Here is a 140,915-nt window from a genome sequence, read left to right on the forward strand (position 1 = left end):
GCTGGACTGCGGACTCATGCACAGTGTGGTCGTGAAGCTCCTGTAGGCAGCCAGCGGATGACAGCAGGGGCAGGGCTGTGGCTTTCTTAATTGCCTCTCTCTGTTAAAGTCAGATTGCGACAGAGCACTGGACACAAATTCCCTCGCTCTCTCCCGTATGTACTGTCTGTGTAAGTTATCAAACGTTGATGATAAGCAACAGAAAATATCTGGACTGCTTTTGTGCAAGCTGTTCTATATGTGCAGCGTATATAAATTATGCGTGTGCTACATTTTCCTTAGTGGTCCCAGAGCTTTCCTGCGCCATTTAATACATGACAAAAGGCCGCCAGTTTTTCCTTTGTTTTTTTTTCCAAAAGGGTTTCGCGTAAACGATAGAAAATGACAGGTTAAGACATTCCCGGTTCCTCGCTCTGCAGGAACAAAAAAAAAAACCTAAATTAAAATGCAGATGTAAGCTTTGTGCTGGAACAAGTTGAATAATGTTCTAAATCTTTCCCCAGTGATTGGAAAATTAGGCCTCATGGTGGAAACCTGTGCCTGCTTAAAGAGAGAGAGAGAGAAAAGACTTGGTCCAGGATTCCCTGTGTGCCGCGCTTTGTCTCCTCCTCGCTGTCTCTCCCCGTTGGCGTCTGTCTGGACCTGCAGAGGCGGCTGGACAGGGTTTTCTGGGGGTGGCCGTGGGTCTCCCGGATCCTGGAGCCGCGGGTGGGTTTTGACAGCCTCCTGTCATCAGGCACTCCTTTCCCCTGCTGCTCCTTTCAACGGGGCCTCCTCCCCTCCACGCCGGGCCTGGTCTGGCCTCGCTCCACGCCATGCGGCCATAAACCTTTCAACAGCGCGTCCAGGCGGAGGAAAGGGGAAAACTCTACCATGACACGCAGTATAAATAGCCCTTTATATTTCTTTTGGGAACCAGCTTGTAATGTCTCCATTCTCGGGACAGAGTGACACAACGCATTAACACGTTATATTTAAAGGTGCTGGCATCTTCAGCCGGTCTTTGAAAATGGAAGACCCGATGAAATACCATCCGTTTCCTAATCAAAACTGTTGTGTTTCCCACACCTACGCAGGGATTAGCTTGGTATGGTTCCATCAATCTAACTCTTCAAACTCTATTACCCAATAAAAGATTAATAAAGAAAAAGAATTAGATTAGTGTGGAGCCAGCTTTGTTATTATTGAAATGCATCTTAATGTTGACTAAGTTCAGAGTCATAACAGATTCGCTGCTGGGGGGTTTTATGAACGCGGCCCATCTCAGTGAGCCAGCCCTAATTTAAAATTAACTCCCCCCCCCCCACACACACACACACACACAGACTTCCACAGCTGGATCCTTCAAACCCAAATCCTCCTCTGTTATCAGGCAATCAGAAAGAGACTCGGAGCGCTCGCCTCCTTAATTGCGACAGTTCAAATAATTAACTGGGTGAGAGGGCTCGGGCGTGAAGAAAGATTCCCACTTGAGGGTGGGGAAGTGCAGGCCTGAGGCCTCTGCCCTCGCAGAGGGGGGACACGGGCTCTGGTGAATGTGTCACTCTCTGGTTGACCGGTCCGGGGTGCGGGGGCGCACATCTCAAGAAACGCATCGCCTCAGATTCAGGCGGGCCGGAGGCGGGTAGGCCGAAACGCACCACACGACTGCGAGGGTTTTCCTGAAGTTTCCGCCCGCGCAACTGTAACCCGGCACCACAGACACCTCACACCCCCTCAGCTGACAGCGCTGTTTGTCCTTATTAATGCGCTGACAGGTTACTGCGGGCGTGACGGGAGCCTTTCAACACTAAGGCTCTCCGCGATGAAAACTGCAGAAGAAGGCAGAAAATGTGCAACCAGGAGTGCCTCTCAGAAGGGTGCAGCTGAATCACTGGGATTCGGTCTATTTTTATAGAGCTGGAAAAGCTACTTGCTATTCACAGAGCTGGTCTTTCAGTACCGGCACACTGATTTTGAGTTTTACGACAATGTTAAACTACGGCCTTCAAAGTGGGGACTTCCAACTAGGATACAAAGCACGTCTTGAGTTAATCCATTACCACCACTGCTAATCGAGTTCAGCGTGCACCTTCACCTACCCCACACCAGTCTTCTCCCCTCTGATGCCAAATGTTAATGTTTTCTTGTTCAGTCCGCTCATTACATAATCAGTGATCTTGTAAAATGCTCGGCTCATCACCAGGGCGTGACCCAGACTGCTGGGTTTTTGTATAGTGTTCAAATAAGGGGATTTCCCATTGAACCTAGGCCCCCTTAATTAAATAAATAAGCAGTAGGGCAGTAGGTGGCGCCACATTTTATTTCTAATTGTTGAGGCAACACTTAAATTTGTTGCTTTATTGATTTTGCTGTTTTTTTCTGATTATATCAAAATATTGTTCCTAATAATTATTCAGGGTTTTATAGTAATGTTAAATAAAGTTTAAAATGTTTAACAATGATCAGAATCTTCCAAACTGATAGCTCATTGTCACACTGTCCAATATGAAGTGTTCCAATAGCTAATCCATCACATTTACCAATCAGGTCTAACTGGATTATGGTCAGCCGCAACTTCATCATCAATGTGTTTCGTGCCTATAGTTCTGTGAAGTTGAAAGGCTGGTTTCTGTAATGACAATTGCAGATCTGTCAGGAATAACTGCTATCTTAAAGCAAAACTGGTCAAATCTTGGTATGTGGCTGTTGACTCCTGTGTGTCTACGTGCAGAAAGAAGAGAGTGAAAATGCAGAGTGTTTAAGTTTGCACAGCAGTGGGCATGGTAAGATATTTACAGAAAATGCTTTATTAAATTGTCAATAAAAAAGGGATTAAAAGGTGGACAAAATCCAACTAAGGAAAAGGAAGTGGGATGTGCATGGTGGTAGGTAATCCACGATTAGCTGCTGAGGAAGGGATCTGTAGTGCAGCTCACAGAGATGTGCTCAGGGAAGATTGTTTTTGTGGTTTTACAACATAACCAGGGGAAGAGAAAATGCAAAGGAGCTATCGGCTTCATATTCACATTAATTATTTCATAAGAAATGTCTTGGGGGTGGGAGACAAGCTGAGAAATCATAAGAAAAAAGAAGTGAAAAAGAGATGCTGTGTTAGGTTTGGCAGTCATACTCTCTGGATGTGTCCCAAACAGCTTCACCTGCGATTAATTATAATCCTCATGGCAGGTCAGGATATTGTTCTTGTCATTGTGTCTACAAAGTGTTTACAAAGCGGAACTGGGGGGGGGGGCTGACTGCAGACTCCAGGGCAGGTTTTTATAGGTCACACTTGTAAACACCCAGAAGATTTCATTCCCAAACTGACATCACATCTTCTGCTTTGTGCATTTGCTCGCTTTTCGGCTTTCCCTGTTGCCACTCGATCCATCTTCACTATTTACAAAAAAACAGGCACGCTGGATGGCATTGTTAAGAAGGGATCTGTCGTTTTCCCCACTGAAGGCCTCCGCTCAGTAACAAAAGCACAAGGAAAGGCTTCTGACGGGCAGTAAACAAGGTCAGGCCTGGAAGAGCTGCGAGCTGCGCTGGAGCTTTCGGAGCAATGCAAGAAAAGGAGTGCGGCGGCATCAACATTTGTAAATATCTTGTCTCCTCACAGAGACCTCCCTGGCTGCAGTGCTTTCTGCAACACACACAGTGCACAAAGTCACGCCTGCCTCTATTCTCAATGACAGTCTCATTCCTGAGAAGGTAAAATGGTGACGTGTGTCAAAAAACACTGGCCGATGTTTGCGAAAAATGCAGAGCACAAAATTTAGAGGCATTTGCCAAACATGAGGTAGATGTATTGTATTAGTACTGCAGTATAAAAATGACTCTTATCACTTTCTTAGATCTAAGGAAAATAACTTGTCCCGTGCAGATCAAACATTTCAAAGCACAATCCATACTTGGTAATGTATCGATGAAGGTGAACATCACTGCAAATTGACTGTGGCTGAGAAAAATGTGACCGATGATTTGTCTAAGGCTGTTATAATTTGAGCAGAACTGGATCAACAGAAGATCAATAACCCAGGTGAAGCCAGAGGAAAAAAGGGAAGGGCTTTAACTCGATTGCAAACACTTTACTCTGCCCTGCCCCCCCCCAAACACCCAACCTTGTAGAGAACAAATAGTGAACAAAGATGTTCATTCAGGGCAAGAGCGAGTCTGCAGATATCTGAATGAACGTGAATCAGTTCTAAGTACTGCAGCTTTCTCAGCCTCTCCCTTTCCCTGTCTTTTAAATCGCAAGTAAGGTTCTTAACGAAAGCCACATGACGCTGCTGCCTGCGTTAGTATTTCTGACCTCGTGTAACTAATTCCCTTCATCTGTGTTCCATTACCCTGCACCGCGTGCCACCTAGAATTAGGCAGCCTTTCACCAGAGAACCCACTGTGTTTTGACATTTTGTGGCTCGATCTTCCATGAGTGACAGATAGTCAATACGAACTGACAAACATACACGTCTCAGAGCTGGGGAAACCGAGGCTGACAGGGGCCTGACAACAGCAGGCCGAGTGACATTTCAATTAACAGCTGGCATGGCTGCACCCCAACCTAGCCGTCTTGTAAGAAAGGAACGGCAGAAAAAACAACAGCCCCCTTCCACAAACCTACCATGAGCCATGAGGCCCTTTTCACAAATCCTCATGCAGTGGGCCATTAGCAGGAGGACAGGGCTTGCAATAGATCTTTTCAGTCCCACCATTTTCCATTTTTGCTTGGCTGGCCATAACATAGTATACAGTGCTGCTGTAGCCATCAAGCTTTCTGCTGCTCATTGGGAATCCATAGGTCATGCAGGCCTGGGCCACCATGGTTCTCTTTGAGATACAAATCAAGTTGAGAATATTGTGGCAATATCTGTGAGATGAATTTGTTTTTATTTGCTTTTGCTATACATACTAAACATATGGAGTTGACCAGAAGAATCATATAAGTACAACAAGAATAAACGAATAAATGGACAAGCTAACACAAACTGAAAATGCAGGGAAAGCATTTTGCAATGTCATGTTATATAGTAAGATTTGACACATTACAGTTCACAGGAGCTGCGAGGACAAAGCAATAACGAAGGTTCCCTGCCTTGTTACAGTGAATGAGCTCAAAAAGCCAATTACATTACCAGTTTGAGAGTTGACAACATTATTTCAGTCTGGCGACCAGAACTGAAGAATTGGAGAGCTGAGAGATCACAGGTGCTATACGTAAAAAGGAGTCTTGAGCAGGCACCAAACCTGGTGAGGGAGTGAGTGGCTGTCCATTTTACCACTGAGGAGTGAGAGTGGAGAATGAACAGGCAGGACAAGGAAGAGGACCGAGAGGGACCACAGAAGAGATTGAAGGTGGGCAGGAGCAGAGGAAGGCGAGGTGGGTGAGGCAGTGCTTTGGATCAGATGAGTGTGGCCATACGGAGCCAGCAGTAGATGTTGGTACTAACCCAGAGAGGAGGTTAACCAGTGAAATATGGATCAACACTGGACCCCCACTGTGTAGAGGGAAGTACGATCAGCCTGAGAAACTGGCAAAATAAATAAAAATAACTTCTTCTTTTAATACAGGATGTGCTCTTTTCTTCAGATCACTGCAAATTTTTCAAACAAAAATCCAGAATTTGCAGAGGACAGCAAAAATTTTCATAAGGGTGGTTAAAAAAAAAAAACCCAACAATGGTTTCCATTTCCCCTTCGTTTGAAAGTGACCCAGCGCAGCTTTTGATCAGGGAGCTGTTGAAAACCTACTGCCTGGCTGTCCCACTCCTCTCACCAGCTCGGTACATAGACCCCCCCTCCAGACAATAACATCTCATTTCCCTTAAACACCACATAATCCTCTCCGCTCAGATGTGCTGGGCTTCAGTCTCTGGACAACAAAGGAATAAAGCTGGCCATCATGGAACAACTATTAGCGATGAGCATGATGATGCTTGGTGGGGTTTGAAGTGCACGACCGGGAATGATGTGCGCTTGTGAAGTCAGAGCTGGTGCAGCAGGAAGGGAAATGGCTCAGCCAGGAACAAATAGATCGGTAGATATTAGTGAGGAATGACCGCACTGTCAGCAGTCAGGAACAACCTGTGACTTACTGCTGGAAGCTGAAGGATGACTGTCCCATTGCCGTCAGTCAGGTGTGCGCTATTCTCAGAAGCTTAGTGCAAATGAAACACAAGTGCTAGCCATTGCACAAGGCACAGGCAGCATGGCCGTGCTAGTCCAGGCCTGATACACAAGTCAGACAGTGTTGAATTAAATCACTGATGCAAATGTCTTCAGTCAGATATGTACAGTGCTTGTAAATATTATTAGCAGACTTAATTTGCACACAAAGTGATACTGGTAGCTTAATGAGGAATGCTGTTTATTATGGTTTAATAAGATAGCCTCTGCATTAGTGCTCTGCGATAGTCATCCTGCGCTTTAAACGGGTCTTGTCTTCTCTGTACATGGGAGCAGCTGGTGTTGAGCATGTCAGGACTCCTTCGGGTGCTGGTGGAGAGGAGGGAAAGCTGCAGTACTCTGGCGTGCCAGCAGGTGGCTCTGGTGGAAGGGGATGGCACAGAAGACTTTGTCATCGGGGTTTAAAGGGAAATCTGGTGCCGGGTTCGTAATGACGAATCTGGGGGAGGAGAGGAGAGGAAAAACAAACAGAGGGAGTGAAACATGGAAGGGGGGTGGTGGGGGAGGAGAAGGGGTGATGACATGGAAATTGATATGGTTCATTTTTTATTTTCATGCCTTCTTATAGCAGGTATTTCAGGATCAATTTGACATAATGTGACAGGTATTGCAGTAATGTGAGGGTTTCATGTTGCCTTCACCAGGGTTCAGCCAAGGGCATGGGTCTTGGGGATTTTAATACACGATGCACGAACTCAATACCTACTGCCTGGAGTAGCTTTTAGCTTCGCCACTTTAGTCCTCTGAGATAGTTATTTGCCCATCTAATGCATTAGTATCCCTTCAGAAAGAATTATAATATTTCTCAAGGCTGAATCAGAGAACATAAAGCCGGAGAGGTATATACAGTATCACTGGAACACATGCTACAGTGTACATTGCAGAAAGTAGTGACTGAATGGCTGGACTTTACTGATACAAAGTTAAACATGATACCAAAACCATGAGTGTCTCACCTTTTCCTGGCGGGGTTAGGGGGGTCAAAGAGGCGGTACAGACCAAAGCACAGGATCCCTGCGGAGTCAATCGCCTGACAGAACAGCTCCTTGAAGTTTCCACACTGAGGAGGAAACAGAGCAACCATGAGCAGGTACACCAATAGCATGCAGAGAGAAGCTGCTCAGTTAAGTGCGGGCAACCTCCCTGCCTTTTTTCTGCTTCCAGAGAAGAAAATACCACAAAAAGAAGTGCAGAGCGGCTCCAACTTCTCATGGCAGAAGTCAGAAAAGAGCCGGAGTTTAGTTTACTGTTCCTCTGTTTAAGAAGGGCTTCCATTCCTTTTCCAACCACTGCATCCAATTCAGGATCACAGGGCAGCTGGAGCCTATCCAGGCAGGAAACAGGCATAGGTCAGGATGCACCCTGGACGGGACACTAGTCGGTCACAGGGCATACATAGATACAGACACTCACACCAGGGCCGATTTCTCTAGAAGCCAATTAACCTGGCAGTTTTTCTTTGGACTGTGGGAGAAAACCAGAGTACCTGGAGGAAGCCCCCACAAACACGGGCAGGACCCACAAACTCCACACAGAGAGCACCCCAGGAACTGAATTCAGGGCCCCAGCAATGCTAACCACTATGCCAGCCTAAGAAGTCAGTAACAGCATTCTAAGGGAAAAGAACACATTTATTTGGTTTCACTGCAGCATGTAAAAAAAATCCCGTGACTGAGGATTACTGTGTGGACATACTGCGCCAGAGTAAAAGACTCACAGAGAAATGAGCAAAGGGCTCCTCTTGCAGGGACAGCTGAGCAATCTTGGAACGCTGGCGCAGTGGTGATGTCAGCAGGGGGGGGGAGCCTCCATCCAGGACGTTCTCCTCCGCCAGCTTGACTTCCAGAGAGGGCGTGGCCCCGGCCGTCACCAGAGTGCAGATCAGAGCTGGCATATTCTTATTGAAGTAGGTCTAGACGAGAGCACAGTTGGGCGGTTAGTGAGTATTCTGCCTTAGAACCCTATGTAACAAAACGGCCCTGGCGGGTTATTGGAGATGGTTCTCAGGAATCCTTCAGGATCAGTTTGAATTGAATGAGAGTGTTGACTTGAATTACTTACAGAAGAGCCAAGGGAACAAGAAGGGCCTGTTGACTTCATCTTGTTTATAAATTATCTTCTTGTCTTCTGTTATTTCAATGATGTAGTTTCTGATTTCTTTCTTGTACGTTTTCATTATATACTCTGAACCTGAGCCTAACATTATCCCTGCGGTGTTAACTTAAACCCAGACCCAAAGTCTTTCCCTAATCCTAGCTCTATTACTAAAGATATTTTTTGTTAGACCTCTTGTAATTGAGTCAATATGGCATCACATTTCCCCCCATCCATTGATACAATTTCAAGCTTTTTTGCAGAGAGAGAGATCCTGAGGCAGATTCAAAAAGTAGTACTGCTCTTTATTTAGTTCAAAATTATGCAGAAATGTTTCAAAAACAGGCTTCACTACAGGAGAAAAAACTCAGTAAGTATGGGCACCGTTTGCCACGAAAAGAGATAATTCAAGTGATTGGTCTATCTTACTGAAAGTTTATCATAGAGCATTTTTGCTTTACCGTCTGTCGTATCTGTGTCCTATTTTGTTTTTCCTGTGGTTTACGGAAAATCCTCACCATCACTTGTCTGTACTATTCTGTGAAGTATTACTATACTTCTACCGTGATGTAAGAGTGATGTGTTTCTCTTTGCTGTTCCTTTTCCAGTGAGGATCACCGTAGGCCAGCAGGAGAAGGAGTCTCCTCACCGCAGATATGAGGGAGTCCAGCACTTCTTCGGAGAAGACCATGCCACTGGAGAAGGCCTGGGTCAGGTGCAGGTCACTGAAGCCCTCCAGACTGTCCACCTCATTCACAAACTGCACATTGGAGCTGTTGGCTGTAGACAGAGAAAATCACTGCCCAGTGCATGCCAGACTGGCTGAAGCTAGTGTCCTCAGCCTCAGCCTCTGAGCAGGCCGGCTCTGTGGGTGCAGTGGAAATGGGTATGAGTCCTGACTGACTCACTGAGGACGGAGCATCTAGTCACTCCTCTGCAAGATACCAGCTGCATTATATCCTGCTGTTTTGAAACCTTTTTAAAAAGCTGTTGAACACACCTTATTACACCTCTGTTTAAAAATGCAGTCAATACAGTTTAAATTCCATTTTTCTTTAAAAAATGTTTTTCTCTGCTCTTCTTCTTATTTATATAAAATAAGAATATAGAATTCTTATTTCTGGGTGTTATAAGAACTTGTTTCTGAATTAAAAACTGAAATTAATGCTCTATTCCAAGGAAAAGGGCTCTGTTGAATTATAGCTATAAATATAATTTACTGTAGCACACTGTGATAAAAAGGGTTTGGGAAATTCTTCCAAAGTCTAATAACAAACATTTTCTGTTGTGATTTTCTTGCTAATCGATTCATTTAGAAAGGTTAGAAATGAATGCTGGTGCAGTTAGATAGTTAGATGCACAGTGGCAGCAGTGACCCAGGTCCTCTGTGTTCTGAGAGCCCGCTCAGTGGTGCCCTCTACAGGAGCCAGTACCTAACTCCATGAGGAGGGGGATCTCTGCTCCGGTTGTCACAAGGGATCGCTTCCTGCACAGCTCTGAAACAGGAAGACAGAGATTCCATAGAGTCACGCCTGCACGTGTCCCCATGACCACACCGAGAAGAACAAGCCAGAACAATTGGACTTTACATGGTTCCTTTTTATGATGAACCCTGTACAAAGGCAAAACTTCTCTTAAGTCACTTGAGCGGAGCGTCATGTCACCACATCGGTGTTGAGGGGACTGATAAAAGGGGAGTTACACTATGCCGTCATCACCCAGCCACACTGAAATTTTCCATCTGGTCTGAACTATACATGCTGTCCCATTGTTGAACCCTGGAGCAGAAAGCTCAGCCCCAGCACCCTCTACCTCACCTATTTGTACTTGTTAGGCATTGCCGTGTTCCAGGCAAATGCAGAAAACTGAATGAAAGGCATACAAGCTTCTCTTGCTAAACCACCCAACACCTCCTTCGTCTTCACTGCTGGGAGTACAGAGTAACGTCCATTTTTTAATGTGTCTATGTGGAGAAGGTCTTGAATCGATAACCAACCCGAAACCTCCACGTGGATCAAAATCCAATCACATCACAGCGATCTGGGTCCTGCAACTCCACGGTGGCACCTAATTTTGGGAGACCTGCGTGACGTACTGAATACTTCATCAGAGAGAGAAGAGAGTCTCCTTTCCTCCACCTCCATCTTATCCTCTTACAGATTCCCAGCAACAGGCGGGCTGAGTGTTATTACAAGGCATGTCTTAATTATGGATTAATTGTATCATTAGCACATTTCTGCTGCAAGTGGCACATTAGCCTGTCAAGGTTAATTACTGTAACGTGTTTATTTTCTGTCAGCACTTATTGAACGGAGCTGCACAGTTTGCAAACCCGCTCCTCCACACAGACAGATCAGGTCAGTAATTAGACACTGTAGCCCCTAATGAAGGATTCCCTAGACTCCAACAAATACAGCCACCAGGGCTCTATTGAATTTGTGTCTTTCCATTGCTGCAATGCGATGAGCTCAGGGCGTGTTAAAAAGCAACCAGACCAGGGCTTCTCAAACTCTGACCCTTCTAATCCACTCCATTGCAGTATTTATTACACCCAGCTTCGCACTTCTTTAATTGTTAATCGGAAGGATAGATATAACTATGAAAGTGTTAGTTGCAATGAAGAACAGTGTGCATCATCAGGGCTGGAGGTGGTAAACCATGTCATTTGGTAAACAATTGAAACTCGGTACACTGGAGGACCTAGTTCCACCAGACCTCTCGCCTAAATAGTTGGGCTAATAACTTAATCAGCTGCATAATTGTAATACCACTCATTAGACCCTGATATGTAGGTATAACAATTGTACCTTAAATGGATGACTGCTTTGAATAACCTGAAAACAAATCCTATATATGTCTAACAAAGAAAATAATTAGGTTGTTAATTATTTAATTGACAGCCCAGAAATGAAAGCCGGAAGAGACTAGGCCCTGTGGGACTGGAGTTTGATATCCCTAGTCTAGTTAAAGTTATCCTATGCCTTTAAGATCCTAACTAGTTTGTCCCCCTTCTGTCTTTCCCTCGCTTTCTTTATTGCAGTCAGTGTGCTGAGGTACAGTATAATAGGCTTTGCTCATTACAGGCTCTCATTATTGATTGCACTGCAGTTCTGCATAACTTACAGTGCCTTGAAGAAATACTGTTGGGAGAGCAGAATATTTAAAAAAAAAAAGAAAAATGGCAGAGGAAAGGAATCTATTTTTCCTCTCCCTCAGTGGCTGCAAACGGCACGGCCCGAATGCGGCTGCCCCGGAGGGCTGCCTACCTGCCCCCGCCTGTCCTCCGGGCTGCCTGGGCGGGCTGTCCAGGAAGCTCATGCAGTGCAGGTTGACGCAGGCCAGGATGGCCTCCTTGTCCTGCAGCGAGGGCTCGGACACGCAGGCCCGCTGGGGGCTGAGCACCACGCACATGGCGCAGCGCTCCACCGCCAGCGCCCGCAGGTCGGCGCGGCACAGCGGGGAGCCCTGCGGACACCGAGGGCCACACGCGCCCGTTAGGCACAGCGCGCTCCGTGTTTACCGGGGAGGGGGCAGCCCGTTGTTTGTCTGCTTGCAGACACTGGATTTTAGAAATGTCAGCGAATGCAGGTTTTAGTTTTCAGATTTCACGACTCAACCAGGTTACACAAAATACATACTCCTTACTGGAACCAACGTTTTTGTTTGCCGTCTACACATTCCTTCTAAATGACGGCATATTCTTGGCAACCTTCTACTCATGTAGTTTCTACCCTATTACTGCGGTTCTTTTCACTGTGCTTCTAATACGATTAGAGATATTGGATACAGTGCTTGCTGTGGACCTTTGTAGATGTTTCATTTATTCTTAACTACGGTGAACTTTCCCGTCTCTGAAGTCCTTCAGTGAAGAAGGTGATTTCTGTGTCAGCGGCCTGGAATGGCCTCTCTTTCAATCACTTCCTGACAGTCGTGATGTCTTCATTAGACATCCAATTAGATGCAAAAATATAGACACATTCTTACAGAGCTCTGTGAATGTGGACTCTACAGCCCTCCACTCATTAGTACACGCAGGTTGTTCTTGTAAGGAAGTATAAAAGACCCCAGTTTCACAATAGGAAACTGGTGCTTAAGAGTAGAACACAAGGCAGAGTTTGCTGCTGTTTGCTGCTCTTGGAAAGCCAATGCTGAGTTCATAATAAAGGGAGAGTAGCCTTTAGAAAGCCTTTAGAAAGCCATGAATGGCTTCTTCTGCTCTCTAGACCTGGAGTTGCCAGTCTGAGGTTTGATCTGGCCCATGCCATTCATTGAGACATGGACTGCTACAGCGGGCCAATGAATAGTCGCTCCCTCTGTTGGGAAATAAAGGCAGGTCCCTTTTTTTCCCCCCTTTTTTGTCGATGAAAGCAAAGCGAGACCCGGAATCTGGGGGACTAATGAACCGCCCGGCCACTTTAATTCGCTGGTCTGGCCAAGAATGATGCTCCCTGCTTGCTGCAGCCCACTGGAGCAGCGCACGCTGTCAGGCTGCAGGGAGCTAATGAGGACCCTTCTCTGCTTAAAAGCACACAGACATATTGGACGCTTTCCTTCATAAATCTATTTGCTGATTTGTATGTTTTATACATATGTACACATATCTGTTCTTCAGGCTAAAGAGTTTTATTATCTAACCAATTAGACTCAAGCTGTTTCGCTCAGTGTAAATCGATGAAGATGGCTCGTTGCTGTGTCGCCCTCTGACCCCAGGATGCAGAAACCACTCAGCAAGCCAGATTATAAGAGTACATGTCCGAAGAAACCAGCCTGGGCGGTCTCAGTACGTCCTCAGTGAGCACTTGTAAAGATGTCACTGTGGTGTAATGTACATAATCCCCATTTCCACATGCGCCTTGCTCACAGGAACTGCAGAGATTGATCCTGGCCTCTCCAAAAGCCAAGCAAGCAACCTGCCGCCCTCAAACACAGGTACTGTGTGCTCATAAAGTTCATGCGTACAGCTTTGGGGTGAGTGGAGCGTAGTTTCGTTTTTTAAAAGTGATCAACAGGACTGATGTGTGACATCTGACCTGTGCAGATTCGTGGGGGCTCACCGATAAGAAGAGAAGTTTGGGGAAGTAGTGGATGGAGGGCCACTCGCGCTGGAAGTAGGCGTGGGACCCCAGGAACACCACAGTGCGCAGCTCGGCGGCGGTGAGGTTGCTGGCTCGGAGGGGCATCATGAAGTCCCGGAGCCCCAGCAGGCTGGAGCGCTCATCCCCAAACACGCACACCAGCACGTGGCCCTCCAGCTGCTGCTCCTGCGCGGACTGCCTCGTCTGCGGGGCCACACACAGGAGAACAGCTCAGCTCCCCCCCGCAGCTCAAGAGGAAAGGTGCTGGCATGTTCCTGACGGGGGAGTTCCGCGGTCGGGGGCGGCACGGGCAACTGTCTGTGGGGAGTCTGCATGTTCTCCCCATGTCCACCCCCTTGTGGGTTTCCTCTGGGTGTGCCTTCCTCCCACAGTTCAAAGACATACTGGTAGGTTAATTTGCTTCTGGGAAAACTGGCTGTGGTGTGTGTGTGTGGGTGTGTGTTTGTGTCTGTGTGTGCCCTGTGCTGGGCTGGTTTCCGCTACGGGGAGTAGGGACGCAGCTATTGGGACCCTGAATTGGATGAGCAGTTATTGAAAGTGATGTGAATTCCTCAGCCCCACTACCCATTTCCGTATACATGTTGTTAAGAAAATGTATATTCTCAGCTAAATTAGAATACTAACTTACCCCTAAAGGTAAGGCAATAGAGCTTTATAAACAATATATGGGGAAAACTTTAGGACAAATCATCCCTTATTTGTATGCAGCAGTTTTAGCACTTTAGATATATTACATCCAGCAGTAGCAAAGTGAAGTGATTACTTGGTTGGCAGGGTATGTGCACAAAGGCTACTGGAATTCAGTCCTTCCCTATTTAGACACGTTCCCTATTTCCTGCATGCTTCTCCCATTTGTTAAAGGGTTCTGTTGTTAAGGTAGGGGCTCATGTTGCAGTGCACAGGGTCTCACCAGGGTGGCCTCCTGCAGGGAGACAGGGGGACACCAGTGGAACATCCCAGTGGAATCTAGCTGGCCCTCCTCTTTCTGAGCATGCAGGTGTTCCATGGGCACTCTATAAAAACACACACAGCCAGAGTCAGTGTGCTGGATAAGGCCTCCGGACTTGAGAGTTGAGTGTAGAGTGTTGCTGAGCATCTACTGTAAATTCAAGAGCACAGGATCTCAGTATTGCTGGTTTCTGTGTGATTGTCCTTGAGCTGCCTTGCTCAGCAACATGAAGTGGGATTCTGACCAACAAAATCTCAATATATGACTTCATACATCCTACAGAGTGCTTTTCAGGTAGTAGTAGTTTCACGGTTATGGCCAAGAGTCATTTTCAAAGTATGCCCCTCAGCACAGCCATGCTTTGTTGTGCTGCTACATAGAGCAGGCCTGCAAGATCACAGCAATTTCATAAAAACAAAGGAAAATAACCTCAGACCTTCATTTCAGATAATACCTTTATACTAGCAGTAACGTGCAGCTGGAGCGGACTCTCCCATAACGCCTGCCAGATGTAAATTAGTTTAGAAACCTATATCTAACGATTCTCATTCATACCCAAGGTATATGCTAAGTGGTCTTTGTTTTCAATCATCAGCTTGGAGAAACCATCTGTAGGGATAGAAATGATATTGGAAAACCCATTTCGTACTTAAACATTTTAAGGAACACACAAACCCAGTTATAATAATCCACAACAATCAGCATACTGCCAGGAATTCATGGCTCCTTTAATTGATTAATAAAAATGAGTCATCAAATATTTAGAGCTGCATTGTCTTAAGAAATCCAAACAGCTGCAGCGCAGATGCACACAGATCAGTAGAAAGTGAAAATATATTCAGGTTCCAGAAGAGACAGAGGAGCACAGGGCATGCACACAAACAAAAGTACAAGGACTTAACACGTGCATTCAGACACTGACTCTTTCTGCCTCTCACACACACACTCACCCTCAAAGGCCTTGAAAAATAACACAGCATATAAATAGAGGGATTGTCTGAGTTCCAAAGGCCTATAAGCATTAACAAAGTCAGGCAGATGATTTATTTCACAGCGCTAATCTTCACACTAACTCATCTTTCCGACACTTCCCTGTGACAGATTTTAATAATATTAATGCCTTGAGCAGTCCAAGCCATCGGGGTAACAGACATATTTATCAGACTGCCAATTCCAGTAAAATGAAACTCTGAGTAGAAATATAACATGTTTAAAACTCTGGCAAAAAATAAAGCAGAACTAACAGTGACACAGGCCTCTGCCTCACCTCATTCATTGCAGCTGGTGTGATGTGCTCACTGATTGATACATGGATTGATTCATTAATTGGCTGAGATACTGTTCAGCCTCTTGCTTTTTCAGTGATGCAGTGAATTAATGAAGGAGCCTGTTTGCTCCTTAAGACAATATGCATGCAGTAAATGTGCAAAAGATTTAACAAACACAAGATATATGCAGATAAATACACCACACCAGCTGGTTAGTGAAAAGTTCACAGAAATCTTTCTCATTCATTTCTTCCTTTCAGTGCTGACGAAAACCAGTACAGAACAGCTTTCTGTATGATTAATCAGATTTGTCTTCCACAGTTCGTCTTTGTAACTCCAGAGTTCTCTGTGTGTACTGGCACCGTGCTGCTTTCAGAATGTGACTTAGTTTCTTTAACAGATGTGCTTTTTGAGTGTGTTGAAAGCAGCTATATAATAAGAATAGGCATTCATTTTGTAGGTCTGTTTTTCATCCACATTCATAGAAGTGTTCAATAGAGAATGTATTTTGAAGGATCCAGAAATAGTCATGTACAACTGTCTGTTGTTTAAAAGATGCGTTGACGTCTCCTAAAGTGCTCTACTGTATATACAGGCACAAAGAAGAAACTTACAATGACATCTCTGAAATAACCTACATACAGTACTTACTGTTCCTCTCTTTCTATACCTGATATTTAAGCACCCACAGAAAAGCTTGAAAAATCAAACCGGAATCACTGAGATTGATTTCAGACCAATTACAAATGACAAAAGGGAAACTGTTGCTGTCATTCGTCCAACTGATGTGAATATACACCCCCAGAGAGACTGGTGCTAATTTAAGAAAAATGGAGCCTGTGATAGAGAAAAGGTGGAATAATAGTTTTTTTTTTTCCACTTGTGTCCTCCCCCTTCGGCTGGCGTGTTCCAACATCTGGACTCGACTGCAGCCCAGGTGTGCAGAGAGAGGCCGACCGCGCGTGCTCGGAAGAGCGAGGGGCTCACCTGTGTGGCAAAGAGGGGATAACTCCTAGCGTGTGTCGCCGCGCCCTCAGCCTGTGTCCCAGCACTGCCCTGCCAGCTGTGGGCCAGAGAACACAGTGGAGAGGATGAATTCATGGGGAAACAAGCCCTCAGCCAGACCACTGAGCCTCATTACAATGTCCTGACATCTTATTAAATACACAGAGAACAGTGCCCAGTGCTACAGAGGAGGCATCTCAGCTGTGATTTGCCTGCGAAGTCCAGAAAGCAAGTTCTGCTAAAGATAATATTTGTGACAGACTGAATTAACTGACTTGCTGTGAACGTTTTGGCCCTGCACACCTGAAATTTGTTTTTGGAAGACTTTCCATTGACCTCGAGGGGGTTTCCAATGCATTGAAATGGTTTGAGTCCAACTGATTCATTATCGGTAACAGATGGAAAATAAATCACAGGCATGATGAGTATGTCTTCACCGAATCGTTATCCAAGGCTAAGTCTTGCAGGATGCCTTTCCCTGACCCCAGAAAGCTAAATCAACAGCTCCACCATGTGTCAGAGCTAGGAAGTAACACTTCAAGGCAATGTTTTCTGCAGTGGCAATAGAGAAACTCGTTCTGCAGAATCCAGGTTTGTTCAGAAAAAAGTTAATTTTTCAGCAGGTTAGTAAAAAAGCACTTTCCATCCCTAGAAAATCAGAAGGAGAAAGTCTTTCCAGGCTCCCCTTGTAGGTCTGGAGGTACTGCTAGTTACAGTACCAGTGGTCTGACCATCAGGTCTGTAATGTCAGACAGCAGGAAGCGAAAGGAAATGAAAATTCTAAAGTCACATATTGGGTTTTAGAAATAAAAAAACACGCAGGTTGTTCAAAAGCTAAACTTTTCTGATGTTGTCTGCTTTTATATTGTGTAAAGAAACGACCTACTTTTTTCCTACAGAACGTAGTGTTTTACAACAATCCCCCCCCCACAGACGCGTGTCGCTTGTCGCTCAAGATGCAGAGCTGCTGACTTGCCTCTGTTCTGGGCGGAGCAGGAGCACCTGCGCAGCTGGCTGAGGGCGGTGACGTCACTGTGGCACCTGGAGCAGAACAGGCTGGCCCTGCCACACAATTCCCACACCGCGTTACAGGCAGAACAACCAGCGTGCACATGAATCACTTCAACAGAAAGGGGACTTTTTATGTTTTCTGTTGGTGCACAGGGTTGATATTATTATTATTTTTAATCTTTCTTTCAGAATGTTTCAGCTGAAGAAAGAAAACCCCGAAGCAGGCAGCTTCTGGAGTTCTTCTGAATTTGAGGGGATGATGCCATCATGATGTCATAATAGAGCATTTATTCGAAGAGGCGCTAATGTGCAGGAAGCCTTTGTTCTGTAACACATTCTCTGCACAGATGGTGATGTCCTCAGCAGTGTGGCTGTTGCTAGTGAAATGTCAGGCAACTTGAAATATATAGAATTAATTTGGATGCTTCATGTATTCCATCAAGTAGTCAGATAATCATCTTTTGGTTTCTCTAGTGTATAGCTGTTGTATTTTTCACAGGTAATGCAGTAAACTACACTACTCTAAGATGGACAAGTAGTCAGTGTTATTGAGCAAAAGCCTCCTGCATACATAAGGACCAAGAACATCTCTTCCTACTGAAGACGTTGGAGCCTCTGTATCGAAAGTAAAAAAAAATATTAGTCTTCATCTTTTGTTGCTCTTATTCTCTTGCTAATTTTTATTTCCCCAATTCTTATTCTCTCTTTCCCTGTAGGGCCTACTCTCTGTCTTCCGCTAGTGTTCTCCCAGAATGCACTCTTGGCAGCTGGTGCTCCAAGTTACCTTTTGGCATCGCTGGCATTGCTGGCAATGAAGAAGCCCAGGGTCCTTTCTGGCAGTTTGATGCAGCTGAGCGGATTCACTACAACGCTGGCAAACGCACATAAACCAGGTTAGCATCCTTCACCACAAAGCACCCTGGGAATCTCTCCCACTGATCTACAGATGACTTGTGTATTTTAAAGTTGGATGACCATCTTCCAACATGGATTACTCTCAACAAGGGCTCTTCCCTGTACTTGAGGACTGTGTCTCGGGTAATGAAGTGTCATCTCCAGTAAAACTACTAAAGATGCAGTTTTGAATTTTCTGACATTATATGTCTTTCAACGAATCACCTTTGAACAGTATACAGAATAAGGACATTGACCTCTTTCTGTATCTCCTTTGGCTTGCTAAATAAGTAAGACCAACCAACTCAGACATAAAAAGCACGTTAAGGATGCTAAACAGGCCTGTGAAAGGTGGTTTTCTTAGCTTGCACGTGTGTATGTGGTTTGACACGGTTGTACTGTGCTGTATGCAGGCAGTCCCCTGTATGCCCTACATAAGCAATGCACCGCCTCTACCTGCTCTCCTCATCTTCAGTCCAGTACTCGATGCCGATGAGCAGCAGGTTCAGTCTGAGAAAGCACAGCCTGGGAGACAGAAGGCGCCGAGCACGGATGAGGAAACAGCAGGACTGACCCAGCCAGCATACCACAGCCTCCAAAGATTCAGTATCCTAAAAGTAACTCACTTTTCAGGTCATAATTTTAGCCCCCAATACCGCTCTCCCATTTTGCAAAGCCACTTATGCTGCAAAGCAATGAAAATAGTGGGATGAGGGAACATAATTTCAGCACTGTGCTGGGTTAAGGCTTTCCTGACTGATGCTGAGCTGCTTTTAAATTCTGTAGACGTTAGTCTTGTTAGGTTCGCTTGCTTTGGAGTGGGCTAAACTGGACATTTCCAGGAGGGATACTTCAGTATTTTTCCCGTAAATGAATTGTTTGACATGGTCAGTTAACACACAGCTCTAACCAACTGAACTGAACGAGGAGAACTGATGAATGCAGGGTGCTTTCCTTTTGCCATCTAATCTAAGAAGAATCTAAGAAGGTTGCTGGAACAGGACCCCAGAGAGGGGCTCTACTCAGTTGACCTCTTTTTGGCTTGTCTTAAAGGAAGAGGCTACAGGGAGGTAACAAAGAGACTATAGTTTGCTATTAATATTTTCCCACACTTGTTAACACACTTAAATTAAGACGCATTCATACAAATTCACACTGATTAAAGCAAATATTGACTGAAGGAGAGCGAACAGTCGCTTACTTGCTGGCTTCACAGAAGGACATCCCCATGAAGGCGCTGGACAGGTACTCAGTGTAGACCTCGTTATAGAGCCCTGCCATGTAGTGTGCACGCCAGGTCTCCTTGTGCATCTGCACACAAGAGGTCGTGGGTTTGAGACACAAAGCACAGGCCATCTTACTCATCAGAGTTTAATGAGGCAGTGTGGCTGGTTGTAGTCCTACAGGCTGGCCTACGTTAGGAGAGTGGGGCTGTACCAGTAGTGGCGAACAGGAAAGGTCTTTGGGGAAAACAGTCTCCCCCTGCATGGGAAACACTGAGGGGTACCTTGTCACCACTGTCTCTAGCCTCTAAGGGCAAAGAATTGAGAGGAGTCAAAGAGATTGAAGGGGAGGCACACGATGTTCAAGGCACAAGGAGAGCCTGACCTCGATCTCGCCCTGCATGGTGAAGAGGTTGGCAAGCAGTGTGGACAGCCCGGGCACCAGGCAGCTCTGAGCCATGAAGCCCAGCTTGAGCTCGGCCAGGCAGATCACAGAGTCTCCACGGCTGTAGTCCCAGTGTGGGATGTTCTGCAGGTGTGCCTGGGGAGGAAACCACAGATAGCTAAATATCCAGATAGCAATAAAACATCAGCCAGTAGGGGAAGGAGCTATACGATGGACTCCTTCCAACTTCATTAGACCACATTGAACAGGAGCAGCAGACAAACTTTACGGACATTAAAACAAACTGCTGAAACAACTCACACATTTGACAGCTTCAAATATCTTTAAGCATCCATTGAGACCAAGAAAGCCCAACCCCCATATTCAAGGACTGCAGACTGTTCAAGTGTCCCTCCATCTCTTACTTACATCATTGAACTTATTAGTTTAATTGGACCAATTAGACCAATTTTACACACTCGGATGCTTATTTAAATGGAGCTGTGAAACCTGTGGGATTATGGCCCTTGACCAGAGGAGCTGCTCAATTCTGCTGTGGACAGATTTTAAATTTATCATACAGCTGTGCTTGTTGGTTTTAGCCTAAAAATAAATTACAGCCGGGCTGCATTGAGCTGCTGTTGAGCAGATGTTTAACCATATTCAAGATGTTTTGTAATCGCTGTTCTTGTAACACCACGAACATTTTCAACAATAAATTAGGTAAACTAGGAATTTATGAAAATACAGTCATGAACTATTCTACTTGTGTTCTTTATCACCTTGCTGTTGTGCTGCAACATCTCGATGATGACTCGAGTGTCAGGGCAGTACTGCTTCACAGAGATCACCCTTAAAAAGGAAAAAAAATGGTGTCAAACTTCCTAATTTTCTTGATAAGCTTTGGAAAGGGACATGCGTTTGAAGACTTTGCCACAGTCAGACAAGCTCCTACCTCATGAGGTTTGACGTGTCCTCTGTCTGTGGGTCTTCGCAAAACCTGTTGGACAGAATGATGCAGGCATCTGCTTTGCACATCTACAGAGGGAGAGCAAAGGAGAGCACAGATGTCTCTCAACCACACATCGGTAGACGTGGAACAACACAGCATCCTTCTTGGTTTTATATTTGACAAGATCCATTTTTGATCTGAAGAGTTTCCCCTTTGCCGTGTGCTGCTTGAACCCCACCTCCCCAAACACACACAGGGTCAACTTCAGTTCCACTATGATGACCTTTGACCTTCTGTGACCTCAGCCCTACCTGCACTCGCTCCAGGTCCTGATGTTCCAGGACTGAGCCCTGGAAAAAGGTCGTCTGTAAGAAATTCCGCCTGAAAAAGGCCTCCAGCTCTGGGTCTGGGCAGAAACTGTAGCGGACAGAGGCAGACAGCCTTCACATATACAGTACGACTCAAATCCCACATGCACCTGCATTTACTTTAGATTCAGTCCATTGTGGTTTTACTACGGGACTGTACATTTTCAGATATTTTTCATATATGTTTTCCAAACGTTCTACGTACAAATTGCTTCAGTAGTCATCCACATTGTATAACATCCTGAAGTCACCAGTAGTATAATTGCATGCCCCAAAACATTGTAAAACTTTAATCCTCCTAAGAACAGAAGAATAGTTACAAACAAGAGGAGGCCAGCAGGTATAGCAGTTAGTAACGAATTGATTCTGAGATCCCATCCTGCTGTATCTTGAGGGAAACTGGGGTGCCGCTGTGCATGCAGTCTTTGGAGCCCCTGTGTAATGGATAGTGGATAGAAGGGATTGTGAAAACATTTTACAACTCACTTTCCCAAGAAGAGCACTTTCACGTTGACCACCCCTCGATCCTCATGCAGGAACTCCTTCATGAAGTAGGAGGCACTGGCCAGCGTGATGTTTCCGCACACCACCACGTGCCTGGAACACACAGAGAGCACGTCCCCCCGTAACCACACAGTGCGGGAGGACACGCAACGCACAGAACAGCTGCCCCCCTTGGAAAACTGGGAAACTGGGGAACTCAGAAACTGGGACATTCAGAAATTCAGAACCTCAGAAGCCCAGAGCCTCAGAAACCCTGAAATCTGGAAACTGGGAAACTGCAACATGTAGCTTTTTAGGGCTTGTTACTTTTAGACATTTCTAGCTGAACACTCACTTCCTCCCGCTGACTACAGTGTAGCTCCCGGCAAATCTCTTCCGGTTGCTGATAATTTCCACTATTTCAGGAACATAGCTGGCAAAAAGGGCCTTGGAAACAAGAAAGAGAGAGGGGTGGGGGGGCTGGTTTGTTCAGAGCAATCTTCCTTTGCCCTGCACAAGCCAAGGGCTCTCTCCAGTCATCAGCAAGAGCCACCCATGAGTACGTCCAGAGCTCGTCATTCCAGATTTGTTTTCTGTTTCACTTTCTCTTTTTTCAGCATCATCACCTAGGACTCATCATTGTATTCCTGTATTATTATCCACTCCTGTAATCAGACATCTACTGTAGTGCTTCTTCCTGCTACCTGTTCACAACTTGACATGTCCTGTGTTGATCCTAGACAGCAGGACTACAGATGACCTATTACAGGACACTGACAACTGCAAACGCCACATCTGGTCTCTGTTTGCTACTATGCCGACCTACATGTGCCACGGCACATCACTGAGCCCCTGCTGTCCATCCCAGCAATGGGGTAGGACCCCCAGCCTTGCTTACCAGGCCCATGGTGATGAAGAAGATGATGAACAGGCGGCCCAGGGTGGTGTGGACCTCCACATCCCCATAGCCCACTGTGGACATGGTCACCATCAGGAAGTAGACGCAGTCGAAGTAGGACATGTTGTGGGCATTGGAGAAGGCCAGCCAGGGGTCCCCTGAGTTCTCCACCTGTGACACAGCAACACAAACCCAACACTGACCGGGACCTCTGTACCTGTAGAGTGCTTACACTGCACTCCGTACTACGCTTTTAACAGTTATGTTGAACTCTCACATGTGGTTGTCTGGCTTTCTGTTAATGCTCTTCTTTTTCTAAAGATTCTCTCAACTGCCTCAGAGGACACAGGCTGTTTGGAAGGAATGTTTCCACTCCTTCTGTAGTACTTTGAAAAGAGGAGAGAGCTGTAGGCCAGCAGGTTTCAGTCCTGAGACTCTCTCTTATACATTAGGTGAGTCCCAAGTGCCCTGGGAATACCAACATGCTGTACTTGTACTCATCTTAACCCTGCGCCAGGTGTGTTGATAATGTAAGACTTTAGGCTAGGAATGGGCAATACTGGTCCTGCAGAAAACATCTCTGAAACCTGTGAGAGGCCAAGAAAACCTGCAGACAAGGATTTTCCGCTAATGCTTGAGGTGAGGCTTGAGCAATGGCCAGCTCAAGCACTGTAGGGGATTTCTAGGTCTCGCACAGTTTCGGAGATATTTTCTCAATGAGCAGTCTAGACCAAAAAGAACAGCCGATTTGGCCTCTTATCCCAATTGTCATTTCAGTTAAGCAATTAAAACCAGGAAGAGGTTCTAATACAAGCCAGAAGACGCCGCGGGTTTTGAGGATTGGAGTCTGCCTTTGTCTAGCCAAGAGCCATACCCAACAATGACGAGACAGTCATTCAATGGTCTGCTACATTCTGTGCTTCATTTGTACGAATGTAGTGTTAAGAGAGAGTGTGTGAGTCATCATCAAGGCACACGGAAACCAGTCCTGTGGGCCGCGGCGGGGAGAACTCACCAGGTGGATGAAGCCAGCTGCGGTCAGCCAGATGCTCAGGATCATAGCGATGAGGCGGGACAGCTTGAGAGAGTTGCTGGCAAGAAGGAAGAGGAAGACGTGGGAGTGGCCTCATTCTCCCTGATAAATGCTCTTCTAGTCCAGACTGCCTATCTCCAGCAAAACCCTCTGCCTCTTTTTCTACCCCTCTAATTCCCAAGAAGTTTTCCCGATCCAGCCTGCCATTTAGTAGTAAATCACAAAGCCACCCCTCACTGCAAAACTCCCTTCCTCAGTGAAGCCTCCCCTGCATCCCTGTGGTTAGAAACAGATGTCTAACTCATGTGTTTCATTCTGAAATTACACCATCTGTTGTACCTACTTGCTGGTCAGAATGTTGAGGATCTGTAAGATGGTGGGGAACTCGATGAGGCGCAGGACCCTCAGGAACCGCAGGCCTGGATGGAGAAGAGAGCAGCTCCTTGTGACTGGGCACTGGCGTCTGTGTCTTGTAGCATGTGAGGAACCTTTGGCTTCAGTGCACCTTAGCAATATACTGTCTGGATCAAGGGGCAGGCGTGTGTTTTGTGCAGATGCGCAGGTGTGTGTTTGTGTATGCACGCCTGTTAAATGGCACATTATGTGCATATGTGTATGTAGGATTTCACTGTGTCTCCTCACACGTATGTAAACGCCGCATGTTTCTTTATGGGGAGTCCAGACCTGAGTGGAAGGGCACGTAAAACTGAGAACAGGTGGTGCTTCTTTACCCAAAGGGTAGTGGGAGTAGTGAACACACTACACAATAATGATACCCTGGCTTCTTTCCACAAGTGGCTGGAAGAGATGCGGGGATAAGTCGGCTCCTAGCTACCAAAAGGGCAGGATGGCCTCCCCTGGTGTGTGGCCTGTCTTGTGTTCTCATGAGTGTGCGGCGGGGGTGGCGCGCACTGCGAGATTCCGGGCGGCCTGACCGAGCCAGTTGCGCTGGGTGTACAGGTAGATGAAGGAGGTGGGCACAGTGAAGAAATCCACAACAGAGTTCACCTCCACCCAGAAGCGGAGCAGGTCCTGCGCTGCCACCAGCTGGCAACCAGAGGGCATGAGCACAGTGTTAAAGGCAGGGCAGGCTGGTGCTATCCTAGCTCACCTGGCATTCGCTCGCTGCGAACACAGCTCACAGCCTGTATTCCGATCTGAGAGAACAGGAACACTACATGTCCAACTCATGAGACAGGGCAGTGTCATGAATATAATCCTGGATTTCATTCAGAGAAGACCCTGGTCATTTTTTTTGTGTGTGTTAAGTACAGTTCACTCGGACACAGCAAAACAGTCCCACACAGTTGTCCGAAAAGCTTACAGCGAGCTTTAGAAAAACCTCACTGTTGGGGTGACGCTCACCCGGAGGCCGAAGTACAGGAGGTAGAAGATGTTGAAGCCCATGTCGATGAGGAAGACGGGGTCGTAACTCAGCTGGCAAGACTCCAGCAGCCTGTGAGAGACAGAGACAGAGACCACGCAGTGTGAGCGGCCTGAACGCTCTTCAAGAACACCTTCTTTTCTTTACTCTCCACTGTGATAACATTGTGGAAAATCACGTTCATTTTAAAACGCCACTATTTAATTCTCTGATGTTTTTATGCACTGTTTTTCTTGTAAAAAAAAAAGAATACATTCACAATTTTTATAAACTTTTCATGTGGTTTAACTCCATATACTGTACTTCACCTGGGTGAATGATCCTAAGCCAAGCGAAACGGGGAAAAATTAGGTCTGTCAGTCTGTAGGCCCGTGAGCTGGTCAGTTCAAAGATGGACAAACCTATTCCACGCCAGTAATGGAGGTAAATGAGATATGCACTGTTGTGCTCTTTTTCTTTGTCTAAATAGCCCAGACTGAAAGGACATACAATCCCTCTGACACTCACTCCTGAGAGAGGATGAAATAGGTGATGAGTGAGCCAATGTTGAAGAGAAACACCAGCACCATCTGCAGGACAAAGACAGGAAAGGAGACAGGGAGTGGAAATGTGGTTGCAGGTTTATTAAACAGTCCAGCTCCTAACCCTTAATGGTACAAGAGGTGAAAATCACCTCTTTTAGCTTTTGAGAAATGTCAAATGATTGTCATATCTCTCTGACCGCTGTACCTTCATGGCTAGGCAGGAACAGAAGCAGTGCCTGATGCCTTCACCTATCAATTTGTATTGTTCATGCAAAGTGAAATGTTACCGTAGAGGAGTGCTTGAGATTTCTATGGATTCTATGGTGATTATTGTTTGTCTCGTTACCTCCCCCCCCAGCCCGCCTCACCAGCACTCTCCCGGTCCGGGTCTGCGCAGACAGGAGGGCTATGGCCCACTCCTTCACTGCGCCCCTCAGCTCCTCCTGGGGTCCCTGCAGGACAGCGCAGAACAACACTGAAGACACAGGGGAACCCCCGGGCATTCAGAGGGCATGAAGACACAATCCAGGACACACTCTGCAATGGCAAAGTCTGAGTGGATAGGACGCATTAACAAACACCAATATCAAGCTTGAACGCTGGGTAATTTTAACATTTTAAAAGAGTTATCTTTTCCTCTGCTTTTCTATCTACCTCTGAGGCTCATTAATTGCTGCCTCTCAGCGTTGTTGCCTGGGGTTCAATTCCTAGGGTGCTATCTGCATGGGTTTTCCTAAAAAAACATTACACTTTTGTTTTACAAAATATACTTCATTCTACAATGTACAGAATACCAATGTTACAATGAGTACACACTCAAACAAAGTTATAAACGTTTTCAATCATGTCACTGTGCAAGTGGTTGTTATGGCTGCACTGTGTTAAACAGCTGAGGAAGTAGACTCCCCCTCTCAGAAAAACGGGTGCTTCACCTTCCTGTGGTACAGGGGCTGCTGCTGCACCCTGAAGGCCCTGTGGCACGCTCTCCAGAGCATGATGGCCAGGCCGCCCCCCAGGAAGATCAGCAGCGAGGAGGTCAGGTAGGCCCACCAGAGCCGCCGGCCGCGGTAGAAACACAGGGGGTGGGAGATGGGCAGTAAGTCTCCTGTGGCCTCAGCCATGCTCTCTGCCTCGTCTTCTGTCCTTCCAGCAGAAGTTTTGTGCTTACTTTGCCCTTGGCTCAGCTGGATCCACAAACTACTTCATGGCTGCAAACCATTTGCTGCATCTGCGAACGTCATAGGTGCGAGAATAAGGAAAAAGAAACAGTTTCTGCTTCACCCTCCCTATCCCTATGCCCTCAGCTTGTCAGTGTGGGAGACCCACTACAGGCCTGCTCTGATGCCAGAGTGGTGGGTGTAAATGTGTGTGCTAGCTATGAGGAAAAAACTATGATACATTCTGTAATTTAGTACTCATATTATTGAAGAACAAAGTTTAAGTGAAGTTTTAAACAGATTTGAACTCACCTCTTAGCACATACAGTTCAGGGTAGAGTGTGTGTGTGCTCAGGCATATTTTTGGCTGTTCTTTTTGTAGATATCCAAGTGTTCCTCTCCTCAGGCTGTTCCTCCGCATTCCCCTGTCTGCAGTCGCTGCCTGTAGTTTTCATAGTTCTAATCGTCACACTGTGACATCACCTTTCTGATTATGACATCACCTACAACAGCACAAGTATTCCAGTCTGACTTTTCAACGATCATATTGCTGTGAATTCATTAGCTACTATTGCGTTACCAACACTGAAATTAGAACTGTGCATACTTCTAATTCTGCTTAGTGCCTATTAAGTCGAAGTTTTAATTATTAAAATGACTGCATCTGGCAGATGTCTTTGCCTAAGGTGAGTTACAGACATAATTCAAGCACTTTAAGTGCACATAAAATCTACAATTTATTAAGAAAACCTTCAATCACAGTAGTACATATTGTACAATTATGGAAGTCCAATATGACAATTTACTCAATTCCACATATAAACTGTAATACTAATGTATGTTTATATTCTGGTAGTGGCTCAAAGTCATGGTCCTAGAGGATGTATTGTCTTCTGTTTTATTGAGTGAACTTTAACACAGAATCCCTTCAGCTGAACCTCTTGCTTGACTTGATCTTTCACTCACTCGTCTCAAAGACACACTGCTGACGCTTCAAATATGTTTAACAAACACTCCTGCCACAGCTTGTTTATTAGAGTTTGCTACCTTGTTTCTTTCTGAATGCGATTAGTAGTTAGCCAGCAAATGGTTACCAGAGACAGGTGGGAATTTCCAGTTTCTTAAGTGTTATAAGTATTGACTAGAAAGTGAGTTAGATTAAGAGCTCAGCTGAAATGAAAGAATGTGCAGATTCTCTGTGACCTGGGCTGAGACCCACGTGGAAGGAAGGCTACACCCCTCAGGTATAAGCCCAGCATGAGACCCCGCCCCCTGACAACAGTTACCACGGGGACCAGTTCCATGGCACAACATTGCTTTAGTTTTATTCAGATGTTCCATGGCCTCAACTGGCAAGCTGAGCAAATATACTGCATTTCAGAAATGGCAATTATTTCAAGTGAAATCCTTGACATTTCTGATATCTCCATAAAGAGTACTTCATTTCCCTTTGTAATGTACGTGTATTCTATTTTTGACAGTAATGTCAATAATGGTAACTTGTAGTTGAAGATCTTTTAGAATTAAAACTCCAGGATCGTTTTTAATCTTTTAATTAATTAATTGTAAAAGCTACTCATAAAAACCTGGAACCTGAAACATGAAAATCACTGAAGAGAGCATCGTCGCCATGTTAAAGAGGTGGATCTGTTAATCCTGGTGCAGTTTTGTTTTTTCCGGCAGTGATGTCCTCATGAGCATTGAAGGAAGAAGGCATTCTTAAATCATAATGTAAAATGTTTATTTGCAGGGCTGTGTGTTTATAATAAAAATCAAATCAAAGCACATTTTCTGGGACGTGAAAGCACCTGAACATTACACAAAGAGCAGCTAAAAGACAAAAAACAGAACAGATTAGCAAAACTGACTGCTTCCACAAAGCAGCATGAAGCTTATTTGCAGAAGCAGACGCCATTTCTAATCGGCAACCGACACATAACTCACGCGGCACACGGTACACATAGCGAACAACAAGACACAAACACAGAGAGACGGCACCCAGCCTCAGACTTCCGATATGGCCAATAATGTCTCGCAGTTACAGAGGGACTGCACAGAGCGCATGATGTTTTACAGACCCCCAGTCCGGTACAACGGAGCCCCTGACCTAAAGCAGTTAAGTGGAGTATCTCACTCCTGTGAAAGCACTTTGACTGTAGAGCTCCTCGCGTCTCACAGCTCACCGAGAACACGGAGCGCCCTGCCATCTACTGACTCGCAGTGTGGCGTGTGAGCCCTGGGTCACACAGCGATCTCGGGGCCGCCTGGCCTCAGGGCACAGTGACCCGGCAGATCTCCACCGGCGCCGGGCCGCCCTGACTGTCCGAGTACTCCACGTGCCCATTATGCAGGTGCCCGTACTCGAAGCGGATCCGCAGCTCGCCGATTTTCGACCTCGGCAGGATGTCTGGGATCCACTCAATGATGAAGGGTGTGGGGTCCTTCTGCTCCGCAGAGGTATTCCCTGGAACAGGGGAAGGGAAGAAAGAAATGAGTCACGGGAGGGGCTCTCCCCTGAAGGTGTCACCAGGACATCGCTGGGCCATGGAGAAAGGGGACAGCTGAACAGCCAGTCAAGCCCAGCCAGCAAGCTAGGCGGTGCACCTAGCACAGGCTCCTGCAAGCACAGGGACAACATGCAAACACCACACAGACTGATGTCTGTGAGAAACTGAAACTGAACATTATTCTTTCAAATACTGACTTGAGTTTTGGGCACCACAATACAAAATCCGTATGTACTGCAATGCTGCTCTACAGTGCACCCTGAAAAATGAAATGGGGTACATTCCCAGGTTCAAAGCAATGTCCTACACTGACCGACTAAAACAACTTTTTTATACTAACTGAAGTATTCAAAATCCTGAAAACCACCAACAGTGTTGACCTTTTGGGTTTATTCAGCAAATGGAAACTAAGAGGAAATATCTCTAAAACTAAGAACAGGAGGCGCTGTTTTACCTAAAGGTTTGAGGGAGTCGGGAACAAGGAGCCTCTTCTCGACTGCTAAACCTCCTCTGTTCTTACAGAACCTGCAGCTGCGATGTAGCAGTGCTGAGAGCCCTACCACTGTTTGTACATTCGACGTCTTCTATAACTAGTTGAAATAATTACTCTCATCTCTTATGTCTCATAGGTTTAAAGACCAAGCGTAAGCGAAACTGTCCAATGGCCAGAGCGTGGCTGCTGATCTGAGAGAAGGACAGTGCACATACAAACATGAGGACCGGCCCAGGAGGCAGCAGAGCTCGGATGTGAGGAGCCCAGAGCCGCTCCTGTCCGGGACCAGACAGCACTCGCACCCGGGACCCCAGAAGTACAAGCTCCCTGCTCAAGCCACGTGAGCCAGTGAGCCGCGCTCTGCTGCGAGGAAGGGCTCTGCCCAGACGACCCGCTCGCTGCCAGAGCCTGGGGCCCTGGGGCCCTGGGGCCCTGGGGCCGGACTCACCCACACGCAGGAAGGTGCGCAGCTCCAGCGGGCGGATGGAGGGCTGCCTGTCTGCGCGGCTCTGCGTCTCGGGTTCGACCGGCACTTCGGGGCAGCGGAATGGCTCAAACGACCCGTCCCGATTTCTTACGAAGCTCTGGGTCACCTCCAGGGGCATCTGCCAACAAGATGGATGAGTAACTCCTTCTCAAAGTTAGAACTGAAATAAACTGACTGTCTGCCTAAGTATGTTTTCAGAATGGCAAGCTTCCATGTACTATAAAAAAATACACAGTATAAATAAATGCTTGTAAACTGCTGTGCAAAGGCCAAAGATTTTAGAGCCAGTCAGGAAATACAATATATGTATGTTATGAGCTTGTACAGTTTACTTAAAGCCTCTGCTAGTGACTTCTGCTATTGGAAAAATGTTCTTATTAATACAGACAAGCCTGGGCGAGGGGAATTCTTAGTGCCCATTCATCAGAATCCTCTAAATCCCGACAACAACCTATGATGAACATCATCAGCCAACACAAAGTACCGTAGTAAACCGAGATACTGTAGCTAATCCGTCACATTTACCAATCAAGTCTGACTTACAGTCTGATGTTTCTCACCATTTATCTCTCCCCGCACTTCATAAAGTTAGAACACTACTTTTTCTACTGCAATATACAGATTTGACAGGATTAAATTTTAGTTTAGAACATTAGGGCAAAATGCTCAGCATCAAAATCGAGAGCACCATCATGCTCCTGCATAAAGAAAAACAAGAGCAGAGCAATGCAAAATGTCTAAGATGTCTGCACAGCAGTGTACAGTATATTGCAAAGTATTGACAGAAACGATGCACATACTGTATGTATGCATGTATTGTATATGACTAATGTATTTAAACCAACTTTTGTCAAATCAATACATCATAAGAACACTTTAGAAAACCAATGTTTAGTCTGCACCACTGTTTCATGATGAAAGTTAAAAAGATCAATCTCTGATGATTTGAAACAAGATCTGTGTTTTTGCTCTCTCTCAGTGAGTGTTCCGGGAATTGCATGTGCTTCCCAATGCATGGTGGGAATATGGAAGATGGTGACAGAAGACTGAAGATGCGAGACAGCTGGGCGGCCCACCTCAGGAGTATCGAAGATCTGTTTGACGTGCAGAATGTTGTTGATGTGCCAGGTGTATTTGGAGAAGGTTCCAAGTGGCAGGGCATCTTTGCGCACAAATGCTAATGGAAAATTAAACAAATGGCACAAAAGAAAAATCTTGAAATGGTGCACAGAAGAGCAGATCTTGCAGCATATTTTCAGGACTCTGCCTAAAGCCCTGTCTCTCCTTCCACATCTATTTGTCTCAGTGCCTGGACAACCGGCTCCTTTTCCACACTGCCGAGCGCAAAATGCTGTAATAAAACAGTTAACATGTTGACACTTGCTAATTGCTTTTTCTGTCTCACGATACACTTGGAGATCTTTCGCATTTACCATGAAAAGCACTGATTAATGATGTTTTATTTTATTGTTCGTTAATCTGAAAACGAAAGCTGCCTGGAGTCACACAGTTTACTCAAAGGGAAAGGACGCAGTCCTTGCTCCAGCCTAGAGCCTCATCAGGCCAGAGCTTATTCTCCTTTCTGGAAAGGCAAGAAGACTCTGGAGTATGGGATCCAGGGGTACACCAGGAAATACTGCTCCCCTTTTATACAGCTATGGGCACCAGCTATGGGGTAATGAACATTACTTGAGAGTAGCCCTTTTAAGCTTTCTTAAAAGAGTGGGGGGGGGGGATCTTGAAAAGCTTGCATTTTCTTAAAAACAAATTAAGATTAAAAAAAACATTAACATTTTAGTATACAAATTTAAATGAGCAACCTAACACAGATCCTTAATATAAAGGGGAAGCTTGGCTTTGCAGTAGTTTATCGCTTTATTGCAAATGTCTTAAAGGAACCAGCTTGGTCACGCCTCCACAATCAGCGTTGACCTTCAGCACGAAACTGGTGCTGCCCGCTGTCTCTGGGCCCTGGGGTGAAGCAGTAAAAGAAAGAGGCACCCGTGGTGGAGTTCGGGAGCCTCTTCTTCTTGCTGCCGGCCGAGAGGCGCTGTTGCAGAGCGTTGAAGAAAGACTGGGGGATGTGGAACACCAGGGGGTCGGGCTTGCCTGGAAAAAGACAGACACGAACACGCGGAGGAAGTACTGGACAGAGAACTCGCAGGCAGATCAGCACACCTGCCAGCAAGCAAAGGGAAGAAAAGACCACGTTATCTGGGAGTTTCTACAGGCTGCACTGGAGGAAAATAATGAAGACATCCTCTGTTTGTGAGTTACCTGTCAAAGTATTTTAATGATATTCTAATCATGAACGTAACAGAACAGCCACTCCAGTAAAATATGCTGAATGTTTAAGTCTCTACAACAAAGAAGGGTCTTTTTTTAAAGTAGATCCAGCACACTAATCTAAAAACTGTTCCAAGTGAAGGAACTGTCCAGCCTTCTCGACCTACTTTGTATCCAGCTGTATAAATGCCCAAGTTCCATGTGGCTGTCTGCATCAGGCCCTGCACGGCGTGTGAAAATGCAGATAAAGTACTTACTGGTGCTGCATAGCCGTGCTGTTTATTATCTGGGCACTAAGGCTGCACATCTGGCTGTGCTCAGGCTCTGCGGACTGAAACTGCAGGGAATCCTTACCACCGAACTGGAAGTGCATGGTCTGGTGGATCCGCTCGGTTACGCTGGCCAGCCAGTGCTGGAAGGGAAGGGACACGCGGGCTTCGTCGTCCACCGGCTGAGCGCCTCCTACAGGCACACAAGGTGTTGTACAGTTACTGCAGAAGATGTTTCACGGAAGACACTAACTGATTAGTGCACATCTTTCTTTTCTTCTTCAGCAGACCTCAATGACATTGACAACGATAGGTGCAGGCAGGGCTTTGAACTCTGAATTTTTCAGAGCTGAATCTTTGACAGTGTGATGATCCCTTTACACTCTCTCTCTGAGCCAAATGGGTGAGATCACTAAAAAAACAAATGAACAATTGTGAAACGATTGAGCAATTATGGCTGGTTCCCCCTGCAAGCTCATGTCTTCACTGCACTGCTAGCTCTTTCTCTCCTCTTTGGGGTGGAAACACAGCTGACAGGTGACTTGTCTCGTGTTTCTTTCACCCCACAGCCTGTCTGTGTATTTAGACGATTCTGGGTATTCTTGCCACCTGAGGTACAAGAGATCTGCTGACAAATGTTATCATCAGCAGAAAACAAAAATGTGCTTTGTGCTTTCTGAGAATCTCTCTTCATCTAATCTATTGCTGTAAATCAGGGCACTGATTTCCTAGAAAGCTGTACCTGCGGTGTAAAAGGGAGCTGTGTCATTTGAAAGACCAAAAATCTAAAGCCTTAACTACAGCACCCAACCAAGCAAGTTGTTACACACTCACAAGCCAGAGAGAAAGGTGCTACACTGCAGACTCCCACAGATTTAAAAAACAGCATCAGGAAAAGAAAAGTTGCAGATCTCGTTTAAAAAAAAAAAACTCAATGCAATGTGTATCTTTAATTTGGCATATCTCTACAATAAACTGCTCTTGACATCCATTTCCACTTCTTGCACAAAGCTTATTTCAAAATAAGTGTTCATGTGAGATATCCAGATCTCACATCTCCTCAGGGCAGTGTGAAACATCCACACTGAAACCTGCACACGTGCACTAGTCTTGAAGTGTGTCGGCAACCTGCCACAACTGGCAGGCCCTCGTTTTCCCACCTGGTTTCTTCAGCACTGTGGAAATGGGGTGCTTCCTGGAGGTGAACCTCCGCAGAGAACTGGGGACCCCCTCTTTTGCAGGTAGGGTGGGAATACTGGCTGAAGGAGGTGAGGGAGAACAGAGGTATTACAGGGAGTCCAACTCTATCCAAGATAAGATACAATACACCTCACCCAGAGACCACAGAACGTCGGCTGTGCTGTGCATATTATTTCTTGCTGATTATGTGCATCACAGATATGAAGTAGGCACAATCTAGAGCTACGTTTACCTGACTGTGAAAAGATCAGACACTGAAACACTCTAGAAACACAACTGCACACCCGAGATAAATCTTAGATGGGCCTTCTGAAGTCTACTGATAGTGACCCTGAATGCCCCAGTCACTCTGTGCAGCAATGTTCCTGCCACCTGCACTCCCTGAGCACGTCGCTTTTCTCTCATTAAGCCGAGAAATTGTCGCGGTACAGTCAGAAGACACATCACCGTTTCAGGTACCTGCTCACAGGCACTTTTCTTCTTGGACGGCTCTCGTCACCCTATTTATCATTTCCTACATAAAAGCAGATGGGCTGTCACATTTTGCTGAGGCACACAAAGGATTCAAATTTAATATTCAAACGGGGGTTTTGCTGTAGAAGTAATAGGAGGTAAAGTATATGTTGATTCTGAAGTGATTCATCAATGTGGTCAATCTGAAGTCTATCTTAATTATAGATGCAGCCTTTTCCTCCTCACCCTTCCAGAACAAATTCAATTCAATCCAGTTTAATTTGTACAGTGATTTTGTCACAAAGCAGCTCTACAGGTTTCTGGGCCTGAACCGCCAGTGAGCAAGCCTGAGGCGACAGTGGCAAGGAACAACTCCCTTAGACTGAAGCAGGAGGAAACCTTGAGGAACCAAGGCTGGAAGGGGGGAAGAACAGGGCCAGGGGCCAGGGGCCAGGGGCCAGGTGCCAAGGACAAGCCCTTACTGAACACTAAGTGAGAATCTGAAGATCATCATGAGAAGGTTGAGCACATAAGTACCCCTGTACTGCTCATGTCAGGGGCATAGCACATGGGTGACTGCTTGTGGGCTGAAACTGGGCTGATGTGTGCTTGGGGAGGGGGGCGGGGGGGGCTGACCTGCCACACTGTCTTCTAGCTTTGACCTCTTGGGTTTGTGTGGGGTACAGCGCTCAGCCGGCTGGGGGGGGTTAGTGGCGTTCGTGACAGAGCACTCAGCGCCCACGTGCAAACCTGGCACAGGAAGAACACAGGGAGAGGGTCAAGCCTGCTCATCACGGGACCCGTCACACGAGGCACTGACCTGCAATGATGAAAGAGCTTTTCATGAAGAACATAAAGAAGACACAAGAACATAAGAAAGGTTAGAAATACTTCAGCTCTAGCTCATTTGTCAAGTAAAAAAAAAAAATGTAGCATGCTTGAGTTTGTAAAACTCAAAATGGGGTCCAGGCACGAAACTCATCTTTGACAACTGACTCACAACCGATACAGAAGTGATGCGCCTTGTGCAACAGTCCCGCCCTCTAAGAAATGAGGGCCGGGGGAAAGTGCTCTCTATTCAGGTGAAACCCGCCGACACAGGCCAGATTTAAACAGATAGGCGGGAACAACGATTAAAAACGAGTGAAAACGCACGCCGGTAGTCACCTACCGTCGGCATCGTAGCTGAAAAACCCCGAGAACTCGGCGGCCAGCTTCTCGTCGCTGGCGAAGGCGCAGACGCAGGCGTAGAGATGGAGGCAGTACTCCTGGGAGCAGGAGCTCGAGGCGTCGGCCAGCGCCGGCGAGGGGGAGGCGGAGGAGGAGGGGTCCTCCGGGAGCTTCAGCGCGGTCCTGGACGCCCCCTCGGGCCTGGCGGCGCGCTGGCAGGCGCAGTGGTAGCGCAGCCCGTCTTTGCGCTCGCCGAGCGTCAGGTGCAGGAGGCCCAGCGGGTGCCTGGCGCTGCGCTGGCACTTCACCACCATCACCGCGCGCGACAGCCGCTGCACCAGCGGCCCCAGCGACTCGGTGGCCAGCTGCCACAGGGCCTGCTTGGTCTCGGCCGGCGCCTGCAGGGAGCCCAGCACCGAGCTCTTGAGAGTGAGGGGCGTCGCCTCCGCCTGGCACTCCATGGCCTGCTTCATGTGCAGGCAGGGGCGCTCCTGCTGCGGCGGGGGTGCGGGCTGTGCGGCGGGGGGCGCCCCTCTGCCGGGGGCCGAGCCCTGCCGGCAGGAGGGGACGAAGCAGTGGCCCAGGCTGATGTGCGTGAGCAGGGTGCCGTCGGCGGTCGAGATGGCCGTCTCCGTCACGCCCAGTTCCACGAAGCCGCGCTGCTCCGGCCCCCGGCCCCTCTGCCGCACCGAGAACACCTGCGCCTCGCCGCCGGCGGCCCCCCCGCCCGCACCCGTCACCACGCGGACCGCCTCGGCACTGGCCTGCGCCTTCCTCGCGCCGTCCCGGAACACCGCGCCGCACGCCTTGTTTTTGCAGCTCAGGCCCCGCGTGCCGTTGTACATGCCGCACTTCGGGCACTTCCGGATGCCCCTCAGCGTGGGCTTGCCCAGGTTCGACAGGAAGGAGGGGGTCTTGGTTCTCTCCCGTGATCCGGACGCCGCAGGAGCCGGTCCTGCGGACACGGGGGCAGCAGTAACCCCCGTGCCCTGCCCCGTCCCCTCCATCTGCCTGGAGAGCGAACGGCAAACGCCTACCAACGGCCAACATGGGGGACAGAGGTTTGAACACCGGGTTTCAAAACACGGAGTTTTTTTACAGAAGTGAAAACAAGCATCCCAATTTTGCAGAAAAGGTAGCGTTGGCGACTACTGTGGTTTAAACCACCAGAAACCTGCCTCCCTCGTGAAGCCACAAACGTTGACCAGCAAAGGATTAGCTAAATGATTTCAATTCAAGTGTTACTCAAAACATTGCAGAAAGAAAAAGTTCTCTAAAATCGAAAAAAATCCCTGCATTTTTAGAAAAAAAAATTTGAGGCGCTGTTCAGAATAATGAAGACGAGGATTAAAAAAGTCATCGTAACAGGTAGTAAAAGCTGACTTTAGCTGCACACTTATTGGGTAATGCTCAGGACAAAATCAGCCTACGCAGTGACCGATAGCGAAAAACACTTTACATATTTAATTGCTAACGTTTAATAGTCTGAAATATGCCTTTTAACCTTTGCAATTGCTACTTTCTTTACATTTGACAGTGAATATTGCTGTATGCTAGAGGCGTTTATGAAGTGGGCTTTATTATTCTATAACCTCCGACTGGTGTAAATTCATTCTGTGCTCATAAACTACCGCCCGTAAGCGGTATTTGCAAGTAAATGGAGTCCTACTTTTTTTTTGCAGGGATGCTAACTCGTGCGGTTCGCTGGCTACAGTTTAATGACAAATTGTTTTGCAGGTCGCCTGGCGACCTCTCGGTGCGGCACGAGCCTGCAAACCCCTTTTGGAAAAGAGTCACGTGTGATGTCCCTTCTTCCTCAAAGCATTGCAAATAAAAGACTCTTGCAGATCTGCAAGGTTGAACTAGCGCGTTATGCTGTAGTTCAGTGCCAACACCCAGCACAACACGATGTCATTTTAACCCGTATTTCCGCCCCAATGGCAATAAATGTATTATCGGCAATTCTATTGCGTGATTGGCTTCGACTGAAGTGTACCTGGTTTTTAACACCTCCGATGCTGGCTCTGTATGGTCGGTTTTGTCAGACTCAGCCGCTGCCTCTCCTTCACGTTCGACGCCATTCCTTCTTACAAAAGGCTTCAGCAATACGGCTGTAACGAGGCTTCCGGTTGGCCAAACCGCTGTCACATGACACGAAGCCCCAGCTTCCTAAGGATGCTGGGAACTGTAGTCCTGATCTGACTACTACCTCCCCGCCATACGTTAACCTTGGTCTCTTACAACACAACCGGAAACCGAGAAGTCTGCCACTATCTTCCTACAGGCTACTGGGATGCGGTCAGCATCATACTTTGAAAACATGCAGTTAACATTTGATTTCTTCAAAATAACCGTTTTATGAAAATTAATACCCACTCCCATCCTACAGCAAAAGCAACTGTTCTCTATGCTGTTCTATGCTTTGACATATTATCCATCTAATGAAAGTTCTACTATAAAATGGGACCCTCCTGTAATCAGAATTTTACAATCAAGAACTACTTTTGTGATCTTGATAACATTCCAGGTTATACAATAACTGTCAATCATACAGAACTTCCTGTTCATTTGGCAGCTTATGGCTTATGAATGTGCCTGAGTGAGAAGACCACAATTACACTCCTAGGCAGCACAGTCTCTCTCTAGGGGTGAAGGAGCAATCATGAAGTCTTGTGTAGCAGTATACATTATTCATCAAATTGAGCACGTGATAGAGCATAACTTTCTAGATTTAGCCTCTGTATTTATTAGCTCTAGTAAGGGAAACCAGATTTTTCATTTGTTACTTGTGTCAAGGGTTGCAACATCCCATAATTTTTATATAGTGTACATCACAGCCAAAGTAAAATAGGTAAATGATAGAAAAAGACCACACAGGTTATCACAGTGTATTTATATGCATTTGCATTTTAATGGGACATTAAAGCAAGAACACGTTATAGTAGCATATACATTAAAAAAAGGTTCTTTCAAAAGCATGTCTGAGAATGTCTTTAGGCACTGCCTACTCTTAGTGATAGCTGGTTTAAATAAAATAAATGGAAATAAGGCAAAGTAATGGGTCTTGTCCAAGTCTGGCATTATAACCTCAATTAATTAACAGTGCACCTTTCTGATCAATTTAGGTTTCATAAATCAAAATATCAATTTTATACACAGAAGTCTAATTAGTCTAATTCTGCACTGCATAGCAATGCATCAATTTAACCTAGATGGATCACAAACATGCACTATGAACAGATTCTCCTGGACCAGTGTTAACAGAGTTGCTTCCAACAGATTAAAAAAAAAGTAATAACAGGTTTTACTTGATTTTATACACTTTCAAAACATTTGATCTGAGTTAAATGTTTGGTTATTTACATACAACAGTTTTGTAATAGCCCTCCAATACAAAAGAAAAAGTGGAATGCAAAATTTAAAAATACCTATCATTTGTGTAAGTACATCAATTTTGTGAAAAAAACAATAGTATTGTGCAATATTTTCTGCCTTTAAAACAAAAAAGTGGCAGTAATCCCTGCAATTTGTTTAGTTAAAAAAAAAATGTACAACAGCTGACATCCAAGATTTTTCATAAAACAACTTCTAAACAATGTGTTAGGTCGTGAACATTTTACATGATTTTCATCCCATTCACCTGGGGCCATCCCCTTCTTGGACAAAAATTACACCAATAACTAATGACAGTCCAAATGACAAGAAACCAAAAACGTCCTCATTATAAAATATCAATTTACTTTAATTCCCTGTAGAAAAAGGTCACATTTGTTTTCCTTTTTTAAACTGACAAAGGCATAGTCCTTTTAAACTTGTATTAATTTTGTATGTGCGTGCCTTATCACGCCTTAATCACTGTGTTTGGTATCCCGCCGTGCCAAATCCTGCCTGGTTAGCTATCACACAGCCATTCAGTCCCTGTGTGGGCTCAACCCTGACGTTAGCACCCGTCCACGCAGCACTGGCCTGTGTTTGACTAGACAAAGAAAAAAAAACACCACCGTCAGGTTACTCAAGTTTGGAACTACTAACGAAAACAGCGGCCAGTCAATAAAACTGGTGTTATTACTAAACTCATTTGATTAAGATTAAAATTGCCATCCCCACCCCCTTCACACTGGAATTTTGTGCAAATTACTATGAAACAAGTTTGGTCCAGGCCTACTACAAATGTAGGATGGGTCAATTTAAAACACCAATATTCTGGGTCTAAAAGAATGAAGGAGAAAGACTCATACACAAAATGCTCCACCACAAGTAACTGGTATAAAGTTTAAAAAGATTTAGGAGCATCTCCATCATTTGCACTGCATTAGCAGTAGGTCAAAATATAAACTGACAGATCATGAATCAAAATGTAAGGGGTGAAGGAAAAAGCACTACCTAAAGCAAAAAATATATATATTTCTTGAACAAGCTGAATGCAGTGAGAAGTCCACAAAGTGGATTTGGTCATTCACTGTAATTTAAAGCATTGAAGCCATATAAAAAAAAAGCATCACAGCCTTGCTAAAGAGTTTACATTTTTATGTTCACTGAAAATCAGTACATGCACTGCGGAAAATAAGCCTGGTCTTGCAGATGTATCACTTTAAGCAATGGGCATTTCATGCTATGTCAAAAACATTTATGCGGTGTTAAGAACACGTGCCTTGGACGAAAATATGGTAAGTATTGTCTAATCCAAGTTCTGTATTTTTATCTACTTATTGGTTCCCATCAGTTGCTGGTAAAGACGGAAGTTTAAGATTTCTGCAATGTTCAGTCAAGTCCATTCTGGAGTTAACAGACTTTTGCTGTAGTCAAATTCAGCCATATCGCTGAAATAAATGCAAAACTCTAGGGACACCATATCACACAGAACATGCAATGTTTTTAAAAGAAGATATGACTTTCACAAGGTCACACTGAAACAATGACCTGGAACACACAACACATCCTGGAAGGTCTTAAAACTCCCAAAATCCCCTAGTTTTTGTACCCTAAGCCCCCCCCCCATGTACTGAGTTAGGTGCTCAAGTAAGATAACTAGTTATCTTAAAGAATAAGACCTTGAGACCTTCAAAGACCAGAGCTGTGCAAGTTGATCTTTGAATGGGACACACAAGTTACAGCACGCGGGTCTGTTCAAGTAGTGTTAAACCAGTAACAGGACTGCCTACAGCTCAGCTCTTTAGCAGCCCAGTCCAAAGGTGAGAGCTTAGAGTGAAGAAGCCCTAGACATTATGGTTTTATAGCATACTTCCCCTAACCTTTTGATTGCTCCTGAAAGGTATCTTCATGATGAATAAATCTGACTTGTAAATGTGACTTGTTTGAGAATAGCAAAGATCACAGTAGCTCAGTCAATCCCCAGCAAAATTCAGAGGTAATAGTATTAATGTGAGCTAATTGGCGAGCACGGTTTTATGTGTCAAAAAAAAACCTTTGGACGCTGAAATAAGGAGGAAAACTGTCATAGTTGTACTAATTTAATATTGATTTAATTTTTACAAAAACAGGACATGTTCCTAATAGTACAGGACTGATGGCTATATCTGCCCACAGTCAATATTATATTGTAGATGCTCCTCCTGCTTCTAGGTTTCAAGACCACAAACATTTTGCTCAAGCAGAGCAATAACAGAAACAGCCACTTTACAAACCGTTTATCACTGTATAGAACTTGCAGTCATCAGGTATTCAAAAGTGACCACTAGTAAGAAGCGATTACCATTTTTCATCTCCTCATAAAAAGACAGCCAGGGGAAAGTAGTACTAGTATGGCAGCCTTTTCTCTTTCCTGTAAGAGCAGCACTGGCTTAAGTCTGATTTTACAAATATTTTAGTTCCAGGGGGTTCTCAGTTCCTACTGGGATACTATTAACATTGTTAATGTGTGCATCTAAATATTATTCACTTGATTTTGGCTCGAGTCAAAGACCTTCGCACAGTGCAACAGTTAACGTGAAATTGACTATATGTCAGTTCTATTCATTTTTCACATCACCATTTAGAATAGTAAGCATTTTAAGACTCTCTTCCAGCTATTGAAGAAAAAAAATCATGGGGGTATTATATATGCAATCTGTTAAAGTTGATTCAGTTAAAAGATGTTAAAACCAATGTCAGAAATGCAATACAGTTCAGTTGGGTTTTATATATTTAAAGTTTTAAACAGCATAATGACCATCTACCTAAAGTCAAAAGGACAGTTTAAAGCACATATGAATACTGAATGTTAGGGTTACATGCATTTGAAATATTCAGACATGGACAAATGAATATAGTAGCCTTTTATTCCTTCCAGGAAAAAAAAATTGACACAAAACTGCTAAAAACTTGTGAAGTTACTTTCCAATTTTGCAGAGGATTGTAATAAAAATAACATTTGATTAAACACCAAACAAATGTCTGATCACTCTGACAGGGGAGGCACTGTCCATTTTGCCAATTACTGATTAACTGCAAAATCAGCATTTAATACAAAATTAGGCTGATATTTCTTGACATTGTCACGATAATAAGAAATCCCACTTTTCCTATGATATGCATCTTATCACCCACAAAATTGATAAACTATCAGGCAGTACTAAAACGATTCACTTTCATCTGTATAAAAATAGTGGTACATTAGCGTCCTATTTCTACATGCCAATCACCAGGGTATGCAGTAGAAGTGAGCACTGCAGGCAAATGTTTACTAAACCTTACAAGCACCAATGCCAATCCATATTAACATCAAGCACAATTCCACAATCTTGGAAAATTGGGTATACAGGTCTCTCCACCATATGCAATTCATGTGCAGAATAACTTTGCTTTGTGTCATAAGTGGAAGCACTTTTAATAGCCTACATGTCTCCAGGACCAGTCTAGCTGGTTGGAAGTCAGACGTTTTTAGCAATATCAAGGAACACTCTAGTGTGGCACTGATTTTCCAAACACCTATTCTGTGTCAGAGGGATATGACAAAAGATGAAAACACACCTAAGACAGGCAGCCCCACAAGCCCATGACCCACCCAAGGAATTATTTCACTACATACCGGCTTCCACCTGCTACTGACAACCGTACACAAGTACTGTGATCTCACCAACCTCACTCTTAAGGAAACCTAAAAGCCACATAAAAGAAGTTTGGGTACAAACAAGGTGAACTGCACTCTTGGTGATCAATACCCCAAATCAGATGCTCTCAAAATACTCAATTCAGCATTTAACCACCTACTTAAAATAGGAAAGACACTACATCCAAAAATAAGTTCCCTGACAGCTCCCAGTGAAACTTACTGTTGGTAAATACAACTGGATGCACTAACAAAACCACTTGAAATGGTCATCAGTAGCAGATGAAAATCAGACCAGTGAATCACTGAATACAGAATAACGTATGCCAAGCACCAACTTTTAAACCCTTCCAGCTAACATTCAAGCATCATGACACTATTCATTAACAGATCTGACCAGGTGCTGCTACACTAACTCAGAAATTGAGCAGGGTCTGAGGCCAATCTTCTTACCCATATCAATGTATGAACAGCCTAACTCAGATTTACCAAGGATAATAATCAAATAAAGCCTTGAAAGGCAGCTTTCAGATGGGGCAGGTCTATTTATTGCACTCTTGACTCCTGCAGTTCTTTAAAATGGCATGGCCAGTGTGATTAGGAGTCAAATTAGCCTTGTCACTTGAACACTAAAGATGTCATCACTAGTTTGGTTTTCTGTCCACCTCGTTTACATATCGTCTTTTTCGGTGACCGTCTCTGATGCTGATGTTGTAATGTTTGACAATTAAAAAGCAAGCTAGTTCTAGCTAAGGCCCTCTGGTTACTTAAAAGTGTTGCATGAAAGTCAGAGGAAACTAATTCTGTCAAAATGAACAGGGCTGTCAAAATTCTATACAAAATTAATGACTGTTGATCAAAAGCATACTTAATTTACATTTTTCAGGGGTAATATTTCTCAATTTTACATGTCTTACGGAAAAGCATCATAATACACATTCAACATTGTGAACTTGATTTAAGGAAGCATTTACTCAATTCACCCTTCCCACAGAAGCAAGAAACTGTTGATCACACTGGGAAACAACATGCAACACATGGTGCTAAAAGGGATCTGGGTGCAAATGTTCAAGTTTGAGGTTTAAAAACACACTTTTCTGCAAATGTCACTGAAGAAATTTACATGCCTGACTGGTACATAAACCACATATGTCAGGCTACACAAATTTAGAGCACTGATATAGAAATACTATATTTTAAAAAGAAGAAAAGTTTTATACCAAAGATGAGAAACCAATGCAGGGTCACAGTTATCTTTGGGCTATGCTGAATATGCACAAAAAAAACTTAATTGTATTGCAGCATGTTTTTTTCTGAAAAACATTGACCAAAGCAGCCCTAGCCCAGTAAACTGTACAATGTCTAAAACACATTATGACCAGTTTGAACAGGACAACAGACTACTAATGTACTAATTACAAATCCCCATCATACGGCCCAAACTCCCCCATAGAACACGATTAACAGCAATCTGTATATGATGTTCTGAAGTACATATGAGCAATACTGCTGATTACAAAACAATTCAAAATTCAGATGTTAACAGTTCATTTTAAAAAATGACACCATACACAATCAAGGAGGGAAAATTTTTAAAAAGTTGGATGTCTGCTTATGTATCAAATGCAACATTTCAACTGTACCCAAAAGTGGGGGCAGATCCACTTACAAACTGCATTGCACTTGTGTATGATTAACACCAGGAAGGAGTGAGGCAAAGCCCACCCTCTAGTCCGAAAGTCATGTCTTTCAAGAGTATTAGATTGAAATGAACCTTTTCAGTTCATAGAGTTCAACTGTGTTGAGATGGGTAAGATGAGGAAAATGATCAGGTGCGTGCCTTGGAATGGGCAGTATACCTATAAATTCTGGGAAAAAAGCATGAACTAAAAAAAGAAAAAAAGCTCAAAATACTTAGTAAATGCAGGTAACTCCCCAGACTTCCTCGACTTCTCATTGGAACTTGGGAAATCTTCAATTTGACAGAACGAAGAACGTGTCCTAGAATATCATCTTTAAACCAGCACGGTGGCAGACACTGCGCTTACTTACTTGAAGCCCTGCTGGTTCCATGCTTGCCCATAAACTCCATATGTAGGCACTTGCCAACCGTTGGGGACATACTGACCAATCTGCTGCGCATTGCCATACCACTGTCCCCATTGCCCATATGGCTGGGCAAAGCCTACTTTATTTTGCTGCAAAAGAAAGATTTGACATTCTTAATGTTCAAGGTCCTCTACTCCTACTCAGAACTGCACTTCAAAAGATTTTAAAAATCTCGGATACAGATACATATGTATAAACAGAGTGCAGTGACGAAAGGTTACCTACAATAAACAGTCTGTTGTAAACATTCACCCTGGTGCTTCAAAGGTAGTATAGGCATTTATGCAATATGCCCATTACAAATCCTGGGCTATGTTGCTTTTTTTCATTTTATACCCTACATTATAGGTTTGTAGAAATCACTTGTTACTGTACTGATGATGCAAGGAAGGAAGTTTTAAAATAAAGATAAGGATAAAAGAATTAACAGCCATTTGATTTCTAACAAAACTTGAATTTTGCAGAAAATATGCCACTCTGCGGCCTGTGCTCAAAACACAAACGATGATTCATAAGAGAAAAGGTCTCCATTCCATACCTGGGGCACTTGTACCTGCTGCATGGGGTTCATCATGTCTGGAGTCTCCTTGCCCCAGTAACACTTGACCACATGCCCCTCTATTGAAGTCCCATTCACGGACACAATAGCATGAGCTGCTCCTTCATGGGAGTTAAATCTAGAACAAGTTCAAGAAAAACAGGAAGACCTTCCTTTGAATTAAGTGTTAAAACTTACATGAGAACCAATTATAGGAAGAATTGTTGAAAAGGATTAGATAAATGGGCTTGCTTGGTCAGAATTTACATGACTGCCGTATATAATGGCCATCATGCAAATGTTTATTAGTAAAATCTTTCTCTGTCTCTCTAGATTACATCATAAAAACAGTGCATTTATTAAATATCTAGTTATCTGCTGATCCAAAATGACCAATTACCCAGTTACAGTAAAATGCAGCATTCGGTCAAATATCACCAAAAATGATCTCTCCACATGCCCTGCATCACCCCTGACTCAAAAGGAAGTACCAAATTTACAGTCTCTGGCTTCATTGGAACAAAGTGGCAAATCCTTGAGAAGACTACAAACCTCTTTCAGAATTGTGAATGAACTAGTTTTAGTGTTGTGGGTGAACAAATGAATAGAAAAATCATTTTAGACTGGACGCGCCAATACTTAATAGGGGTGCTTAAGCTTCACATACCTGATAAACGAATAACCTTTGTCAGGAAAAACTCGGATTTCCATGATCTGCCCAAAAGGGGAGAAGGTCTGTCTCATCAGTTGCTCTGAAAATAGGACAAAAGGTATTAGAAAAATAAAAACAATATGTAACTCCATACTTTGTGCAACCACTATTTACAAGGCCGCCCATCCAATGCCAGGATAGATCTGCCCTAGTATTAAAGCACTTACCCGTCAGCCCAGATGTCACTCCACCACAGTAGACTGTGCAGTTGCTTGGACTAGACTGGTTCACTACCTCATCAAATGACAGATGTTTAGCATTTGCTGTTGAGGAAGAGTGAAGACACCTTTAGCAGAAAACACATGGAATTCAATACTGCACAGAAGGTTAAAAAAAATTACTTGCTCAAGAACCCCCAAAAAGTTTAAAATCTTGAATTCAGTGTTCATTTAAATTCAAATGATCTTGGTACAGATGGGCTGTGTAGCAGGGGTGATGAAATGCTTACAAATTGGTGTTACATAAAAAGGGGAATACCCTTTTAACATTAGCAAGTCAACTTACTTTCATAGGTAGACTTGGGAGCAGGGGGCTTTCTGGTAGCCCAGTTTGTTCTGATCTGCCTCCCTCCAAGCCACTGTCCTCCCATTTGCTGAATGGCATTTTCTGCATCCTGTATTAACACAAAGTGTGCACATAAAACAAAACATATGTTGCATGAGTTCTTGAATGTCAGATTTAAGTTGTCTGCAATTTAAGTCACTCTTAAAATAATCATACCATGAGTATCTACAATAAAGTTCAGTTTTACAAAAAAGCAGTGTGTCTGAATTAAATTCTCATGAAACGACGCAGAAGCCCGCTTGAAAAACAGGGGAAAAAAACTCACCCATTTGTTGAAGAAAGAGACAAATCCATAACCTTTTGATTTACCGGTAGCCATGTCTTTCACCACACGTGCATCACTGCAGACACAAAAAAAACAATCAGTTGGACGGATCAAGATGTGAAACTTACATTAAAAATTGTTTAACAAGCTCAAAGTAATTTACACCCTTTTAAACACTGAATTAATGCGCTATTGAAAGTCAAATACTAGTGGCTCTAGACACCTAGCAGACACTAAGAAGACAAGTCTTTTTAACAGAATTCACTAGCATACACCAATTTTTTTTTAAATCAATAAAAAGTTGTAAAGATGTTTATGAAGCCCAGTTTCTGAATGGATGTATTCAGACTGTATGCATTCATAGCAAAAAGTGTAAGCACTTACGATATTCTTCCAAATGGTGCAAAGGCTGCTTTAATATCTTCTGTGGTGATTTCTGGGCTCAGGTCTCCAACAAAGACATGAAAATGATCTAAAAGAAATGGAACATACAGATTTAATTCATTTAAGTAATATTTGGAATATAATATTTAGGCTCTTCATCCAAGGACTTCAGAGCTAAATTAGTTATAAGGCGGTCTGTGGAAACAACAACCTCTCTCAAAAAAGCAGTGAATGTACTACATTAAAGTTAATTAAATTGAAGCAGCTCTTTTACTGTCTGTACAAATTCTTCATGTAACAGAGGCTCCAAACAAAAGGAAACTTTTCAAGCTATTTAGCCTTTTTAGCGGTAGCCAACTAATCCTGGGATCTCTTTTAGCTGTTCCTAGAAGGAAGTCAGGATATGGCCATATCCAGACCTTTCCAAAACCCACAGGATGGCAGATGGTACAAATTTCCACAAGACTTAGAGGACTACTGCCTTTGGTGACACTTTCTGGTAATACAGATCTTTCAACCTCACTACACTTTCATCCAACTTTCTATACTACTACTACTCCTCAAAATTGTGTGGAAGGTCTCCCTGATGAGCATTATGATGAAAATACTTACTGCTTGTGTCTTTCTTCTGGCTACTTGGTGTTGTGGCCCAATTCACTTTAACCTCCTAGAAAAAAAAAACAGCAACAATTTGCATATGTATTCAAATAAGCATGCATAGAACGGTTGTGGTAAAAAACTAAAATCCTATGTACAATGTGAGAATCTCTCAACATTTGCAGTGATGAGACAACCTGATCACAATCATATGAAATATTTGCATAATTTCTCTCTAGTTGTAATTTGGAATAATTTAGTAAGAGTAAAAAGGTCTAAATAACAAGGAACTTACAAACGAGTGAAAATATGAACTTGTTTAACTCCTCAATGGTCCTTCATTACCTGTTGAGGATAAAATATTTGAAACTGAATGTTTTTTTAAAGCTACAGCTTTTGCAAAAACATGAGGCATATATGGGTGGCTATAGGGCAAGGCACTTGGGGACTACAGTGCAGTGACAGAAGGGAAGTACAAATCAAAGCACTTACTTTATAACCACCCTGTGTTAAAGTCTACAAATTATGAATATCATATCAAAAGTCATGGGACACCCTGAATGTTCCAAATTCTTTGAATTTTATCCTCATGACAAATTCATAAAACCATGGTTTTATTTCCTTTTATTATTATTGCACTGCAAATGAACTGTTTACTGTTAAGTGTGGTGCACTTACATTTGAAATGAAGACACTGCAACGCCATAGTGTGAGGAAACACTGCTGCTATTGCTAGATTACATAGAGCACTAATAAGCCTTTTAATTAAACGGATCTGCCTCAAAACAGACACTCAAGGCATCACAGGCACAGATGCATGCAGCAATACTCATAAGTTTCCTCTGTTAAATGCATCAAGACCTGTTCTTTAGTCAACATCCCCATCACTTGCATAAATATATTTGAGAAACAGAAGGAAAACAAATCTGAGAAACATCTGTCAAACTAGCAGTTCCATCTTCCCTGTATATTAATGACTAAATTAAAGCTATGACCTTATGACTAACTGTAGATTGTTAATGATCTTCCAAGACTTTAGATTTGCAAAAAAAAACATTGTAAGCCTTATCTTGTGTTCAAGGAAGACGTAAAATCTGTAAGCAGCCATCTACCGAAACTACTGGTGTCCCAAGACTTTTTATACAATCCTGTATAAGAAAATTGACAGGAAATATAAACATTTTCCTGCTAAAGCTACAGGCATTTCAGTTAATAGTATAAGGAAAATTTTTTAAAAAGTGAAGTACAGATACTAGGCATCCAGCCAGTGCAAACCAAAAACAGAGTGGCCTTCACTGTTGACGCAATTTCTCAAATTCCACACAGCACAACAACTATATTGATGTAACAGAATGTCTACATTTTACTTAGAAAAAACATTGCACCATTTCACAAAATGAGGATTTGCAAATCAGTACGATACATTCTCAGATTCAAAATAAGATGTCACTTGTATACCAGAATTTGAATATTTTCAAGCTAAGTCTTTCCTTAAGCAAACTGTGTGAAAATGTTTCTGCAAAAATGAAGTTGTTCAAGCCAGTTTAATGCCACTGCCAATACAAAGTGGAAAAAGTCACTGCGCTTGAGAATGTCACTAACACTTTCATAGCTTGTACACTGTAACATGAGGCACTTGGTTCAGAGAGGGAATCGAACTATCACAGCTCACCCCTTCGCTAACAAACTGAACAGTGATCTTGACTTAACAGATTAACACGCTGCATGTGATAAAAGTGAGCCAAATTGTTTCAGAAATTACTTACCTTGTTTAGAGACACCATTAAAAAGAACATTTCAGGTTTAATTTGGAATCTGGATGTATTCAAACATTAGGGGTCAGCTATAAAAGTTGTCCTTATTTTAAAAAGCAACTCGTGGATCTTTAGAAACCACGATCTTTCCTGAGATGCGTCATTCAAAACACTTAAAAATGTGCAGATTTGTCAAATGTCTGTCTAAAATAACCTGAAATGAGGATCATTTTACTCCATGTTAAGAACTACTTTTCAAACTTGGCATTGCACAAAAATAAAAAAACATACGTCTAGAACCTGCAACTTGCACAATACAAATTATCTGCTGCCAGTGTCAAGTCTTTTGACATTAAAGCCTTGTTAACAAAAAGACACCAGTGATCTGTGTGTAAAGCACAGTACATTGGCTAACAAGGTCTACAAAATAGCATCTGAAAAAAAACTCATCCTCACACTGAACAGTAGTATTCACAGTTCCATCCCCACCCAGCCCAACTCACCCTGTAGATACGATAGCTTACCTTACCCATTATTTTACGTCCATTCATGGCAGCTAGGGCAGCAGCAGCATGCCGATGCTCATAAAACTCCACAAAGCAGTATGGGTCATTGCCGGCCGTCTGTAGATAGGAACACATTGAGCACTTTTAGCAAATATGACATCACAGTATGCCCAAACTGGCTTACGTATGCACTGTTATACTGTTAGACTTTGAAACCCCTAGTAAGTTTTTCCCATAGTCCTTTATCCACTGCACAGTTGTGTACAAGCAAGATACATATTCCAATGGAACACCTTTCACAGCCTGCTCATTAAGAGAAGCACCAAGTAATGAAGAGAGTTGAGAAACCCATCCTTGCCTGATAAATAGATCACGAAAACAGGAAGGCAATTTGGTCCAAGAACACTACCTTGGCATGTCCGGACTATCTGAATACACTGCTGCAGGCAATCCGAACTCGGTTGCACTATAAATCAGTCCTATTATAACACAAAAACCATGGAGCCTGAAGAATAATAGACCGACTCACCAGGAACCACATCACCCTGTGATGAAAGGTTATGTGGAACTAAGGGCATGCCAGCTCACAACAATTGCACGCATTTACCACAAATTTGAAATGCGTACGAAAAACAAAATTTGGCAACTGCACAAGTTTCACCTATACGTGTCAAAACGTGATACTCAACTGGGGCCAAGAAAAACAAGAACACGGATATGCCCGTTTCAGAGACAGGGCAATCTGCCAACCTCACTTCGTTTCTTTTGCACCTGGAGATTGATACTTACATCAACAATCATTTTACAGCTTTTGCAGGGTCCAATCTGACTGAAGAGCTGAAGGATAAGGGCTTCGGTCACATCCCGGGAAAGGTTCCCTACGTACCTGTAAAAAAAAAAAAACCCAACACACAACACCGGGTGAACAACAGCGTAACAAAGCTCTCCTTCAGGAGAGTCCTTAAAAACGGCAGAAGTACGAGGCCTTTTTTATTTTTTCCCCCCACAACCACTGTGAAGTAAAGCAGCTGCACACTGCACTGCGTGTGCAACAAAAGTTAAGAACAAGTTAAAGAAAATGAGATGACGCAAGGAAGAGCTCGGCGTGGTGGCACATCCGTATTTTCCGCATTCCCTTCATACCTTCACTCGACCCGAATCTGCGTCAGTCCTCTAGGTATCTTAATGGTGCAGACACTCGCAAATTAACAACCGGGGGGGAGAATTGAACACGTCTTCGTGGGCAAAACATTTCCCGGATCGCGTTCGACTGCTAACATGGAGTAGCGATCGTTTCTCGTTTTTTAAATATATATCTCTCGTTTGAACGCAAATAAAACAAAGGAGCATAAATCACTCCATAGTTACACAATAACAAAGAAATGCCCGTAACTGCCACAAAAGACGGCAAGCGTGTTACGGCCAACGTATGAGCAACCATTTTGACTATAACGCAGCGCCGGCCTCGTAAACGCCGTTGCGCCAAAAATAAAGAACGATATAAAAAAAATAATCTCTAAACACACAGGACGTTGGCTGGCGACTGAAACAAAGAATAATTCAGCAAGGCGTAGGGGGGGGGGAGGGTAGGGGGTGGTAAGGCGCCATTGAACCCGACGCAAAACCGTTTTACCCTGGAGGGCCTTGAACTCAGTTATTCCTTAACTTCTAGAAACGATTAATATAAACTTGTCGGACAACTAAGACCACAAAACATCGATAGCTGGGAGCCGTCTTAAACTGTTCCCCGGGCAGCGCCGGACACCTTGGGGAAACGTAACCGAGTCCGACAGCTCAGATGACACGAAACTAGGCCTTGTCCCCTCACCAGCCCAGTACACCACCCAAAACCCCGAACATTCATACCGAAAAATAAAGAAAACGACAGCAATAAACGACCAAGGGTGGACAAATTACATTCTTTGTTTTCCCCCCGACGCGGTACTTTTATTGATAACTGTACAAGGGCCGCTAAAACAGTCACGTCATCACACAGAAAACCGGGTAACCGCAGACAAGCCGTGAGCTTTGATCGCAGGCCCATTTCACTCGTCCGCACAACATAACCCGAAACACGGGCTGTCCGCGTCCCCCCTTCACCGCTAAAAGACACCGGTCGAAAGAAATATATTTGGAAAGACTCGGATCCTATCTCGGGCAGTTTCGGAGCGATTAATACAAGTGCGTACTCCCCAACAGCGCCAAGAGAGTGCACGTTTGAATGAAGCTCCTTCTGAATACGGACCAGCCAGAAATCGAAACAAAAAAAAATATATACTCACAGAGTCTTGGGTTGCTCTTCGTCCATCATTTTCACAGAGGAAACGCTCGAACCCTGAGAGTGAACCCTTGTGGTTTTTGTTTAATTTTCGACGGGGTTTTATTCGAGAAGGGCTTGAAGCACACAAACTCCCGTCGCCGCCTGCTCCTATTCTGAACAATAGAAAAGCAACACAAGATGGCGGCTGAGTCGGAGCGGATATAGCAGCCCGCATGCGCAGTAGGGTGCCGCGGTGGCTAGGAACAGTCAAAAGCGTTCGGCGCAGACGTCAGTTTCGGGACTGTAAGTTCCTAAAATGAAACCATTCGGTTTATGATGAGTTGTTGTGTTTTTCCTGTTTCCTCATTTATGACATAAACAAAAATAAATAATAAAATGATTATAAACGACGCTGATGTTAGAAAAAAATATTTCCCCAGGAAAATATGTGCGCCGCCCGGGAATCGAACCCGGGTCGCAAGAATGGGAATCTTGCATGATACCACTACACCAGCGGCGCTTCTGACGTTCTGTTACCATTTTGTTGCTGATAACAGAAGTAAGCCCCATGACGTCAGTTGTTTTGCTCGATTTTAAGCGCAGGTCAGCTTTTTATGTAAGGCAATTTAGAATGCAACGCGGCACACGTTGCGAGATACATTTGCTGTTGTCTTATTTGCTAGGTGTCTCTGAAATATCTGCGTCCTTGTTCTAGATCAAACTCTGGTCCTGCAGAGCCGCAGTTCATGCATTTGTTTTACAGGCAGCAATTAAGTAATTTGTCAAGGACTGTAGCAATTCAACTACGACCAGTTAAGTAGGTAGTGTGTTCAGTTATTTAGAGATCGTTTGGAATACAAATCAGAATTTCCTTCAGCCCTCACGAACCAGTGTTCCCTCCATTGAAACACTGTTGACGGCTCAGTGGCTTAAACTAGTTAGTGTTCCTGAGCTTTCACAAGCAGGCGAGCTTGGGTGAAGCAGAAGACCAACTGGACCGGGGCTCTTCAATACTGGGGCTCATGCAAAATCCTGGGATTTTCGAAGTGTCGAGCCTTTAGAAAAGAAGTTTGGTATTAATTATTTTCTCAAAAGTACTATATCATTACGTACATTATGCGAGACACGGAATACACTGAAAATCATTAATCCTTATTTTCCATGTTAACAAATTAATCGGGTTGGAGTTTTACACGCTGTCGTCTTTCCTATTACATTCGGATCAATACAAGCTAACATCTAGCAAATTCAGGATTTAAATTATGGGCATAAAAATTATACTTGCATCTTTATATTGTGCTTTATTATAAGGTACAATTCTTTAAATTTACAGTGCTTGGAATCTGGCTTGTTAAGTGCATGTTGTTGCCCGGTGGATTTTAAATTAATTTGAGGCTGCAATACCTTTTCATAACACCAGATGGAAGTACAAACTCACAGGTGTTGCGCTTCGAAAAGCTGCTTTTGAATGTTAGGACCATAAATCGAAACATTTATAGGTATTGTCAGCATTTGTTTTTTATATTAGGATCATAGTTCAGTAAATGGCGTTAGTAAATTAAAAAACCGTTATGTAAACAGTATTTTGGTATAAGTAAAAACTAACTTAAACGATCAGTATTTACAAAGTTAACAAAACTTTCGGCGACAGCGAAAATACGGTATAATTTACACTGATATCTGATTCTGAAATAATTGTGTTCGGAGTCTAGTGTAACTGACAATGACTTTTTCCAGACTGACTAGATTCATATAACCCCGTGTAACCCCGGCGCCCTGGCCAGATTTCCCATTGGCCCTTTAAATAATAATAATAATCATAATAATAATAATAATAACAACAATTGCTTACACTTATATAGCGCTTTTCTGGACACTCCACTGAAAGCGCTTTACAGGTAATGGGGACTCCCCTCCACCACCACCAATGTGCAGCTCCACCAGCCATAGTGCGCCAGTACGCTCACCACACATCAGCTATCAGTGGGGAGAAGAGCAGAGTAATGTAGCCAATTAATCATAGCCTCCTAATAACCCCTATCTCTGAACTGGCTTCATTATATATAAGTGTATGTAAAAATTGTATTATTATATACTAAAATAGATATCTGGATTGTAGATTCCAGGTTCCAGCTATAATCCACTCACGCTCGTTTTCAAGTTAATGCATACCCCCAAATAACGTGATGAATAAATAACCGGTGAACATTTAAATAAAGCCAAAACACAATAGTTTGTGTTTACACCTATTTAATTACTGTATTTTGCGTGTATTCTTAGGGTTAATTGTGCAAATGTTATCTTGTCTATAGTAGGTAGACAGTAGGTACAGTAGGTATTTTACATCTAAGGTCAAAGGCATATTTCAGCTAAAATTCAAAGTCAAGCGGTGCACTTTCCCTGAATGGACACTAGAGGGCACGGTTGGATACCACGTGGAAGTGCTTAAAATGAAAACAGGCGGCGATTTTACACAAAGGGTGGTGGGAGTGTGGAACAAGCTACCCGGCCATGTTCTTGTAGTTGATACCCTGGCTTCTTTTAAAAAAAAACATCCGGTTGTTATCCTCAGATTAATAAGCTACTAACAACAAAAGTGCTTCATGGACCAAATGGTCTCCTCTCATTTTTCAACTTTTGTATGTTCTTAAATTAATAATTGAATGAGCAATGCCAAATGATAACCAATTTATTTATTTTCTATTTATTCTAAAAAATACCCAGATCTGCAGCTTCCAAAGTTATGACTGACAGGGAATGACCAGCTTAAGAATTACAGTACACTGTGATTCAGAATCTTTTGAAGAGTCTGTATGTAGAGGCTGCACCTTGCCTCTGAGCTGTCAGGAGCTCAGTGCAGTGCTGTCACAGGGCCTGCGGTAATGTGGGGCGTCTTGCTATCTATGCCTGACAGAATCACACTCCTCTGAGCTCCCTCCTCAGTTGTACTGAGACAGCAGAAAGACAGAGTGAGCCACAGTACCATGAATAAAACATAAAGCATAATGAATTCCTGTAACGCAGCCCCACAAAAGAAAAAAATGAATGATCCCAAAACTCAGAGCACAGTCGACTTCCAGCTGGAGAACATTGGCCTGTGTACATTTCAAAGACACTTTGGAATCGTTACTGACAGATTTCAGGATTGCAGAGGTCTCTATTGGCTTAAGAAACAACTGATTTTGGGGGAGCCCAGCAGCAGAAATGCATTCGAATCTTGTCAGCTATAATAAGTTGTTTGACACTAAACATGAGACGTTACAAAGCAAATCATGACCACAGACAAATTTTCATCAAAGTTTCATTGAATTTGATGTGAAACCATTTTGAACAGGATGAATGTTGTCCCATGAAGATCCCCTTTAGTTTTGGTGAGCATTTTCATAGAGCCGTGAGACCCGACATATACAGTAGCACAGCACCTAAAGTAATTGTTATAGAGCAGCAGTTTCTCCCAGTCTTGCCATTATGATTTGTAGCTTTTGAATACAAAGTGCTTCTTTTTCTACAGACTATTTAAAGTAGTACAAAGAAAGATTTACTGTATATCAAACCAATGCAAAAAAAATCTTTGCTTGCAATTGTAATTGTTATGTTCACTTTCGATCGACTGTGAACGGATTGTTCCCTAAAAGCCAGTAAGACCAAAAAAAAAGCAGAAAGAACAATGCTGTAAAGCACACAAAAATATAAGAACACATGCATTACAAATCTGAAAGGCTTAAACAAACTGTGCTGTGGTTTGTTAAATAAATTGTCATTGGTATTTCAAATTTGTCGTAAGTGATACCAGAGCTGATTTAATGAAAATAAATACAAAGGAAAAAAAAACATTTGAGGCAATGCTTTTCTTTTGTTTCCCTCATTGTCTAATTGGTCTAATCACAATCTGAGAATTTATAGGCTTTGTGGGCAAAAAAGGCTTTAATATTCAGCGAGTTGGATGGATCCACCCTTTTAGTATATGTTTTAGCTGAACACAGAGAGTTACAGTGAGTATTAATGAAGTCTGGTATTCCTGAGGTAACTGAAACTTGGGGATACCACACAGTCTGTGTACTGACTGGCGATCAACCACATGTTTGACCAACACTGGCCTGTAACACTGTGGCTCACAGACAACTGCAGGGCCTGAGCAATGAGATATCTGCAATGCAGGAGTCTATATATAGCAGGAGGTGAGAGCGGCAGAGAGGCAGGGAGGGGAAGGGAAAGACTGAGAGAAAAGCAGAGAGAGAAAGAGAGGTGGCGAAGGGAGGTGAGAGAGAGTAAAAGAAAAACATGGGTCTCAGAGGCGGTGTTACCAAATGAACAGATCTGCAAAATCTAGATAATCCAAGGCAAGTTGGGCTACAATTTCTCATGTCAAAATTGGCAAATCTAGTGGGGAGGCACAGTGGAGCAGTGATCAGCATTGCTGCCTCACAGCGCTGGGACCCTGGGTTCAATTCCCATGGTGCTGTCTGTGTGGAGTTTATATGTTCTCGCTGTGTTTGTGTGGGTTTCCACCAGGTGCTCTGGGTTCTTCCCACAGTCCATAGACATACTGGTAGGTTAACTGGCTTTTGGGGAAAATTGACCCTGGTGTGAGTGTGTGTTCCCTCCCATGGATCCCGGGATGAATGTCCATCCCCCCTTGCACCCTTCGCCTACTGAATTAGGTTCTGGCTCCCCATCAACCTTGCTTTGGTTAAAGCAGTTAAAAAATGGGTGAATGGCAAATCTAGCAATATGAGTGACTCTCAGCAGCAAGTGATAACTTCTGATATACACATCACCAAGCCATTGTCCAACATGTTTCTTAGCATAACACCCCCAGCACTCTTCCTGTCATTACACACCATACCAGTATAGCATACTTTCACACTGACGCTGTTACTGCCCACATCTCCTGTAGAGCACAGTCATCAGTGAATTCCCTCATATGAACCACTAAGACAGATGTGCACATTGGGAACACCAGGAATCTGGGATTGAAGCAGAAAGCAGTGAAATAGTTGGAGACAAACCGATGAGAATTTGGAAATACGCATTGGTGAAGACAAGAAACTGCATTGCAGTTGCTAAGATGAGATACACCAACCCTACTTGCTGCATATTCAAGGGACACAGAAAAACAGAACTCACAACATTTATATATTCATTCATTCCATTTGCCTTCTGCTTGAAAGACAGCTTTTGGTGGTGCAGGGGAGGTAAGAGAGTATGAGAGAACTAGGGTGAAAGGTGGAGGAGGATTGTTGGTGGAAGAGAGGGAGATTGAAAGAGAGGGAAGACAGGGGGAAGGATGGACAGATGGGAATGGAGGGACAGGACAGTGGAGAGAAAACGAGGAGGGGAGAGAAACGAGCGATTTTGTCTAATGGGAGAATTGAACAGGTAGGGGTGATGCAGCCTCAAATTAACATTAAACAGATTAAAGAACATGCTTTATTGATATCTAAAAAAAAAATAGCCAGCAGCCATGTCACCCTGCAACTCACAACTGGTAACCCACTGAAGCTAAGCAGGTGTGAGCCTGGTCAGTACCTGGATGGGAGACCTCCTGGGATAAACTAAGGTTGCTGCTGGAAGAGGTGTTAGTGGGGCCAGCAGGGGGTGCTCATGTGGTCCATGTGGGTCCTAATGCCCCATTATAGTGATGGGGACACTATACTGTAAACAGGCGCAGTCCTTCGGATGAGACGTAAAACTGTGGTCTGTGGTCATTAAAAATCCCAGGGTGTTTCTCAACAAGAGTAGGGGTGTGAGCCTGGTGATGGGCCCTCCTAATAATCCCCATCTATGAATTGGCTACATTACTCTGCTCTCCTCCCCACTGATAGCTGGTGTGTGTGGAGTGCTGCACATTGGTGGTGGTGGAGGGGAGTCCCCATTACCTGTAAAGCGCTTTGAGTGGAGTGTCCAGAAAAGCGCTATATAAGTGTAAGCAATTGTTGTTATTATTATTATTATAATGTAGACTGTGCTACATTTCTAAGAGCCCAGTCTAATTGGAATGGCCACTTCTGACGTAGGGGTAATGCAATTCTGAGGAAACACAAAGCATGTGGTGGAGATGACACAGCAGCACCTCAAGCTGATAGCTTGGCCTGTGATAGCTTGGCCTGTGGATGCACTGTGGAAAAGCTGGGCAATGCCATGTCAATTTGAAGATGTTCCATTTTCTGTGCCAGTACTCCATGTGAGAAGCAGAAAGTCTTGTTTACTTTATGGTCTGATATCTATCCGGTTAAAGAAAAAAAAGTAATTGAATAAAACCTCTCTAAAATACAGCAATTGGTAATTATGCACCAATTGGTAAATATCTTTTAGTGCCAACTGTTTATGTTTTTTTTTTCTTATTTTGCAGTGGTATATTGCGCTCATTGTATATTAACTTTTTTGTCTGTATTTCATTAGCAGTTGATACTTTTATCAACGCTGTCTTGTATTTGCATGATATATGATGCAACAGCAGTGTCTTCAAATTCAAATTCTGAACGCCATAATCATCCAGCTGGGAGAAAAGAGCTCTGAGCACTCCTGTCTGAGTCCCCACAAGAGAAGTCCCCACTGATCAGCTCTTGCTGTGTCCTTAATTTTCCAAGTGAAATGCAATCACAGTCACGTGACACTTTAGTATCGCTTCATTAGCCCTGCAAATGTGGTATTCATCTTTGAAGCTGTTTTGCATGTATCAGAGACGTTCAAATGTTATATCTAGTACATATTTAGTGTTTATCGTTATTTATCATTACACTATGCTGGGGCATCAGGATCCACATAGAACGCAGGGTGAGCGCCCCCTACTGGTCCCACTAAGACCTCTTCCCTAGCTGCTGTAAAGACTCAGTTGCGGCTTTCCATGGGTGGAGGGAGTTGAATCCTGGGGGGAAAAGATCCATTCTTCAATTCTGGGAAGAACAGTAGAACAGTAGCAACAAAAAAGTCAAACTAAATAGATGTGGGCTGTAAGGAGAGGGACATGTGTTTCAGAGTTCATCTCTGCCAGTGTTTTACGATAAACTGAGATGTATTTTTGCTTGGTGGGCGGAGCGTGGAGACGACCTTGGCGCAGTTCATGCTCGGCTCTGGGGGGGAGAAAAGATCGCTCAGCAGGTTCTCTGTTCAGGAAAGTCATGGTTAACTGAGCGCCGAGCAGCAGTCCTCCGAGACGCACGCTAATAAAACAATAAATCCATCCCTTGCTGAGCATCTTCACTACCTGATAATTAAATTCACTTTAAAAACGCTTTAATAACCTTAAGACAGGCACTAAGGTCATCTTTACTTTAACCCTCTCCATGGTGCTGTAGCTCTTAATGGGTAGGTTTGCAAACTTAAAGCTTTTAAGGGCTGTTTGTTTGTTTTTTATTTAAAAGACAGGAACAGAAAAAAAATCTAAACTGGTTTGTTAAAATCACTTCAGGTTACTCCCCCACTTTTCAAAAAGAAAAGGTTCTGTACCTGTCACCGATTCAAGAAATCCAAGTTTGAATACTTGAGACCACATTTCCCAAAGCTGAGCTCTTCAAAGATAATTCTCTGTTAGATAATTACACTTGCTGAGTCATTGAAATAGTTCAAGCAGAATCTCAATGTTTGTAAAAATACATATGCCCAGCAACTAAAATTTAATTTTGAGCGGTCACACGTTCAGGAAATGGTGTTACAAACACACCTGGTAAATCCCTCACCATAAACACTCTAAGAGAGGAATTAAAAAAAAAATCTTAAATATACACACTACTGTGTGTGAGCTGTAAATTATAATTGAAAATCATCTGACAAAAATGCATAACAATGAAATTTTTAAATAACGGGATTCTGACCATGAAAACTCCAAGATTTGTGTAAAAATGTGAATCGGACTAAACAAGTGATTATTCTAAAAGCGATGTCGCCTACATGGCACAAAAGCAGAGTTTTCACAAGTTCATGTTCACTGGTTTTAAATGACAGAAACAGAACAGAATATACGTTACTAGCATATAAAAGCAGGCTGCGCACAGGGCTGGCCTGTTCCCTCTCGTGACTTACACAATCAAAGCCATGGGCCTGGTCAGCCAAATTGCCACTAAACCACAGTGTGTGATTTTGCAGATGAATGAGAGGTAACTCATGTTAAAGCAGACTGATGAACAGACCGATGGGCATAAACATGAAATAAGGCTAATAGGAGGGAGGTTACACTTTTTAAAGAAGAAAACCTGTTGTTTCAGTCAATTAATTTATCCAATACTTTGTATGAGCTTATTGATAAAGTAGTTCTCATCTAGAAAGAATGACTGTTTCCTTTTGTTTAGAATTCTTTTCAAGCAGGCCATTAAACGTGAAAGAGAAAAGTCAAAGAAATAAATCTTCTGGCGGTCTTTTGGATTTACATTCAATTTACCATAGACTCATCATTATTTTTCTTTTTTCCGACCTCCGGTGTCTTACAGTTCACCTCAACTTTCATGTTATTTTCTTTTTTAAAAGAAAATATCTATTCCACATGTCTCAGGCTCAACCCCATGAACGAAAGTATCAAATCACAAAATGTGTAGTGTTTGTGACTAACTGAGAACATGACTGATATAATAGGGAAATTTAAGTACTGTATTGTTTCACAAAGATGACCATTGCTGTCTCCAAGCACCGGGGCCCTGGGTTCAATTGGGATGCTATCTGAATGGAGTTTGTACTTTCTCCCCATGTTTACATGAGTTTCTTCCAACAGTCCTTAATTGGCTTAATTAACAGTAAGTAATTGGCTCCAGGGAACATTGGCCCTGCTGTGAGTGTGTGTCTGCCTGCGCTGTGATGGGCTGGTATCCTGTCCGGGGTGCACTCTGCCCTGTCCCCGTTGCGTGCCAGGATAGGCTCCAGGTCCCCCAGGAGCCTGAATTGGAAGAAGTGATTAGAAAATGGATGGATGAAAGGATGGATATTTCTACGGGAGAGGGACCTTTGGGAGTCCGTGTTTCCCACATGTGCAGGATTTTCTTCTGCAGTTTGCTTGAGAATACCACTGATGTTTCAAAAATCTGCAGCTTACTTGCATGCATGCTGTTGCCAACATCATCCACCCACTGCTAAAATTCTTAAACTGCTTTTCAGCAAATATTTGATTTGCTTTAGAACTTCCAAAATGCAGGTTTTTATTTTCAATCGCAGGCAAACTGCCCTCTCCTTAGCAAATGAATTAGCATGGCAGTTTACCCACAGCTTGCCCTTGGTTCAAACAATGAACGAACAACGTATTCAATGTATTGCTTGCTCACAGCATTTCAAAAGCATCTGTCTAATGTGCACCTCAAGCCGCAGCACTGTTGATGTAACAAGACTCCCTTTTGCACTTTCAATAAAGAAAAGAAAAAGGTTCTGTTTCAATTCTCTTTGACAGTGCAAACTCATGGTCCAGTGCTTAGAACTACGGGTGAAGCACAGTGGGACACTACTGTGAAGATTAAAAACCTGCACGGGAAACGAGCAAGTTGCTGCACTGAACCATTTCAGGGCTTATGAGCTGCAGACTCTTGCATAACACATGGTGCAGGATATTACACTCCGGGTACTGTACTTCATTGTGATTAAATTGGCTTGGAATTAAATGTCATTTCTTTTGCTTCATCAGTACAATTTGTACAGGATCTTTCAGCTCATAAATCTTAATGGAGCAATGTAGTCTATGACTATTTCCCCAGCGACGCATGCACACTGAAAACTCATTGGTATCAAGGCAATAAAAAAGCCAAGGCGCAGGATTGGGTTGTTAAATGGTTTTATTTGGCATTGGGAAGAATGTGCCACTGCAGTGTGTGAGAAGTCAATGCAGCGGTTTTGCAGCACATACATTGTCACAGTTGTTGAGCAAGTGAAGTTTGTACAATTCTATTCCAGTGCTTCTGGATACACAGTAAGTGATATTTTATTTAAGGCAATTCATTAATTTGACAGTCAACAAGCAAACCAGTCTTATCCATCTATATCAAGCTCAAGGTGTGAGGCCATGCAACATGATTTATTGACTGATTGGTTGAACTATATGGATGTAAACCATTTTCTCTTTAAATACGAAAAGCTGCCCCGTCTTCTTCAGATATCAATTCCCCCTCCTCTCTAACATTGTAATTTTCCTCCAGTACCATTTACTGTAACAAAACCCATGAAACTCTAATATTTACCTTTTCAAGCATTCATTGAAACAATCATATTTCTATCATCTTTCCCTAGTTCTACACTATCCTGAACTGCACTGATCACGTAAGAATTTATACAAAGCCTTGTATTAAATCCAGTGTATTGATTTCTGTAGTATAATGCACAAATGACAAAACCTTCTATCACCAGGACAATTTTCTCTAAATGTTGGAGAAAAGACAGTTTGGGAGAATGAAAAGGCTAAGAGGGTGAAAAAAAACTTCTAAAAGAAAATGTTTCTTCTTTTGTTCATATTTATTATGTAACATAATTTAAGGCAGGTGTCTGCAGTAAATGCAAAGTGCTTTCCGTGTCACCCACAGATGCTGAGACCGAGACAGCCTTTGTGCAGCTGACAGGGATCTGTCTACAAATGCCTTAGCCCCTTCACTTCCACGACCTGCCAGAGAAGAAAACAACTTCTCATTGAACGTCTTCATCACTGCAGGCCCTGAAGGCTTGAAAAAATTAAAATGGCATCATGTCAATTTTAAGGAAACCTACGCATTAGCAATCATAAACAGCAGTACCCTGTATCTTACATCTGATTGAACACCTTAACAAACAAGCACTGAGCAACTGAAATAAGTGGTTGCTTAATGAACAACCATTACCACAAAAGCTACCTTTGTTTCAGACTCAAGGTGCCAATACCAGTGTCTGTAATGATACGTATGTATTTCAATTTTCAACAACATCTGTCATGCATGGCAATAGCTCAATTTTTTTTTCAGGATGCCACCAAAATACATGGCATGTGCTCAACAATACCAATTACGAACAAGGTTCAGAGTATCAGTACAATCTAATATACCAAGATCAAATGCTGTGTTTGCTCGGTTATGGGTCTGACTGCTTAAGGAAGACACTACACATTTAAAAGTAACAGTATTTGGGCAGTAAAACTGACCTCTTCATTTCAACATCCTCATACAATGCAACTATCTAAAGACCAAGGTGCTCAACCTTAGAATCACCACTTGGTTAAGACTTGGAACACCTGTTGTCACCAGGTTGAGATCTGGCTCAGTTAATTCAATGATGGTCAACTGTGGTGCTTCAAGATGTACTGTAGATATTTTCATGTCCAATGATTCCTAAACTTAATTGAACAAATCACCTGCTTCAGGGGTCAACAATGAAATTGGTCCAAGGATGCAGAAAGCAATGATTTGATGACCCAAAAACTCTGACTTGTGGCTTTCTTAGGTGAGGATTGCCCAGCCTTGATTTAAAGTCTCATATGTGTAATCAGCAATGTATCTTTAATGTCAGGTCTCCCTCAGTTCTCAAATGCCGAACTGTGCCATTTTGGGACTTAAAAGATCAGGTTCACCTATTGGATTATGGACACTGAGGACTGGAGTTAAAAACCCTTGAAGGAAAAAGTGTGGGGTACCAGACCAGAATAAAGTAAAAAATATCTTTCTCATCATTTACCATACAGCTCCATTAGGCATGTTAAAATAACCACCGCCATAATCGGCAGAAGCATCCTGTATTGTCACAATACATCTGAGCCTTTGGAATACAAACATACTTGCCTGTGACAGCTGACCATATAACAGGCCCTGCATGTGCACAGGGCCAGACTATCTGGTGTTTTGTCTTTGTTTTTGTTAGGAGGGCTCCTTTGAGTGTTACCTTTGTGTCACAGCTGCTCATTTTAATGTGGTAGGGCCCTGTAAGGCTATGGTTCACTTGAAGCACTTGCTGAGCTTGCACTCATACTACTGTGTCACTGGCTCTACAAGTCTAGAGCACCTCAACCGTCTTCACAAACACATTTCCAAGCATCAAGGGGCCTTCAGCTACCGCAGATGGAAACGGCAATCAAATCTCGTCTTTTGCCCTCGCAGTAAAAGAAACAAAAAAAGGAATTTGTCAGACTTAACACTTTCATGCTCAAGATGCTGACTACATCTCTCTTAGCATGCTTGTGTGTTTGTGCCGATAATGACGTTTTCAAGTTCAGTACTCGTCACAGCTACGTTAACTAATGTTTCCCTTACTGAGTTGGTCACTAACGTTTCTCAGGTGATATTAACCATCAAACACTAACTCACCTAGAGACATAAGAATGAAAGCAAAGGGCTGAAAACAATGGAAATAGCCAGCTACCCCTTTGGATACATACAGCCAACTCGCATTATTACATTCAGTGCTGTGCTGAAGGAGTGAGAATCAGGTAGAGTTTAAGGTAAAGAGAAGTGAACAGATACAATTCTCTGGAGACTGTAACGGCACTGAAGCCAAAAATGAGATTTGATTTACCCTAAGCAAGAAAGCTAGTGATCTCACGCGTTGAGTGAGAGAGAGGGAGAAAAAAGAGGTACAGACAAAAAGCCAGGTGTACTTAGCCAAATCGAGGGATCAAGAATCGTAGTCTATGTTCAGTCACAGGTCAGGAAGCCGGAGGATCAGACGTTTAATGAGTTGCTCAAAAAGCGAGAGGCAGGCGCTCCACTGGTGAAACCACTACTGAGCGTTGTGGTGATGGTAGTGAACCCTTAAGTATTCTGGGTAGCAGAAGGTGCGGTGAAGAGGGAGAGGCGCGATTGGATGATTAGTTAATACGTCGGGGTTTGTGGGAATTGGAAAGAGCTGGTGTCTGGTTGTCTGGGGTCGTGAGAATGCTTCGGCATTTGCAGGAATGTGTGGTCGTGACAGGGACTCTAGCTTTTTTTTGTTACTATTTCAATGAACGCAAAACCATGTTCACTGTGCCCAGTATATGAGACACTAGGCACTCAGGAGTTAAATTACAGTAGTAAAAAAAAAATGGCAGGTCTCCATATTCCTTGGCATCAGCTTTTCCTGAACAGAGAGATCAAAATGACCCTCGAGGCCTTGTGAAGGAGCTGCTGCTACAGTATGCTGTTTCAGTAGCATTTAAAGACAATAATTGTTAGATGTATTGTTGCATGACTGCAGTGTGAGAGTGGAGGGGATAGAACACAGTGTATTTACTGTACAGGTGCATCGATATCAGATTGGAGGGGCACCGGTGTTAAATGTAAGTGCCTGCCGTTAATATATGCATATGCTATGTGTATATGACTATAGCCTTTTACTCCAGAGAAAGATTGTCATTAAACTCTATTGGAGTTCTTTCCATTACCTTTGATGAGATCTGCTCTCACATCTGTGCATGTCTGATCACTGCTCACTTCTTTCTTCTAGTACTTTACCCTCAGCTTTTTGATCTACAGTATCTGTTCAGCATCTTGAAACAGTGCAAATATAAGACTTAGTTTTTGGAGTTTCACAGTGCAATATTTCTTCCTATATTATTTTTGGGACCTCATTTCTTGTTTTTGTACTTGCTCATTCCACAGTGGCTGCCCTGCTGAATCCTGACTATTCGAAGCACATTCAAATGGTGTTTACCATGTCTAGGTGTTAAATGCTATAAAACTGAATTGGTACCTGCTTTGAAAAACTGCAATTAGACATACTGATTGTGTGATTGAATAGCACCTTGGATTAACTGACCTTAGTAATAATACAGTGTATTCTATGGATAAGAAAGTCCTAAGTACTTCACTATGATGTGCTTGTAGATGCTTCACATCAATATCCAAATGAAGATCTCAGGTCAGTGGTAAAAATGCATGCCGATCGCCACTGAATATTCCTGTCTAATTTTGCACGTGCTCACTGTGCTTGTAAATTTAACACCAGGCTCTGCAATGAGGCTTAACGAGCGAGCAGCGTGCATCTTCGTCATGCTTCACTGTGCTTTTAGTGCGATGTGCTGTGGCAGTTTGGAGAAACACTGTGAGCAGTCAGGCTTCGCAAGAGCTGCCATCACACCTGATGGGCTTGCTGTGATTTTCTGCTGTCCTTTCCTATACATGAAACAGCATTCAGTGTTGAAAAGTGTCATTTAACATTTTAGATATACAGGGGCGAGGTCTGGCTTGTTTTCCTGTTAAACAGTACAGTCCAGCAACACTTGATTTTATTTAAAAATACTGTATCCTACTTTAGAATTCCTTTGAAGTATAGCAGGAATTCTTTTTGTAAATGGAGAATGCACTTGTGTCATGAACTATACCACTAGAGTACAGTTTGGTCATAAATGCTGAACTGTGATTTTTTCAATCTTTTAAGCAGAAATGTCTAAAGTGCCTTTACTTTTATCCTTCTCTGTATCTGCAGCTTATACGTCTTCAAAGAGCGTGTTGGGAAAGTCATTTCTATTTTACGATCTGAGTGTATTTTTACTTAACGCTCGTGCTGTTGCGGGGCTGTGGTGCAGTGGCATCGACGAGTGTGTGATGGAGAGGTGTCTGGACATGGGGGGACAGGAATCAGCATGTTTCACCGGAGGAGGCTGGGAGGTTTTTAGCTCTTGCTGGTTGGTGCGGCAGACGGCTCTTTCTTCTCCTCCTTCTCTTCCTCCTCCTCCTCCTCCTCTCCTTCCTCTTCTCCTTCCTCCTCCTCTTTCTCTCCATTCTCCACCTCCTCTTCTTCCTCCTCCTCTCCCTCCTCTTTCTCCTCTTCTTCGGGCTCCTCCAGCTTGGCCCCCATCCTCCTGTACAAGGTGCTGCTGCTCATGGTGTAGGACCTGGCTGCAGAGTAGAGGGAGGACGACACAAGTCCGGGGTAGCCCGACTGCAGGAGTGCACCCCCTACCGAGCTCAGACGGGTCTCCTCGCCTTCCAGCAGCTTCCTGCATTGTGAAGAGGAAGGGACACAAGAACAGAAAGAGAAACTCAGGGGTGAGGCTAGACAGGGGCAAAGAAAAGAGGAGGCAGATAAGGGGAGAGCAACGCTTTTCACTGAACAAATGAATCAGGTGTTGACCGCTCTTCATCTCCTGAGTTTGTTCATCTTATATCCTGCTCAGTTCAGCTGTTCTGGAAAAGGATCCCCAGACAGGCTGCCACAGCTGGTTTCCTGAGGTCCTTCAAAGGACAGTTTCGTCAGCACACCCCGTTCCTCGCAAGAAAGTCCCGTACCTGTAGGCGGCGATCTCGATGTCCAGAGCCATCTTGACATTCAGCAGGTCCTGGTACTCCCGCAGGTGGCGAGACATCTCCCCCTTCGTGTTCCGCAGCGCGTTCTCCAGCTGCTGGATCGCATCCTGCAAAAGTGCAAAGACCGCCCCTTCGTCAGGCACACTCCTCCTCGGCTGAACGCACGCATCTTATCCCTGCACTGGGAATATCTGTGAACTGCAGTGTTGTAGCTTTCCAGTGTCCCTTTATGGGGAAATGACACTCTCCCAGTGTCATACAGCACATCCGGTTTTAACCTGTAACTTCTCTAGTTACTAGCTTATTGATGTTTGTCCCATTTTATAATTATTACACATTAACTAGCTGTGTAATCAATGACGTTAAGAATACATTAAGGTAAAACGGATGAAATAGGAGACAATTCTTGTTTTTGATTTGTCCATTAAGGAAATGTGAATCTTAATCTTTTATTAGACACAAGCTCCCCAGTAAAGTGATTATAATTCCTGTGACTGATGTTCTGTTCTGAGCTGTTATGTGCAAGAACAGCAGAATGCTGCTTGCTGTTAAAGGTGTAATTCCCAGCACCAGCACTGCAGACTGGTTGTGGTAGAGCAGCTTGTGCTGTTTAATTGCACTAAGAGCACTTTAACACTGAAATGCACAAACTGTCTCATCGGGTCTCCTGCACCACATCAGTGAGCTTGCAGACCTTACAGTACCAGCAGGGGGCGCCTCCCCCTCACCTGCAGCTCGCTGGTCTCCGTGGCATGGCGGTCCTCCAGCTCCTGCAGCTGCCTCTCCAGTGCCTCGTTGTGGCTGCGCAGGGCCTCGATCTCCAGCGTCCGCGCCTGCATCTGCCTCCGGTACTCGCCCAGCTCCTCCTTCGTCTGCTTGACGGCGTCCGAGTTGCGGGCGGCGGCCTCCGTCACGCTGGCAAACTTGGACTTGTACCAGTCCTCTGCCAGCTGCTGGTTCTTGGCCGACAGGCTCTCGTACTGCGCCCGAATGTCGCGCAGAGCCAGCGCCAGGTCGGGCTTGCTCATATCCATCTCCACCGACACCTGGGCAGGACACAGAGGAGCACCAGCACAGTGACCAGTTTAATCTCACAGGGCCTCGTGTTCCCCCCACCTTTCCCCTGTGCAAATCCACAAATCTAGGAAGAGCCTGTGCAGAGCAGGTATACAGAGAGAGGAGTGCTTTTGGTTTTGCTTAATTGCTTTATTTTGTTTTTCATTCAACAGCTTGCGTCTTCCTCGTACATAAAAAAGTCACAAGGCCATTCAGGCGAATTTACTTGAGGATCCTTGTGAGAGCATTAAACATAAAAAAGAATTGTATTTTTCGCTTAGCCTGTCAGTAAAAAGTTCAATGATCACATCTTTTTCGGACTTCCTAGAACTTCTTTCATGTCGTTACAATGGGAAAACATAAAGGTTCCAGTCCAAGACTGGCCAATCGGAGATAGGCAGTATCAGTTATATTATCTAAAAGCTGCATAAATGTAGCTGGGGTGCACAAGTTTTCAAACAGAGCTGCAAGAGCTTCTAATTGGCCAAAAAGACCACTGATTAAGACTCGTTACTTCACACATATGCATTCTCAAATGATGAATAATGATACTGTATACCTTCATGTCATTCCACCTCGCTTTGGCTTTTGGATTTTGGTTCTGGGCAGTGCTGCAGTAATGTCTGAAAGCTGTGTTTCTTAAAAAAATATATATATATTTTTGCATTGCCAAAAGCCTACTCACGGCGCATCAACACTGGAGTGCTCCATGCACTGCACAGAGCATCCAAAATATCAAGTTCTCCCTAAATCTCTCCTACAATCCAAGAATATGAAATTATAGAAGGCGGGGAGCCCATTCAATCCTTCTTACTCATTCTATACATCATTTGTGTTTTAATGCCTTTGCATTTTTCTGTCCTTCTTGTAGACATATTGCTTGTGTCATGTAATGGTCCGATACCTCCATGTATTAGACCCCTTTATCTGCATGGCCAATACAAAATATCCAACTGGGTATGGGTTGAGCCTGTGGTTTGTGCTGCTTAGGAGCAAAGTTTCAAAAATGGGGGTTTGAAATAAGGCCCTTTTGGGTTCAAAAACCAAAATAAAGCAATTATGCAAAACCAAACTAATTTGCGTGAGTCCTCTTGTTGAGGAATCAACATTAAAGGTTCTCATTTTATTTTATTTTTTGCTTAGCCTGTCGGTAAAAAGTCAGAATGCTGTGAATTTTGAACACCCCAACAGAGAGTATTTGATTTGTTCCGACGCTGTCACCAGATCAAGCTGCATCAGCTTGTCTGAGCGGAGACAGAGCTGGGGGCTGCTGAATCGAATTAGTTTCTTTCTATACCCTTTCCCTTGGAAATGCACAGCAGCTGGTGTTAATTTTACTAGTGCAGTGTGCTCCCCAGAGGCTGGTTTAACATTCAAAGCAGAGAAACGTTACAGCAGGAGACAGAAAGAGACTGAGGGAAAAGGTTCCACTGTTTATCTCACTGGAAAGGTTTGTCCTTAATCATCATTTGTTTTAAAAGGAGCGATGCACAGCAGGGGCTGGGGCTCTGCACTACTCACTGACAGGCTGTGGGTTTAGGGCCCCACTGCAGACGCTACAGTTGGAATATTATGGTTATTTACAGTACAGTATGTGTTTAGCAGACATTCCTTCCCAGCTGGCAATTACGTTTACAGTGTGTTGTTCCTTTAATCAAGACACTTCACCCCAGTTGCTCCAGTCCACCCAGCAAGGGAAGACTAGGGTTCCAGCCTGGGGAACCCACATGCACCAGCCCGAGTCACACCCCAGAAACAGGGAGGGGCTGTGGCCTGGCTGGCTGCAGGCTTTGTGTGGACGTTACTGCTACCCTCTCTGAAAGTCAGGACAAAACAGTTCGCAAAGTTTTGAAACGTTTCTGTAAGAATTCACAATCACGCACAGGAAGATAATGTTGTGTTGTCTATGTGCTTTGAGTTTACAGTGTTCCTCTACCTGTGGTAATAGGTCACCACAGAACTGCAGGTCTTTTGATGACTAAAAATATACCACAATCTGACAACACATTTTTGCCTTGTTGTGGTTCAGCTTACTAAAATGCCCTTTTCTAGATGAAAGCTGGTTACCTTTTCCAGCTGGACTTGCAGTGTCTCTCTGATCTCTGTTTCTCTGTCTTTTTATTCATATCAATAGTGGATTAGGAATGAAAGGTGGAGCTTTTGGGTGTTTGGATGAAGATTATAGCATTAGGAACTATGAAAAGGCCAAGCAACTGCGCACTACAAGGTCAAACCTAGTGCTCGTGGAAAAGGAGCAAAGAGACTCAGCCTTCATTCTGTCACAGTGCGGGTGAAAATTATTTTATTGGATGTACTTCCAAACCCTATACCAGCCTTGCCCAGGCAGTTCCTACAATCCATTTCCCTATGAATTCTGAATACATAGAAAGCAGGTGAATGACCTGCCCATGAGTAATACACAAGATTTTCACTTTCATTAAATTTCATTAATGTTGAAAAACAAAATTTATTTCATTAAATAAAAATGGAGAGCGATTTTATTACTTTTTTACTCCCCATAATGTATAAATAAATCACCGTACTGCACCTCAATATAAATGTCATTATTTATAGACGTCCTTTATATTGTTTTATATGGTCACCTAGAGCACATAAATTATTGAAAGTTGAAATGCAGAGGTCTGAATTCTAAAATGTTTTCTTTGTTACTAGATACATTAGAAATCGACGCGTGCTGATGCAACTAGGGGAAAAGGGAGACTTCTGCACTATTTAACTGCGGAAACTCTAGAGATCTGTCAATAATCCTGTAGCTGGTAGCGAGGCGATGCTGGAACGGAATTCTTCAGTTGTCTGTCTGAGCGATACAGAAGGACACGCGGCGTCCTCCTCGGTGCCACACCTAGAATTATGCGCTACTGTTCATCTGCAGCTCTGCGCGAGTATTTCCCCCGGGACCACTGCGATCCTCAGGAGACTGGCGCGTTAAAGCAGCGACACGTTATTACGGGGATTTCAAAATTGCTGATGTATGGGAGGCAGCAGCACATCTGCGTATTTATGTTCTCTGCGATGCGTTTAATTCATTCTTGCTTCTTCTTTTCTCCAAGACCAGAAAAAAAAAGTCTAATGAAGCTTCAGTTTGGGTAATTGCATTGCGTCTTTTGCCCTGTTCTCCTGCGTAGAGAAATGACTTCTGCAGACAATCGAGTTTAAATGGAATGCTAATAATGTCTCCTCTCAGCTTGGGCGCCGCACAGGGCTGGATTTGCTGAGCTCCCGAGTTGGCGCAGCCGGCCGTGACCGCAGTGCCTGGGAAGTTTGGAGCGGGGACACCCCGGAACGCGAAGCGGAACGGAGACGCAGCAGGAAGCAATAAGCAAATGCAAGCCAGTAAATTCACTTAATTTCACATCTGATGTCCGGCGGACACGGACCTGCGTACTCTCGAATCGTGTCAGAGCGTGTCGCCATTATTTGTGCATTAAATGGGGTCTAACAGAACCTAAAACACGCAATTACGTGTCAGGGAGAAAACTGTCAACCTTCATGGAGGATATAAAAGGCACTCTGGGGAAGCACTGCTCTGATTAACCCCCTTCAGATGTGTGACATGAGCCTTATTGCTGTATGATGTTTCTGAGGCGCTATATCCTACCTGGGACGCCTGCATGGAAGTCTGCAACTCCTGCACCTCCTCCTCGTGCACTTTCCTGAGGAAGGCGATCTCGTCCAGCAGCGACTCGACCTTCTTCTCCAGCTCCAGGCGGGCGAGCGTGGCGTCGTCCACGTCCTTGCGGTATCCCTTCAGCGTGCCCTCCGCCTCCTCCCGCAGCCGCGTCTCCTCGCCCAGCCTGTCCTTGACGCGCTCCAGCCCCTCGCTCATCTGCACGCAGTCCAGGTGCATCTGGCTCTTCTCGTGGGTCAGCTCCTCCACGCGGGCCCGCAGCTCCCGGATCTCCTGCTCGTAGAGCTCGTGGAGGCGGGAGGGCTCGGACTGCCGCTGGCGCAGGAGGGTGACCTCGGCCTCCAGGACCTTGTTCTGCTGCTCCAGCTGGTGGACCCTCTCGATGAAAGTCACGAAGCGGTCGTTCAGCCCCTGCAGCTGCTCCTTCTCGTTGGTCCTGATGATCTTGAGCTCGTTGGTCACCGCCGTGGACTGGGAGAGCTCGAAGCTCTCCGGCAGGGCGGAGTACGTGGCTCGCCCTGTCCCGATCTTGCGGTAGGCAGACGAGGAGACCCCCGAGGACGAGACATAGTTGCGGGAATGCAGGGTCGGGCCGGTCCGGTAAACGGAGGCTCGGGAGGGGCTGCTGCTGACGGAGACCCGCGCTGAAACTCGAGGAGCGTCCCCGAATATCTTCCGATAGGAGCTGGTGGAGTAGATATCGGTGGAATAACTCATCGTGTCGTGACGGTGTCCTCCCCCGGTTCTTCCGACAGCCGGTTGTAAGAGAGCGAGTGAGTGTGACCGACAGCGAAGGACGGAGAGACGCAACTGCTGCCTCGCAGGTCAGCTGTATTTATACCGCGGCGCCTGCCGCATCGTTTGACGTGCTGGGCAAGGAGGCGGGGTAGACGGGCAAATCTGCAAACATCTGCAAAAAAATGCCCAATTCCGCTGAGGGGGAAAAAAGGAGAGAGAAAAAAGACTCCAGACGCGTTTTTTTTTATTTTGCCTTCGATGTTTCACCCCTTTCCACACCGTTGGTGCAACAAACAAACGCAAAAACGACGATGCCACGGAAAATGCCACATCATACCAACAAGTAGAGTAGTAAGATCAGCCGGTTGATGAGTGTTGCTTAGAATAGTTACGCCCAAGTAAAAATCCCGAGAATCCAAAAACCTAGAGACTGGAACCAAATGATGCCGCTGCGTCTAGCTGAAGTCACGTGACGGCCAACACCCATTTCTGAAAAGGCTCGAGTCAGAGCAGTTACTACTTTTCAAGAACTTCAACGCAAATTCGCTGTCCCCCCCCGTGATATTGACTCCGTGGCTCCACGTACACGTCTGTGCGTTCACACATTTCAAATAAATAAGAATAATGCGTTCAGCCCTGAGAGCTCCCGGGTGCAGGAGGCCGTGGCTGGAAAACTAAGGCAAGAGCGTGACGAGAACGGTGGTGATATACAGTCTGCCAGCTTTCAAAGAGTTATTTGTCAAAAAATAAAAGGATTCTAGTGACTGGGGGGGCTTAAACACTCCCTGGGTTCTTATTTATTACTAGCTCGATGTATGCAACGCTTTTGAATTTCATCCTAGCTGTTAACGCACCATATCGATCACGTGAATTAGTCATTGCTCCGTATGGATTGCAGTACGGTGGTAATGTGCGATCCTGGCATATCATTGCCATTCATGCATTTATGCTTGAAAAGATGTTTCTTCACTCCGGATCCTTGCAGGAGGGGGAGTGGGGGCGTGTGTGGGGGGGGATAAATTCTGACTGCAGAGTTGTGAATTCAGAAGTACCAGCGACGAGGAGAGAAAAGACAGGTTTATTGCCTTCAAGCAGAAAAAGGAGGGCGGGGGAATCAATGAGGGGAAAAAATCCATTCCCTTTTTGGCAACTGCTTAAAGACTTTAAAGACGGGAAGGATGCGCGGTGCTTTTCAAGGATTTCATCGCGATCATACCACCAAACCGGACCCTATTCCCTTACCCCCGTTGGAAAGATGATAACATTTCCTCTCCTGTCAGAGTTTCGTGCGGAATGATTTGAATACATGCTGCACAGTGCGCCAAACGCTCGCTCCCTGCAATGCCTGCATATGAGATGAGATCGCGGTTATATTGAAGTGTCCAGTGTATGAGGGTGGAGGCGGGACTGAGCGAATGAAGGTCAGTCCGTCTCCAAAACCCATCGATTGCCACTACGTCTCCTGTCGAAGAAGAACCGCAGTAAAATATTTTTTTAGATAAAATTAGAAAATAAGTACCGTGTTTGTAGAATATTATATGGATAATATATATATATATTTGAATGGGCAAAAAAAAAAACTCGTATTTACTTTCCTGAACGATATCACAAAAGATCTGGTGCTGATACCGATATGATAGTGAAAATTAAATACTATTAACGGGATCAAATAGAAATAGAAAATGACTCCTCAGTTCTTCTAGAGCTGTCTTTTTTTTTAAATGAGAATCGATCAACTAAAAGGATTAGAAGGATTTGGATTATTAGAACATTTCCGTATCCTTCCTTCCACATGGAAGAGCAGAGTGTGAAGGCGGCAGTTACATTATTTATGACTTTATTGAGTCGTTTCCACAGTCTGCCACGCAGTGAGCGAGCGGGTTTGCCGGATCGAAGGTGATTTTTCACGCTGTACGGATCGCGGTGCTTCATCGATCCGGCTGATGCGTGCGGACCTCACGCCGAGAAAATTGCTTCCAGAGCGCGCCGAGCCGAGACCGGAGGCAGAGAGCGCGAACGACTGCTGTCCGAGGTGCTGAAAATGCGGCCCGACCCCGAAGAAGATAGGAGAAAATCCCATCAAACGTAGCTGACTCCGACCCGGGACTGTAAAACGGATGCGTGCAAAGGTGTACTAGCTCAGTTTAGTTAGGTTGTGCCTCTCTTACATTATGACCTCGTCTTTCCCGGCTGTCATGCCCGCTGGTTCGTTCAGAAATGTCTTAAGGCTTGATGAGGGAATCTTTTTTGCGCCTGGTGCCTAGTTTATCCCATCTCTCTGGAAGCTGAGTGCCTCCATCCCGAACTGACTTTGAGTCCTATACGGCTATACGGTATGTGGCATCCGTGTTGTAAACCGCATCTGTGTTGTGAAAAGATTAGGGGTGTCATGGACACATTTCCTCAAGGAGACTAGTTGTGGTCTCCTAATAATCCCCGTCTCTGAACTGGCTTCATCACTCTGTTCTCCTGGTGTGTACTGGTGCACTTTGGCTGCCGTCGCATCATCCAGGTGGGGCTGCACATTGGTGGTGGTGGAGGGGAGTCCCCATTACCTGTAAAGAGCTTTGAGTGGAGTGTCCAGAAAAGCGCTATGCAAGTGTAAAGATTATAGATAGAAATGTTCACTTTCGTGTTTCACGAGGAATGACGGCAGCCGGAAGCTTGGGAGAAATTAGAATCATTTATTGAGATGTGGAGATTTGGCGTAACCCGCTTGGCTGAGGGCCGACCTCCCGGCCGTTGGACGGGGAGGATAGGACCCCCATTCGACCAATGGGCTAGCTGCAAAGGTGCAGAGGGGGTGGAGGAGGGATGCAGAAAACGAACGAGGAAGAGGAGAGGGTGACGTTTGATATATATGGAGACCGGTTGCTTACGTCAGGATTAGTGAGAACTGCGGCAGCTGTGTCGAATGAGCTCGGCCGCTTTCATTCCTCCCGAACTTTCATTAAAAACTCCATTCACGCGTGGAGGTAGCCCGCAGCGCCAAGGTCTTTCACTCCACAAAATCTAACGTGGTGAGATGTAGCGAATGGAGAGCCGATCTGGTGTTACTACAGGTCCCAGCCTACCTGTCCAGGAGGCGGTCAGTCCCAGTGCCTTCGCCGCCCCTCGGTTACTTACACCCGGGCAGTGGCTTTGTGACTGGTCCTCTGTCCGCTCTCCTCCGGGGGGTCCCCGGCCACGCCCTCCGCAAGGGTTTAAAGAAAACAGCAAGTTTTCCACATTACTTCGGTTCTCTGGACATGTAACGGCGGGTCGCCACAAGAGGGCGCTGCTAACACGTCACACTTAAGCTTGGCTGACAAAGAGGTGGCCTCCGCTGGCCTTCTCTGTAGCTTACGCCAATGTTGCTCTTTCTCTTTTTGACACGTCTCCATCCCTTTTTAGAACTGCTTTATCCCATACAGGATCCTGGGGGAATGGGAGCCTATCCCACCAAGCAAACGGGAGCAAGGCAGGATACACCTGGACAGTGACGCCAGTCCATCACAGAGCACACACACCCAAGGTTTGTCCCCACCCACACCAGGGCCAGTTTCCCCAGAAGCCAATTAACCTACCAGCTGGTCTCTGGACCGTGGGAATAAACCCACACCAGCACAGGGGAAATACATAAACTCCACACAGACAGCACCCCAGGAATCGAACCCAGGGCCAGGGCGCTGAAAGACAGCAGTGCTAACCACTGCACCGCCATGCTGCCCCTTTTTGCCACTTATCTCAAGTTAATTTGCAACATGCTAAACGGTAGCACATTGTATTTTATGATTCAAAGTCTCTTCCGATATAAATTTAGCGCCGAGAGCTGAACCAATTTAAATGGGCCAATCTCTTTGTTAACATCTCATCTTCGGGGGAAGAATTCCTGAAGGTATCCTTCAATTAGCCACTGATTAAGCCATTAACTGCTGATCTGACTAATCAGCTTATCTACTCGTCCGCGTACTTTCAGTTTACGCCTTCCGGTCACAGCGCGCGAGAGGAGGGATCACTGTCAAAGGTGGCCACACATCGAGTCCCTGATTCAAGTAATTAGTGTAATTTAGTCATGAAGAACAGAGGGAGGAAGAAAAGCATATGGTGATGACTGCAGTGTTCCATTTCTGATCTAGATGGGCTGGAGTTGGCGAATCAGTCAGTTTAAAAAAAACACAATGCTATTATTATTATCCTGGTAATTATCCAACAACAAAAAAACGATACCCTCAGTCTCCAGCAGAGGGCGGAAGGGCTTCAATATTGTTTATGATCCCTGGTTTTTGTTGTAGATCCTGTCGTGTTTGTATTCAGGGGTGTTCCTCTGTCTCACTTTGGCTCAGAAAATATTTGTTCTACAGCCTTTTTCAATATTCTGAATTCAACCCTTGGTTACCCTCCACCCTTTTGGTAACCAACCTGCAGGGTGGAGGGCCTGCTGGGGTTCTGTCATGCTGTCTGCGGGTCTTTCTTTATCAATTTAGTGGCCTGTTAGAGATGGATGTGTTATGGTAAGCTGGAAGCCCAGTACATTGTCACTCAGGTCCAGGTCAGCACAATCTGACCATTTCTCCCATGAGACGATGTTTCTGGAAAGTGTCATTCAAATCGAAAGTGGGAGATAAAAAAGGCTATGTTTGGTTGTTTTCATATGGTACTGCATGATCCTTTGGCTCTTCTTCATTGTGTAACTAATGACTAATAAATGAGACGCTCATCAAATAAGAATTCACAATGTTTTAAGGAAGAAATCCCCCCTCTACCTTTTCAAATACTACTCATAACAGGGCAAAATAAGAAAAACACTAGGAAGAGGAAGACGAATGCGTGGTGGCTCTGTGGCTAAGGATCTGCGCCTGTGGCTGGAAGGTTGCTGGTTTGTATCCCACAGCCGGCAGAGGAATCCTACTCCGTTGGGCCCCTGAGCAAGGCCCTTAACCCCAACTTCTCCAGAGGCGCTGTAGAATTGGCTGACCCTGTGCATCCCCAAGCTTCTCTCCCTGTCTGTGCATCTCATAATAATAATAATGTTTCTTTATTAGCCCTATACAATTTCTTGCATTAGGAATTCATCTTTTCACATACCCCAGCTTTTCTCCATGGAGACACAGACACACATACAGGGAGAGAGAAGCTTGGGGTCAGAGCACAGGGTCAGCCATTGTACAGCGCCCCTGGAGCAGTTAGGGTTAAGGGCCTTGCTCAGGGGCCCAACGGAGTAGGATAGCTCTGCCGGCCGCGGGATTTGAATCAGCAACCTTCCAGTCACAGGCGCAGAGCCTTAGCCACAGAGCCACCACTCCGCCCAAAAAAGTATGGAACGCTTCACGAATTTGCGTGTCATCCTTGCGCAGGGGCCATGCTAATCTTCTCTGTATCGTTCCAATTTTAGTATATGTGCTGCCGAAGCGAGCACAACTCATGGAGAGCAAATTAGGTAATGCGAAAAGACAAATTCCTAATGCAAGAAATTGTATAGGGCCAATAAAGTGATCTTAAAAAAAAAGCCTCTGGAGTCTAAGACGCAGCTCGGGTGAATTGGACGTTTGGCACTGTCGTTGACACAAGTATAGTCCAGCAGAGGGCGCACAATCCGTGTCTGATTAACAGTGCCGGGCGAGCGCCATTACCAAGAGCCGTAGCCCGTCCTGAGCGGACAAGCAGATGGAGACCTGCACGTTCTGCGGAATGCCCCAGGCACCCTCGCGCTGAAGCGTGCCCTGCTACTGCTTTTCAGCGAGGTGAAGAAAGAGCATGCCGGATTTTCTTAATACTTTCCGTACGTGCGTGTGAAAATACTGATAGATCCTCTTTTTTTAATGTTTACTTAGCGATCAAGGTATCAAAATGGCCTGTTTGTAAAACCTGTTATTGCATTTGATCTTTTACTAAAAAAATAAATAAATCGTTAACAATGTTTAAAAAGCACTAGTCCACTGAAGCCAGGTTTTAATGTTATGGAGAGATCAGCACGATTTGATTTATCTCACATCTTCTAAACCAGGGGTCTCCAGTCCTGTCCTAAAGGCCAGTATTTCTACAGGTTTTCTAGGTCTCCTCAGAGCACCTGCACTTGAGGAGCTGGGAGAAGCTGTTAAATTGATCCTATTAAGCCAAATAAAAACCTGATTAAGCTCATTAAGAGTTGAGTTGAAATGTGAACTGGCTGACAAACCTGTCCTCCAGGGCCATGAGAGTCGCTATATCAGTGTTCAGTACATTTCACAGCCAGTAGCTTGCTGAACCAATCTTCCACTGCCAGCCGTTTCCTGAAGGCTTCAGCTTCAGCATCATGGCTGGGCAGTTTGTTCCAGGCCCCCACATCCCTTTGTGTAAAGAAGTGGTTCTCGATTTCAGTCCCCAGTGCACTCCCTCTTACTTTCGAAATTGTACCCTCGGAGGTCCAGGCTTGAAGCAGTCCTCTGGGTTGATTTTGTAGATATGCGTCAGGATTTTAAATGTTTGTGCCACATCCTCTTGTGGGCTAGCCTGGAGGGGGAGGTTAGCGTTCCAGACTTCCAGTGCGTGGGAACTTTCCGTGTGGAGTTTGCGTGCCCCCCCACACACACACACACACACACATGGGCTGTTCCAGCTTCCTAGCTCTGCTCACATACAGTTTAATAAATGGAACCTTTTTTTATTAATTGATCTCTTTAATCCATCCTGTCTGGAGAGGCTGTACTAAGATTCTACCCTCAGTGCAGCTGGGACAGGGTTCAAGTGTTCAACACTAAAGAGATTTCATTCCTTTAACCTGTGTATATCTAAGGAACACAATCGCTTTAGTGCTGATTGGGGGAGTCGAGGAGGAGACACTTTATTTTTTGCAATGGGTTTATTCAAAATACAATTCACTGCGCCATCGCTACTGATGCATAGCTCATATATATAAAAAAGGATCAGGTTGGAGATGCAATAACAGGAAAGTGGAATAAAGGAGGAGAGTGGAGTAGCCGCGTGGAAGTGACTCACCTCTTGTGTGCGACGGAGTGGGCGTTTTTCTGAACAGGAGACAGAGAGCACAGAAGCTACGTGAGGTCAGGCGCAGACTGGGGGGACTAAGGACAGCCAATGGCAGCAGCGTGGAGCAGAGAGGTGATGAAAATGACTGTAGTAATAATAACAGTGAAGCAGATGATCATGATGACGGAGTCGATAATTACGAGCTCCAGGGCGCCTCCACACTGCCTGACTCACAGGCCCCGGGCGAGCAGGCTGTCCCAGGTGCTCTTTGCACCCAGCGCACCCTGCTGAGGCACGCACACTGTGAGCCAGTCTGGGGCAGGGGCTCAGCACAGCCGCCATAGTGTTAATCATCAAACTTCGCCCTTTCTGCTTCTCTTCAATCCCCCAGATTGAACCAGAGCAAAGGCTGATCATTTCAGGAAATCACAGTAGGCTGAGTCGTAGGTTTATAAAACTGGAGAAGATCGACTGCACAATCAGTAGAGAACAAATTGTGGAATTTTGAAGTTATTCAAAAAACACTCCCAAGGCCTGAGACAGATTCATCTCAAAAACAGATAAAAGTGCAGATATCAGTAGCCCAAAGGGATTAATAGATCAATTAAGATAAGTAGAAAAGACAAAGAAAATACTTTCCAAACCAACATCCAATTTATCGAATTCAAAGTGGAGGAATACATTGAATTGCAGCAGCCAAATTTATGTTGGAACAATAAATTGTTGTTACTATTATTGAAAAAGTCAGAAACAGGGTTTACAAGATAACTCCGTACATCGTTGATTTTGAGTTCTGAGAAACAGATAATCAGCGAACTCTATCACAATCTTACCCTACTCTTGATTGAAGCTAGTGTTTTGCTAGAATGACAACGACAGCGTTCACCAGGAAAGTGTTCTGTTGCAGATCTGCCTTTTATGTTCATAATTGTAACATGATTGTGCTTCATTTTTGTGCAACATGGTGCTTTTTCCACATCAAAAATGTTGATATGAATAATGTAAATGCATTACACAGAGAATCATTTGCATAATGTTGACAAGGAATGTGCTTCCTGGCTGTGCTGCATTCCAGAGTTAGATAGAGATAGATAGATAAGACTTTATTGATCCCCAAGGGAAATTGAGATGTTACAGCAGTTATCTTACAGCAGTTATCGTGTCCAAAAGGATGGTAACTTGCCTGATGTTTAAAGTCACTCGCCCTGGGTCATGGGCCCACTTGGAACTGACTACAAATGTAATGTTAATTTCTGCTGAGGCCTGGAACACTTTCCAGCATGGTGATCAGCATTGCTGCCTCACAGAGCTGGGGCCCTGGGTTCAGACTGGGACCTGGGGTGCTGTCTGTGTGGAGTTTGCATGGTGTTGCATTGGTCTTCTCCAGGTGCTTTGGTTTCCTCCCGCAGTTCAAAGGGATGCTGGTAGATGAATTGGCTTCTGGGAAAATTGGCCCTGGTGTGAGTGTCTGTGCCCTGCATCCTGTCCAGGGGTATCTTGGACCTTGGGGTATCTTGTGCCTGTTGCTTGCAGGATAGTCTCTGGCTCCCCTGTGACCCTGAATTCAGTACAAAGGTCAGAAAATGGATCCACTGACGGATGGATTTGGAAAACGGCAGAAGGGCAATCAGGGTAATGAATGGCACCATGCTTTCAGAGTGTGAGCCATACAAATCCTCCTCTTCCTGCCACATCCTCAAGCCAGCGCTGTCTTTACAGGCCCTGTGCACCGCAGCAAGGCGGCGTCTGCCAGGGGACAGCGCCTCCTACAGCATGGCGAGCCAGCCGCGATGGCGGTGGCAGAAAGGGAGAGGGGGAGAGGGCAGCTGCAGTTCTGTGTCCGTCTCAGCGTGGACAGGGCAGTAGGAGGCAGAAGCCCGCACCAGAGGCTCCGAGCGGGCCACGCGTTCGGAGTTTGTCCTCAGTCACTGCACCTGGCCCGCGCAGCCGAGAGATTCAGTGTGATTTATGGGCTGTGTCGGGGGACGCACAGCAGCTCTGATTAATGACCTGGATTAGAAGAAGCGTTGAGGGTTGCACTGCGGGTGGATGCCATCTGAACACCTCCCATGTGCTGTTATCTCACTGTGGCATTTGGCAAGCGGATGCAGGCTAAACATTTTCCTTGTTGCTTCTGTTCTGTTCAGTTCATGGGGCAGAGTGGTGGCTCTGTGGTTAAGGATCTGCATCTGTGACTGGAAGGTTCCCAGTTCAAATCCCGCAGCTGGCAGAGGAATCTTACTACGTTGGGCCCCTGAGCAAGGCCCTTAACCCCAACTGCTCCAGGGGTGCCGTACAATGGCAGACCCTGTGCTCTGACCCCAAGCTTCTCTCCCTGTCTGTGTCTCCTTGGAGAAAAAAGCTGGGGTATGTGAGAAGACCAATTCCTAATGCAAGAAATTGTATAGGGCTAATAAAGAAACATTATTATATTCTTATTTGCCTTAATCCTGTTCATGTTGCTTATTTCCCATTTTTATTTTCCAAAAGCAATGCAGGTGAAACATCTTTAAAAACATCTATGATGTAAAAGGCTTGTAATTCTAACTTACTTTTAGCAGACTCTGTGTTGAGATACACCCTTCTCTGCTGGGTAGCTCGCCAAACGTTATCCTTCAGGGTCCAGTGCTGAGTAGAGGGCCTGTCAGACAGGTTTTGATTTCCTAATTAAGGTTCAGACACGGACAGACATAAATGTTCTCTGTTTATAAAACAAGACTGGTTCCAGTTGTCTATTGAGAGGACACCTCTAGTGCCTCCGTCTCTGAACACCGACATTCAGCCTGCATGCCTCCAGTGAAACTGTTTTTAAAGGGGTATAAAATACAAAAGGAAGTTAAGGTCTTAGGGGCCAACATAGAAAGGAAGTAGGGAAAACTGTAGCATCTTTCTGTATGTCATTGGCCACAAAGTAGAACAGAGATCTCTGAATTACAAAGGTCAAAATCACCACTAGAAATGTGCTTGTTTTGATCTTATTTTCATGAACAGCAAAAACACACATGGGCGTGTGAAGGTGGTTAGGATTTGGAAAAATAATAGAAGACAGAACAACACCATACTTAGGAATCATCACTGCCTGTATATGTATAAGCAGTACAGAGAACATAAAACGTGATATTCATAGCTGGAGAAAACATAACAAGAAAATTGGAAGGTTGCTGGTTCACATCCTGCGGCTGGCAGAGGAATCCTACTTAGTTGGGCCCCTGAGCAAGGCCCTTAACCCCAACTGCTCCAGAAGCGCTGTAGAATTGGCTGACCCTGTGCTCTGACCCCAAACTTCTCTCTCCCTGTCTGTGTGTCTCATGGAGAGCAAGGTAGGGTATGCGAGGAGACAAATTCCAAATACAAGTTCACAATTACTCAACAAAAATAATCAAAACAAGGCAGTTATTTGTTCTTAATGTATGGCAATATAATATTACAGAACTGAGTACAGGGGGTTATGTCATGTACATTCTAATACTAGACTACTTTCACTATGAGCTTTATAGAAAGATCTGGTATGTGCCTGCAAAGGCTTGAGCAATAAATAGGAATGTTTCACTATGTTTATCACTCTGTATACTCTAAAACGCAGCACGTCTCATATGATAGTCTGAGCTGTTACTATGGAAAGTGTTATAACACTCATACAAACAGCTGTGGACGTGCACAATTCACACACCCTCACACACACACCCACCCAAACAATCAACCCTACCAGTACAATTACAAGGATATACAGTATGTGTGTGCAATCTCAGATGACACACTCTCAGCAGTCTGTGCATGCAGTAGCTCCAGCCTGTTGTTCTAGAGTCAGGAAGAATAGGAGTCTGGGTCTGAACAGCATGATTTTAGGGACCAAATGTGGTTCTGTTTCAAAAACATTTTAAATAAACCTCAAATGTCCGTTTGCAAATATGTGTTTAAATAGACAGAGTGAAAAGGAAATGTTGAATGCTGGGATGCAGCTTTGGAGTGTTAGGTCACAAAATGAATAATCCATTTAATTGAAGAATCAGATAACCATCAAGAAAACACTTCCCCAGAGTTCTCAGAAAGACAAGCATACACAGTGATGGCCAGCAGTCAAATTAAGATGTCTGGATCGAGCAAGACTCATGTAGAGGCGATTTGACCAGGACACAACTGCTTAACCAGTCCGTCTTGTCTCCAAAACAACACGACACACCTTGTCTGTCTCCGAGATCTGAACTGCACAAGTTGGCTTCCAGAGACTAACCTACCCACAGCACACTCTGACACACGCAAACTGTGTTTTACCACGCCTAAAAACACCCACAGAGCCATTTTAATCTACTCCAAAATTAAAAACAAACCAACACCTTCTAAGTGGCACGACACATCACATGCTTCCAGCTTATTTACCCTGAACACCATTCTTCAGGATGCAGGTGAGTCAGCCTGATTCTCAAGACAAGACTGACATGCTTTCAAGTAGATCATAATTATAACCATCAGTGTCACAAGACTGCCCTTTAGATCAACTGATAGGTACTGAAGGTTTACCTGCTGGTTACTGAGTCTGAGCTGAATTAGGTTCAAGTGTAAATAGTGAACAATACAAACAAGGCAGTATTTAGGGTCTGTCTTCCACTTGCCGGTTGAAAATAGAGCGAGAAGGAAATATTGAATTCTGGAATGTAGCTCTGTGTACAGCTTGTTAGGGTTGGGCTCCAAAATGAGTGTTAATCCATTTCATTGAAGAGTCAGATAACCATCAGAAACCACTTCTCCAGAGTTCTCAGAAAGACAAGCCTGCACAGTGCTGGCCAGCAGTCAGGCTGAAATCCCTGGATTGAGCTAGTCTGAGAGGTGACCAGGACACAAGATTGAATACAGACCTGTTTAACAGCCCGACGACCTGCTGAGTTATCAATCAGATCAGATGCAAACCCAAGTGCCTATGTAGGCATCACACCACAGACAATTCGTTTCCCGTGCTAAAGAAATCTGGAAATTGCGTCGTGTGCATTGCTCCACTGCGCAGGATGAAGCAGTTGCACAACAGACGTTTGTGGCAATGGGTGTGTATGAACGTAAGCAAGGTTACGGGCAACAGGGGACTCTTTGGCCATCGTGCTCATTCGGTTGCTCGGAGCGAATTCACTCCAGGACCTCTTGAAAGAACTGGCGTAGACTCTCCATTCTCACAACATTAGTGCCTCGCTCGTTCCACCCTCCCACCACCCTTTGTGATAAAAGTGCTTCCAGTTCTCAGTTTAACTTGCACTGCCCCATAGTTTCCACCATGTTTCCTCATGTTTCAATGTGGCGCAAAACTGTAAGGCCGGCAGCCACCTGCGGGGACAAGTGCCCAATAAAACCACAGCCTGCAATGGCAGTTCGTGTCAGACAGGAATTCCAGTTCAGTGGTGCTGAGAGGTGTTTTGCCATTCTCCCTTCTTGCATGCTCCATCTATTTACACGGTCAGTCAAACAGGGAGAATCCGACAAGACGTGTGATCTGCTGTAGACATGCATTCAGTAATGTCCTGTATGTGTCTGTTTTAGGGGCGGCACAGTGACGCAGTGGTCAGCATTGCTGCCTTGCAGAGCTGGAACGCTAGGTTCAATTCCTGGGGTGCTGTCTGTGTGGAGTTTGTATGTTCTCCCCATGTTTGCATGGATTTCCTCTCAGTCCAAAGACATGCTGATAGGTTAATTGGCTTCTGGGAGAACTGGCCCTGGTGTGAGTGTGTTTGTGTCTGTGTGTGCCCTGTGCTGGACTGGACTGGACAGGCAGTCCCATCTAGAGTGTGCCCTGCCTTGAGCCCGTTCTTGACAGCAGAGGCTCCGGCTCCCCAGCGACCCTGTGTTAGATAAGGCAGTTGGAAAATGAATGGATGGATTTGTCTGTTTCAATTGTCACACAGTTGATTGAGTGTGACTCTTGCACATCTCTCAGCAGCAGCATTCAGTTGAAGGTTTTACCAATCGAATCCCTCTTTACAAAAGGGGTAGTTCTGTGTTTTGAATTACCTCTCCTGGAGACAAAACAGAAAGTCAAAGATGCATACTGTACAACCCCACAGAAACAGGTTAGGAATAATTCATTTTATTGCACAACATCTGAATTGTACAGAACATAATATACAGACAACCTATGTTTCCTAACACAAGAGTTGTCAGAAGTATGAACCTGCTTCCTGTAAGCACCTCTGGATTTTTGTGACACAGGCATATGGGTGAAACTAAATGGAATACTTGGAAGCAAATAATTTAGCTTATGATTTGTTGCAGATTTAGCTTATTTTTTTTAGCCCAGAACTCTTTGAATCCCCTCTTTGTTAAATCTTCTGCACAGGGTTTTGTGACACCGCGTTTGTGATTAATGCACATTTGGAAACTGGTCCTGTCTGTTCCTTACCGAACTTGATAATGTGATACTATACGAAAACAGATATAAAACAACTGGAAAGCTTTAAGCTTTGTTAAAGAAACATATCATACTTAAAGGACAATGAGGCATTCTCTACATTTTGAAAGGTGTGTTCATATAGCATTCATGTAATGATAACTACATATCACTCAACTCCATGAATACAGACACAACTAAAGAGGTAGAAACAGCCTGGGGCATCTTTCTGTGTTCCTTCACTGGCTACTGCCTGCTCTATAGTGAACGTGCAATGACACTTTATCAGACTGCTGTTTCAACACAGGCAATGTGCTACAGCCAGAGTGGAACCATACAATCATAATGCGCAAGCCATCAGTTGTTTTTTACATTTTTTAAATAAAAAACAAATTCCACACAGTCCAAAGAAGTTCTCTAAAAATAGCCAAGACCCAGAAACCCAGCCATGACCTTTCGTGTCAGGGGACTTTTCTTGTTCACATAGAATGGCAGGCAGCCTGTGATCAGCACGTCAAACTGCGCTGTTTACTCTTTCAGCCCCTGTCACTTCCAGCATCTATAATTAATCGTCTCCTGCTGGGAGCTACAGCCACACACCTCTCAGATGAGACGCGTTGACATCTCACACTGATACCAGGCACAGGAGTTTAGCTGCTCCTGTGAAGGAAGGGTCAGAAAAAAACCCATCAGAATTTCTTTATTCCAAGAAACAGAAGATAAACGTGTTCTTCAATATTTCGCAATGTAGTCGTCTGTCCTAAAAAAACTTCGACTTACGACAAATAAGACGAGACCATATAGAAATCTCTTTATTGTGGAGAGACTGGATTTTTAAGCTTATGATGAAACTGCTTTATGGGAAAAATATGTAAGACATTCCTCTATCCTCTTTCAATACCAGACACAATAGCCAAGAAAAAGACTTGCGAAGACCATTTTTAATGCATTCGTATGCCACAACCTGTCTCTGTAATGTGGATGACACAGCTGAGAATTAAAGAAAGTGCTTTACTGTAAACAGACATCTGTCACACATAAAATGACAGAAACCAAGAAACATCTTAAAATAGCTCTTTCAAACATCAGTGTTAATACAGACTCCAAAATGGTCGAAATGTTCTCAAGAGATGTACTCAAAATTTGAGGAAACTTTCAGAAAATTTGTAAAAAGTCTAAATATGTCCAAATAACACAAAATGGATGTCATGGATTTTACATCGGTGGTATCAAATGGTAACTGCTTTCTGGTGAAACTGAACTTTGTTCCCAGGTCTCATACTGAAGCAGTTTCTCCTTTCTGCATCCTGTCAGGTTTTCAACCCAGGTGCAAATTATACTATTACTGTCCTTGACCGTGATCGGTCAGCATCAATGTTGATCTGGCCTCCCTGCTCTATTTTGGAATCAGTAATAGTAATTACAGTTCCAAAACCACTTCTTTAAATTAGCAGAGTTCACATACTCCTCTCTTCAAAACAATTAACAGTACAGATTTTAACTCCAGTAAAAATGTAACTCAATGCAGTCTTAATTGAGATGACCTGATATTTACTGCATGTTCAAACACATAATGGTTTTATATACAGGATTCTATAGTTAGTGCAAGTTGAATGAACCTGGAATGTTTACAATGAAGTGTATGCATCTGAATGGTACGTTAATTTTTAAAGATGATAAAAGATATCACATTCGGATTCTGTTGAGGGAGAATTGTACTGTGGGTTCATACCAGGTGTGAAGTGTTCCGATTTATTTTTTTTGCATCTGTGTGACATCTTGTATGTAACATGACTGTAGCCTTGTAGCTGAACAGTGTTGCAAAACTGGCAGTTCTGCAGTCATTTTATAATCAAGACCAAGAAAAATGTAGGTAAACAAGTTTATTTATTCATTTTTACTGGCAAATATAAATTACTGCTCCACGTTTTCACAGAAAAAATGCTTTGTTCTTTTTTTTTTTAAAGTCAACTTCCCAGCTCTAAAAATCAGTGCACAAAAACATCCACGTCGACAATTAACCTCATTCAACCTTTTTGAGAAGAGTATCTGCTTGAACACAAGAGGGTGTGAAGACTTCTACGCCCGTTTCTGCACACGTGTGTGGTGTTGCATGTGAGGTGCGGGGGAGCAAAATCTGAACAGAAAAAAATGGAGAACTCAAAAAGGCACAGAGAGCTGCAACAGGAACACACACAAAAAAACCCAGGATTAAAGGGACGAGTTTAAACAGACCTCCGTGTTTGTGTGATTTTGTTTAAGGCTGTTCCCTCTCCTTAAAGAATAACATGGAACAAAAACGAATCGTTCTGCCATCGGTAAGATGTAGCACGACAGCATACTGATTTGTGCAACTGTATTTGAAATAGCTGTCTTGTTCTTAATAACCACACCTGCTGCTGTGCAGATGTTAAAGCACCAAGGTCTATATAGACACCTATTCAGAAATGAGAAGTAAAGACATTATAATCCAGCATGGACATACACTTGACAGCCCTGTTCTCTTTCCCCAGCACTGTGAACGGTGTTGAATTTTACACCCGGAAAGACGGCGAGATCTGCAAGAGTGCTGACCAGTTAAAATACTGGGTCCGCTGGGCACCGGACCAACAATAATTAGAGTCCAATTATGACTCGGGAAAGGAGTGGCAGGTTGGCAAGCTGTAGTGCTTTAGAGTGAGGTTTCAGAAAGTGGACTTTTTCTGCACTCTTACTGAAAGATAAAAAGAAACGGAACTGTACAAACAGCTGTTTTAACAAAACCACCCCTCTCCCACCCCAGCCCGCACTCTTCCGGCCTTCGCCTCCCTCTGATGACAGCCACTCGGAGTAGCAAGAAAGCCCAAGGCTGGAAAAACTACTGGAAGCGTGGAAGATCCCAGAGCCCGTGCAAGGAACTAGGCTCTTAAGTGCAAAAGTATTTACTGGGACAAACCAGTCCATAAACCTGGAAAAATAAAATAGGATTCTTTTTTTTCTGTCCTGGGACTTTCGGTTTTAAAACAATTAGCAGCACACCATGTAATGAAGAATCCTGTTTCACGGAAGTTGCCTCCTAGGTATCCTAGTCGTGTCTGCAGTAGAATCGGTAGTAATGGAGCAGAGAGCTCAACTATAACACTGCCTATTCGAGCCAGCTTTGTAAAAGCCACATCATCCCTGTTATTGCTTCCACTTACATACTGTAATACATTTTCGTCCACATGTAGATTTTTTTTTTAAATGTGAATGAACCAATTGGTAGAAGATGCAGTTTCCCCATGCTTCACCAGCTTTACAATTTGTCCAGATTCGGGGATTTTCAACTCCCCCAAAACCCTAGAGCGCAGTCGCTCCAGACTCCTATGGAAGCATGCTGCAAGGGAACTCATGTGGAAAGGAGGTAGGTAGCTAGCCATCTTCTAAAGGCTTGAAGTTATAAAAATAGACCAACATTTAAAAAGCAAGGCCATGCCCTTTTAACAAATGCTTTAACTACTACAATTTATTCGAAACTTTCTGCCACAGGAAAAGGGTTTTTAAAAGCAAAACGCATTACAGTTATCTCCTTCATGAATCAACAGCAACTAAGATAAACACATTAAACCCTTGGTACTTTCGGAAACAATCGGCGTTACAACTGCAAAGACAAGATACTACATACTACCCTTTTTAAAGCTAATGCTAAATAATAATGCTTGAACTATTTACTCCGCAATTTCAGAAAAGTCAAAAACGGCAAGTAAGCAATAAGCAACCTTCTAAATATAGTTAAATATTTTTTTTAGTATTTTAGATATATAAATATTTTATATAGATATTTTGTAAGATATTTACATAAAACTGCTACATTTTGCTGAAATAATAAAATAGTTTTCTATTAAATAACGGACACTGAGCAGTGTCCCTGTGCACTAATGTTATACGCGAGGAAAGTGTTTTTTTTTTTCGTCACTCCCAACAGTGAGGTTCGAATCGAGGCGCCGGATGGAAAGAAATGAAGTCTTTTTTTTTTTCCTCCTCTCAGACGGCTAACGCCCTCGCACTGGGGGGTTCAAGCGCCGTTCCTGAACGGGAACTTGGTTTTAAACGGGCGTCTTGAGAGACACACCGGCCGCCTGCGTCTTGCCCGGGCTCGGAGCGGCCGGCGGGCCTCTCCCTCAGGCGCTCCACAAGCGGCGACGCAGCGCTACGGCGGCCGGGACTCCCGCCGTGAGGGGAGACGTGGAGAGGGACCGATTCAACATTATTGCACAAGCGCAAGAACCCGGGTCCCGCGCCAGAGACCAGGTCAAGACGGACGTAGAAAAGCAAGCACCCACTTCGGGAACTACTAACACACCTTTCACCTGCATTAAGTGCGTCCATGTCGCTTCAAATGGAATGTGCTTTTATTTAGTTAGGTTAGTCTTCCCTTCTTTTTTTTTCCTACTATATATAGGTTATCTGCAATTCCTGCCAAGAAAGATTTAGGCTCAGACAGTACACTGAGGCTTGTGGACTGTCACCAGAGAGAGGCGCAGGGGGACAGTGGAAGAATGCACCCCCCAACCCAACACACCCCCTCACAATCTCATGCTGCACATTGTTCTTCAGTTTTCAACAACGGTTTTTCATTATTTTCACTATCATAAAATTTAAAACGGCAGGCATTGGTCTAATAACGTGTAAGAAATGGACATAAGACGAAAACCCATGACCTACTGTGGTTTGGTTGTTTTTTTTTAAACCACAAAAGTTCTATTGGAAAGGGAGGCATCCACAGCCGCAGCTGTATAAATGACTGACTTGACCTCTCTCTTCAATCTCTGTGTGTCCAGACAATGACAGCAGTCAGAACAATACCAGCACAGCTGCAGGGCCTACATGGGCCCATCCTTCTGTGGCAAAATACATCGAAACCCAGTGGAGAAGCTGACGGGAGCACAGGGAGAAACCCGAGGCAAAAAAAAAAAAATCAAATAAACTTACACTGGATTTTGCACTAGCTGCAGTTTAAAAAAAACCACATCCCCATCCCCAAGTGCAAATGTCTTCAGATAATCACTGTCCTCACGCAGCTTTGGGACAGGAGCTGGCTGGGGGCCACATCCTCAAAGACTGGAAGGCTCAGTGTGGCGGGACAGGGTGCCAGAGAGGGTTAGGCAGAGGCGCAGCTGGAGTTGGTTGGACCAGATTGGACTCGTGTTGGGGGGTGGGGGTGGATCACGGCGGGCTTGAGGGCAGAAGCCCACCCAGGCGGGTGAGTTCTTGCATCCGACTGGGACCAGACGAAGCAGAGCGAGGGCGGAGGGGGCCTAGGTGCAGGACGGCGAAGAACAGATGGGCGCGGGCCAGGTCTGACTGCAGATCACGTGGGCTGGATTCAACGGAGTGGGCGGGCTCACGGGTCAGGCGTGACTGTTTCTGATTGGACCGGGCGAGGCGGCAGCTGCTGGGGGTGGGGGGCGGGGCTCCTGCTCTTATAGGCTGCAGCCCAGGGTCTTGGTGTGCGCAGCCGAGAGCTGCTGCACTTTGAGTCTGCGCAGGCTGGCGCTGGAGTAGCCCTCGTCACTGCAGCTGCTGCGCAGGCTGCCCCGCTCGTCAGAGTCACTGACGCTGCTGTTGCTCCACTCCAGGTCCCCCATCAGGTAGTCTGTGCCTTCAACGTCCACGTCAATCTCCTCTGGAAGACAACACACACAATCAGGGCGCCGCGCCCCACGCACAGACAGGACGAATGCCTGTGTTGGTTGTTTACCGCTCCCTGCAGCCAAGAAAGGACAAAATGCCAGCCCCCACTCAAAAGGCACATGCTTCCAGTTGTGACGGCTACTGTGCAAATACCAATCCCATCCATCCATTTTCCAAACACTATCCGATACAGGGTCACTAGGGGGCTAGAGCCTAGTCCAGCAAGTAACGGTCACAAGGAAGGATTCACCCTGGACAGGATGCCAGTCTCGCAGGGCACACATAGACACCCAATTTTCCCAGAAGCCAATCAACCCATTAATATGCCTTTGGATTGTGGGAGGAAACCGGAGACCCGGGAGGAAACCCACACCAACACAGGGAGAACATTCAAACTCCACACAGACAGCACCCAGGGCCTGGAACTGCACCCAGGACCCCAGTGCCCGGGACGAACCAATGCTAACCACTGCGCCACCCTGTGGAAATATCCCTTTAAGGTTCATATAAAAGAAATATAGGGTGTAAGGTCACTAGAACTATTATAATAATACAACCTCATAGGAGAAACTTACGTAAAATGTCATAACTCTGCAGGACTCTGCATGTGTCTCTGTGGGGGTGGGGGTACTGCAGAGAAGCAGGTGAAACGTTTCCAGTGGTGAAGACAGAAGGGATGATGGGAGAACAGAATAGCTGTACAGCTCTCAGGGCAGCTGCCTGCGTACAGGGACAGTGACTCCCGAGAACCAGGGGTCGTGAAGACCAGTGAAGGTGCCCTCACAAAGCAGGTTTCTTTCAGTACAAACCCAATGGCATCTTCCTTCAATCTTTGTTTTGGGGTCTTGTTTCCCCCCTCACGGCACGTCAGTTTCAGAAGGGTGGGAAACAGAGTGGCGCTGCCAGTGCGCCGCGGCCGGTCTGCTCACCCTGATCCGAGTCCGATTTCTCGGAGGACATGGTGGAGCCCACGCTGTCCATGCGTATCCGCTCCACGCCCAGCTGCTCCAGCCGCCGCCTCAGGTGCCGCTGCTCGCGCTGCAGCTGGTCGATCTGGTGCTGTGCCCGCCTCTCGCTCTCCTCTAGCTTCTGCAACAGGCGCCACCCCCCCCCGCTGGTCAGACGTCTGCCCTCTGTACGGACACGCCCCCTGCTGGTCACACTCCTGCCCCCTGCTGGTCACACACCTGCCCCCTGCACACGCACATGCTCCCCTGCTGGTCACACACACCAGCCCTCTGCACACGCACACGCCCCCCGCTGGTCACACACCAGCCCTCTGCACACACACGCCCCCTGCTGGTCACACTCCTGCCCCCTGCACACGCGCAGACCCCGCTGGTCACACACCTGCCCCCTGCTGGTCACACTCCTGCCCCCTGCACACTCACAGAGCCTGCTGGTCACACTCCTGCCCCTTGCACACGCACAGAGCCTGCTGGTCACACACGGCGCCCCCTGCTGGTCACACACCTGCCCTCTGCACACGCGAAGACCCCGCCGGTCACACACCTGCCCCCTGCTGGTCACACACCTGCCCTCTGCACACGCACACGCCCCCTGCTGGTCACACACCAGCCCTCTGCACACGCACACGCCCCCTGCTGGTCACACACATGCCCACCGCACGGAGGTGCTGGAGGAGTTAGGCTGAAAGTGGCCCTGACACCCCGTGGCACTAACCAGAGGGGACCGTGCTCTTACCTTGATGTGCACTTTTGCTTTCATCAGTAAACTCAGGGTGGTGTGCCTGTTGGAGTCTGGTCCCAGGGGAACTAGGGATTTCAAGCGCTCCAAACACAATCGTAAATGGGCCCGTCTGAAATAGAAGGAAAAAACAGAAATATATAACGACACACTTCAAGGCATGCCTTTCAGAGTGTTACTAAAATTAAATGCCATGGGGCTTTTTTTACGAGCTTGCCTGACACTTGACAACCCTTCAGCACTCATGACACATTTGCTTACTGTCCCTAGACTTTCCTCCACATCCATTTTTTTTAGGTGTCGTCTCTTTCCAGAAACTTCATTATTTTATTGGCAGTAAATGGCAATGATGTACACTAATGAATATTTTGAATGCAGTGCCCGAACATTTCTATATACACTTCTCTTGGCCCCTGTGGAGAATCCCCGTGACTGGAAAGCAACAGGACCTTTCTGAAGATGGGGAAAAAAAAAACAGTATTTTTTACTTTTGCCTTAATTTGCCAAGTTACACTTCTACTTTCGATACTCTTTACTCATAAACACCCAGTTCTCCATTTGATTTTACCATTACAACCCATACTTCTCCAGGGGCACTGAGGATAGAGGTGTCCTGCGATCCACTGTGTATTCTGGCACAATGAAACCACGCTTCAGGACGACATTTTCAAGTGACCCCTATCAACTATTGCTCAATGTCATGACAATTTCACATGACTGGGTCTCCTCTGCTTCTGCCAAATGGAGAAGATGAAAATCAATGTGCAGGGACAGACATGTCATGGCCTTACATTTTCATAATATTTTCCGACCCACACTGCCTCAACTAAAACATGCTGTCACTTATCTCTGCACTGTAGTATCTCTTTGAGGAAGACATGCTTACGTGACTCAACAGGTGCTGTACGTGACTCAATTTCATTGTACGCATGACCAAAGCATTTCAAGTATGGACAAACCAGAGCTTACTAACATTTCTGTGGCCATAGCCATTATGAAAGTGTAAAAAAATGGAAAAAAAAAAATCTTGAAAAGAGAATAACGCCGCTACAAACATCCAAACGTCCGTGCAAAAGGCGATACTGCAATTCATTGGAATTGGAAAAAGATGTCTGGGTAAGTAAACTTTGCAAAATAGGGCTGTAGGCATGGCCGAGTAACTCATTCAACACTCTGAATCTTAGATTATACTAATTTATAATTTCCATTGTCTTCTTAAAAAAAAAAACTCAGGACAAGGACAACAGTGCTAACCCCCAATGGTGAGGCTGATCAGCTAGCCTCTGTTCCAGCCAGTGCACGCATCTTTAGGAGATCAGATCATACAGCTGCCCGTGCAGCTCTGCCTGACCAAACCTGGGCAGAAGTGCCCAACTTCCATCAGACCACTTCAGGACAGACTGTCTTAAATAACCCATCACTTCGCAACAGCCTCCCTTTCTAACAGCACCAAAAGGTGGAACGCTATTGAGAGGCACATGCAGTTCTCCTATACTGTACGTGAGCCCCAGGCAGCCTTCATTCCTCTCTGTGCACTGGGACTCTTCCTACTGACACTTTTCACAGCTGCTCCAGTCACTGGAGGTCACCTGCCACATGATCCCTTCTTACATAAGAGCGCTCAGGACGGTTTCATCTGCTGTGGGCGCAGTGGAGATACGATTCCCTGTTGCTTGTGTCAGGCCATGTGGGTGTGTGTACTGTCTGTGTGTGCGTGCCTGCTGGTTCGTGTGCGAGACAGAGGAATGAGTCAAGCGCGTCATACAGGTGAGGCTAGGGCTTTGATCAAAGGGTAGGTCACAAGACGGGAAGACCAGATAAAGGAAACAGAACAGAAGTCAGTACCTTTCCAGTAATCGTCAAAATAGGATTCCCGAAAGAGATCTTTGCATTGCTTAACTATACAAATGCAATATAATTCACGTAATCAGAACTACAGTAAGACCTGTACAGGCACTATAAGCGTATTTTAAGTTCTCAGTAATTAAGACAGAGGGACATGGTTATTACATTAAATAATTTCAATTAACTAAACAGATGTCTGCCAGTGTTTTTTTTTTGGACAATTACATTTGTGGTTATTGTGTATGAATAGATGGACTAGTTTTAAGCATGCAGTCAGGAAAATTGCAGGTTGATGAATACAGCAGTGATAATTATTTAAGGACATTTAACATGGATGCTGCCAAGAGTGAGCTTTATTCCTTTTATCACCACATATTCTGGAATGACGAGTGAAAAAGTATCGAGACGAAATGTTTCCGATTCGTACACTAAGAAAGCCATCACGCACGCCAACAGGAGAGAGATGGTTTCAACACCCCTACTGCCTAGCATCACACAGACTGTGCTAATGGTGTGTAGAAAATGGCAGAACAGCTACTTCTGTAGATTAATGGAGAACAACACCAGATGATATTTAAAAATAACTCCAGGCTCATCACACAACCAAGGCTTCTTTTCCCTATTATTTTAACGGGCAGCGCAGTGGTGAGATAGTAAGCACTGCTTCCTCTTTCATGTCCTAAGTCTGCTTCCAGGCTGGGTACCTTCTGTGTGGAGTCTGCATGTTCCCCACATGCTACCATAGGCTTCTCTAGGTGCTGAAGTTTCCTTCCACATTCAAATTCCAGAGAAGCCCCATCTTTTGCCTGGCGTGAGGTGTGTGCCTGTCCTGTCTGCCAGGTGGCTGATTCTCAGGCTAACAGATGATGTTTTAAGCCACTGCTTAATCTTTCCTTGATCTACTGCAAAGCTCAGTTTGGTAAGCGAATCATATAAAAGTGTTCTAGAACTAAAGGCAAGGGAAAAGGAGCAGGCCCACCACAATCTCAGAAGTAACCTTTATGGCCAGCCACAATTATTCTTGAAAGTGTGAAGTGTGAAGTGTGAAGTGTGTAGGCAGGTAACAAGACTTCCTTGGGAAACCACTTCTTCCGTGACTAGAAGAAGAGAACTTTACTCCTTTCCTCTTCTGCTGGGTGGCTGTGAATGATCTCTCAGGACAACAGCGCAAGCGAAACCCCCTTTCACGTCAGCCAGACATCTCCCCCCCCCCCTCCACCCTTAGCTAGGACGATCTCTCGTTCCAACACGGGCGTCAGCTCTCCACCACAGGAGACAACGGGCAAGCCCAGTGCGGGCCAGCACTAACACTTAAAGCCCTTTCAGGCTGCACGGCCTTAATGCCAGCTGGTCTTCTGAAATGGGAATGTTCTATTTTTAAAAGTGTAAGGATCTCTGTGAAAGTCACAAACGACACCAGAGCCAGCCTGCGTCTGCACCTCTGCCTCTTTCACCTCCGCGGGTCTATTCAGACTGGGGACGACGGTTTATTGAGAATGGGCTTTATTTGGGAAGCGGGGGAGCAGGCAGGGAAAGGTGGGTGTTGGTGTCCCGTGTCTGAGAGATGCCCAGTTCTCCCACTCTCCTCCAGCTTGACGTGGAGCCGGGCCAGTGTGGCAGTGCCCGCCTGAAAAGCCTCCTGGCTCTGCCGAGAGCTGGCAGAGACCATGTGTGCGCAGGTGCTGCTCGTGAACTCAGAGCTGTGCTTTTTTTTTTTTAGGTGAAAAAATGGAAGATGAGGGAATCTGTTAGTGATTCAAGGCGTATCTGTGCTCGGAGTCTGAGCTGCAGAGCCCAGTCAGCAAATCCCCCTCTCCTTATTTTAAAAACACTGCCCAACCACCCGCCCGTGGTCTGCAGCAGAGCGCCGACAGACAACAAGACGCAGCAGCAGAAGTCGGCCGGCAATTCCTCACCTGCCACCCTCATCACACTAACACCGGATTAAATCCGCACTGCCACTCGCAAAACAACTTTGGAACTCGGTGGAAGCTGTTGGTGTGATAGACACTTCAAGTTCTGGGCTTTTTAATTCACAAATGGTGGGGGATGGGGAAAGCAGAGGTTTTGAATCCAGGCTTGTCCTGAGCCACAACCAGAACTCTCCTGCAATGGCAGGCCACGCCAAATCACTGCCCGTTTCCTGACAACGCCTCCCACCAGCCCAGACAAACAGCAGGTTAGTCTCGTGTGTGTGTGTGTGTGTGTGTGTGTGTGGCCGTCTAATGCCCGCTCTGTTCTAATCTGCAACAGCAGGTTCTTCTCGTTTGGGGCACATGCGTGTGGCTTTGTAATGACTGCTCTCTTCTAATCCTGCAGACGGATCATTGCTAATGAGCCAGGCCCCCGATCCCTGCGAGCCCTTGCCACGCCTCGTCTCCCACGCGCTACCTGCCCGGCCCACTTCCCCTGCTGCAGGTGTGCTCTGCGCCCGGCTGCGTTGCACTGGGACATGCGAGAGGAAATGGCAAAAAAAAAAAGTGATGCAATAAATCAAGGCCCTATAGCACAGCGGAGATCAGATCTCCACTGCTGCATTTAAACCGCACTGAGAAAAGGAAGAGCATGGAAAAGGATGTGCAGGAGTAATATTTTTGATAACAGATTAACCAACAAACAGCAACGGAGTTTAGCCAGGACTTGAAAATCCCTCCTTCACATTTTTGGCCTATTCAAGGGTGCTGGAGATTCGGGGGTCCCAAATGATTTTTGCGAAATGCCGGGGCAAGGAGTTCGAGTCTGTTCAGTTCCCACGCTGGCAGCGTTGAGGAGTGGGGTCTGGGGTGTGGGTACAGAAGGCTGTGGAGTATGATCATACACATCCCAACAAACAGGCCAACTCCCCCCTGCTCCTACTACTGACCGGCCAGGAGGAAGAAAGAGAATATCGGATATCGTGTCTTAGGACGAATACAGACTAATTAAAGCAAGATTTGTTTTGTTCTCTCCTTCTTTGCAACGCCCAAACCGGAGTCTTAAAAATCCGAAGGCAGGAGATCTGCCCCCCTCTCCGCAGTGCTCCCAGGCACGCTCTGGCAGCCAGACAGACCCCATGCTGATAAATCCCTGACATATGGTGACCCTGAAACTCAGACATCATCCCTAGAATCTGCATCCCTTAAGACATTCACCTGGGCCTGCCCTGCCCTGCCCTGCATTAAGACGGCACAGCCTGGAGCAGTCTCCCCATGCTGGCTGGACACCACAAGCCTCACAACCTAGAAAGAGGAGGAAATCTCTGGCATTATTTATTTTTGCCTAATTTCTCAGCTTTGAGAAAAGAGCCTTTAAGATTACAATTTTGAAGAACATCCATTATTTCTGTTTTGATGCAGAGGCAGGAGCTCAGAGATTCATGTCCTCATTACAGATTCCATATCTACTGTTTTGCATCAAACGTACTTTTTAAGGTGTTTTTCTACCCTCCATAGCAATGCAGTGCGATTGCACTACTCCAAAGCAGGTTACAGTGTAGGCTTTAATAATTTATTATTACTTTCTTACACTTACAAAGCAATTTACAGGTAATGGGCAGCCCCATCTGGATGATGCGACAGCAGCCATAGTGCCCCAGTATGCTCACCACATACCAGCTATCAGTGGGGAGGAGAGCAGAGTGATGAAGCCAGTTCAGACATGGGGATTATAAGAAGACCATGATTGATAAAGGCCGGGGGGGGAACATGACCAGGATTCCGGGGTTATACTCTTTTTGAGAAATGCCCTGGGATTTTTAATAACAATGGACAGTCAGGACCTGTCTTTAACATCTCATCTGAACAACGGCACCTTTTTTACATGATAATGTCCTCATCACTACACTGGAGCAAACAGACCACACTCCCTACTGGTCCCATTAACACCTCCTCCAGCAGCAACCTTAGATTTTCCAGGAGGTCTCCGACCCAGGTACGGACCAGGCTCACACCTACTGGGCTTCAGTGGGCTGCCAGTTGCAGGGCAAGATAATTTATGGCGGTTTATCTTTGATATTGGTCTCATTGAAGGTGCACAAGAACCAGATGTGTGCTAAGTGTTAAAATGGGTCACAACACCCATTTTAACACTTTCGAGAGCACAGGCTTTAGTATGGAAATACTTCCCCCAACTTTACCTAGGACGGCAAATGTTTCCCTGAACGTGAACAAGAGCTGACAAGACTGCACGCAAAGCGGTAAGGAGATAACCGCTATTATCCAGAAAAGGGGAAACTCTGATAAAGGGAGAGGATGTCAGTGAGGGGTTGTTGCATGTGCAGCTTACTCAATAAGTGATTAGAGGGAAGAGGCAGGAGCCACACCTGACAGAGCACAAAGGGACCCATCTACTGTGCAGGGGAGAGCTAGACCTCCATAGGTTTATTGCTCATCAGTTTGTCTTCCAGTCTTGATCACGCAGAACTTAAGTACGCCAATAGAAAGTTGCAGGGAAAGATAAGTTTGTTTAAGCAAACACGTCTTTCAATTAAATCACTCAGAGCTCAGATAAAACTCAAAAGAAAGAGTCCTATGGCCCTCAGTTAATCGTGGCTGATGGGGTGGAAAAAAAAAACAAATCCAGCTTCTGTAAGGAAAGGGTGAAGGAGCAGGTGGAACACCAGTCAGGGCACTGATGGGATCAAACAGGATGAAGTTGAGCCGGAGAGATCATGAGGCGTCCTGTGCATTCCTGTGGAGACGGTGGTACTGGAGAAACTTGGCCCTCCTGCCCCAGAATGACAGCTCTGTACCCCAGGGTGAAAGTACACCCAGACATGCACAGTGCGAGAGGAGTGCCCCTTAAAGACACATCAGTACTTTAATCTTTAGTGACTCAGATTCCCATCCATTAACCCATCTGTTTTTTTACAGAACAACGAGAACATAAAAAAAAGAGGTTAATTCCCCGACAGAACAAGACAAAAACAAAATCACAAGCACTACTCTGCATGTGACCTCTGACCTGGCCCATTAGTTTCGCCTGTCAGGAGTGATAGCAGGAGAGAGGGCTGCTCACAGCACGCAAGAAACGTAGAGGGCAGGCAGTCTGCCCACCTCTGCCCCGCCAGAGCAATCTAACGCAATCGCACTGTCATTCCGGTACACGTCTGTCATGCCAGGACACCAGTCTTCGGGCAGTCTCCGCCGACAGGAGCCAGGGCCCGGACAGGACAGAGCCGAGCAGCGCTGCAGCCGGACCAGGGTCCCTCTGCCGGCTGGAGCACGAAATGAGTACCGACGAGGTGCCACTGAAACCGTTTCACCGCGCATGAACGCTGCTCCGCACGCAGCTGGGTGGCAGATGTGTGTTCTGGCAGGAACAATAGCAGACACCGATAAAAATGGCCACAGTTTAAAGCTTGCAAGAGGGCTGCCGGTTGAAAAACTAAATTGATAGGACATTTAGCCAGTTATCACAGCTTAGAAGCATTGAGCTTTTTTTTTTGTTGTAAATACACAGCCGTAGATCCAATTTAAAACTGGCCAGAGAGGTGTCTTTACTCTATGCGTTGTTTCCTTAAATACTGGCGATGTAAAACACTCGCTTTCAGCTGACATACAGCCAAAACTAGTTTCTTAAACTCTCACAATTTTAGCAAGAAGAGAGAAAGAATAGTTCTGAAAGGGGCAGACCAAGCAGTTGTTTAACCCACAGGTCATTCTTCCTCCACTCGCTACAGAAGAGCAAGAGTCTAGAAACTGTGAGGAGTGTGAACAGAGGACCATTCACAAAGCCGAGGGGCAGCGAAGGCACTGGGACCTGACTGCCGCCTGGACAGTTACAGCTGGGACCTGCAGTAACACCAGATCGGCTCTTCATTCGCTACATCTGACCACGTTAGATTTTGTAGAGTGAAGGCTTTCGGCTCTGAAGACTACCTCCACGCGTGAATACGCGTTTTCATGAACTCGAAAATAAAAACGTATATTAATCATCCTTACACTTATATAGTGCTTTTCTGGACACTCCAAAGCACTTTACAGGTAATGGGGACTCCCCTCTACCACCACCAGTGTGTCGCCCCACCTGGAAAATGTGACGGCAGCCATAGTGAGCCAGTACTCTCACCACACACCAGCTCTCAGTGGGGAGGAGAACGAGTGATGACACCACATCAAAGACGGGGATTATTAGGAGGCCATGATGGGTAAAGGCCAATGGGAAAGTTGGCCAGGACACCAGGGTTACACCCCTACTCTTTTCAAGAACCGCCCTGGGATTTTTTTTATTGAGTTTTTTATTGGTCACAGGGAGTCCAGCAGAAGCCTTAGTTTTTCCCCCAAGAGGTCTCCCATACAGGTACTGGCCAGGCTCCCACCTGTTTAACTTCACCGGGTTACCAATTGTGAGCTGCAGGGCGATCAGCTGCTGGCTGCTAATTTGACATTAGTAAAATGTCAAATTTTAAAATGTCAACTCATGGAGTTGCAGGACTCCACCTCTTCAGGTCCTTGATGTCAGTCCTTGCAAACAAACTAGCTTCTTCACTTGCTGAAAACAAGCTGTTCCTACCTTCTGCCCCCACCTCAAAAACAGTGAACTGCCTCTACATGCTGTATGTTTCCTTTCTTTAAAAGGTCAAGTCACTGACCTTCGCTGATCCCTGTTAACCGGGACTACGCAGAGAATGACCTACAGTAAGTGTAATTAACTCTCAAGACTAAACACTTCCCTGTTAAGGAAAAAGAAAGGGCAGGACTTGCCCCGCAGAACGTACACATGACTCTCACAAACACGCCAACAGCAGATCAGAAGGCTAAATAAAAAAGAACAACATCATGACTCATTAAGCAGAGATTCAATAATTCCTTTTCAGAACGCCACTTAAACCACGCTTCAGTTTACAGCAGAAGGACTGCTCCCTCTCCCCTTCTGCACTGGATCACATCTGTCATGGCAGAGGCCTGCACACACTCCTATCAGAAATCGGGGAGAGTGGGCAACACCGGTTGTTTAGGTTTCGTATTCCATCCTGCTGCCCTGGAATTCAAAGAATTCCAACAGAGCCCCGCGCGCGCAGACAAAAGCCTTCTGGCGCGGGTTCACTGGGTTTGCTCGCTGGCTGCCCCAAGTTCCAGTCTCAGGCCACATGCAAGTCAAGAGGAACTGAACGAGTTTACCATCCCCACGCCCAGAAGATGCAGAAATTCATCACAGCATCCCTTGTGCTGCAATTTAAGTGTTATAGTTGCCAACACTGCCTAAACCCTACCCTTGCTAATTGTGTGCCCTAATACAATAGTTCTCAAACCACATAAGAATTAGCCACTGCTCATTAGTGAAATGAATATTCATTACCTATTTAGCTACCATGTAGAATCTTTAAACCTTTCCAAATGTTTGTTCTGTTTGCATTCCAGACAATTATATTGCAATTATTAAAAGAAAACAGAACTGGAATTTCCAGAAGGATTCCATTACTGTAGCTCTCCGTAATCACAGCTCTTTTGAGAAAACAGAAATGTATGCAACACTTGAACGTCAAACCTAGGTAAATAAGCTTTCTGTGAAATGAAGACAGCCCTTTTATTGTGTGCCTGGAGTTCATTAAATCTATACAATCCATAGAAGCTTTCCCATTCGACAGCCACCCCATTGCTTTCTTTCCAATGCATTATTCAAAGCCAGCCTCCACAACTGTACACAATATATCTTGGCTCCCGAGATGTGCATGGAGTCTTTTGTCCATGCAAAACGTGAGTGCAAAGCTACATTGATGTCACAGGAAAAGTTTGCATACATTATTATTACAATCGGAGCAAAGAAACCCCTTTTCACATCTCTGCAAACTTCACGCAACCCATTCATTTGCGTGCCCATTGAGGTTTCTCCGTAATGGAATATAAATGAACATGCCGTTTATTCCAGCCTGCCTACACACACACACACACACCCACTCCCTCCCACCCACCTGCATTCGCCAGTTGAGACGGACCCTTTCAGTGCCAGAACCATTCATTTGGTTTCTGCTCTATGAGCATCAGAATTGCAGACTTATCCATCGGGTTTGCTCAGAAGTTATATTCTGTAAAAACCTGCCCTTCTAGTTGGATCTTAAAGCAAAACCAGGAATGGTGCTCTTAGAAAGGCATTTACCCCACATGGTGATGTCGAAGGGGCCTAGCCGTATTCTGGCTATATTCAGCATTGGTTTCTACGGAACTTGTAAGCTGACATCTCCGAATGTCTTTCCAAAGATGCAAAGAGCTAATAATGTGGCAGAATGTATTCTATTATGGTTACCGACAGGACTGTCTTAATGTTGTTTTAAATTGCTTGAGGAGTAATCGTTCACAGGTCCAGATTGCCCAAGACAGAGGCAAAGAACATCAAACTCATTCTTCACTGTTGCAGCACAGACAGTATTTCTACAGAAAGGACAAGTGTGCAGGATACTGCGAAATCAACCACGCACTAGGTCAGCCGTCAAGTGAAGAAATACCTCCGTTTCTAAAGCTCTTCACCACCCCAGGCAGTGCACCAGGGCTTCTCTCAGATCACATATTTATTCATGTGTTTCAGGAGAGATGGAAAGAAACGCACAATGATGGCACCTGGCAAGAAGTGGCTGTGGGCCTTACCTGTTCTTCTCCATTTCATTGTGCGATGACCTGCAGAAAGGAAAAAAAAGAAAACACATTACAATTAACATTAACTCCGTCGTCCAAATTCAAAACGGTGATTTCTCACTCAATACTGCAATAACGGAAAAGGCAGGCGTTGAAACGCTAGGTAAAAGCTATAAAAGTACCCCCTGACATTATCAAGACACTGCCATTAGATGTTCGAGACATAGGCAATCAATAAATTAGTTAAACAACATAAGAAAATCGCTGGAGGGACCATCATCAGCACACAAACGTTGCTTATTCTCTTTAATGATGAAAAGAGGCATCATAACAGCAAACATGAGCTTGGCTAAGAAACACTGCAGTAAAGCATCACATGTAACCAGGAGGTGACGCGTGCGTGTCAGGCATAACTTCTATGCAAACCCAGTTCAGAGGCCATTTTACATGCAAAGACCAGGCAGCCTCAGAATTTGTGGTGCTGAAAACCGAAAAGAGGAAATAACATAATGCTCGGTAGCCACTGTGGGTGCACAGACAATGCCGTTTCCCCAGTTTCAGACAAGAACCTGCATTGCCCAGCTGCGCCATGTGGAGGAGATGACATCATCCCTCGCCTCTCCATCTGCAAACAGGGCAAAGCCACCCAATCACGGTGCCCGGGAGGCGGGCCCTTCTGCTCACTCACTAGCAGAGGAGTGGGCTCCGGCAGCTGCCTCAGGGAACATGTCAGACTCAAAGGACTGGCCCATCACAGGCTGCATGGAAACAACTGGCTTTGAAACCAACGCCCTCATCAAAACCAAAGTTTATAGCACTGAAGCAGCAATGGAAGGGATTACAGGAGCACTACAAGTAGACAGGCCTGATATTTCCTTTGGCTCTATCTTATCCTGACACTATAAACCCCAGGCAAGCCTGAAGGTAAACTTAGCAACCGTAACCAAAAACAAACAACTGAGGGCTGGTGTAATTTAACAGCGGTGGGGCTAGTTTACTTATAAGCGTGGCCTGCAAGTCCATCGAGTGACTGTCTGCAGCATCACATGGCTTTGCAATCTGGGATCGCGAAAGTCTGGGTTGAATATCTGAGTCTGTTGCCCTCCGCACCCTACCCTGAATAATTTCACTCCAGAGCACCGCTCCATGCTTTTGACCTGCTCCATGCTGTTACGCTAAAGCGAGGAATGTGTAACAGGCTGGAGAAGGTTTAACTGTAAAGCTGGAATAGAAAAGGCACTGGAGCTGCAGCTCAGCAACCCCCACCCCTCTTCAGGCTTCCCAAGTTCCCAAAATACCCTGCCTTGGCGTCCTGCACCCACCGTGAGCCTGCAGCTCCTGCCCCCTGACCCCAGACAAGATGACACGATCCCGGCTGGAGGCAAAACGCACGATGAGGATCACTGACCAGCAGCTGGGGAACAGCACAGCTGAGGAATGGACAGTGGCTGGACCCTCTGCGTTCATTTTTGGGACTTACAGAAAAGTCCTTCAGTGTTTCTACGCTATGCACATGACAAACATTCTCAGAGCGTGCAGCAGAGGGGTTCAATAAAGCCAGCATCCCCTTCCCCCCCCACCGTGATGTAACAAAAGTGGCTTAAAATTTGGAAAGATCACCCAGCGTCTGCATTCTGACCCACGGTGAGGCGCTTCTCGCCAATCCACTGCAGAGCAGCTCAGCGATTGCACCAGTAACTAGCACTGCCCGGAATAAGCTTCTCCTCTCTCAGCTCACCGCTACTCTTACAGAACCAGAGGGCACCCATCGCGTGCTGCTCACCCACGTGCACGACTGGGGCTAATTAACGACGGCGGTTACAAACTGCAGCAGCACTGAAGCCCACAGCACGTGGTAAAGCAGGCCTCCAAGACAACATCCGAGGAAGCAGGGAAAGTGCCACCAGTCCCCACGTGCTCACACACGGCATGTGCCTAAATATACACACCTGAAACCCAACCCGGCTTTCATTAAATCAGAGCGCATTCGACGATGATTGTCAATCATCCCGGCTAGGATGTGCCAGAATACCAGTGGGGAGGGATGGGGATGGATCGCCACCGGCAACCTCATCTTAAAATAGCCAGGCGTCTTTATCCACCCCCCCGGCTCAGGCTCAGGCTCGGATTGAAAACCCAAACGGGGCATGGAGCCGGGGTGAAGGGCAGAGCAGTGCAGACAGGGAGAGCTCTTGGCTTAAAGTGCAGGCGTGCATGCGACCTGGGCCTTGGGAGAAAAAGCCGTACGTAGAGCATCACGATGAATACAGGCCTGTCCACACTGACAGCGCTGCACAGCAAACGCAGTGTGCAAGGGAGGCCAAAATGAGTATCAGAGATTAGGCAATGGATAATATCCGTCAATGTTCAACACCCACATATAATGCTATCTGCAGTAGGTTTTTTTGTTTTTTGCATAGTGCTATGGACTAAAAGAAACATACAACATTGTCAGGACTTCATTGGACAAATACGTAGAAGTATATGAATATCTATACACCTAATAAAGTTCACAGCTGCACTCCTGCTGTGGTATCGGACTGTTAATGCTGCTGAATAACTACCCAGATAGCTCAGACATTCACTCTAACTGGAGAAAGAGATGTTATTCGGTAGCAAACAACCTAAAAAAATGTGCACACTTCCTCCCATTCATTAGCAGTTTTTCCACACTGTTCTGTCTTAGCAGAACTTAGAAGCACCTTGTTATGATATTTCACCATTTAAATGGTGAATTGACAGACAAGCACTCGGGCAGCAGGTACAAAAAGGCTTAATGTAGAAAAGCATTCTTTGATATCTTCATTGTGAAGAAAGTTAGAAATGTCTGAGGACAGCCTTTACCCAGAAAGTGGAGCAGTGAAGACGTCCCTGATCTGCACAGTGACTCCCCAGGTGGGAGAGACTCTGTACGTTTCCTGTCCTGTGAGAGAGGACAGCAAGGGGGGAGGGGGCAGCTCAAGGGAAGCTGGAAAATCCCGATGAAAATCAGGAGCTGCAGGAGGAATGCAGGCAGCTCCTCTAACCTCTGCACTGTGACACTCTGATCGGCCAGGACTCCGAGAAGCGAGCAACATTTGACTTTCTTTCCGATTTGTCCTAGGCAGCTGGAAGCCTGGAATAAAAATGTTACTAGCTTCAGCTGGTCACAGAGGTGAAGCAATACTGTTGTGCCTGCAAGATAAGGCATGTAGGGTAATCACTCAAGAGGCGTCTTTCCAGGGCTGAGGCAGCTATAGACAAAACAAACCCATGAACTAGTACTCCCTCCTGAGATAAAGGTGACAGTGACCTGCGTGTAACCAGAGGTTACACGCAAGAAAATGGGTCATCATTTCAAACTGAGAAGCTTGTGGTGTGAACAACACCATCACAGCAAAGAGCAGAGCCATTAAGTACTGTCGGAAGCAGTTGAACTTTTGCGGAAGAGAGACAATTATTCCTGGCAAGGGACACAGCAACCAAAAGCTTGCCCTGCCCAAACAGGGTACAAAGATGGACTACACCCTACAGGGGACACCAGTTCATTGAAGCTCTGCTCAATCAATTTCCGTTTCCTGTTAGAGACCTAGTCTCTAAAAATCAGGTTGCTATTCACAGCTACGTCAGCCTGAGAAAGTAACACTTCAATCCTGTTTTATTCCGAAAGTGCGTTTTCAGAAATCCCCCACTATTACAACTCTCTGGTCACAAAGATAATGGAGAATGAGACCACCAACATCAAAGAGCAAAATGAAAGACACGTTTTTAAATTGGTAATTGCTACTTTAATATTCAATATATTAGAAATTAAATGAGAAATGTATTATTCATGCTTGCGTTTAACAGCTTGAATGTACAGTCACACAAAAGAATGACAAGATAGCAGTGTCATAGGGTACAGAAGAGTAAATAGGCCAAACCCACTATTTGAATAACTGAGGCTCCCTCTTACCAAGAAGATTAGATATAAATAGAGGTGACCCATAACTTACCCCTATTTAGCTTAAATATCCTGTTATCTACAGTTACATGCTTAGCGGCAATCCTACAACACAAGCGTGCAGTGTCTTAAGTTATGGGTCTTCAATTTCTGGGTAAATGCAGACAGATTTGGTCAAATACACTGCCCAGGGATGTTTCTCCACAAACACCTTGACTTGAGCCATTTCTCCAGTAATCCTATTTAACCCGGGCCACTTCTCTGAAACTCTCCAACTGGTTGCTTTGGTAAGAGAAAAATCAATTTTAGCAGCAGTGGTGTACAAATGTAATGTTTAAAATGGCATTTTATTGAATGATTCGGGCACAGGGTTGTGCATTACCAAACCAGCAAGCATGCAATGCTATTCAGAGGAATAACCAGGAGTATCAGATGGATCATTTGCATCGTATTACATTACAGAACATTATACTTTTGAAGGATTTTTCTTTGTCCCTACCTCCTTTACAGCTCTAGTCTATTTAATCATTTTGTCTCCTGTTGTTTCAAATTCAATCACTCTTGATCATCGTGAGTGCCTCTTTGTTTGCGTGCTAACAGGCTGACAATTGCGAAGACTTTCCGATGCCGAGAGTGAGGGAAACAGTCAAAAATTGTAGCAGTTCCTTGTGTTGGGGGGGGGGTCTTTATAGGATCATATGGAGCCAATATCCTGCCTTTCCACATCAGCTATGACAGGATTGCTCTTATCAGATTTTTGGCCTTGCACGCTGAACTGTCTAAGTAGAAGCAGCATTTTATGATGTGGCAAAGCTGACCAACTAATTCCTCACTGGTGCTCCACCCTCAACGACACAATGGGCAGTCACGCAAGGTGAGGCGTGTGAATGAAACGCACCGCTCGTTAAAGGCAATTTGATTTTCAACCCTTCGTATGAATTCTCTGCCCATCCTTTGCACCGATAATGCCTTTTAATAATAATAAAGATTACCAAGTGAATAAACGGATTCCAACAGCATTGTGAAGAAGATTGCACCAGTCAAACCTATGCCGTTTGACCACAGACGCCACAGATTCACAGCTGCAGACCTCAAGCCTGAGTCAGACTGTGTGACAAACGTCCATATGAAAGCTCCGAGATCAGGGTTGTTCCAGAAACCAGAAATGTATGCATAAAAAAAGGACCAACAGTTGTTCTCTTATACCACAAAGTTTATACACAAAGTTAGGGCAACATGGTGATGAAAGCCCATCACCGGCGGTCACATGTTAGTCAGCAGCAGATGTCGAAGAATGTTCACAGGTTTGCACACGATCAGTAACTTCCCTACAGGGAAATTAAACTTTGTGTGGTGAAAACTTGTGCTCTTGTGCAGGTCTTCCTATTATGTCCAGGTGCTATGGAACACTGCTGGCAGCATCAGACAAGGGAGAGGATGGGGGGTGTGAATTGAGATTTGTGGGTCGTGACCAATTAGAGCACTATGGAAATCAGGGGACCTCAGTCCTGGTTCCAGTGGGCTGGTGTGACTGCTGTTTTTTGGGGTTGTTAAAATGGTCCAGTTAAGCCAGTAACCAGCCGTGTTAGAACAGTCCTGGAAAAAAAAAACCCACAAACACACCAGCCCTGCAGGAGCAGGATTGAACACATTGGACTTACAGTAAGGAGGTTTGCACTGTATCCACAGTAATTTGAAGGTAAAGGATTGTCATTACCAACTCATGAAAAAAATAAAGGGTTTCCATACGCTCAAGGAAACGCATAACAAAAGTATTGCCATTAATTGGCAACATTTTATAGCGATAATACAGTTAAACGAAAGTAGATTTTTAATGAGGATGGAGACACGGGAGACAAACGGTAGAAGGTCCACTTGCGATTAAAATCCCATAATAACGTGCTATGAAATCTAATAAACGCATCCCTCCCTGGAATTTCACGGTAATTAATGCTTCATAACAGCGAAAACGTCCCCCTCCTCTCTAAATACGCCGATTTTAATTCCGACTACATGAACCTGAAAACCACGCGGAGTTTGAGCTCCAGTGTAATGTAGACCCTGGTCGCGTTGGAAACGTTAGCGCGGGCTGAGCGGGTCGCGAGCCTGCGAGATTGATGAGGGGGAACGAGCCGCCACAGTCGGCGCGTCACGGCTCCAAAGATGGCGCCCCCCACAGAACTGTCAAACCCGAGCAGAAGTGGCCGCTCACAGCTGATAGCGTTATCACGTACAGCTGGGAACAATTACATCTTTAGCCGAAAAATGTCCCGTTACCAAATCAGAGCGATGATTTGATTCCCCTGCCCCCCTCCTACAGTACATTCGTATTTTCCCCCACTCGCAACACAAATATAACCAGCACACGGTAAATACGTGTAAGGTGCAGAGTATCTCGGCTGTCCGCCTATACCAGCTCGTCTCACACGTAGAAGCTGTAGTTTAGGTGGGGACTGGACGGTCACACTCTCTCACTAGCTGGTCTCTAATGGAGACGGTGAGAACGCAGATCGATTAAATCAGCTGCTCCCTGTCGTGTTTAAATCCCACTTTTTTATCCATTAGGGGGGAAGATGTGAGATATACAGGTGTGACTATTCATTTTCAACTTGACCCAACACACAGACACTTTTGTTCCTAGAACATACTGCAGACAATGCCAACAAGTTAACTCAATTTAAACACACAGCGGATATGAATATACCTGCTGCTGGAATTTTTCTTGGTTTTATTCTTTCTTTTCAAGCTGTCTCTTTCTTTGCTGTTACTGTAGGGCAACATGGAGGCGTAACCGTGCTCTGCTTCTGGAAAACATATAGGGGAAAAAAAACAAATCAGCCGAGTAAATGCAAAAAGCTGTCATTACAGTCACGTCGTAACGTACAATTAAAAACAATCGACAGTCTCACAAGTGGAAGATTAGATCTTTCACCCAGAGACCACTGATAGCTCTTCAGTGCGAGGTGAAGATACGATCTCCCTCGCAACAACATTTATTTATTTTAATGAGGTGCTAATGTAACGCAGGGCTGTGTAGAGGCTACACTTGGCGGTTCCGCCAGGCAGCTCGCTGTAGCTCTAGCACACAATTCAGGCTGATGTCATCTGAACTCGAGTAAACCCGATGCTGAAACCACAACACATGACCGAGAGAAACAAACCCTTGTAAAGGGATGCGCTGAAAACAAGCCCCGGGCTGGCGTGATTGTAACGTCCCAACAGGACCAAAAACGGGATTTGTTCCATTTTCATGCATATCGTTTTGACAAACGTGGACGTGAAAAAATTGCTAGCAACTGTGGGGGGGTGGGTTTGCATGAGAAGAGTTATTAAAAGAAATGTAAATACATTTTACCATCACGGCATTTGTTATTCCTGTTTGTTTTCCGACTCCTTTACACAATCTATTTCTGTTCTTTAATGCTAACAAAACACCAGCACACAACAGCAACTTCTAGTGTTCGTGTGGGACAAAAATCAACGTCAACGTGAATTTCTTTGCGTGGTTTTACCTTCTGTAATGGTCATTTGGCGAAGATAAGGCTCGCAGGAGAGGCGATGTTTACAGTTTAAAAAAAGCAAATAAAAACGATGTGTTTACCTCTCTCCCTGCGCTCAAGGTACTCAGCCGCTTCAATCAACATCTGCACCATTCCGACAGCCGCCATTTTCAACAATAACAGCAGTAAAAACGTACAATCCTTGTAAGAAACGCTAAAATACACGAGCAGCGCCGTTATACACTTCGAGATTTCTCCTTGTTTTCTTCCTTCAAAGAGGTCTAGTATTTTCTTCTTCTAGGTAACCCCAACAAAAGATCGAAGATGGAAGCCGTTTTTTTTCCACTTCAAAACGGGGTCAAACGGAAGGATTTTGTCAAAAATAAATAACAGACACGGTATATTAATGTAGTAATACTTCGAAGATGAAGGCTTGAGAATGAAGCCGAATTATACCATACAATCCTTCGCGTTTTCTTTTAAAAAAATATCTTAATTCCTGTTAAGTTTCCTTCATTTGTTAATAAATAGGCTAAAAAAAGAAAAAAAACTGTTCACGTCGCAAGTTGTTTTTTTAGAAAAATAGGTTTTTATACAGTAACAACAACAATTTGTATTAATATAGCAGTATCTAGATCGTTTAATATAAAAGCGTTTTCGCGATTTAAAAAATAAATCCCAAACGAATATTTTAAAAAATGATAATCGGTCCGATTTTGAATTAAAATATTCTTTGTTGATCGACGTTCACCGCTCAGCTCGAGCTGCACCGACTGACAGCGACGAGAAACCGGCTTGTTTATTTAAAAAAAAAATCCAAAAAGAATCTCGACTACCAACGTCAACCGAACAGACTCCCCTTCTAGGTCCTGCCCTAAAAAGCCAACTCCGATTGGAAAAGATTATAGTCTGGTGATTCTGAATTGGACGCTCGGAATGTCAGTTTTACTGAGGTACAAAAACCTATGCTGTTGACAAGCTGTCAAAGAAACGTTGAACTTGGAGCTGTGCAACTGGTAGCTTTATGTCACCATTTTGGCTCGGATGTATCCTTTCCTCAAAGGACAAACAGGGTCTTAATCAGAGCCAAAATGTCTGCAGTTTCTAGATTGCAGAGCTCAGTGTCTTTATGTTGTTCTCCTATTGGCCCGTTTATCCTGCCTGTCATTCACAAATCTAGTGTGATTGGTCCGTACCTTGCTCTTTCTTATTTGGAACGCAGCAATTCCCATCAAAATTACACACCCCTTTCACGTGCTTATTTTACCATGCGCATTAGCGATTACAAGGTTTTGATTGGTCCCTGTTTATTGATATCCACCCATCGACACGCTATTGGTGGAAACGGGGAGATTCCACGCGTTCAGTCACTGTAACAGCCAATCATGCTTCTCATAGCCAGTTAAGGGTGATGTAATACGGAAGTGAGGTCATTTTGTACCTTTTCAGGAATAAAATAAAAAATCTCCAATAGTGACAATCTCATACCAGTTAGAAATTCAGCATCGCAAGTATCATCGGTCTTTCTTATGATTAATTTGTTTAATACCGAAAAGTAGGGACACGTATATTATAATCATGCAGCAGTTAGTTCATATGCACTGATCCCTGTGACCGTCTTTGAGGAATTATAAATTAAATTTTAAAAATTATACCCCCAAATCATTATATTAATAACCTCTCACGATTAGTAATACAGGAGGAAGAGCCAGTTTAATACTCCTCCTCCTCTATATTAATGAAAAAAAAGTCATTACATAACACCTGCAGCCTACGAAACGGTTGAATATGTTCTGATCACTAAGCGAGGAAAGCAAAAACGACGATAACATTTAAAAAGGATGTCATGATAAACGACGTTTTATCGCAACGGATGTTTTAACATTCTCCATCTGCGTCTTACAACAGCAAATCCTTTCCTGGCCTGTCTTGAGCCCCGCAGACAGCAGGTGTTCTCCGGAGTACCGTGCTTCACACTGGGTATGAAATCCGGCGGAAACCGTGTTCTGTTCCCACCTCAGGTTGTGCAAAACCCGAGGTGCGTTTGTGTAGGCGTCTGTAAACGCGCGTCAAGACCGTCCTTAGTTGCTTAACTCAGTACGGTTTTTCACGGACAATTAAAATACTATAATCAAGGTAGTGCACATCATAAAAATGAAAAGGTGATCAGTGATGGTAAATTGGCCCTCTGTTCTTTACCAAGAAGCCAGATTCATGTTCACACCCCAGCCTTTCCATGTATTTTTCTGTACCCTAGAGTCCATACCGTCCGGGGTGTACCCTGCACCCCGCAACCCTGTATTTGATGAAGCAGTTAGAAAACGGACAGATGGCGGACTCAATGCTAGGGATAAAACCTGTAAAATGAAGGCCAACTTTAAATAGGCATCAGTTTAACAGACATTATAAGGTTGATCATTTTGTTTTCAGATGTCTTTAGTAGTACACAATGTCCAATGTCATCTCAAAAACGTTTAGAGCACAACAAAATAAAAAGCAGGGCTGGGCATTTTCATTTTTTTATTTAAATACAAAGACTGGATATCATGAAGTCAACATACTGTACATGGAGACAGGGTTTGTACTGGCATACATGATGTTAAAAGCAATATAATAACAGTAAACGCCTATTTAAAAGAAATGTGAGGTGCGATCAGGATCCCCTGGGAATGGTCCTGGAGTGAAAACCACACTGAGAACAGATCAGAGCTGCTGCAGGACAATGGTGAGGCAGTGTTTCACAAGCAGAAGTACACTGGAAGGGACCTGCGGACACCCACATCACTCCTTAGGGGCAAAGAGATTCGGGAAACTTCAGCTCAGCCCTCACTGCTAAGACTAAAGCCAGGCTTGTACAATGTGTAATGTACTGCCCCAATAATGTGACATTCACAAAATATCAAACAAGAGGTTCCCACTGACTAAAAAATGGGTTATGTGCACGAAACTAAAAAGGTGCGCAACTCAATTCCCCATTTCTGAAATGGAGCAATTATCTTCTATCCTCCATGCAACACATGCTCCACACAGGACACCACTCGGGAAGGGTTTTCAGTGCAAGTTCAAAGCATGGGAAAGTGTTCAATGTAAGAGCTCAGTAAGCCATCATTTTTCAGCCCAGCTTTGCAAGAAGCTGCAGTTACAGGTAGTGCCCTGGCTCGGCACCCGAGACCCCATCACCCATGTTTCACCAGCACTGAAGGAACAGAAAACAATGATGGACAATTACTGAGCTACATCAAAGCACGCCTGCAGTCGCCTACAAATCTGTAACTATTCAGCTCACGTCAAAGAAACGGCACCATTTTCTCAAGTGTGGCATTACATTTCAGCACTAAACACTGACCAAAATACACAAAGTGTCATAGGACCGTGCAACTCAGCAAGCTCTCTTTAAAGGGACGTTTGTGTCAGGTTGTCATGTTCAGCAGCAGCTCTGGGACTGTGTACTTTGACCTCTTCTTCTTTTGGCCCTTCGATACTTCCGGATTATGTCGGTGCTGGAAGAATGGGGATGGCTTCTGCAAACTTACCATAGTCAACCTCTGCAGAGGAAGACTTATTTTTCTATTTCTGTCAACCTCTTTAGTACACTATGTCAATATCATGTTTCATATTACTTACATTAGCTAGCACCCTTGCCAGCACCCAGGCCATCACATTCCACTTTAACACAAACTGAATTTTCCATAAATTAATCACGCATTTATATTTCTATGCGTTTCACAGAAATATTGAAATACAGAACTGGCTAGCTGAACAATGGCTTCAAAGCAGGAAACAATGTCCGTGACCTTGTTATATTCAGTCCTCCTCTTCTCTTCTTCAAGCAATGAAATCCAGGGGTCTGTTAAATCCACCTTTTCGGTTCATGTATTGCCTAAAAAAAAAAAAGATTACATCACTCCCCCCTCCTCTAGCACATTACATCATTTTCCACCAATGGTATTCCTGCTCTCCCTGCAATGGAACACCTGCTGATAAGAGGACATTCCAGAGCTGTGCGATTGGTTGCTGATCAAGCTGCCTCTCTCTCAATCCCCCTTCACCTCACACTGCCTCCCTCTATCAACCTGTTCACACACATGGCACATCCACAGCAAAGCCCTGGAAAAAACAAACCAGGCCTTGTCGCACCCTGGGTAGGAAATCCAGAGGGGCCGAGGAAGACCGGATGAGGCTAAAATGTTAGGGACTCATTTTCATTCTGCCCTGGTTGGATTTTAAACACGGAAGCAAGGCATTGTGTCCTGCGAATGACTTGCAAGCAGTTCTGAAATTGCATTTTGCCATTCAGTGGTGAATATTCACAACACTGCAGTGCTGCATTAGGGATGAAGACAACGTGCAAGAGCAGGCCCACCCACTGGTGTTTCAGCAAGTTCGAAACAGTACCAGGAGGCTGTCCTAAAAAGTATTAACCCAGATTCCAAAGAACAGAATGGTACAATTACAAACCGAAGAACAAATAGAAAACAAACCTATTTTAAACATGCACTACAAAATGAAGATCTGTTACACAATCACTCGTATTCATTAGAAAATGACAAAAAACAAGTTTTGTGAAGTGAAAGACTGTGAGAAGGGAAGTGTGGAATGGCACAAACCCAGCAGCAGGATTCAGTAAATCTTCCACCTTCCAGCTCACAACAGGAAGCTCATTTAGCAGAACGGTTTCCCAGCATCTCTGACTGGTGTAGAAATGTTACCCTGGTCCTTTATTGGGTGCATCCTCCACTTTCTGTCTCCTCTCCTTTATTATTGCATTCTGAATTATGAACTCATAATTCCAAGTTCTGTTGCAGGTCTCAGTAACTCCTGCAGTGGTTAACTCTGTTTCACATAGCAGTATTACCTATAGTTATAATGTAATCAATAATTGTGTTACTTAAACCTGCAGATTAAACAGCAACAACTCCCACCACTGTTTCAATCCACGTTTCTAGCAATAACCATGATGTTAATTACCATTAGGAAATGGAAAAGAGCTATATATTACAGGTGTTTATGCATTTTGTAACAAATGTTTTTACTTTGATGTCCAAATCATTTTTGGGCCAAACAGGTTTACTGTTGCCTGACAATTATGTTCTAGATGTTATTTGTTGGCATGTTTTAGTCCAACACCAATGGTAAGTGAGCAGCTGTGAACCCTCAGAACAAAGAGAGAAAAATGCAAATTTGTATGCTACAATCATAGAGCAGACTGAACAGTGTCAGGTGGGTCAGCGTTACCCTTTCCACTCCGGATGGAAATAAGACACAGCTATGACTCTCTTGCAACCAGACCCTGCACCTGGAAAGACAAAGCTGTGGTGCTTCACCTCATTTGAAAATAGAGCCCTGAAGAAATAAAAATCCGCTGTGCATTACTGAAATTTCAGCACGGCACGTCAGTCTAGAAAGGTATTCTATTTCACATTAAAAATCAAGTTAAAGAACAAACACACAAGCACTACTGCAATAACTCAAGTGTGAACCTTGAGGTTTCAAGAATGTTCCTTAAGTCCCCCTATTGCTAAAATATATCTCATTGTAGCATATATGATGGATACTGGGAATTGTGGAGATTGCATTGGCAAAGTCTGTATATAGTTCCTTATTGCTTTTAGAGAACACCTGAAACATAGAGTAAGATGTAAGAGACAATGCACATATCAAGGAGAGACTAACCTGTATTTTCTCTTCTGGGAGACATTAACAGCATATGCATTGACAGAACCGTCACACTTCTTTCCCTGTGAAAGCACCACAAACATCACTGTCAAAACCAGTTTATCCATGACCTGCCATGAAGCAAACACTAGAAACGCAGCACTTGAGAGACACCTGGTGGTGACATATGGGATTGCTTCTCAGGTGAAGGCTATACTAATCAGGTGCAATTTTATTATTTTTTAATTTATGGATAATAAAAATAATAAAATAAATTTTGAACTTTTTACATTTTTGGTTAAATGGGACCCAGTTAACAATAGTTGCAGAACTATCTCACACATTAGACCCCTGCAGGTGTGTCTGGCCCGGACTGAAGTCTGAGTTTGCTTTATTACCTTGGTGGAATCAAAGGTGCTGAAGCCCATGAGCTTCATCATCTCAATTTCCTCCTCTGTCTTCCCCTGCATGTCCTCCTCTGAAACACATGGTAACGTTAGCATCGGAACTACACATAAAACACAATCTATTCCCTCAATCACAGAAATTCAAGAATTTAAATTTTTTGCCCTTCCAATCTGTAAATGATGGTTGTATTGTGGTGGCTCACCCTCTAAATCAGAGGGAAAAAAAGGATCCTGCCATGTTTTCCTCTGGATCACCCACTTATTGTGCAGAGTGTAACTCATCACTTCTCCACAGAGCACTCAGCCCTGACTGGAGGAGTGCTGCCTTAGACGTCACCACATAACTCAGGCACTCATCCAAGTCACGGATACCCTGCTCCAGTCCACCCAAACCCTGCGACGCCCATGGGGAATATACGGCTTTGCCACTCGCTTCCAAAAAGCTCAGCCCAGATTCAAACTTGTACAACTGTTGTGTAGGGCCCGACCTGTATTCCGATGCAGTGCTATATTTCCAATTCAGGAGCTTAAACACATGTATTTTCTTTCATTTTTGAAACTGTGTTCACTGTGAACACTACACCACCGCTGCACTTAACCTGTTAACCTGTCACAATGGCCTTTTCTTTCTCACCGGAAATCTGATGCTCTTTCACATCTTTGATGTCCTTCTTGTCGTCCTTCTGTCTCGTAGGAGAGAGAGAGGAAGACCTGATGCGTCTTGGGGATCTGGAGTGAAGACAGACAGGAGAAACCTGGAGTGTGCTGAAAATCTCAGAGGTGCACAGGGGAAGCTGCGTGCTTGAGAAATGTTGAGAAATGTTTCGCAAACTATGGAAGGCAAGGATGAGCAGTAGCATTTGTTGCTATGATCAGGTATGCAGAGGCCTAGAGAATCTGGAGCTATTAAAACCTGATCTAGAAAACTCCAGGAGTCAAATTTGGCATGTAATCTTAAGTTTTTGTAAGAAGAAGCAGTAGTGACCTCAGTCTAGTATTTGCATCTAGGGAATAACATTCTCATTAGACTTCTTTTTCCAATCTGGATTCCTCAATGATCTTGCATTTCATAACCACAAATTCGGAATCAGCAACTATTAAGTTGCTGCAACCTCAGCACAACTGCACAGAGAATTGAAACATGTGCCTGCTCCCCTGACAAGCCCACTTGAGTGACGGCAATGCTTTTATGAGTTCCACAGTGTTCCACAGGACACTTAGCAACAATTACAGGAGATCAGGGAAATATCCACTTACTCCAACTAGGGGTCAGGGAGGAGCCAGAGCATATTCTGGCAAGTAACTGGCGCAAGGCAGGGTACACTCTGGGCAGGACGCCAGTGCATCCCAGAGCACACACAGATGCATACACTCACAACCAATTTTCCCCATAAGCTCATTAATCTACTATGCCTTTAGAATGCGGGAGGAAACCAAAGCACCCAGAAGAAAAGCATGTGAGCAGGAGGAGACCATGCATACTCCACGCAGATAGCACCCCAGGTCTGGAATTGAACCCAGGACCCCAGTGAGGCGAGGCACCAGTGCTAACCACTGCACCAGCGCAGAGCAGCACATCTGCTTGTTGAAATTAGTGGAAGTGTCTAGCTGACCCCAGGGGGGTCACTGGAGTGTGTAAATAAGAGGCAGTCCTGGCCAATTCAAGCCCCCCGCCAGGGCTCAGCCTTCTTTATGGAGTCACAGGAGGACCAGCTCTCTAAGAGTCCCATATATTAAAACCACGTGTCCAAACCTAGCGAGAGCTCACCTGGAACGCCGCCTGTGTGGGGACCGCGAGCGGCTCCGCCTCCTCTCCCGGTCACGTGACCTGGAGCGCTCCCTCTCCCGCCGCCGCCTCTCGCGCTCCCGCGAGGTGGACCGGGAGCGCCGCCTCTCTGCTGCGGAGGACACAGCCAACACACCGGTCAAGCAGTGCTGAAGGCCGGAAACACGAGCCTTCTTCACAGAACACAGGCAGCAATGCTCAACCAGGTTTTAACAATAAAACAGTTGTGAAGCTTGCACACGAATTTCAGAACCTTTGTATCTAATCATGCTCTGTATAGCAAATACACTATGCCAAACCCCTTAGCTTCTAATGTCATGAGTTCACGCCCATATAAACAATTTGGCATATTTCTGCTGTGGTGGGCATGATTAGTTGCAAAGGCTCTTGAATTTGCATAAATGAACACCACGATATCATGTCACAAGCAATAAAGAATCATGTAAATCAGTGGGTCTCAAACTTTTTGGACCAAGTACCACCCCTAATCCAACCAAAGCATCCAAGTACCACCTACAAGTCATCTTCTCATAGGAACCCCAGAAATTCTCAATGACCAACATGAGCGCGCGTGCACACACACTCACACATACATATGATAAATATTATAATAATAAACTTTATTTGATATAGCGCCTTTAAAGGTGGCTTCTCCAAGTGTTTTACAGAAAAAAACATTAACAACAACTAAGAAAAAAGCACCATTTCAGTGAGAGGGGTGAGCCTGTTCAGTTGAGCAAAGCAGATGTGAATTAATTTTTCGAGTCTTGATACAATTCACAACGGAGTCTAGCAGATATTAAATCGTCAGGCGTTTTCTTGACGGCAAAGGTCTCGCGGTGGATGTTGTAATGCGTATTAATTTCTGGAGCAACCTATCTAATTCGTGCAACTACACCGTTATGTCGGCATGTCATTGCTCTAGCACCGTCTGTACAAACTCAGACGCATTTTATCCAGTCGAGGCCATTCTCTTCGATAAATTCATTCAGAAGCTGAAATATGTGCTCTCCTGTAGTTCCTGTTGGTAGCGGTTTACAGAACAGAAAGTCCTCATGGGACATGCCCTCAAACTCGTATCTAACGTAAACGAGCAAATTGGCCAAATCGACTACAGATTCATCTAAAGTTTTTATTTCATGCGCATGGGAGCGAAACACAGAGACACTCTGTGTATTTTTCTCAAATTAGAGCAGTTCTTAAATATTTTTCTGTTATCACGCTTTCGTGTGCTCACAAGATTACCTGCGTTCGTAGCACGTATTTCTATGCATTCCTGTGTTTACAACGTTGGCATTGGTCCAAAATCACGTACATTCTCCTTTCTCCCTTTTTGCTGGAGATACAGTAGCTTTTTTTAAATACAATTAGTCACTTGCATCCGTAGCACGCATTCCTATAGAGTGGTATAGAATTACAGAGTATCTCTTGTGTCCACTGAAGTATTAGCGCGCACTGTATCGTAGTACGTAGGCTGCGTATTCGACACGTATTAAAATACAAAATATGAAAACCCATCCCGATTTTTCAGCGCACACAACACAGTTCCAGGGTCATTTGGCGTACCACCGGTACGCGTACCACAGTTCGAGAACCACTGGTGTAAATCATTATAGGGCAGCACTGCTGCTTCGCAATGCTGGGGCCCCAGATTCAATACCTGTCCTGGGGTGCTGTCTGAGTGGAGTTTGCATGTCCTCCTCATGCTCACTTGGGATTCCTCCCACCAGTCTATAAAATAGTGGTAGGTTAATTGGTGTCTGGGAGAACTGGCCCTGATGTGAAAGTGTGAGTGTCTGTGTGCCCTGCGATGGACTGGTGTCCCATCCAGGGTGTACCCCACCTTGGGCCCTTTGCTAGCTGGCTCCCTGCGACCCTGAATTGGAAGAAGTGGTTAGAAAGTGGATGGATGGTCATGCCTTCTGCTTATTACTGACCAACAACGTTAATTCATTGGCTTTATACAGCAGCTTTCACCCAAGAAGGATCTGATTATATCATGTGGCTTATTTAGCTGCTATGGAGAGCTTGCACAGAACTCTAATCACTAATTCTAGGACGCAAGTTCTAAGACAATTTTTGATCAATTGAGCCTACAACTATATCACCTGTCTGCCAGTACCTGGATGGGAGACCTCCTGGGAAAGCTAAGGTTGCTGCTGGAAGAGGTGTTAGTGGGACCAGTAGGTTGTGCTCACCCTGCAGTCTGTGTGGGTCCTAATGTCCCATTGTAGTGATAGGGACACCACTGTAAAAAGGTGCCATCCTTCAGATGAGATGTAAAACAGATCCTGACTCTCCGTGGTAATTAAAGTTCACGGGGCAATTCTTGAAAAGAGTAAGAGTGTTAACCTGGCCAAATTTCCCATTGGCCTTTACCAGTCACAGTCTCCTAATAATCCCCTTCTCTGTATTGGTTTCATCACGCTGTTCTCCTCCCCACTGGCAGCTGGCGTGTGGAGAGTGTACTGGCGCCATATACTAGTAGTGTCGAATGGAGTGGATATTAATCAAATAAAATTACTGAAATACACGACTAAGGTTTAGACTTAAATTAAAAATGCAATCAGTCAACATTCGCCTTACATTATTTTCTATTCCGATATTTACAATTTCCACACTAAAAGTACATTTAATACGTTTATAAATGACTAAATAGAGAAATTTCTTACAAGTACTTTTTTAATTTTGCGTAAGCAAACCACAAAGTGATAACTTCCAAAAGTAATGTTTTTCCTGTTGATAAAATAATTGATCAAATTCAATTCAGTAATTTATTTAAGCTTTTTTCATATAAAAACTTCGGAGAGTGAGTCATTGCAAACAGGACATGAACATATATCGAAAGTTAATTTCAAACCAGAAATGCCGTGCGTGTTACAGTTCCTGTTGTTTACGTGAATTCTTCTACGGTTTTGATTACGATTCTTCACACTCACCTCGTCTGGGAGATCGACTCCTGCTTCTCCCCATGGTTTCAACTGGTCCCACCGGATTTCAGGTGAAAAACACCAGTAACTTTCTCAGATAAGAGTCGAAAACAAATTTAGCAATCTACAGAAAACGCTAGAAACACGATCCAGTGCAACCGCTAAAAGAAACCGTGTTCCAGCAATACGAGTACATAGGTTCCCCACTCTGTGATTTCTGTTTCCTGCGTTGCTATAGCGCCCCCTCTTGTTTGGAGTCCATTAGTGATCACTATAATCACCAGAGAACATTTTTCATAGAGCTAATTATTTTGGAGGTGCAAGCTAGTCCGAAGACTCTAGGTAACTGATTTCTGTGAAAATTGATCTTGGTGTAAGTGTGTGCGCGTTTGTGCGATACCCTTGGTTATTATTAAAGATAGAAACCGGGGACGACTCTTCAAAAAAGGGTGACATATGTAAGACTAGGATTTGTGATGTGTAGGGTGTGATATGTTTAGTGTTAGTAGCTCGGCGGTCTATAGATTTAAAAAATAAAACAATGATTATGCAAATGACATTAAGAGAATAAAGAGGCTGCGAGTGAAAGGAGATCTATGCTGGAAAAAATGTGTTTCTTAAATTAAAAAGTAAATACAACCTGTTACTCCAAACCAGTATTTTAATGGATTTAATTCTCACAGTAGCTTAGACCAAAATCACACGATTCTCAGTCGCTGTTCTGAATATAGGTCCTGGCGGTTTCCATCTGTGTCCTCTAGTTTGTGCTTCACTAATGATCATGTGCACCGGGCTTAGTTTAGAAAAGCCGCTGAGAATTTTAACGTGAATCACGTTCCCTTGTACTGTTGTACAATTTGGTTCTGTCGCTTCAGGTCGTTTTTCAAGCCCCAGAATCATCTGGTCGCCCTTCACCAGACTGATTGCACAGCAGCAATATTTTCTTATAACGTGGTGACTATAATGGTACACAACATTTTAAAATGACGTCTTAAATTATTGGTTTCAGAGAGCCCGAAAATAACTCCCTAGCCACGTTGTTGAAGATGACTAATGCCCCTGGTTGTGTACACCCCTTTTATGTATTGTCTTGGCATTATTTTTTTCCAATACAAGTTCATTTTTCCCTCCATTCTTTGCTTTGCTGTCTTAGTAGGGGACGCAATTTGTATCTTTCCATTTTCCAATTAAATATGTTTATCCTGAAGCCTCAGGACAAGCAAGTGAAAATTTCCATACTGAGAGATTCATTTGTAGAATGGGACAGTGTTGCCAGGAACCAAGATCACTGGCTTCGATTAGAGAAAAGTTGTGAAATAAAATATTTATTTCAATCAGGGAAGAGTTTATAAATTGCTTTTGCTGTACAGGGCACATTCTCCCCCTGGATGTTCTGGAAAGGTCTTGTATTATCTGGGGAAAGTGTTGTTCGTGTCCAGGGCTTCCAATGCCTGTGTGTTCCCACAGGACAGATTGTGAAGTCCTTTCACCCAGTGCTCGGCTTGGAAACTGTGTCCAAGGCAATAAAGATTAATTTCTGGTTAATTAACACCATTCGAGACATGTGAAATGTGCCTTTTCACACTCTTCGTCTTGTTGTTAAGTTTAAATTTCTTCTTGCCAGTGTCCTCAAGCTTCAATAAAAGATAGTTTCTTCCCACATCAGTTATGTTGTGTTGTTGCTGCTGTTTGACACTGTTCTGTTTTTCCCTGTTGGGAAAGTTTGTCATTAGAACAGCCCAGAAGAGGCTGTCCTCTGTGAAGGATGTTTCAGTGTTCTGCCTCTGTCAGTTGGGCGTATGTTCTGTGCATTGCTTGTGGCCTTTGTCCTGCAGTGATATTATACATTGTCTTGATGCCCTACCTCCTGCCCCTGTACTCCTACTGCTGTCCCTTGGCAAGGCAATGATGTCCCTAGTGCTGCCTTACAGTAATGTTTCACTGCCTGCAGTGCTGTCCTATAGCAGTGCCATATGTCATACATTTTAAAGCACATTCTCTTGCTTATGCACGTAAAAGCCATACATACAAGTACACGTTCAGACACTCTAAATCGATGTAAAAAGTAAGCGAGTATGAAAGTAATTATGTAAAATTAAGACTCCGGTAGGTCACAGCAATATTATCGAACTCACCTGTATATCTTATTGTTATCTTGTTTTTATCAATAGTTGTGTTTGTAATATGATTGAAATGAAGGGTGATCAATGATATCATTTGTACCTCTAGTGAAAATGTACATGCACAAGAATTGAATGGGAGATATCTATAAGTATATGAACCCAAAAATGTTTTAGAAATCGGTAACTTGTTTTTGTTGGTGGGCTTGCGAATGGAACGAAAAATATTAAAAATGAAGTTGCAAGAAAAAAAGCAAGTGAGCGTGAAATGTCGTTTTCCCTTTAGTTCAATGTTCCCTTGTCGCCCAGCCTGAGGTGGAGCAGGAAAGAGAGGCATGACAGGAGAAGGAAGAGAAGGGATTTGAAAACCTCAGTGACTTCAATTTTAATGGCAGGTACATGTGCAATCTATTTTTTTTTCTTTCCAGTATTTCACTTTCGCATTCTAATACTAAAAAAAAAACTAAACAAAAGACCAGCAAAGGTATAATAACGATAACAGCGACTGTATAGAATAACAGTAATAATATAATTACAGTTATAACAATAACAGCATCAGAAGTCTTTTGATAGATAAAAAAAATATCGTCTGCAAAAGGAAGAAGGAATGTTAAGTGCCTTCTGAGTCAGGTTACGCTCGTGCCTACAAGTCACACAAAAGCAGAAAGTGCCGCGTTATTCCGATCCATAATCATAATTACTAGTGGCATTTGAGCAATTTGCTATTAAATATGCTTTCCATTATTGGGTTTTTTTCCCTGATTCTTGTGAACAATCTGATGCTTACGTTCTTCTTGGTGGTACAGAAGATAAATGAATGAGACACAATAGATCACAATCGTTAATATAAACCATGATACTATGCTGTATATATTTATATACTATTTACAACAGTGCACACCACTCTTCAGCTGCAGTGTAATAAAGAAAAGCGAAGAAGGAAAATGAAGGGGTGTGAGTGTGTGTCTTCTGTGTGTGTGTGTGAATGCATGTGAGATCATACAGGATGATTTCTCCCAGATAAGCACAATCTCGTGCCAAGCGGGACCTACAGTAAATGAAAGGGTCTGATTATTGATGCCCTGAAGGCAGAAAACTCCTGTTGTTTCCTATGTAAGAGGAATTGAGGATAATGCCCCTTCTTCAGACACCATAGTCAGCGTCCTCACACATGTACCTCACCCAGACAACACAGGGTCACCTGTTACATAGTGCAAATGTGTGAAGATCGAATCCGAAATATTTACATGTGCACGTGTGCGAATGTGAGTCAGAGGTGGTGATACAACAGAGGTCTTCCATGCTTAAAAAAACACATCAGAGAATGGAAATAACAGAACAAGGAAGAGAGATTTTATGAGCAGAAACCGAAGTGACCCTAAATTAGGCAGGGTTGGTCACGAGGCTCATCGGAGATAATGATGGAAGAGGCAGTGTTATCGCCAGCACACCAGTGAGAGAGAGGGGAGAGAGAGCGAAACAGGCACGGGGAGAGAACGGAGAGCCGGTCCTCAGGCCTCGGCTTTCTCTTTCTGTTTCTTGCTTTTCTTGAGAAAGGAGGGCGCCTTGAACTTCTTCTTCTTCTTGGAGGGGGACTTGGAGGGCGAGCCCTCCGGGGAGAGGGTGGGCGCGGAGGGCGGCGCGTCGGTCTTGCCGCGGGGCGGAGCCTCCGTCTCGGCCCGCGTGGACAGCTGCTGCATCCCCTTCTGCAGTTCCTGCTCCGCGCCCTGCTCCTCCTCCTTCCCATTGAGCACCACTGCCGGCGGCCCGTCTGCAGCCACCTTCGAGACGTCTGTGGTCTTGCCTTCTTTGTCTTCACAGAGACAAAAAAATAAATAAAGAGCGAAACGTACAAAACACGTGACTCAACCTGAAGCACAAAATGCATTTGTTAAAACAAGGATTTTACTTTACTTAAGATCTGAAGTTATTTGTCCTGGAAAAGGTACTTTTTTTAGTTCATGTGGAAATCTGTTTCCTTCCCTGCAGCATGATGGGAAACTGGGATCTTAGGGTATCCTGTGCTTTAGCTCTAGTTTGCAAAATCTTTAGATATTTAAAGGTTCTTGCGTTTCTTCCATATTTTGTTTCAGTTCTGTCAAAGAATAACCTAAGTCACAAAATAATCACTGACAGTATCTTATACAAGGTTAGTCAAAATATTGTCGACAAGTATCAATGCCAATTATTTTACTAAAGTTTTGTTTTCTCCTCCACAGATGGCGATGGATTGTAAGGTAACTGTTAGAAACTTTGATATTTATGCTTTCGTTTGAAACATTTTTTGTCACAGTAACCCAAGTATAATTTGTAATAAACTGTCAATGTTGTTAACAGCACTTGGACTAACCCTGTATGTTTCTAAAGAAATATTATACTTGAAAATAAAGTATAATAAAATAAACCATAAAGTGTCTTACCTCTTTTTTTATCCATACAAATATGTGTATGTGATGTTAATGTGTAAATACAACACTACTTCATATATCTAACAATAGATATTTACTCTCTTTTGCTAAGAAAAGGCAAAAGCCCGTGTAACTGAAAAAATGCTGCTTCTTTTATTATCAGTATCCAAAGGTTTCTCAATACTTACTATAGAGACAAGAACTCAGAATCGGAGGACATTCCTATGGGTCAGTAGAGGGGGACAGAGACAAAGACAAGAGAGAGAAAGAGACACAGTTGTGGAGACAGATGGCGAAAACAAAACACAACACAGTGACCTGGTAACAAGACACGCACCCCACATTACACACAGCGCACCCGGCCTTGAGGCCTTGAGTGTGTGCAGCACCCAGCCTCCGGGCGCACTCCAGGAAGAGCACAGCGCGCCGCTCAGACACTGCCTGTGGGCCTGCAGGTTCTGGACGAGTGACCTCATGCTGTTTTCCCTATTGATCTTTCTCATCCTCTCACTGTGCAATGGGGCGGGGTCAGGTATTTAAAGGGACACTGCCGTCCCAATTTCTCAGACCGGTTATTAAATCTAGGAAACAAAGTCAATTCATCGACGGTATAGAACAATTTTAGAAATTTTGAATTCAGCAGAAAATTGCAAATGATGTGAAAGTACTGTAAGTCGCCATGTTGTCGCAAACCCCTGGTCTAGCCGCAGGCGAGAGTGAGAGTTTCCACGAATTGTCACGTGGTGCTGTCCTTCCCGCTCACTAGTCCCTGTACCGACTAATGTACTGTGACGTACGAGTGAATAAGTACAGGTTGTGCAGCAGACATTTCACCGTTCCAACGTGATCTGCATGCAGAGTTAAAAAGTAAGTTCCATTTATTGGCAAAACTGTCTTGAAGTCGAGAGCAGTATTTCTGTTGGATTAAAAGAGATATTCACAAGCCTGCCTGTTTACAATGTAATAAGGCCACAACACATCACCAAAGTTTTGTTGCCTCATTCTGAATTACAGAAAACGGCGCTGCACATACCTGGAAATTTCATCTATTTTGTCACGGAAATTGGAGGTTTTACAAGTTACTGTGAACATTTTACTGTTATTATGGTTTGAAATACACTCATCAATGCTGATTTTTTCTAACCCCAAAATATGAAAATAGTGTTGCAGTTTTCCTTTAATTGTTTAATTGTCTTATGGTTGCGGAGGAGAAGAACTGAAAAGTGGAGCTAACATGAACTGCAGAGAGATCAATGGCTACAGACCTATCGACAGGCTCGGCAAACATCTTCAGATTCCTTAAGAATCCCCTGCATATGTGTGTACATGTGTCTCTGTACAAGTGCCTATACAGTACACATGTCCAGTGATGTGGAAAAACTTCAGCTCATCCGGATCATAAGTAGCATATGCAGCCCTTTTCTGGCATAAATGGTATAAAAGTATAACATTATTTAACAAGATGCAGCAACGCAAAACCTGCCAAACGAACTGACATTCTTCAAGCCATTTTTGAACCATAACACTCTTCGGAAACGAGTGTTACTATTATTATCTCAGTTTTACATATATCTTAAACCTTTTAAAATGGCTGTTTTTGTAATAAACTCTAAGGTTTAATAAAAGCCCCGTAAAATACAGATGAGTCAAACCTTTTCTATACTGTATATACTGTATAGTTCTACAAATTCACACATATATATACAGTATGTATACAGATAAATACACATACGCAGGTCGTATCTGTCTTTATAGACATGTATACATGTATGTACAATGCACATATGGAGAAGGAGGAAGAGACTCAGACATTTACACAGGTAGACACCTCCTAGCCTAGTGCTGTCCTGGCTGATGGCCTCCTCTCTCACCTGTGGGGGGTGTTTTGGAAGGGGAAGTGACCGGGGTCTTAGCTGGAGAGGTGGGGGGGCTCTTTGCAGGGGGGGTCTCAGTCTCATTCACCAGCTGCTCTTCAGCACCTGGAACACACAGACAAAAAGGCTAACAGAAGTGTGAGAGAGAGGCAGTCAGATGATTGCAAACATGGAATGTAAGTAGGAAGGAAAAACAGTACTGGGGTTCATGCAAGTGCCAGTTTTTATTCCAGGTGAGCTCTCAGTTACTTAATTGATCCCTTAATTGAACACAATAATAGCATTAATTTGATCTTTTTAACTCTTTATAGTTCCCAAACACATTAGAGGTTGTCTTTTTTGAGTGCTGCATTGCTCTTCAGATGTAATTTAAAGTGTCCAGTTTTTGACTAGGAAAACTGTTAGCCTAGTTTGCACTTATGTTTCATCAGGTCCATACATGAGTTTTTAACAGTAGTCAAAGAAGAGCTATACCATACTGACGACCCTCATATATGGTCCGTGGGACTTACTGGACGTGACCAGAATTCAATCTCTGGACAGTTCCACTTTCTAGTATTGTGAAACAGTCAGAGCTGAATAATATTCATATATCCCATTATCCACAGTATTTTCTGATTGCTTTTGAAAACCTAACATTCCTGAGTAATGTTCTTGTTTGCAAAGATACTTTGGATAGGCATACTGTACAGGCTGATATAAGGCACTGCTGTTTCCTGTTGTTTCTTATTTGTGCTGGTGCATGGCCGTGTGCCCCCTGTCCCCCTCTAGTGAGGGGACTGGGGGACACACAGACTGGGGCGCTGTGTGAAGGAGGGTGGGAGTGGCAGACCGACTGACCGTCCTGCCCCAGCTGCTGTTTCCTCTGCACCTCCCTCTTGTACTCCTCCAGCTCCTGGTCGGTCAGCTGGCTGAAAGGGTTGGGGGGCTCGGGCTCCGGAGGCGGGGGCAGCTCCTGGGGGCCCTGGGCGGACTCCTCGCGTGTCCCCGCCAAGGCCAGGTCAGCGTCTGCAGACTGGCGCACACAAGGGGCGGAGGAGAGAGGCTGAGAACATTTGGAGTTGATTTTTTGCGACACTTTTCATTTTTGTCTGCTGAATGTGTTTGCCAATAAAAGAAAAAACAAGCAATTAAAATGAGACAGGAAGACTAGGCCAGCAGGCAGACAGTTTGATGGAGACTGTAATGTTCAATGGCTGCTGTAGACACAGACTAATAGAGAGAAAGACAGATAGGTCTGAAGCACCTGATAAAGGAAAGGCCTGGCAGACAGATGTGAAGGCCCAGGTTTTAGTCTGAGACACAGACACACGCAATCTGGCAGGGATGGCAGAAAGGAAGCAGGAGTAGCAGCCACACTTTGACAAAAAGACACAGACACATACATCACATGCACACACACACTCTCACTCATGTGCATCTATATATGCACACATGTGCACACACCCACAAAATGTGCGCACATGCACACACTCATTCACACACATGCACATGTGCACAAACACATTCACACATACACGTGCACACTCATTCACACACACATGAACATTCACACACACGTGCACACACATGTACACATGCGCACGTGCACACACTCATGCACATGTGCACAAACATATTCACACATACACGTACATATTCATTTGCACACACACACGTGCACACATTCACACACAGATGTGCTCGTGCACGCAGGTGGAGTGTGCTGCTCCAGGTCGTACCGGGCTCCTGCTCTTGTCAGCGATGACACTGGCCAGCAGCTGGGACTGAGGCCCTGCCCACTTCACATCCTGGCGGTTCTGCTCCCTGATCTGAGACAGAAACAGAACAGTAAAAGTGAGAATAGGACCTGCCCCTCAGGTGTGCTGCACTGAGCTGTTCCTTATTAGCTGACCTAGGTTCTCTTGGCTTTTGGCGCAACAGCGCCCCCGACTGCCTGCAGCCAAGTCTTGCTTAAATGAGAAAGGCGCTGCATCTCCTGCACGGGATTCTGCAGCACGTGGGAGAAAGAACATCCCTGACAGGCAACTGTGTCAGAGGAGAGAGCCTACAGACAGGGGGCCTTTATCCCCTCTCACCCTGACCCTAACCCCTTCATACAGGCAAGCCCAGTCCCACATGAGGATCACAGCCACACCATGCTGCAGGGGTGCTCATGAGGTCCTCATGTGGCAGGACCACAGGAAAGCTTGCACTGTGCCTGGCTCTACTGCTGCCCTGGCTCTGTGTGGTGGCGCCGGTGAGCCCTGCCCCACCCCGCCACCCTACCTTGTTCCGTGTCTCCAGGACCTCCTGGGGGTTGGTGAAGAGCGGAACGAACTGGTTGGGGTTCTCGATCTTGATGGCCGTGCCGCTGCTGAGCTTCACCTCCTCTGCTCTGAGCCACTGTAGTGGAGAGAGGAGGAGAGGTGGGATGTGGGGGTGAAGAGGAGCACCCCTCATGAGCACCCCAGACAAGTTCAGCCTCCTAGTCCAGTACTGGGCAGTTCCTGAGGATGGGCCCCAAATCGTGCGACATTGTGTCTAATCTGTTAGTGGGGATCTGAGGAGAGGGGAGTCTCTGACAGCACACACTGCTGGACCAGCCTCTAGAAGCAGGTCTCCTCAGAGGGTTTCATTCCAATGTGCTGAACTCAGGCAATTGTTCAGGTCATTTCAAGACAGGACCTCATTTTCAGCACCGCCCAAAAATTCCCTACCTATTCTCATCTGAACCTTTCTGAAGGTTTAATGCAAAAAATAAATTCCAGTTTTTAGCAAGGATAAAACAGGTATTTGTTGGGCACCACACTCAAAGCGACCATGCTTGTGTGGTCACCTGGATGTCATGACGTGTTTATCCCACCAGAGGGCAGCAGAGGCTCTGCAGCAGTCAGCTCAGGTCAGAGGATTTCCTCTGCAATGCAGAGTAAGAGATGGAGAGAGGTGGGGGGAATGGACTGAAAGGAAGACAGATCAAAGACAGAGCGTCCACTGTGTTGATCCATGCCTTCCCTGGCCTGGGTGGCAGGGGGATGGGGGTATGAGCAGAAGATGTTTACCTGTTTGACGTTTTTTGTGTTAGATGTTAGATTAACTGCAGAAACTTATTAGAGCCACAGAGAAAAACATATTTTTTGCATTTAAATGAAATAGTTTTATATGAGATAACTATGTTAAAATGTGAAAATTAATTGGTGAATGATATTGTCTGCTATATTAATATCTTGCATTATATGTCCAATAATATTGTCCCATGTAAAGTAGCCTTGACTTAAACAAGAGAGGAATATTGTCATACTCTTCTTTGTGCAAATTAATTAATCTAAAGGAGCATATGTACTGTCTTTTGTGTACAAGTATAACACCCTGTCAGTGAGCACTGCCGGGTTAAAGGCACATCTCAATTCTGTGAAAACCAAAAATGACACACCTTTACAGACATATGTTATTCTTGATGTGGAACTGCAGAAACACGCACTCTACATAGGTTTCTATGTACACAGAGTAAATATTCTGACTGTAACTGCAGGCTGTAAGATTTTTCCAACCTATTCCATCCATCCATCCATTTTCTAACCACTCTGAAATGTTTGTGTGTTCTCCCCATATTTGTGTGGGTTTCCTCCAGGTACTACGTTGTCCTCCCACTGTCTAGAAACATACTAGTAAGTTAACTGATTTCAGGGCAAATCGGCCCTGGTGTGAGCGTGTGTCTGTGTTTGTGTCTGTGTGTGTGTGTCCTGTGATGGACTGGCGTCCTGTCTAGGGTGTACCCCTGCACCCGTTGCTTGCTGGGATAGGCTCTTGTTCCCCCCGCGACCCTGAGCTGAATGAAGCGGTTAGAAAATGCATGGATAGGTGAGTCTCCACGACTACACTGCAAAATGAGGTGCAAGATCTGCACCTTTAAAAATGCGCGTTAACTGTAGTTAAAGACAGCGAAGAGCTTTTTTAACATCGTCCGGGCGGGCTCGGCACAGTGTGACTAAAACGTGGGGGCGCTGCTCACTGTGGTCTTGGTGCCGGGGCTGGCCTGGTCCTGGCTGATGCGCAGGTAGGAGTTGGGCGTGTTGAGCCAGCGCGTCTTCTCCTGCTGCTGCTTGTGGGTGTGGTGGCGCAGGGCGGGGCGGGGCACCCCGTCTTCCTCAAAGCTGAAGGCCGTCACGGTCGCGGGGATCTCCACCTCGCTGCGCGGCTTCACGCGCTCCAGCAGCACGGGGTGTCGGTATGCGTAGCCGGTACGGTAGCCCTGGAAACGCACCCAGAAATGCAGGCATGGGTAGAGCTTCATCACCGGGCGGCCAAGACTCGTTTCATGCCAGTGTACAGTATGTCTGTGTATTTGTGTGGGAGTTTTCAGCGTAGGTCGTTAAGTGTACGTGTTAAAACCTCACCAGATTGTCCATTGTCCTCATCAGCGCCTCAAACTCGTGCTCCCCCACACGACTCTTGTGCAGGGGTCCAAAGGTGGAGCCAGCCCAGCCCACTGAGCCAGCCTGGTGGGGGCGCTGCTTCTCTGGGTCCAGCTGGATCAAGTTCTGCTCGCCCCCTGCACTGCACAATGCTGACACCTACAGGCACACAGCGGGATAGCATGGAAGGATCAACACTCTGCATGGTGCTGACATCTAGTGGCCCAGCCTTGCATAGCACATTTTGGAGGTGTGTATTTTTACTGAGCTGTATAATATCATGATCCTTACACTTATATAGCGCTTTTCTGGATATTCCACTCGAAGTGCTTCACAGGCAATGTGTAGCCCATACCTGTAGCAGCTTCAGTGGGTTGCTAATTGTGAATTGCAGACTGATACGGCTGCTGGCAACGTTAACTATTGGTTTTTGTAATAAACTTAGGATCCCCAGCCTCTGATTGGGAAAAAAAACTGGGTTCTGTTTAGGATACAGAGCTCAGCTATGGAAACTAACCCCTGTACTATAAACCATCACTTTCCGAAGACATGGAACCAGGCCCACACCTGCTTAGTTTCGGTGGGTTGCCATAGAAACCAAGCTTTGCAAACAAGGCTGCCAATGTTTGAAAATAGTTTTTACAGCTCACCTGTATCTCACAGGCTGCCTGGATGTGGTAGATCCTGTAGAAGGCCTCTTCCACAGACTCCCCCAGCGCCACAATGCCATGGTTTCTTAGCACCAGTACCTGTGCAAGGAAACCACAAAACTCATTAAAGTACAGACACATGGATGGAAAAAAAATTATTGTCCTTATGGGAAAAGACTCATCCTCCAAGACTCTTTTGGCCCACCATTTTTATATCTCTTTCCCTTCCTTTAGCTGCTAGACCTTTCTCCCTTTTTACCAGTTTTTCAATATACAGTGCCTTGCGAAAGTATTTGGCCCCCTTGAACTTTTCAACCTTTTGCCACATTTCAGGCTTCAAACATAAAGATATAAATTTTTTATTTTATGTGAAGAATCACCAACAAGTGGGACACAATTGTGAAGTGGAACGAAATCTATTGGATTTTTGAAACTTTTTTAACTAATAAAAAAATGAAAAGTGGGGCGTGCAAAATTATTCGGCCCCTTTACTTTCAGTGCAGCAAACTCACTCCAGAAGTTCAGCGAGGATCTCTGAATGATCCAATGTTGTCCTAAATGACTGATGGTGATAAATAGAATCCACCTGTGTGTAATCAAGTCTCTGTATAAATGCACCTGCTCTGTGATAGTCTCAAGGTTCTGTTGAAAGCGCAGAGAGCATCATGAAGACCAAGGAACACACCAGGCAGGTCCGTAATACTGTTGTGGAGAAGTTTAAAGCCGGATTTGGATACAAAAAGATTTCCCAAGCTTCAAACATCCCAAGGAGCACTGTGCAAGCGATCATCTTGAAATGGAAGGAGTATCAGACCACTGCAAATCTACCAAGACCTGGCCGTCCCTCTAAACTTTCAGCTCAGACAAGGAGAAGACTGATCAGAGATGCAGCCAGGAGGCCCATGATCACTCTGGATGAACTGCAGAGAACTACAGCTGAGGTGGGAGAGTCTGTCCATAGGACAACAATCAGTCTTACACTGCACAAATCTGGCCTTTATGGAAGAGTGGCAAGAAGAAAGCCATTTCTCAAAGATATCCATAAAAAGTCTCGTCTAAAGTTTGCCACAAGCCACCTGGGAGACACCCCAAACATGTGGAAGAAGGTGCTCTGGTCAGATGAAACCAAAATCGAACTTTTTGGCCACAATGCAAAACGATATGTTTGGCGTAAAAGCAACACAGCTCATCACCCTCAACACACCATCCCCACTGTCAAACATGGTGGTGGCAGCATCATGGTTTGGGCCTGCTTTTCTTCAGCAGGGACAGGGAAGATGGTTAAAATTGAGGGGAAGATGGATGCAGCCAAATACAGGACCATTCTGGATGAAAACCTGTTGGAGTCTGCAAAAGACCTGAAACTGGGACGGAGATTTATCTTCCAACAAGACAATGATCCCAAACATACAGCAAAATCTACAAAGGAATGGTTCACAAATAAACGTATCCAGGTGTTTGAATGGCCAAGTCAAAGTCCAGACCTGAATCCAATCGAGAATCTGTGGAAAGAGCTGAAAACTGCTGTTCACAAACGCTCTCCATCCAACCTCACTGAGCTCGAGCTGTTTTGCAAGGAAGAATGGGCAAGAATTTCAGTCTCTCGATGTGCAAAACTGATAGAGACATACCCCAAGCGACTTGCAGCTGTAATCGCAGCAAAAGGTGGCTCTACAAAGTATTAACGCAAGGGGGCCGAATAATTTTGCACGCCCCACTTTTCATTTTTTTTATTAGTTAAAGTTTCAAAAATCCAATAGATTTCGTTCCACTTCACAATTGTGTCCCAGTTGTTGGTGATTCTTCACATAAAATAAATTTATATCTTTATGTTTGAAGCCTGAAATGTGGCAAAAGGTTGAAAAGTTCAAGGGGGCCGAATACTTTCGCAAGGCACTGTATACATCTTTCCACTCCCCATTCTCACTTCCCCCCACTTTGTCTCCTGCCCTCTGTTTCTCCCTCCTGTGGCCCCTCTCTCACCTTACAGGTGGGCCCCAGGCTCTTCTGGAGCTCCACCCTGTCTTCTTCCTCCTCCATCGCTCCGTTGTAGTCAAAGTATGCCACTCCGCCCACCAGCAAGGCCTCATGGGATATTGGCAGGAGGCCACACTTCATGGCAGAAACCTGTAGTGGACAAAACAACACAGCTTGTCCCATGCTGAAATTCAAAAGAAATCTTAAGTTGTCTGTGCCTAACTAAATGAGTAGCCATGTTTATATGTCAGTTCCTGTATGAAGTCTATGTATGCGTCTTGGTCTGTGTATTTCTATGTGTCCATGTGTATCTGTATCTCTCTATGTGTGTGTTGCGGTGTGTGGGGCTCAGTCTATGTCTATCCTTGTGTTTGTCTCTCTTTGTGTTATAATGTCTAGGTACTGTATATGTGTCTGTGTTTCTATATGTGTATGTGTGCTAGTGGGCCCATGCCTCTGTATTTTTGTGCGTGCATGTTGTGTATGTGTGCTGACCTGTGTCTCTATGTCCCTGTATGTGTATGTTCTGTATCTATGCTAGCCCGTGTCTCTGTGTTCCTTTGTGTGTGTGTATGTGTGTGTGCTGGCCCGTGTCTCAGTGTTCCTATGTATGTGTGTATGTATACTGGCCCATGTCTCTGTGTTCCTGTATGTATATGTATGTGTATGTATATGTTGTGTATGTGTCTCTGTGTTCCTGTATGTGTGTGTGCATGCCTGGCCTGTGTCTCTGTGTTCCTATGTGTGTATACTGGCCCATGTCTCTGTGTTCCTGTATGTGTATGTTGTGTACAGTATGTATGCTGGCTGGTGTCTCTGTTTTCCTGTATGCATGTGTGTTCTGGCCCTTGTCTCTGTGTGTGTCTCCGGAATCTCGTGGCTCTGTACCGCTGCAGTGGCTGGGGTGTGCAGGTGGAGGACACAGCGCACGTCGGGCCGGGCGGAGTAGACGGCAGAGTGAAGGTGGAAGCTGGCAGTGTCGACCTGGAGAGCCGTGCTGCCCCTCTCAACCAGCTCCCCCAGGACATTAACCTTCACCTGCAGAAGGAAGCCTGAGGATCAGAACACCCCAAGAGCTGGCAGATGCAGCGGATTCAGAGAACAACACAGGGCAAAAAACAGTCATCTGAGGGAAGGGAAGGGCTTGATTCTATCTAGAGCATCAGGGAATCAGGGATCCAGAGATCAGCACAGACAAGGGATCAAATCCCAACACACCCACTAATATACTGCCTCCTGGCATGCACTGCCATTGTGTGCCAGCCTGTGCTGCGATGCTAGGGCACTTGGTCACTGTTCATTGGGACATGTACCCCCTGGTTCCATTAGTACATGCCACAAATTTCATATCTCCCCAGTGCATGGATTTCATGGCATTTTCCGGTTTCTCTCTGATATTTCTTAAAAGAACTTGTTTGATTATTACCACATGTCATGTCTTCAATAGAGCCAAAGGGCTGAGAGAAGCACAGCGCAAGAGGAGCATGATGCTTCCCCAGTGCTGTGTGGGGACCCAGGACATCCAGTCCCATAGGAGAGTCAGCCAGAGGGAGACTGCACTGCTGGAGGAACAGGTCTTACCAGGCTGGAGGCTGTCACTTCACTGAAGGAAAGACCCCTGGGGATGATCAGGAAGTGCTCTTGCTCCTTGCTCACTCTCAGCTGCAAACAAAGGTACACATGGTTTCAGAGAGTTATAGTCTAACACAGATTAAAGTGCTAGTGATTTACTTCTGTGGCAGGTAAGCATGTACGAATGGTCAAGTACAAACACTCTGCATTGCTCTGTTAACTGCTCATGCTTAATGCAATGGCATTCAAGTATTCTAGAAGCATGGAGGTTAGCTCCGCCACTTCGCAGCTTTTGGGTCCTGGTTTCGATTGTGGACATCAGAATCGTCTGCCTGGAATCTGCACATTCTCCCTGGGTTTTCTCAGAGTACTCCAGTTTCCTAATATCTCCCAAAGTTAAGCTGGCTAGGATAACTGGTGTCTTTTTAAACAGTCTGTCTGTGCTTGTGCCTGAGCCCGGCGATGAACTGGGATACCCAGTCCACATAGTGGCACAGTGCTTCCAAGACGAGCTGTGGATCACCACAACCCCTTGCAAGGAATTAGAGGCTAATGAATGGATGGAGACTGGCTTCTCCCAGGGTTGATGTATTAGAAATTGACATTTTTTATGAAAGAGCACTTTGGGGACATTGTTTTCTCCATGAAAGGTGTCACATAAAATTAAAATAAATTGTCTTTTAAGGGCAGTCCACAGGACCTACTGAATAACTACTGTATGTGTGTGACTTGTGATGTTGCCATTCCAGGTTCAACCAAGAACATGGAGGTGAAGAAGGGCAGATGGATTCACAATGAGAGAAGTGCTACCAGCCGGCTCGGCTGCAGCCTGGGAGACAGGAGGTCCGTCACACAGTCGGACAGACTCACAGTGAGGTAGGTGCTGGAGAGCTGGGCCCAGCCATGCAGGTCCAGCAGCCGGTAGACGCTAGCCAGCTTGCAGCGCATCAGCCTCTCGCCCTTCACCAGAGTGCCAGGCTCCGTGGCCTGCAGGTCATTGATCGGGGTCACCATCATCAGGCCTGTGGGGGACACGGAGGCAGAGGGGCGCCAGGCATCAGTCTGAGTCACTGTCATAAAAATCCAGCTGCGAGTTTAAAAACCAGGCTTGCGTGATTCAGCACACCGACAAGGCAAACAACGGAGTTGCAGCAACACTATAAAAACCATGAAGTGTGTGGGCTCCAGTGCATGTTGTTGAAACATTCTTTACAATGATCTTGCAACGAAAATATAATTTTAACCCAGTCTTTCCGCAATGTTTACTTGTCAGGGCGACGCATACAGAACATGAACATCCTACCGCCCGATTGTCTGACGTAGACTGATTTCCCCCATCCAGTGACATTTAAAGACCTTGCTAAAATATTTGGTCTAACATAACCAAACGACAACGTTTCAGCAACATTTGGAAATGTTGTTACAACATTTTGTGATGGCTGAGAAGCTACCAAGCGGCGATATGTCCGAGTCTATTTTCTGCTTTCTGTTTGGCATGGTGTGGCAATCATTTAAGTTCTTCACTTATTTAAAACTGACTGAGCTCCTTTGATTAACTAAAAAAGAGAAATGATCCACATTTCCTGCATGGAGCCATTTTATTACCTCCGAAGCACAGCCCAACTGGCTCTTCTTCGGTTATCTGCGCCTTGCAATGCATAGGGGTGTGGAGGGAGGGTACCTACTGGAAGGGGAGATGGGCAGGGAGGCTGGGGCCCCATGTGAAGCCATGAACTCGACAATCTGCCGTAGCGCCCAGAGATTGGAGGAGTTGTTCCCTTTCTTGATCTGCTCCTGGATCAGGCTCTCCAGCTCCTCTCTGAAAGACTGAGAGGACAGACACAGCGCCGCGTCAGAGCCGTCATCATCCCGTCGCTGACTGCCAGAAAAGAGTGGGCCTGTGTGCTCTTACTAAAGCATCGATCCAGAGCGCAGACAGGCTGTTACCGTGACAGAGACTGCTGAGCTGTTCAGAACAACTGCATCTGTAAAAGTAAAGTAAAGCAATGCCCAGGAGCAGAACGAGCTCATCGGTGTCAGCTCCAATGAATAATAATAATAATTTCTTACACTTAAATAGTGCTTTTCTGGACACTTAATTTAAAGCGCTTTACAGGTATTGAGGACTTCCCTCCACCACCACCAATGTGCAGCCCCCACCTGGATGAAGCGCATCACCTCTGAATGAGAGCATCACCTCTGTCACCGTCACAGAGCTGAGTATACCTGCTCCTGGTATCACCTTGTAGCTGCTCAGATTATTTTCTCCTTTGTTCATGGAACTGGCTTAAGTCATCTTCCTGTCCTGCCTCAGACTGGGGCACTGTGTTACAGAGGAGTGCTAATGCTAAGCGAGTGGTCCTCTCTCTGGGACCAAGACAGCTGTCTCCACAGCCGGTTATTGGGGTCAGTGAACAACTGAACATCTGAGGCCTCATGCCCCTGAGACCAGCCAGCAATTAAAATGTCACAGGGCTGTGTTAACCCCCCCCTGGGAGCAGCTGGCAGCCAAGACTGTACACGGTTAACCCCTTCACTGCCCCAATGCCAGTGCCTTTACAAGAAAACACCTCCTCCTGTGCTTTTACAAGAAAGTACCTCCTCCTGCGCTGTCAGTGTTGCTTATTTAAAGCAGGGCAAAGGAAGAGACGATACAAGCTGGCTATTCAGGGCAAAATGATTTCTGTCTTAACATAAAATCTTGTTACTGTACATTGCAAGATTCTGCACTTTGTACCCTCTTTGTTTCTTGCTGGTTCGTGTTTGAAATCAATTCTCCAGTTACCTTCACAAAATGGCAGTCTTTGAGTTGGAGTGAAAATGTTTTGACTATCACCGTGGTAGTGTGCACTGAATATACTGATTTGCAGGTGTCCCTGTACCATGTTCACTACTCCCGATTATAAAGTTAAAATGTGTTAACTTATTCACTAAGTTAAAATACATCTTCACTGTTCTATAAAGTTTTTACTGTTTTACTAAGGAAAATTACGTGTTATCTTACGCACTATTCTACTTTTTTTTGATGCAGTGACTCCGTTTCAAATATAGTGGTGTACCAAATAATTTGTAAATGCAAAGATACAGTACACCCACACAGAAAAGCTAGTGTTTCGTCCTCACCATACACTTCACACATTGTTGCGTGTGCAGCTGAACGCTTGGCGTGTGCCTGCCTTGTGCTGCGTTGTGTTGTGTTGTGCTCTCATGTGTTGTACTGCTGATCATTAAGTGCATTGTGGTGCCCTTTCTCTGTCCCTCTCTCCATCTCTCCGTGGCTCAGAGTGCAGCTGTCCTGCGGTGATTTGTACTGATTGTTAATCTCAGCTGCAGGCCAGCTGAGGTTTGGAGATAATCAGGTCTTTGGAGATCTTAATGAGGGGTGAAGAGAGAGGGAGGGGGAGAAGGGGGGCTGGCGCACACATCAACCCACTACCCTCCTGGGGTAGATAGCTCCCGCAGGCACAAGGGGGGTCCAGGCCGTAGCCCCCCCCTCCGGCGGTCTGGGCCACCAGTCATCCGACCTGAAATCTCACAGGACCAGCCCGCAGGTTTCTAGAGCT

General features: G+C 44.8%; 7 protein-coding genes, 2 long non-coding RNA genes and 2 other non-coding genes across 14 annotated transcripts in view; 1 reads left to right on the forward strand and 10 right to left on the reverse strand.

Moving 5' to 3' along the window:
- Nucleotides 1–6,332: 6,332 nt before the first annotated feature.
- LOC102687607 (calcium-activated potassium channel subunit alpha-1-like) lies at nucleotides 6,333–27,341 on the reverse strand. Its single transcript, XM_006625545.3, has 28 exons — nucleotides 27,205–27,341; nucleotides 26,668–26,963; nucleotides 26,104–26,187; nucleotides 25,719–25,780; nucleotides 25,193–25,283; nucleotides 24,763–24,874; nucleotides 24,171–24,246; nucleotides 23,810–23,885; nucleotides 22,795–22,965; nucleotides 22,252–22,343; nucleotides 21,900–22,010; nucleotides 21,357–21,462; nucleotides 21,049–21,131; nucleotides 20,876–20,945; nucleotides 20,094–20,249; nucleotides 19,687–19,796; nucleotides 18,942–19,010; nucleotides 18,376–18,462; nucleotides 17,557–17,642; nucleotides 16,563–16,638; nucleotides 14,269–14,371; nucleotides 13,317–13,541; nucleotides 11,529–11,727; nucleotides 9,696–9,758; nucleotides 8,912–9,042; nucleotides 7,886–8,080; nucleotides 7,125–7,228; nucleotides 6,333–6,607 (listed from the first exon to the last, which is right to left on the reverse strand). Exons 2-28 carry the CDS (start codon nucleotides 26,854–26,856, stop codon nucleotides 6,460–6,462), a joined length of 3,075 nt encoding a protein of 1,024 aa, XP_006625608.2. The 5' UTR covers nucleotides 26,857–26,963; nucleotides 27,205–27,341; the 3' UTR covers nucleotides 6,333–6,459.
- A 132-nt stretch (nucleotides 27,342–27,473) lies between these two features.
- On the forward strand, nucleotides 27,474–31,756 carry LOC138224429 (uncharacterized). Its single transcript, XR_011182928.1, has 3 exons — nucleotides 27,474–27,578; nucleotides 30,029–30,532; nucleotides 31,359–31,756. It is a non-coding gene; the product is annotated as an uncharacterized lncRNA (long non-coding RNA).
- On the reverse strand, nucleotides 28,609–37,868 carry c2h2orf42 (chromosome 2 C2orf42 homolog). The gene is made up of 9 exons (XM_015340414.2): nucleotides 37,754–37,868; nucleotides 35,759–36,790; nucleotides 35,224–35,337; nucleotides 34,095–34,193; nucleotides 33,020–33,127; nucleotides 32,381–32,488; nucleotides 31,456–31,556; nucleotides 30,341–30,497; nucleotides 28,609–29,356 (listed from the first exon to the last, which is right to left on the reverse strand). The coding sequence occupies exons 2-9, from the start codon at nucleotides 36,762–36,764 to the stop codon at nucleotides 29,163–29,165; spliced, it is 1,887 nt and encodes a 628-aa protein (XP_015195900.2). The 5' UTR covers nucleotides 36,765–36,790; nucleotides 37,754–37,868; the 3' UTR covers nucleotides 28,609–29,162.
- Nucleotides 37,869–38,644: 776 nt separating this feature from the next.
- Nucleotides 38,645–52,703, reverse strand: tia1 (TIA1 cytotoxic granule-associated RNA binding protein). The gene is made up of 12 exons (XM_015337606.2): nucleotides 52,517–52,703; nucleotides 51,024–51,120; nucleotides 50,253–50,351; nucleotides 47,990–48,044; nucleotides 47,378–47,465; nucleotides 46,994–47,069; nucleotides 46,669–46,777; nucleotides 46,332–46,427; nucleotides 46,120–46,204; nucleotides 45,453–45,591; nucleotides 44,858–45,003; nucleotides 38,645–39,733 (listed from the first exon to the last, which is right to left on the reverse strand). Exons 1-12 carry the CDS (start codon nucleotides 52,543–52,545, stop codon nucleotides 39,610–39,612), a joined length of 1,143 nt encoding a protein of 380 aa, XP_015193092.1. The 5' UTR covers nucleotides 52,546–52,703; the 3' UTR covers nucleotides 38,645–39,609.
- Nucleotides 52,704–52,943: 240 nt separating this feature from the next.
- On the reverse strand, nucleotides 52,944–53,014 carry trnag-ccc (transfer RNA glycine (anticodon CCC)). Its single transcript has one exon. It is a non-coding gene; the product is annotated as a tRNA-Gly (tRNA).
- Nucleotides 53,015–62,225: 9,211 nt separating this feature from the next.
- neff1 (neuronal intermediate filament family member 1) lies at nucleotides 62,226–73,187 on the reverse strand. Its single transcript, XM_006625543.3, has 4 exons — nucleotides 72,322–73,187; nucleotides 68,375–68,692; nucleotides 67,629–67,753; nucleotides 62,226–67,339 (listed from the first exon to the last, which is right to left on the reverse strand). Exons 1-4 carry the CDS (start codon nucleotides 73,066–73,068, stop codon nucleotides 67,012–67,014), a joined length of 1,518 nt encoding a protein of 505 aa, XP_006625606.2. The 5' UTR covers nucleotides 73,069–73,187; the 3' UTR covers nucleotides 62,226–67,011.
- A 5,193-nt stretch (nucleotides 73,188–78,380) lies between these two features.
- On the reverse strand, nucleotides 78,381–78,487 carry LOC138226680 (U6 spliceosomal RNA). Its single transcript, XR_011184643.1, has one exon. It is a non-coding gene; the product is annotated as a U6 spliceosomal RNA (small nuclear RNA).
- A 2,240-nt stretch (nucleotides 78,488–80,727) lies between these two features.
- Nucleotides 80,728–84,965, reverse strand: LOC107078706 (uncharacterized). The gene is made up of 3 exons (XR_001479680.2): nucleotides 84,891–84,965; nucleotides 82,590–82,678; nucleotides 80,728–81,595 (listed from the first exon to the last, which is right to left on the reverse strand). It is a non-coding gene; the product is annotated as an uncharacterized lncRNA (long non-coding RNA).
- A 3,307-nt stretch (nucleotides 84,966–88,272) lies between these two features.
- Nucleotides 88,273–112,549, reverse strand: mxd1 (MAX dimerization protein 1). Of its 2 annotated transcripts, none has more exons than XM_006625542.3 (6): nucleotides 111,681–112,549; nucleotides 110,784–110,883; nucleotides 104,170–104,199; nucleotides 93,761–93,875; nucleotides 92,986–93,145; nucleotides 88,273–92,048 (listed from the first exon to the last, which is right to left on the reverse strand). In XM_006625542.3, exons 1-6 carry the CDS (start codon nucleotides 111,745–111,747, stop codon nucleotides 91,846–91,848), a joined length of 675 nt encoding a protein of 224 aa, XP_006625605.1. In that variant the 5' UTR covers nucleotides 111,748–112,549; the 3' UTR covers nucleotides 88,273–91,845. The 2 variants fall into 2 exon arrangements, with proteins under 2 accessions (XP_006625605.1, XP_015193593.1); XM_015338107.2 differs by lacking the exon at nucleotides 111,681–112,549 and adding an exon at nucleotides 111,592–111,676.
- A 1,533-nt stretch (nucleotides 112,550–114,082) lies between these two features.
- snrnp27 (small nuclear ribonucleoprotein 27 (U4/U6.U5)) lies at nucleotides 114,083–122,519 on the reverse strand. Its single transcript, XM_015340613.2, has 6 exons — nucleotides 122,367–122,519; nucleotides 119,410–119,539; nucleotides 118,276–118,370; nucleotides 117,633–117,712; nucleotides 117,253–117,317; nucleotides 114,083–115,459 (listed from the first exon to the last, which is right to left on the reverse strand). The coding sequence occupies exons 1-6, from the start codon at nucleotides 122,398–122,400 to the stop codon at nucleotides 115,405–115,407; spliced, it is 459 nt and encodes a 152-aa protein (XP_015196099.1). The 5' UTR covers nucleotides 122,401–122,519; the 3' UTR covers nucleotides 114,083–115,404.
- A 2,318-nt stretch (nucleotides 122,520–124,837) lies between these two features.
- The window catches only part of add2 (adducin 2 (beta)), a 24,468-nt gene continuing 8,390 nt past the window's right edge, over nucleotides 124,838–140,915 (reverse strand). For 2 of the 3 annotated variants that reach the window (XM_015340599.2, XM_015340598.2), the window contains exons 3-15: nucleotides 139,038–139,179; nucleotides 138,223–138,374; nucleotides 137,362–137,442; nucleotides 136,669–136,818; nucleotides 135,787–135,930; nucleotides 133,804–133,902; nucleotides 133,136–133,312; nucleotides 132,751–132,990; nucleotides 131,028–131,144; nucleotides 130,481–130,570; nucleotides 129,600–129,774; nucleotides 128,757–128,864; nucleotides 124,838–126,290 (exon numbers count right to left, since the gene is read on the reverse strand). In XM_015340599.2, the coding sequence (XP_015196085.2) occupies nucleotides 125,989–126,290; nucleotides 128,757–128,864; nucleotides 129,600–129,774; nucleotides 130,481–130,570; nucleotides 131,028–131,144; nucleotides 132,751–132,990; nucleotides 133,136–133,312; nucleotides 133,804–133,902; nucleotides 135,787–135,930; nucleotides 136,669–136,818; nucleotides 137,362–137,442; nucleotides 138,223–138,374; nucleotides 139,038–139,179 (1,977 nt within the window). In that variant the 3' untranslated portion in view covers nucleotides 124,838–125,988. Of the gene's footprint in view, nucleotides 126,291–127,073; nucleotides 127,108–128,756; nucleotides 128,865–129,599; nucleotides 129,775–130,480; nucleotides 130,571–131,027; nucleotides 131,145–132,750; nucleotides 132,991–133,135; nucleotides 133,313–133,803; nucleotides 133,903–135,786; nucleotides 135,931–136,668; nucleotides 136,819–137,361; nucleotides 137,443–138,222; nucleotides 138,375–139,037; nucleotides 139,180–140,915 lie in introns of all 3 variants that reach the window. The other variant, XM_015340603.2, reaches the window with a different exon arrangement.

The sequence above is a fragment of the Lepisosteus oculatus genome, chromosome 2 (assembly GCF_040954835.1).
Source record: "Lepisosteus oculatus isolate fLepOcu1 chromosome 2, fLepOcu1.hap2, whole genome shotgun sequence".
NCBI lineage: Eukaryota > Metazoa > Chordata > Actinopteri > Semionotiformes > Lepisosteidae > Lepisosteus > Lepisosteus oculatus.

Bases quoted from the DNA above. Each gene is read 5' to 3' on its own strand.
- LOC102687607 (XM_006625545.3), bottom strand. From the start codon at position 26,856: ATGGCTGAGGCCACAGGAGACTTACTGCCCATCTCCCACCCCCTGTGT. The intron at 24,875-25,192 runs GTGAGCGTCACC...TCTGGTTGCCAG, and splicing joins TCCTGTACTTCGGCCTCCGG to CTGGTGGCAGCGCAGGACCT. The intron at 23,886-24,170 runs GTAGGTACAACA...CCTTCTTGCCAG, and splicing joins CTCAACATTCTGACCAGCAA to CAACTCTCTCAAGCTGTCCC.
- c2h2orf42 (XM_015340414.2), bottom strand. From the start codon at position 36,764: ATGGAGGGGACGGGGCAGGGCACGGGGGTTACTGCTGCCCCCGTGTCC. The intron at 35,338-35,758 runs GTAGGTGACTAC...TTCCTGTGCCAG, and splicing joins TTTCAGCTACGATGCCGACG to GTTTGCACGTGGGCGCTGAG. The intron at 30,498-31,455 runs GTGGGCCGCCCA...TCTTGTTGGCAG, and splicing joins AGATCTTCGATACTCCTGAG to ATGCCCCTGGAGGTGACCCA.
- tia1 (XM_015337606.2), bottom strand. From the start codon at position 52,545: ATGATGGACGAAGAGCAACCCAAGACTCT. The intron at 51,121-52,516 runs GTGAGTATATAT...TTTTTTTTACAG, and splicing joins GAAGAGCAACCCAAGACTCT to GTACGTAGGGAACCTTTCCC. The intron at 46,205-46,331 runs GTAAGTGCTTTA...TCCTATTTTCAG, and splicing joins AGTGACATCTGGGCTGACGG to AGCAACTGATGAGACAGACC.
- neff1 (XM_006625543.3), bottom strand. From the start codon at position 73,068: ATGAGTTATTCCACCGATATCTACTCCACCAGCTCCTATCGGAAGATA. The intron at 68,693-72,321 runs GTAGGATATAGC...TGTCCTGCCCAG, and splicing joins CTTCCATGCAGGCGTCCCAG to GTGTCGGTGGAGATGGATAT. The intron at 67,340-67,628 runs GTACGGGACTTT...TTCACAATGCAG, and splicing joins ATCGAGATCGCCGCCTACAG to GAAGCTGCTGGAAGGCGAGG.
- mxd1 (XM_006625542.3), bottom strand. From the start codon at position 111,747: ATGGCGGCTGTCGGAATGGTGCAGATGTTGATTGAAGCGGCTGAGTAC. The intron at 104,200-110,783 runs GTATATTCATAT...TCCTTTCTGCAG, and splicing joins AAGAAAAATTCCAGCAGCAG to GTCATCGCACAATGAAATGG. The intron at 92,049-92,985 runs GTGAGCAGACCG...GTTGTCTTCCAG, and splicing joins GAAATCGGACTCGGATCAGG to AGGAGATTGACGTGGACGTT.
- snrnp27 (XM_015340613.2), bottom strand. From the start codon at position 122,400: ATGGGGAGAAGCAGGAGTCGATCTCCCAGACGAG. The intron at 118,371-119,409 runs GTGAGCTCTCGC...TCTTCACTCCAG, and splicing joins CCACACAGGCGGCGTTCCAG to ATCCCCAAGACGCATCAGGT. The intron at 117,318-117,632 runs GTAATAAAGCAA...GTGCTTTCACAG, and splicing joins GCACCTTTGATTCCACCAAG to GGAAAGAAGTGTGACGGTTC.